Here is a 144,179-nt window from a genome sequence, read left to right as displayed (position 1 = left end):
TTGGAGATGACATTTGAGTCAAACACTCTGGGTTTTGTTGTTGTTGTTGTTGTTGTTGTCTTTTGCCTATCAACAGTGAAAAAATTATTATTATTATTATTATTGGTGGCAAAACCAAATTTTCAAAACCGTCTATTCTCTATTAGTTGTACTATTGTCTGCTAGCCTGAAACAAATGCCCAGTTCATGGGCCATGTATGAACTCCCAAATCACCATGTGTTTTCCTTTCTCTTTGCTTATTTCTAGATCCTTCTCAGCCTCCCTTACTGATCTTGGCCCTTCCCCTCCTTCTGGACCCTGGCTCTAATTACACTCCTCCATTCTCCAGTGGCCTCTCCTGCAGCTCCACATGTTCTTCCCCAGCATCCTACCTAATATCCACCAGGACCTGGCTTTTTCTGTGTCTCTATGCTATCCACTCGGAGCCTTGCCTTTGTATAAATGACACACGAAGTCCTCATCCCAGCTTGGCCCTTTCTCTGAACTCCACGTGACAATCCATCTGTCTGTTACCTTCATGTCCAGTGAGCATCTCAAACTGGACCCTTGATGCTCCCAAGTACTACCCTGCCCCTCCAGAAGCTTCCCCTCTGTTCTTAGAGCTGCACCACTGCTGTTGTTCAGGCCAGTATCCTTAGTATCATCTATCTATGCCTCCTTCTTCGGACCCCATTCCACTCGCTAGCAGAGCCTGCTGGCTGTCCCTCCTACAGAGGAAGATTGTCACCACTGTCATCCTCCACTGCCACCATTTTGGTGCATCATGGACTCTTGGATGCTCTCACCATACAATAGGCAGTGTAAACCTGTTATGACAGTCACAAGACTTCTCTGAATTTGACCTAAATGTCTGGCCAGGACCTGACCTCTAGCCCGCTGTTTTTGTTTTGTTTTGTTTCAGTTTTTTTCCTTAGAAAATATCTAACAGATTTGGCACAGCAAATTATCCCCTTTACCATGTGCTTCCTTCATCTAGAACATAAGGGTCTCGAAGGTAGGAGCTGTCTGCTTGGTTCAGTGTCAACTCACAGCAGTTAGAACGGTGCAGATCATTGTGATAAATTAACGAGTAGCAGGTGCTCTGTAGTGTGAGTCAAAGGACAAGGACCAAGGACGAGTGAGCAATGAAATCAATTAACACATGACACATACCTGTATGACATTCTACTTTCAACCTTGGGAATCCAGAACTTAACCTCTTTGCTTGGACTGACGTGAGGGAGAAGAGGCATTCCTGAAAGAATGGTTTAATCTTTACTCTCCTTCTCTTGCCTGTGTATCTCTGGATCCAGTCCCATTTACCGATGCATGTGCTGAGCCCAGAGCACACACTCGTGGTCTCCCATGGGCTACAGACTACCCAGAACTCATGTGAATAAATGACCTTGGAGATGGAAAGGGGTTATCTTAGTTAAGGTTGCTATTGCTGTGAGAAAAAACACGCATGGCCAAAGCAACTTGAGGTGAAAAGGGGAAGTAGCAGCTGATGCAGAAGCACAGATGAGTGCTGCTTACCAACTTGCTCCTTAGTGATTTGCTCAGCTGGGTTTCCCCAGGAACCCAGCACCACCAGCCCAGGGATGGAACCGCCCCCAATGGGCTGAGCCCTCCCCCATCAATCACTAAGAAAATGCCCTACAGGCCTCATCTTAAGGAATCATTTTCTCAACTGTGGGTCTCTGGTTTCCAATGACTGTGGCTTCTATCAAGTTAACATAAAACTGGCCAGGACAGGAACAGAGAGGCAGTCTGTTTCTGCACACCATGAAAAGGTGGGAAAGCCATGAGAGACCAAGAAGGTTTTGTTTGTGGGGTTGCAAATGAGATTGGTCTTGGAAGCATAAAAGAAAATTCTTCCTGATGGCAAAGATAACACAGAATCTGAGGAAACAGAATAGGGGAGACAGAGGACAGCAGTGCACGTCTGAAAAACTTCCAGGTATTGACACATCCAGAGTCCAGAACAAATGTCAGAGTTAGCTCTGAGACACAAAGCTAGAGATGCCAGCAAGGAAGGCTAGCAGAGGGCATGCTTACCAAGCTAACAGGCATGCTCATGTTCTCAAACAATGAGAAGGATTAAGTCGATTAAGAAGGTAGGAAAAAAAAAATGACATGTGGACCCATGAGTTCAGAATCTGAACTATGTGTGGGGTCCTGTCCGGTCTGGAAGTAGAAACAATGCCCACGCACCCAGGTTTAAGCTGATGGCAGAAAGGAATCAGGAAGTGACACAGCATCCCTTGGGACACAAATGGGAGAGCCAGGCAGACAGGAAGGATGAGGCTTTCCTGAGAGAGGAACAAGAGGTTTCAAAGTCAGGGTGTGAAAAGAAGAGGGAACAGCTGAGCTCCCACCGCCCACGTGAACACTCGGTCCTGAACTCCGGCAGGGCTGCCCAGATCCTCTACAGCTCCATATTGCAGAATCCTCCTTCCACTTGATCTCCTTTGTGGAGCCAAAGAAAAGCTTGAGGGCATCTTTGAGTGTGTCCAATCTGCCTTTTGACTCCCTTCTCAAATATCCTGAACGGTAGGAGAAAAGGCATGAACAATTTTTTTGACACTGCCCTTTATATTTTTCAAAAAGCTTATATTTGCATTCTGAGCACACACACACACACACACACAAAACCCCAGCATTTGTTTTAATGTAAAAGTACAGTTTTTCTTCAAAAAAAAAAAATCTTCTGTCTCGTTGATCTTCCATAGGAAGCTGCATCATCTCTTCTCCCTGTCACCTTACCCATGCCACACCCCCAGGCATAACAGGACCCCAGAGAGTCCCTTACAAAGAACCCAGGCACCAATAAGAGGTGATATCTTCCCAGGTTATATAGCTAGGGAGATACTTGGACTGCAGCTCTTCCTGGGCCCAGTGCTGGGCTCTGCTTATACCTGAGGACATAGTTCACCCTGGACCCAGAGTCTCAGCGCTCTGTGCCCAGACCCCAGGCTCCCTGCCCCTCCTTGGCCCACTGCCTCCATTTGACACTGCAAATGTCTTCTTTCTTGCTGATTCTTACCTTCCTTCTGATACCCTGATTCCACTGACGTTGTTGTGCCCTGGCTTCCCTATTCTCCTTAGAGATCCAGGGGCTCAAAGGAAGAGGGGACTGAGGGAAGTAATCCTATCGGGACAGAAAGTCACAGGAATGACTGCTTGTCACACTCTGTGCTGAAGCATCTTGGCTCGTGCTTTGAGTACTGGCCCCTGGTAGCCTCGGATCCAAACTAAGGGTTATGAGGGCTTTCGGGATGCTCTTTATTACTTACGTCTTTGCCTCCTGAAAGCACTCAGATCTGCCTGCAGTAGAACAGAGGAACCAACAGTCCTGCCCTGTCCTAGAAAAACCTCTAATGCCTGTCTGTCATCTGTGCCTTTAGCAGCACCACCCCCACCCTGAGTGGACATTTCCAGGCTTCCCTCCCACAAGGCAGAGAGAGAGAGAGAGAGCTGCTGTTTGGAAAAAGCCAGAGTCATTCTGCAGTCCCCTGAGCCAGGCCACTGCAGGAAGAATGGCTAAGAAGCGTGTACTCTGTCTTCAAAACAAACCTGATGTGGGCATTCCCCTGCCTAGACTCTGTTGGCAGCCACTATTGTTCTCAGGATAAAAGCACCTCCTTGCAAGGAAGATTAGGGGCTCCATCTGCCCCAACTTTATCAACTGTAGACTCTACTCGCTCCCCTCTAATCAATCCCTCTGCCCACCCCAGTCACAGGGTCCTAACCATTTCTCAGCTTTGACCTCCTGAGAGTTGATAGTTTGGTTGTAGGTTCTCAGAGCACCAGATATTCTCACACAATCATCAAAACCAAAGACTCACATTTATGTAATCCTTCGTGCTACGTGACCCTCCCCCACACATGGCTGCCTGAGCCTCATGGGTGGAGTCCACACAAGGTTCACTCATCTTCACAGTCTCCTCATTGACCGCGCTGTCTGGAGTGTAACTGATGCTTATGTTGACTCAAAATCACAATTATCAATTAAAAAGAGATGGTGTCTTCTAAAGCCAATTAATGGTCATGACCCAGGAAGACAATTTAGATTGCTCCAAATTCTGTGGCCTATCATGATAACAGGCCAATAAAGGACTTATAGCAACAAAACAAGAAAGTCATATTTTAAAAACCCAGTTTTTAAATATAGTGGCAGAAACATCAGGTGGCTTCTAAGAAAGAAGGAAAATCTCAGCCGTGGGCCTTGGATGCTGTCTCATGTCATTTTTAGCCTTGTAGTTGGTGGAATCCAGGATTCTGTTCCAAATGATTTACCTAATGAATAGTCACCAAGATGTTAGGTCATATAAAGTGCAGGCCAACAAATGGCCATTAATGGAGGCTAAAGATTAGTCCAAGATAATTTGACCTACACTTGCAATATCCCCACCTCTACTCAATACTAAAGGTCTCACCAGTCAATCAGCCTTGCAGAAGGCTCAGTGGAAGGTGTGGTTCTTCTTTCCAGGAATTTTTGCTCGGGTTGCTCACAGTTTAAAAGAAAAATGCTTAACTGATAAACTAGATTGTAGATTGTCCTGAAGCTGTTTCTATTTTAATGTTAATTCCACTTCCCCAAGAAGGGCTGCCTAGTCACTACTCTTGAGGTGACTTCATGTGAACCTTCCCATTTAGGTGGAGAGAAGAAAGGTCTGAGGAGGTCAAGGGTCAGAGGGTAGAGGTCGTTGCAACGTAGAGGTTCCCAAGGACCAGCTAGACCCAGGCAGGATTGATTGGTATTAAAAAGCTATGAACATTAAAAATTTTTATAGGTCTAATATCTCATGTAGAAGGGCAGTTTGTATCTTTGTCTATTTGATGCAATCTTGTTGTGTAGAGGGTTTGTGGACTGAGAGTTGAATATATAAACCTGAATGAAAAGCAATCGGGCTGTAGAGTTGCACGGACAGAGCTAGACTGTGAGGGTGGCTCAGACCGGGTAGCTTGGGCCAAGCAACGAGGTGCACGCAGCTCTGTATCAGGGTCGGGCCTGAGGAATGAGACCTCAGGGCCGATGAAGAGATGAACCCTTTTATTTTTTAATATTTACTACAACACTAGATAATGAAAAAATGTAAAACTAAAGATTTGGTAAATTTTAATGAAGAACTAACTGGTAAATTAATTAACACAAATGCCATTGGTTCAAGAAGGTCACGGGACTCAGCACCCAGCTGCCATTGGTTCATAAAGGTCACAGGACACAGGACCCAGTTGCCATTGGTTCAGGAAGGTCACAGGACACAGGACCCAGTTGCCATTGGTTCAGGAAGTCATGGGACCCGGGACCCAGCTCTCTGGCCTCCGGGTGCACTAGGAAGCACACGCTCCAGGTAAGCAGAGCTCACTATTTCATGTTGTTTCCTGTTATGTCAGCCATGCCTACCCTCCACCATGCGTGACACTGTCTCCTGAGATGCCCCCTTTATTTCTATTACCAGCAAACCCTGTTTACCTCTTTCCAACACATTAAATTCTATCAGATACATAAAATCCGATAACGTTGATTATCAACAAGCTATCATAAAGAGAACTTTAAAAGATATACCTTGGAGACTGATAACATAACTCATTTGGTAGAGTGCTTTCCTATTTCATCCCCAGCACCAAAAAACAGAAACAAAAAAACCAAAACAAAAACAGGTGTGGTGGTGGTTTATACCTATAGACCCATCTTGTGGTAAGTAGATGCAGGAAGTTGGTTCAGGAAGAGGGTCAGAAGTTTGAAGTTTTTCTTGGCTACCGTTTGAGGCCTGGCCGGGCTCTATGCTGGATTGAATAAGAATAGTTCCTATGGACTCATATATTTGAATGATTGACCCCAGGTTGATAGACTGTTTAGTATGGATTAGAAGGTTGGCATTATTAGAGAAGATATGCCATTGAGGGTGTGTTTGGGGTTTCAAAAGGCCATGCCAGGCCCAATCTCTGTCTCCGTGTCTCTCTGTGTCTCTGTCTCTTGCCTGCAGTTCACAATGTAAGCACTCAGCTATGGCTCTAGTGCCATGCCTGCCTGCCTGCCTGTAGCCCTGCCCCCACCATCAGGATCATATGCCAGTCCTCTGAAACTGTAAGCAAATTACCAGTTAGATGTCTCTGTCTGTCAGTTGCCTTGGTCATGGTGTCTCTTCACAGCAATAAAACAGTAACTAAAACAGACCCTTCCCCACCCCCACCCCCCATTTAAAGGATCTACTTTGAGGAGGAAGAGAGAATTGACTCAGAAAGAAAAACTAATATGATAAAGAAACAAATGACAGCATCAAAAAGAATGGAGTTCTGGGAATAAATTTGACCAAGGAAATGAAGACCTTCACACTGAAAACTATAAAACATTGATGAGAGTAACTGAAGACATAAACAGGAAGCTATTGCAGATGTTGAGACTGGAGAAGGTGTTGCTATCTGAATGTCTCCTGTTACTACAGATTCAGCGTGGTCCCTACCAAAATCCCAATGAAGGTCTGCAAGACGGGGATGGGGGAGGCAAAATAATTCAAGCGGAAGGAAAAAAAAAAGAGTCCTAGTAATTGGAAGTGACACCATGAAGAAAAGAAAAGCTGAAAATATCGCAATGTTTGGCTTCAAAATATATTACAAAACTAATCAAAATGATATGCTACTGTCATAGAAAAATGGAACAACTAGAAATGCCAAAAGCAAACTGTACATACACAATCAACTACTTTTCAATAAGGTCGCCAAAATTTACAGAGGTGGGAAATTCTAGTGTCTTTCATGAATGGTACTGAAAAAACTAGATATTCTGTTACAAAATCATTAAATATTTATCTTGCATCATGCATACAGATGAACTCAGAGTGTTTTGAGGATTTAAATTTAAGATCTAGAACTTAGGGGGATGCCATTGACGTTTATGGATTGATGACCCCCTCTAATATAACCAAGTCTGTGTAAAAAACAAAGGCAAAACTAAACAAATAGGATTGTGTCAACTTAAGATGTCTGTGCAGACAATGGATAAACCAACAAAACAAAAAGGCAGCCTGTGGAATGTGGAGAAACAATAGCTTTATTAAAAGCTAGGACTATATGAAGGACACATACAACTCAATGGGAAATGTTGACTATGGGCAAGGATTGGAACGGGCATTTTCCAACATAGGTCTATAAATGGCCCAGGTTGCACCATGGTGCACCATCACCTTATTCTTATTAAAATGGCTGCAATCAGCACAATTGAAAGACGGCTGGGATCAGCAAGCACAGAGGTAGTGGGGGGTGTTCTTCACCCGTGATGGTAATGTCAGCCTCTGTGGAAACTGTGGAGTAGCCTCAAATCTTGAAACACAGGATTGCCGTGCGATGCAGCAATGCCACTACTAAGTGTGTGTCGAAAGGCTAGTTCCTCTTTCCCAGGTCCGCTGCAGGATAATTTGGTCAGTGAACAACCTTACATGTTCATCAAAACCTGAAGAGTACAGCAGAGCTATATTGGCCTATGCTGTGGGCTAAGTAGAACCATGTCACCAGACAAAACTTGAGAAGGTTGAGTAGATTCAGAAACACCAGTAAATCCTCGTAACTGAGAATAGTAGGCATTTCATCTACTCCCGACCTGGCTTCTGTCCCGGAGCATGTGACCTTAACACCCACATGAGGACTGCGACAACCAGATAGCACAGAGTTCTCCATGCTAGTGAGATGTCTAAATGGGCCCTGAGGGTTTATCTCAAAAGCCTCCCTTCTCAGACATTCCTTCCTGTAAAAGGCCCACCCTGCATAAGTCCTATGCACCCATTTTCCACAAAGAACCATGAATAAACAGTTTAGACAAGCAAAGACTGACTCCCTTATCAAGAACCACCATGGGGAAAGCCTTCACCATACAGAGCCATGCAGCCTAAGTCTTCCGAACAAGGCCCCCCTCCCCTCTGAACACAGACACTCACCTCTGACCTAAGCTGGAGTCCGTGTGGTTTGGGAACACTTGCCTCCTCAGCCTCAGCCTGAGCCATTTCTCGTCAGGACTGGGGCCCCGTCTTAGGCTGTGTTCACCACCCCTCACACTGATGGCAGTGAGGATGGAATGTAGCCTAGCGTCCTTCCCTTTCATCTGCCTGAGAGGCAGCAGGGCAGCGGAGAGTGGGAACACACTGTGCATGTGCTTTTCTGCCAGAAACACAGCCATTCCCATTACTGCTGCTCTGCAATGTGTCTGGAAGGCTGCTTCCAGCCTCCCCTAACCACAACCCCCAACGAATGGTAGAAAGTTATTCAGCCTTAGAGGAATACAAGGGCTAGGGAGATAGTTCAGTGACTAAAATGATTGTTGTGCAAGCATGATGACATGAATTCCAGTCCCTACAGCTCATTCCAAGCCTGGTGCAGTGGTACAGCTACGGAGTGCTGCTTGGTAAGAGGGGATGGGGAAACAGAAGGATGCTGGAGCCCACAGGCCAACTAGCCGGACCTGAACAACAAAGTGATAGACCCTGTCAAATAAGAAACGAGGTAAGGCAAAGCCAACACCTGAGCAGATGCCCACATTCTAAAAACACACGTACATTAAGAATGTGTGTGTGTGTGTGTGTGTGTGTGTGTGTGTGTGTGTGTGTGTGTGTGTGTGTTGTGTATGAAATCCTTGGAATTCATGAAAATATGAATGAGCCCGAAGGAAATAGTAACATATGGTTAAAGCCAAACACAACACAAACTTTACCTGCTTCACATGCAGCATCTAAAACCATTGAACTCACAGACACTCGTACAGAATAGAAGAGTAGCTGTAAGCTCTCTGGAGCTGAGAAACCAGAAAGCTATTGGTCACAGGGCACACATTTGTAACCCTCCTGCCTGATGTTTCTGCCGTTGTATTTTAAACCCGTCTTTATGCCTTTCTCATTCTGTTACTGTGACCCCTTTATCAGATGCTTACTTACCGTGATAGACCATGAAAGTTGGAGCAATCTAAATTGTCTTTCTGGGTCGTGGTCCCTCATACTTAGCTTCAGAATGAACCGTCTCTTTGAGCTGGGAATTGTGTTTTTGAATCAAGAAACATGTTAGGTGAGCAGGCTGTAAATCCAAACGAACCCTGCATGGATTCTACCCATGAAGCTTTTTTTAAATATCAGGGAGCTGATGTCTAAATAATGTTCATATTTAACATGAATACTATTGTTAATTATTACTACTATTAATTTATAATAATCGTGAAGCATTGCATTTTTTGACTAGGGAAAAATAACTTTGATTTTGTATGAACTAGTAAAGAAGCATCAAATACATAAACCAAATCTGGCAGAACTACAAGGAAGGGTTGACACCTTGTTTTGTTTTCCTCAGTGTAGTAGAAGGTTTGACATGTTTATGTGAAACTTACACATCAAAGGCATTAAAACTCACAGAGGAGATAGAGAACCTGACAGCCCAATGACACATTGGCATTTTTGCTTCTGTTTTTAGACAGGGCTTCTCTGTGTGTCCCAGACTGGCCTGGAGCTCATTGTGCACCCCAGATTCTGACCCAATGCTCAAGCTTCCCAAGTGCTGCAAGTACATCCGGTATCAACTTATTGTAGTTGATATAGGTGGAGCTCTAGATTGAGGATGAAACAATGCAGATGCGAAACTTCGTCTAAAGCGTATATGAGGTGCTGTTATGAAACTGGAGAATCCATAAACTTCTCTGCAGTGCTTCATTACTGTGTGCCATAGGCTTAAAAACAAGTCTGGGCTGGAGAGGCGGCTCAGTGGTTAAGAGCATTTGCTTTTCTAAAGGGCCCTGGCTCAATTCACAGTGCCCACACACACCAGGAAGCTCATAGTTACCTGTAACTCCATGTCCAGAAGACCTGACACCCTCTTTAAGCTCTGTGGGTGTCAGGAGCCCATACAAGGTGCAGGCACTCGCACATATGCATAATAAAATGAATAAAACTTTTTTTAAAAAAGATCACACCGTGTGAAGGGAGGTAAAGAGGCAATTCTGGAGATGTGGGATGCATTGCCACTTTTCTTCCTTTCTCCCTTACGCAGTTCGTTGATTTACATATTTGCTCAATAAGCATTTACTCTGGTGTTGCAGAAGCCAGTGAGTGGAGGCTGTGAGACACTCCGGCACTGTGGATGTCTGCAGTTAGTCCTAGACAGTTCCAACATGGGACTTCTGAGCCATTTGGTCTGTTTGCAACTGATGATAAGTAAGAGCTGCCTAGAACTTAGCCTTTCTAGCAGTCAGGACACGACAGGCTATAAATTTCCCATTGACCATGCTCAGAAGTGTAGACAATTGTCACCTGCAAATAGAGATAGCACTATAGGAGTCCTTCAAATCAAAGCAGGGCACAGCGTAACTGGGTGTTTTCTTCTTGGAATTCTGCCTCAAATTGGATTTTTTAGTCTTTCTTTTGATGGGAAAGGTTCCCACCACATTCTGTCCAGTGTAAAGTGAAACACTGCATAGGGCCAAAAAGATACATGTATTTCTATATGTATGTATATATAGATATAGCAGCTATATCAAATAACTTGGAGGAAACAAAAAACATTCCCCGGAGCCAATTTTAAACAACTATGATACTAAGACATAGTGACAGAACACCATGGCACAGTGCAGACCACAGGAAGCATATTGTGAAGAGCTAAGGAGAGCATGTTCTCTTTGTTGGTGATATCACACACACACACACACACAGAGAGAGAGAGAGAGAGAGAGAGAGAGAGAGAGAGAGAGAGAGAGAGAGAGAGAGAGAGAGAGAGAGAGGTAGGGGTCAGGTGATTCTGGATAGGTTCTGTCTTTAGACCTGGCTGCCCCAGGTCAGCAGTTGTTTTTATGTAAGCTATACAGTAATACATTCTATATTTCTCACCCCCAGGTTGTCTAACTCCCCCAATCCTGTTTCTTTGCAAAGGAAGACTGCTAGTTATTTCTCAATTGCAGGGTTGAGTTTTGAGGACATGGATCAGTAGGTGGATTTTAAATAGGATCTACATCCTGGCACTTCTTTATCCTGAAATATAACACTTGCTGTCCTTTATTTATTGGACTTCCTGACTATGTAAGACATTTTAATTACAGTGCTATCATAGACTGTGTTAGATATGGCTCTTCTTCTGGTTAAAAATAGTGTGTGCAATGCGGCTGGCTTCGGAGATGCTGCATCTGGGCAGATGACACTGTGAGAGAGTTGTGAACCAGGAAAAAGAAATACATCTGCTGATCATTGTACAGCCCTTATAGCCACGCTGCTCCAGTCAGGACAGTAGTGATGAGCCGCACGGTCTCCCTTGGGCTTCAGAAAATAAGTGTGTTTAACCATGAGCAGTCACACGTGAGGTTGTGCACCATGGGGAAGCTGCTGCAAGAGTTGTGGAGAAGCTCCAGGGTCAAGTGCAGAAAGCAAGAATCTGAGCAAAAGTAGGGCCCCAGCTTGTTCCAGGATCCGCCTCTTCCCAAAGCTGCCCTGTCATTCATTGACAGCCAAAGTTCTACTGGTCGGGCTCAGTTCCGGGGGAACTTACTAGATGACCAACCTTAAAACACTAATTTATAGATCTGGAAAATGCGTGTTCTGCCCACACGCGTGGCTCTTTATAATTGTGCTTTAGGGCACATTCAAGATGCTTGGATTATGTACAAACCTGCACTGATAAATCTCTGAAGAGAAAACACTATCTGCTTTCCCTTTTGAGATTAAATTAAGAGCAACCTTTAAAATGCCCTCTTTACAGATCAGCACTGTCTACTATGTATCTTCCTTTTGGTCATTTTTAACAGTGGTTTGCCTTTAGCTAGTCTCTAGTGGTAACTTCAGATAGAAAACCTCAACCCTCGAAGAAACCAAGAGGATGACTCTTTAAAACTGCATCCATGACAGGGTTTCTTTCTGGATTAAACAAACAAAATGAAAGCACTAAATGCTTACTATAAAAATATTGTTGAAAACAGAATCATAGGAACAGTAAACATATGACAATCTTTCTATTTCTGTCTTCTTATCTGGGCATCAACAAATAAAATTAAACCATATATATGCATTTGTGCATATGAAACAACCTAAGAATTCTCATTTTGTATGCTATTCCCATTTTTATATTAATAAATATTGCCTAAAATGCACCTTTTCATAGCTATATACTATTGCATCATATGAATACACCTTAACGTTTAAGATAGATAGACCCTAAATACACGCTGGTCTGTTACACACTCCCACCATGATGATCTTCCTCTCCACAGATCCAAAGGCAAGAGGACCAACCCACAATAGATGAATGAAATGTCTTAAATTATTTATTGGTATAAATCCCAATACCATAATTGCCTTTGTATGAAGAACCAACTTTGCATTCTTGACTACGTGTATCAATTATTTAATATATTATTGAGTTCAGTTTCCTAGCACTATATTTTATTTACAGTGTCTACATCTGCTGATGGGCTGTTCCCAAAGCCCACGAGAAATGCTGCACACCAAATAACTTTGTTCCATATCAAGGAGAGGGCCATCCTGGGGAAGGCGATCCGAACCGATGGCATTAGAGCCTACAGGGCAGCAACCTCAGCACCAAGTGCATTAATACTGTGCTTGATGCAGGTCCTCTGAAGAATGCAAAACCAAAGTTATTCGATCATCATTGGGATTAGAACAACTGTTCCATTATTGTATGCAAACCCCTGCTATAAATAACCTGACAGTATCCATCTGCATGGGATGCAGGGAAGAAGGAAACACACAAAGTAAGGACTAAAATAGACCTGGGATCCATCTGCTGCACCCTTTCCATGGAGCCCCAAACAGATGGTCCAAATTCCCAAGATATACCTGCCTAATGCCAACGGGGGAGTACGAGGGGGAGCTGGGGTAGCATTTTTTTCAGCAAGTGACCAGTCCAAAGAGAAAAGAAGAAGAAAGAAACAAAAATCTAGTCACAGTTTCTTGAACATCTGGCATGTTCCAGACACTGTTCTGGAACCCAGGAATCCAATCATAAAGGTGAAAGACAAGTTCTTAGTCTGTGATCTAGAGGGAACTATTAATTTCCCTTCCCATTTTGCCAGTTTTTCTTTCTCCCTGACTTTCCTGGATTTTTCTGTCTCCTAGCCACACTGTTCAGACAAAGTGGCTGCCTTTCACTATACTGAGGCTTGAGTAAGTGCCCTCAAAGGCCCAATTATTAAAAGTCTGCAATATGATTAAGAAGTAGCAGAACTGGTAGCTGGAGATTCAGTGAGAGGAAGCTACGTAACTGGAGGGAACTTGGACCCCAGTGGGAGGAAGTTACATCACTGGGGGTGTGTCATTGAAGATCATGTTGGACCCAAACGGGAGGAAGTTAAGTTGTTGGGGGTTCCTTGAGGGGCATGTTGAACCCCAGGTCTTGCCTCTCTTTTCTTCTTTGCTTTACTCCACCATGTGGTCCTCACCCCAGGCCCCAAAGGAAGTGAGCCAACCAACAAAGAACAGAAACCTCTGAAATCCTGAGCCGAAATAAACTCTTCTTTCTTATAACTTGATAGATTCAGACCATCTGTCACAATGACACAAAGCCTTCCTGACATACACTTCTTTTTCTAGGCCAGTCTACAACCTCACTGGTCAAATTTCACTAGTCTGTAGGTGTCCTCAGCTTGTTTCTTCATCCTTTAGACTCATTGGTCAGTTTTAGAAGTCACAGCTATGACCTTGTCATCTCTGAAACTTCTGGACATCTCCAGGGTCCTCAAAACATGTGCAGTGCTCAGCAACTGCTCGTGAAGGATTTTAGCCTCTCAGAAGTGGCCCATTGTCTCTGGAACACTCTAGAAATTGGCATTGTTTTCTCTCCCAGATCCCTTCCCAGAAGGCTATAAAATCTAATAAAACTCTCCTCGGGAGGTCTGGGGGAGGATGGAATGTGTCACCTCAGCTTTTAGGTGGTTACTACAGTATTCATGCAGTACATTAAACTCAGAAGGGCTCTTTTCTTCTTGTGAATCTCAACTGGCAGGGATGGAGATATATAAAGACAGACAGATGGAAATATATAGATAAGCCAGAAGATAGAGATGGGTGGGTGATAAAGAAAGTGGAAACTGGCAGGGAACACCGTGTATCATGGTGAAGAGATGAAGGATGAGAAAGAAAGACTGATTATGGCTCAAAGAAATACATGAAATGATACCCATAGAGGACAGGCATTAGGAGACTCTGGAATTAGCACTTTCCTTGGGTGTTGGCAGGGCTGAACGGGTTTTTGGTTTTGTTGATGTTTCCTTAGTTATTCATTTTGTAAACACTTAAAAGACTTGTATTACATGTGTTTATTCTGTGTGTTATATGTGTGCTTGGATGCTACAGTGCCTATGTAAGGGTCAGAGGAACTTGGCTAGCATCACTCACCTCCTTCCACCACGTTGGTTCAAGGAATTCAAAGGAGGTCACCAGACTTGGGTGTAAATATCTTTACTTACAGGCCTTTAAATAAAAGAAGGCGGAGATTCCTCATCTTCAGTCCAGAGAGGCTAACGAAGACTGCATGGTCCATACGTGTTTTGGCTAAGGCAAATGTATACATATGCCCATGTGCACAGAGACGCATTTCCACCGGGTTCCAAGCTCTGGATGTGCCATAAGCATATGCAACAACAACAGTAATGTTATTGTAGATGTATAACTACAATTATTAGTTATAGTTAACTACAATTGATTCCTGCAGAAACCAAGCAAGTCAGCTACTTCTGGCAGCTGGAAACCTCAGGTTTTTGCAAGGAAGGTCTGAAGAACAGAGACTTGAAAGGCGGAGAACTTCCTATGTTCTGCCCACAGGTGCTGTAGTTTTCCAAAGGACACTGGAGTGAAGAAGACGCTACCGCCTGCTCAGCAAGCAGGTAAACAAAGAGAAGACGGAGCAAGGAGCTGGTCCAGCATCTCTGGGCTGCATGGCCAGCATGACTCATAAGGAAAAAAGCCTGGTAACCCGAGAACAAATCTCACTCTGTGTGTGGTCCTAATCCAACCCTGCTGTCAGTGCCAAGGATAAAAATCAAAAAGAAAAGTTACCTGCTCCCCAAAGTGCAAGAAATATCTAGTTGTTTGTCTTCTTGTAAAAATGTTAGATATGGGACTGGCTTTTCTCTTCTGCTTTCACTTCCCATGAAATGTGTCTCCGGATACTCAGTGCTGTGCATGGTAGGTTAAAGAGATAGGAGAATGTGGACTAACAACTGTACTCAACTAATCTCCCCGCTAATGCTTGCTCCTAGGAAACTCTTTAGCCAGTCTCTGGATCCATGGAAAGTTCTTCCTTTAGGGGTTTGCATCTTCCTGAATTTTATCTTCCCTCTCCAAAGGATTAATAGGAGCCATGTCATAGTATCCAAAGAATAAGGCACCAAACTTGGCAGAGTGATAGGCACAAAACAACAGGTATTAAATGTGGTCCATTGGTGACGTGCAGAAGACACCAGACTCCATTTTCATCCACACCCGTGTGAAAGTGATTTCAGTGTCCTTATTGTGGAGCCTCACCACAAGTGTCAGCCCCGCCATTTCACCTGGAAAGTAACAAGGCTTTCTGAAAGTTGCCTCCACTCACTTGTCAAAACTATAGCTATGAAGCATAGAGTCTTTCACGGGTAAGAAGGCTGTGATGTCAGACCCGGGTCCCTCAGCGCTGCAAAGACTGAAGTCCCGTGTCAGGTCTAAATATATCCTTAAAGAAAATGGCTCAGCCTTTTCTCTGGCAAGGAGCTGTTGGCTGGGTTCTTAATCTGTCTAGAAGTGCATGTAGATCATAGCAATGCAATCTTTTCTCACTTCGAGATGAGCCTGCCAGCCGTGTGATGCTGTGAGCACAAGCATGAAGGAAGGATCTGATCTATGTCCCGTGGTCTGTTCCACATGACTGTTTGAGTGACTGTCCCAGGAGCTTTAGATGCTGGGCCCCTGTGAAATAGATAGACCCAGATGAGGCCGACTGTGACTCTGTGGCTTTCCATCAGTTCCCAGCTGCAGGTAGCTCATCCGCCCATGAAACATACGTCTTATGTGGATAGCAAACATGGACCCAGGGCTAAGTATATTCCTTACAGTGTCTCATTCCTCATGAGGCCATCCAAGGAGGCAGGTGCTTCTGTTTCCATTTGTGTAGATGGGAGAAACCTAACCCTGGGTGGGGAAGGAGTGACTACATGCCTTAATCAAAGTTACTCAGAGAGTAGATGTCATTGCAAAGATCTAAGCCCGGCATTTCAAATCCTATCTTCCTATTATGTTCTTGACATTTGGGCATTTGTGATTCCACTGTTACCAAAGAAAAGACAGAGCCTCAGATGATTGTGTTATAGTCTGCCAGTTGCCAATCCAATATTCATGTATGCTCTGCCCATCTTTCTAATAAAACCCAGGTTTCACTTGGTATCTAGACTTCTCAGTATGATTGTGCACTTCAAGAGTCCCATGACCAGTAGTCCATCAGGAAGGAGGGGGAAACACTGTGGTAAGATCAGTCAGTTTTGATGTCCTTGGCCAGACTGGTTAAGAAATAAACAAGTGATAGATCTCTAGAAAATGGCACATGTTATGGTTTCATCAAGACTTTGAAGAAAATATTTTCTTTCTGATGAAAGAAACAAATCCTCTATTACTGATGGACAATGTGAAGTCTGCATGGGATTTCTGCAAGTCCAGGTAGGCAGTTTTTTTTTTTATTTCTGAGCTTACTGGGTTACAAGTGCAGTAACCCAGTAAGGAAGGCAGACAGACAGAAGCACTAGGAAGAACGGAATCTCTTCGTGTGTGCTGGTGATGTGTTCGGTGTCTCTGAAGTTACGTTAAACCCCAGCTTTTTAATACAGGTTATAAATATAATCTTGTTTATTTGATGACTGGGTTGTATTTCTCTTTATTGCAGCCTCAGACACCCAGATAGGTAGAAGACGGCATTCTCTTGCCTGAGGTTGATCCGGTGGGGAGTCATGAGTATAAATATTCAGTATATATTCATAGATACAGATAGTTTAGAAATTCAAGTTCTCGCCAGGTAGAGTTGGCATATAGCGTTAATCCCAGCATTCAGGAGGCAGAGGCAGGCAAGTCTCTGAATTGGTGGCCAGTCTGGTCTACAGAGAGAGCTACAGAACATCCAGGGCTACACAGGAGGAAAAATAACTGTCTCAGGAAACAAACAAACAAAAAAGTTAAAGTTCTGTGGGATTAATGCCATTGTACACTCTTCTTGGCTGGAGTGGATGACGAACTAAGCAACTTCAGAGGCTGCACTTGGCACCTTTCTCACAGAAGGAGCTCTCCATTAGTCTGCTGTCAACTACCTCATACTAAAAAATAAGAAATTTTAAAAAATCTCCCAAAAACCATTTTTTAAAAGAATACAAAACAATCTCTTTTCCCTTCAGTATTTTTCCTCCCTGAAACATTGCATGCGATTCTGATTCTGCCCACAGTGCCCAAGATAACAGGATTTAATTACCAAATTTATATACCACCAGCATGACATAAATGCATCGGCCTAAAATAAAATGAATGCAGTTATTTTAAAAGAGAGAGAAAAGAAAAGCTGCATCAATACGGTGACAGCGGACACCAAGATGACAGTTTTATTCGCTTTATCTCCTTGCAGGAAGCAGTTAAGCTATTTCAAAGAGATTATTGGGTTTTAATGATCCAGGGCATTAAAAGACATCATCACAGCAATACTGACACTGTACCTCGGGCATAGAAGTAATAACTCACGAAATAATGGACCGGGTTTTCCCTCCTCTTCCCTCTGACCCCTAAAGGAGGATTCCATCTTGTCTTCTCTTCACTGAGTGTGGGCAGTTGGCAGGGGAAGTGAGGGCATGCCTTTCTGTCCTCTTGCCAGATCAGGGAGATCCTTCTAAGCTGGGACCAGCAGCAGATTCCAGTCTCTCCAGTGGGCACCAGCATGCATGCAGACGGAGCACTGCCTGGAGATCCATAGAAAGAAGAAAAGAGGAAAATGGGATCATTGTAGGAAGGATGAGGAAATCAGGCAAGGAGACCTCTGAGTTTGTGCTGAAGAGCTCTGTTGCACCTCAGTATTTAAGGTCGCAACCTAACATGTCTGGATAGCTCCTCTGAGCTTGGAGCAAAAGGGAGGACTCCAGTTTCTTAGTGGGGCTTCTTCTCTGCCCAATCTGGGGAACCCAACCCCCAACCTGAGGAATGTCACATAGTCCCTGGCAAACCTACAAGTTCGACTTCCTCTTTCCCAGATTAGAACCCGCCCAGCGAGTCCCTGGGACTCCTGGAATGCTCTCCATACAAGTAAGACATCATGGTACTTTAAACTCTAGCCAAGGATTTTACATTCACCCTGAAAACTCCTTCCCACTCTCCTGGGTTCATATGCAACCCTTGGTCACTCGGAATAAGTTACCCTGAAGACCATTGACAGCCTTCATCTAAAAGAGCTGTCAGTGAAATCCTAGGAGAAGGCTCTCTGCCACTTCCCCCTCTTTCCCCTCCAGCACTCACTCCCTGCAGACCCCACCCGTTCTGGTCTCCACTTCACCCTTCCAGAATGGTGTGCAGTGACACCTGGACCCCCTGAGGGAGAAAATGGAAGACACAGAACGACCACAAGCTGATGCGATCCTAGAGACCAGATGGGGAGATACTCTAGATCTAATGCTCCACAGAGAACACATCTCTCAGCCCGAGATGCACCTTTGATTTTTTTTAGACTTTGGACTGACACAGAGGATTCCTTTGAAGAAACAATCATCATGTATGTGCACATGTATTAGTGTCCTGGAGATATAATAGGCACTAAACACACAACTACCACTGAGCTACATCCTCAGTGACAATCTATAAGATTGGGAATTAAGAACCAAGGCAATATCTTTATTTTGTGAAGACTAAGGACCGAGGCTGGGCAGTAGAAAAAACAGATGAAGCCAAACCAAGTCTTCCCTCTCTGGCTGCTCCTGATTTCTTCTTGATGGGAATGTCAATCAGCCCTGGGAGGGGACTAACTTTGAATATCAAGCCTCCAGACAGACAGCCATGTTAAGTCAGTCTCCTGCCCTACTCAGGCCTGCATCAATAACCCCTTCTTCCTAAATGAAGGTGACTCTTACATCTTTAAAGATTTGGTATGCATTCCAAATCAAGTACGAACTGAGCGTCCACATAAGCTATAAGCTCCTGGTGTCATACTCAAGAGTTCTACTCTGGGGATCTTCCTGTGGAAACATGGAGAAAATAATTTGGTTAACCATTTTCCTAATAACCATTTTGATGCATAGCTGAGTTTTGCAGTTCTGTGTACTGTGTTTGGATACACAGCTTCAAAGGTCACGACATTTGGGATCATTTTACCAGCTAATACGGATGGGGCTTCAGTTTTTTTTCTCCCCTCGGTCACTTCAGGGCCATACAGCTCAGAGAGGGCACCCAAACTCTTGATCTTCTGGGAGTTCGAATACCAGCTTCTGGGCAGTTGGATGCTTTCATCTCAACGTGGGCCAGAGGCATAGCAGGTAATATCACATGGTAATATCGCAGAATGAGGAGAAATATAGTTTGGAGTCAGTGGGTGAGGGAGCTATGCCCTTGTTCCAGAGGCAATGAACACTTTCTAGATGTACAGATGAAGATTAAAGTTACTGCTACAGAAATGAAAGGTCTCCACAGACCAGGATGCTGAGGAATACTCCAGGCATTAAATTCACAAAAGCCCAGAGAAAGAGACTGTTGCTTGGTGCTACTGTTATTTGGAAATTTACAGCCTCCAAAGGTCCATGTATTGGATGAAGGCTTCACATCCAGCTTGATGCTCTTGGGAGATAGGAGAAACCTTTAGGAAGTAGGGCCTGGGGCTGAAGAGACTCATCTGATAAGAGTAACAGCTGTCCTCACTGTCACAACATACACCCAAGTCCAAAGATTAACAATAGCCTGAAACAGCCAACTCCAAGGAATTCGATACCCTGACCTCTTCAGACACCGGCACATGTGTGTGCACACTGACCAAACATGAAGATACATTTTAAAAATTTTGGCTCTCTATAGAAGAGAGTATGCGGGGTCTTGGTGGGAGGTTCTTAGGTTACTGGAACATCCCTTGAAAGTCATTCTTTGAAATGACCTGTGGCAGTGGTTCCGAGCACTTGTTCTTGAAGAGGACCTGGGTTCATGTCCCAGATAGCTGCTAACAACCACCCATAACTCCAGTTCCGGAGAATACAGCCACTTCTGCTATCAGCTGTGCACATGGTACACATGCATGCATGCAGGTAAACACGTGTACACATAAAATAAAAAATTCTTAATCTAAAATAGATAAATTAAAGAACTATGGAAGCCGGGTCTATTCTTCCCTTGTTTGAATTCTATAAAACAAACTAATCATGTCCACCACACATTCTTTACCTCAATGCTCTGCCTCCCAACAGGCCTGAAGCAACAGGACCCATCATCCAAAGCCTGATGTTTCCAAAACTGTGCGCCCAGCAAGCCTCATCTCTTCCCATCCTAATTATCTCAGGTATTTGGTGATGGTAGAGCTGACTAATGTGGCATGTCACTGCTATACATATGTACATTAGAAATGTACATAGTATGTGGTATAAACAGGGCAAATCATGTTTACCATACGGAGACAGAAGCAGGCTAATTCTCAGAGTTACGTTGTGATCCATCAGCTATAACAGAAGAGAAAGGAGAATCCAGTTGTGTGTGGGGGCGATCATTTTAGAGAAGTAACCCATCTCATCCTTGCCCTTACACATGGAAACTCAGCGGTCTGGAACAAACTCTTCAGTCTCCTCCCCAGGGGTCAGTTCTCACAGCTGTGACATGGGGAGAAGGACAGGCCTTCCCTGCTGGAGCAGAAGGAAGCCTGTATATGAGGTGTTCAGCATCGTGTCTGGCAAGTTAAACAAAGGGTAGCTATTCCCACCACTGGTTGTCCTTCACACCTCTCAGGGACGCGTTGGACCTGACAGGAGCTGGAATAGAAGCCCCAAAGGGACATCCTACTCTGCCGTCATCACCTGGCTTAGTGGACTCAAGTTGGGTGGCTCCAGAGGTCCGGGGACAAGAACAAGGTTTGATCTGAGCAGCTCGGAATCAAAAGACCCAGGAAGGGAGCGTTGCACAGAAAGCATGCCTGGATCTCAAAGAGAAGAGGGAGCCTCAGACTGCCCCAGAGGCTGGGCTTGAGTCCCTCCAAGTAGGGAGCTGGAAGCAGCCCCAGGAAGCCTATCTCTCTAAAGAAGGTAGGTCAGGAGCAGGTGCTTCCCAGAAAGGCTTTCACTCCCTTCTCAAAGGTCCTTTTATGCAGTCATAATGTCATGAATATGATGGGATCCATGCTCAGGAGAGAGCTACTGAGCTTCCCCACCTTAGGGAAACATTCAAGCCCAAGCCTAATGGTTAAGAACAGATGAAAGGCACTAGTGCTAGACCAGGCTAGGACCTGGTCCAGCCTGAACCTGGAATGTGAATGTTTACAGTTCAGCTGTTTAGGGCTTAATATACAACTGACATCAGCCCCAGTGCTGACACAAAGCAGACACTGCTTGCAACTCCGTTTGACAGGGAAGAAACTGAGGCTCACGAACGGGCAGCCAGGCATGGCCTTGGTCGTTTACATGATGCTGTGACAAAATGCCTGGTTGCTAAGTACTTTTTAAAAAGAAAGGTTAATTTGGCTCACAGGTTAGAGACTGAAAGTCCAAGGCGAGGACTTCAACTGGTCACCTCTAGTGAGGGCCCTGCCACAGCATGGCAGATAGCATCACGCAGTGAGAGAATGTATGTGAAAGGAAGGCGGATGGCGTGTTCTGCAGAATTTGTTCACTAGCCCACACATGCAGAGACCTAGACCACACTGGGACACAAGAGCAGTCATGAGCTCACCACCTCTCACTAGGTCCGCCCCTTGGTGGTCCCTTGCTTTTCAATACCACTACAACAGGAACCAAGGTTCTAGCATATGAACCTTTAGGGGACACACTCAAAGTGTACCCAACCCACAACAGTCCCTCACCCAGAGTCGCTCAGTCCTTAGAATCCCAATTCTGGCACTGCCTCTGAAGCTGGGAGCTAACCTCTGTTCTGCTTCCTCTAGCCATTCTTTATTTAACCCTTGCTCTGTCTTCGTGATGCCTCTGGTCCTGGACTCTGGTGACCAGGAGGGAAGTATGGGGACCTGAGAAGCCAGTGTGTGCCAAGACAGACAGGGTGGCAAGCTGAGGAGCCCAGTTGCTTAACCACAGCATCCACTGGCTGACTGAAAGTACCTCAGGCTATCCCAGCTGGCTGGTTTCTTTACCTGTCTGTTGCCGGTGGCACCTCCCGTGTGTGTCTTCCCGGTATACCCAGCCTCTCACTTGGCAGAGTTGTACCAGCCACCCACTCCCTAAGTCCCCAGTTTCTGGTCCTCAGCTGCCCTTCTCCAGCCTGGCGGGGGCGTCCTCCTCCTCCCCTTCCATCCAGGATCTGAGTCACTGACAGCAAGTGGGTGAGAAGGAACAGAGAAAGCAAAATCAAATAAAAATAAAAATAAAAAACTCCTGAGGGCAGTAACAATTAATATTTAACTTGAAATTTCCTGGGAACAGATAGTGTAGGCTATTCATGTGCAAATTGTATGCAAATAATATGCAAGTGCTCTCCACACTGGCCTTGTTATTCCCTAAACCTGCTGCAAGTGCACAGGACCCCAAAACAGGACTGGGCAGGGCTCCACATGAGATTATTCAGGAGATACCAGCTGGCCCCCAAATCCTCACATCAGAGAATCCCTTCCAATTCTCCAGGGCCTGTGTCTTCTGCCTGACAAAATGTCCTAAACGGACATCCCTGCCCCCTTGCCCCTCCCCAGAATGCCTGCCTGAGGATGGCTCTTGGCCTTCTGATGACTAAGCTCATTTCTCTGTACCACCCTAAGGTAGCAAGAGCGTCTGCTGCTGACCCCCGTAGCTGCTCTGTCTACTGGCTCTCCTGTCCTCCCCTTCTCAGGCCCAGGATCAGGTATAGCCTGTCAGCCTGGCCAGATGCACACTGGGCAGAAGCATAGATCTTTCTGGAAGATGAGAACAAGCCCTGTCTGGGCTTCCCATTGTTCTAACTGTGGCAGGACAACAGTTCGGTACCCCAATCCTGCCCAGTCAAGTCAAGAGGAACTGTGAACTCAGATCCCACAGTCCAGGCCTGAGCCCTCCAGCTGAAGACAGAGCTGAGCTCAGATGCTCCTCTGTTCTTCAGAATTGGGAGCTTCCTGGAGGAAGCTGCTTACAGGCCCAAACTCCCCATCATGCCTGGACTGACTCAGCATCTATGACATCATCTATGATAGGTGCATCTATGCCAGGAGAGTCAGCAGCTAATCCAAGGATGAGCCTTAGTTCCCGGAGCAGGAAGCTCGGGTGCTGGTGTCGGTTCATCCTGAAACATCCTTTACTGTGTACCCAGCATCCACCACAACTGAACATACAGAGGAGACTCTGCAGAGGTCAGCACAGCTGGCCTGGTCAGCATCGCCCCAGTGACAATTGCCATCCATGATGACTGGGACATGAGACAACTGTCCCAAGATCCAAAGAGTTTATGCATTGACCCTTTCTAGTGTCCCCAAGCCCGGGGACACATATGGGAAGAGAGGAGGAGCCACTCACGTCCAGTGTCACGTGACCCCCTTGTCTAGATCTGGTGGGAAGAGTGAAGGAGAGCAGGAACCGTCCTGCTTTTGTGTCCTGCAAGACTTCTAAGTTCTGAGGTTGCTCCCACAGGAACTAGGGATCATCCAACTAGGGATCATCCAAGCAAGAACGCTGGTGGGGTGGCTCGGTACTGAGTGGGGGTTGGAGGTGGGGATTGGTGCAGTGGAGCGCTGGTGTATAAAGGCCATTCTTCAAGAAGGCTGTCTGAGGGTGGGGGCTTGAGCTAAGGCTTAAGATCTTAAGATGGGGCGACCATTTTAAGTGGAGGAAGAAGAGAGGAAGAGTGTTGAGACTCATCTGGGAGGTGAATTCACAGATACAGCTTCGTCAGGGGCCTCCGCTGTACCGCGCTAGATGACAAGTCCATGACTTTAACGGTAGGTTCGTTCTATGAGTGTGTCGAGAGCATTCGCCACATGTCTGGCACTGTCGTGAGCCAGGTAACAAAATCTTTACTCTGGGGTTTCAAGCCCCAAGGAAGAAGTGGTTCCTGGGATAGATTCAAAACTGAAGAACAATGACAAAAAAAAGATGTCCACCGTGTTCAACATTAACAAAAGGTAACTTGTGAAAGTTAAAAGTGAATCCCATTTTCAGAAATATTAAAATGTGGGGGAAGGGGAACTTGAGGTCCAGAAGGCTATAATGATACTATTTACTGTCGCATAAAAATAGGAATTGAATATGTAATATAATCACGTAATAATAAAGGTATTTATATTAATTACAACAGCTCATGCCAGCTGAAGTAAATAAAAGAACGCAAGGCAGTTCATGCCACTCAAGAGGGAGCTAGGCACCTGGTCTCATAAGCACCAGATCAGCACTGAGGACAGTGGCGGCCTCTCTCCTGTGGTCTCTTTTCTTCTTCCTCATTTCACACTAACTTCCCACTTCTTCCCACTAGCCAGCTTGCTCCCTCACACCTTCTGTTGGGCTGACCCAGACCCTGATCTGCACCATGACAAGTCCGTTTCCTTGCAGCTAACTACCAGGTTTCTGCTTCTAAGTTGCAGGGGGGAAACTTTCAATTTGTTCCATGACTGTCCAGATACCACTTGGTTTACGGCAACCAGGAGGCACCCAAGAAACCACTGGCTCAAACGCGACCAACATTTCTTTCTTCCCTGCCAAGCCTTATGTTCCGAGAGGGCGTTTAGCACCAGAGCTCTTTCTAAGCTGTACTGTTGCTCTTCTGATATGTACTTTGCTCACAAGGCTCATCCACACTGCAGAGGCAGGACAGAGGTGCTGAGCAGGAATGAAATCAACCCAGTAAAGAACAAATTACATTTATTTGGAGTTAATTAGGATCGCAATCTGGGAGAGCACAGACTCAGAATCCTGGAAACCAGCTGAATTTCTGATGTTGAGCCTATTAGCTAAGGATTGATGTAGGTGCTGTAAGCCTTAGTCTGCTTATCAGAGAATGGAATCCAGCAGTCTCTGCCACCAGGTGTACCCAGGTATAAGGAAAGGGGTCCATTGTACAGGGCGGTAGAGGGTAGCAAACAATGTTTAAGCAAACTATAGTTTGGTCTGTCTGAGAGAATGGCCTCGTTCAAAGGTCAGTAGAAGACGGATCTGGGATATGCTTAGCGATGACTCCCAACTTCATCTCTGGTGCCCAGAATCAGTTACTCCATTTTTATTATGATCCTTTTTATCATGAGCTCCACTCACGGGGCTAGAATGTATTCATGGAACTAAGCCTAGTTTGAAAGAAGCCCGGAAAATCACATCCTTGATCAGTAGACAACTGGTCACCTATTGTCTCCAACACAATAGGCCAGTTAGCTATGGTGGCAGGAGGGGAGGAGGAACAACTGTGGAGATGAAGCTCACCTGGTCCACACCATCCTGGACACTTGTGCTACATACCACTGTTGGATATAATGGTGGGGGAGTCCTGCATCTGCTCAGCCACAGGGCTCAGCCAGGCCTCGCTTGGGGGTCCCCGGGGCCTGCGACGAGGGTCATCTGGTTCCCAGGCTCTTAGACACCCAGGTGCCACTAGATGTGTCAGAGAATGGAATGGGGGCCCATGGGTGGGATCTACCCCGGGGCCAAGGAAGGAGTCTTTGTCTTGTCAGCAGTTGGCCACAGGCTCCGTTTGCTGCTGGGAACACAGAGTGGCCTTCCTTCCACAGGAAATTGGATGGCGGCTTTGTAGGTGAAGGCCTTCTCTACGGCTCCCTACGGCTCCCTACGGCAGGTTCCGGTGAAAAGAGATAGTCCATGGTTTTAAGACATTTATTGTCATGGGGGAAAGTGGAGGAGTAAAACCATACCCCACTTCTCAGGGTGGGCCTTTTGAAGGGAGGAGTGTCTTGGGAAGAAAAGCTAATCGCTAAGCCTCCAGGCCTTTAGGTTCCTCATTATAAGGAAGATCCGTCTTTAGCCTGTGGTCATCCTCCCCTGTGGAGGGGAGGGGAGCTGTCCTACACTACCAATGGCCACGAATCTATGGAGGGTTGGTTACTAGGGTTTTAGGGAAGCACCTACCATCTTTTAGGGTCACCAGGGCTTGAACCAGGATACAGTTCACGGTCGCACATATCACAGCCTCCATCTCCTCAGGAAGATAAAACCTCCTGTGGGAGGTGGAGAAGATGCGCTGAAGCGTGTGTCTCACACAGAAGCAGCCTTCAGTCATGGGAGTTCAGTTGTTAGACCCTAGCATCCAAAGGACGAGTGTCCAGTGTAGGCAAGGGGGCTCTGTATGCTACTCAGCCCGGAATCTTGGGCACTGTTCCTTTGCCACCTCCAGTTCTTAGGAAAGCACTTCTTCCCATCTTCCAATCCCAAAGATGCCGGTCCTGGTTTGCCTGGGGTAGACCCCAGGAGCCTGCTTTTCCATGCCAGGAAATTCGGGGCCCATACGTGAAGAGCTATACTCTGAGAACTAGCATCAAAGAAACAGTCACGGCTTGGGTCACTTTTAAGTACAGCCATCAAGCCTGTGCTCACAGAGACAAATTTTCACTCTGCGCTTCTTGGTTTTCAGAGGACCTAGAAGGTGGGGTGGGATCTATGGGACAGAACATTACAGTGGGAGTTGTTTGGTCTTGAAATTGAATGAGGAGTATCTCAAGCCCAGTGATGACCTCCTGTTAGAAAACCAGAGGCCCCTTGGGCAGCATCTGTGTTCATCTCAGTTACCAAAAAGCGCATAGTGATCTGAGCCACTATTAATAGTGGCTCTGGTTTGGCCCAAACCACACATGTAAAATGCCTCCTCAGGGAGTTAGTTAATCCCTGAGAGACCAGGTCATCTCAGGCTTGACTTGATCTTGGCTGATCCCCTCAGACATGACTGCTAGGCTCCGAGAAGTAAGGCAGGGGACTGGACATAGAAGGCCCAAGTACAGCCCTCCCTCTAGTCCTCTACTCGCCAGCACCCAACCCAGAACAGCCCTTAGTGTGTGAAGAACACTGACTGGGTATTATATGATTTTTAGAAGAAATGTAAAATTATCTTAAGTGGTTTTTGAAGATATAGGAAGGCACGGAAGAAAAACAAAAGTCACCTGTGACCCTGCTATCCAGAAATAACCATTATTATCATTTTAGAGTAACACACTACTAGTTTTTCCTATGCATATATTTGCATAAAATTGCATACATCAAACCTGGATTTCATCAGATTCCCAGCTCTGTAAGTTGCTTGCTCCACTTAACAATACATACCATTTTCCTGCATCATCAGCTGTTCTCTGACAGCCTCATTTTTAACAGCCACATCCTAGCACCGGGGTACACAATGGTTGGAATGTTTTATTTAGACTACTTCTACTTTTTTTTTTGTTTGTTTGTTTTGGTTTTATTTTTGCTTTTTCTATTATAAATCTTATTATATGTCAGTAACGGGATTCTCAGAATCGATTCTGAGACACTAATTCTGTGGTCCTTAAAATACACTTTTTTAAAGTTTCAGCCACAAAGCATCAAATTACAAATATCAATTAACTCTCCGGTAGGGTACGGTGAAGACTGGGAATCTGGGTCAGGCTGCAGGGTGTGAGGACGGTGGTGCTGAACTGAAAGCTGTCTGCCCCACCTTCATCTCTAATACCTCAGAATTTTAGGAGAATCTTGCCTCCACATCCCAAGTCCTTCAATCTTGAGGAGTCTCTTTATAATCCACAGATATTTCTCTCCTGTGATGATCGTCAGCCCATTTTAGGAATCCTATGCTAATCTTTATCTGGCCTGCAGCAATTACTTCTAAAAAACCAGCCTTTTGACAGAAGTACATTTAACTTTTTTTAAAAATAGCATTTTTCTAGTGCATGCTATTATCATTGTTACTTATTCAAATGTGTTGATGGTGGAGTAGGTGGAAGGGTGATGTTTGCATTGGCATGGCAACCAGTGACTAATTGAATTCTTCACAGCCCATGATGGCTTCTGTGACTTAGGTGGGGCCAGAAATGGATTTTCCTCCCTCTATGTGTCATGAGCTTATGGTAGAGAAAAGGTTACCCACTCATGATTGAGCCCCACTCATGATGCAGCCCTTTCTTAGGCTATTTCTATTTTCAGTTTGTGCCACTTCTTGGGGTGAGAGGTTTAGAGCATCTCTTCCCATCCTGTGGATATAGGGCTTCTTCTGGTTTGCAGATGCCTCTTTGGGGTAGAGTAGGGCTCCTGGTTATTGTAATAGCTAGTACACAGTGGACCTGTCCACTGGTGCCAGGCTTTCCTCGAGGCACTTTGTGTTTTTCATTTAATCCTTCACAAGCTGTGTGATGTGAGGACTGTTCATGCCAGTTACTCTTCTGGTTTAGTTTCCCATTGAGGTGCTGAGAATTAAACCCAGATCTATGCGTGTGCCAGGCAAGTGTTTACCACTGAGCTATACCCTGACCCTCTCATAATCCCTTCTTGTCGTTCTTGTTTATTTGCTTATTTGCTTGTTTGCTTTTGCTTGGTGCTGCTGGGGGACGGGGGGAGGTGAGAGAGGATCTCATGTAATACAGACTGGCCTCGAACACCCTCCTACTTCAACCAACGTGCTGTCACGCCTGGCTTATTGAGCTTTATCACACAGATGAGGAAACAGAAGTGACACATGACTTGGGAGGATGCAGAGTTCACATGATGATGGATGGCATTGACCTCTGGAAACTGAGGTTATAACCACAGTCTACTCATGCTGACCATGGAAGGTATGGAGAGTCTTTCACCCACAAGGAAGGGTTGTGGCCAAGCATAGACTTTTCTCTCACATTTAGGTAAGTTCTTCCATCTTAACCTAATCAAGATAGTCCCTTACAGATGTAACCAGAGTTTTGTCTCCTAGATCCTGTCAAGTTGACAAAATTAACTACTACACTGTAGACATAAATTTTTTTTGCAATTTACTTTAATAAGGATTCAACCTCCCCTTTAGCCCACCACCCACCAGAGGTAGTAGAAAAGTTATTAGGATATGGGGGAAGTGGACCTGTTTGGTAATAGTTCCTTGGGGGTGAGCTCAATCTTCTTTGTCAGCAGTTCAATCCTGTAGCAAACACTACACATAAACTAGTTGTTGCAGTTCAATCCTGAAGAAACTGCAAGGTTCACCACCTGTGCTGAGGCCACTGAAGAGGCAGGCAGCTGCAGAAACCTTTTAGGTGAGTTTCTTTCAATGGCAGCATTACCACAAGTAGAATTTCGCAATGCTATGTAAGGTGAACCGATACATCTGTGTCCTTAGCAAAGAACAGCAAGGCAGAGCAAACTAAACCAATGCCCAGTGCTCAACTCTCATTGCTCATGGGGTCATATTTATATTCTTTCATTGCAAGTCCTTTCACATGTCTGCTATAGCAAAACATAGCAAAAGCTGTGTCTGCTTCATGAGTCTGCATTAAGCAAGACATCCTTTCACCAAGCAGCCGGTCTTTGGTAACATTTATCCCCCTTGCTACATTTCATTGTTCTATTTTTGTGGTTGCATGCCTCTATCAGGACAACCATTGTTGACCAGCTTCTAGAACAGCTGGCACCACTACACTGTGGGAAAACTCACCTAATTAAGGTCGAAGTCTATCATTGTCCAGATAGAATTCTGGGCCCTGTGCAATATGGAGAGCTCCCTTCATTGGTAGGGCTTCTCCTTCTCTGATCTTGTCTGGGGAGTTTTACACCCCCTATACCTTTACCTACAGAACATTACATACCTTTGATTAAGATTACTGGTCTAACTTCCTTTCTCCTGATAAGAACCCATTCAACTAGATCTGAGATTCCTAAAATACTTCCCCATGCTAATGAGGCATTTTGATACCCTAAGCCCTAAGCCAATGACCTTTGCCCATCCTGGATGTTTCTACCCCATCCATCCTCCTGTCCCCTGAAATTATATCAGTCTTGAATCACCCCAATTAAAGTTGATCTGCCTCCCAGCAATGGTCCTGTGCCAAGGACCAACCTCAGCTTAGAGGGGGGTTCATGTGAGAAGGGGTGTTTGAGAGTGGTAGGGGGTTAGGGGTGGGTAAAAACTCTCTGGATAGCTCATCTCTAACAGATAAAAATCCCAGTCTTTTATTTACATATCAATTTAGTCATTACCTCAGGTTCCCTTTCAATTATCCCATTAACCAGCAGCCTGTGATCTTGATTCTTAGAAAGAGAGGACAAGTACATTTCTTCTTAAACATTGAAAATGAATTCAGAGATCTGCCTGCCTTTGTAAGCACAAACAATGAGCTAGATGGGTGGGATACAGTCCTGAGATCACTATTTCTACCACACCCAGGGCCAAACTAGCTCTGTCCCAGTCTGACCTTGAACTCAAGAATCTGTCTGTTTTTGTATCTTTCTGACAAGCTGACTCGTAGTACAACTGTGTCTGCTCTTTTAAATTTGTGAAGCCCTTCATATAATTTATATTGTATCCTTATATTCTTCATTGCACATACACTCACAGAACTCTACCACCTTTCCCTGCTGTCTGTCGTCTCTGTTCCCTTTGCCCATATGGACTGGTATCAGCCTATGATCCAATGGGACGGGGACTGTCACACTGCACCATCTATTTTTTCTTCTAGAAACAAGTTTGTATTTTGCTTTGGCAAAATATTCTGTTCCATTTTCAGGCACCAAGTACACCAATGGGGCCAGCTCCATTCTAGCTAAGGATGTGTCCTGTGGCCACAGTCATTGGTTAAGAGATGAACACATGAACCAACCTGGTCCCATAGGAACCATACCGTGTTCTCTTTCCTGATTACAGTCTCTGCAAAACTGATAAGTTTTAACAGTGGGTCTGCTATAGGCAATGATAAATGAATTCAGAGATCTGCCTGCCTTTGTAAGCACAAACAATGAGCTAGCTGGGTGGGATACAGTCCTAAGGTCACTATTTCCACCACACTCGGACCAAACATGCCGTCCTGGACAATGCCATTAACACTAATAGATAAGGAAGCCAAGCCTGAGTTAGACTGTATGGTCACCTGGTTCCAGCCATGCCTGATACTTCCCCGCTTTTAGCTTTTCCAAATGAGCTAAACGATTCAAACATTTTCTTATTATTCTTGCTTAAATGATTTTTTTAAATGGATTTCTTACTTATTTCTAAGAGTCAAATGCTAACTGCCCAAACAAGGAATTCCTCTAGTCAGAGTACTGAAAAGAGGGTGTTTGTTCTGTTCCAAATGTGTAAATAAAGACAGGTACACACCACCAACCAACACAATACAACACACACTCACACACACACGTGCATGTGAGACTTACATATATGTATTTTCTCTGCTCATACCTGGGCCCTGTTTCTAAACTCTCTACTTTCAAAACAATTCAGGTAGAGGGCACCAGGAAATGGGAAGAATTCTCTCCTCCTCCCCCTTTCTGTTGGCTAGTCCCCACCCCTAAGTTTGCAAAGGAAGTTACAGATCTTGAAAAAAAATTAAAATGTGCAGAGGGACTATTCATAGCCGAATGCTTATGACTGTAAGACTGATTTTACTTGGCAAAATTTGAAACCACAAACAAGGAAGGCTATAGGGAAAAATCACAAAACAAATAACATTCTCCAGGGTTCTTCCAGGGGGTAGGGGTGGGGGAGCTTCCAAACAGGGCCAAGCATTGGCACAGCTAATGCAGGTAAGGGCACACACACGGGTGCATTTTCCTCAAAGAGAGAAGAAGGGGGGCTGGGAAGGGAATCAATAAAATATGTAAATAAGGCATCAAATTTCGGAGCATGGAAATGTGCGTATTTTAATTTCCCCTGATACAGACAAATGCAGCCATGAGAAGTTTCTTCGGGAGTTCTTGTCATCTGCCATTTATAGAGAGGGAGGGGGACTTAGGAAGCAGTGAGCAGAGGAGAGATATATCCAGAAGCCAGCAAGGCCCTTGCCCACAATGCAGTAGGCACAGTCATTCTCTAGGGGCCTAACTCCTCCCAGAAGCCACTTAAAAATCACCGACATGATGATGAAATTGTCAAACTGCACCTAGTTCTTTATGGCAGCCAACGCAGTTTGGAGAGACACCGGAAGAAGCATTATGCAGTACTGGAAACTTCCTTGTGGCCCGTATGGAAGCCGTCTCTGTGGGAGAACACAGTTGAGCTTCTGACAGGCTGCTGCTTCGGAAGGCCTGGCTGGGCTGCGGCAGCCTTGGAATCCCAGCAGCACTTGGCTGACTTCACCACTGACAGCCTGTCGCTATGGAAGCGGCGGAGTCTTGGTTTCCTTATACCTAAGCTGTAATAGAAACACCTGCGCTAAAGCTCGGTGGTGCACATTAAAGCTAAAAGGCCAGGCATGGTGCTGCATACCTTCAATCCCAGCGTTCTGGAGACTGGGGCAGCTGGGTCTCTTGGAGTTAAAAAACGAGCCTGCTTTGGATAGCCAGTTCTAGGCCACCCAGGGCTCCGTAGTGAGACAGTCTTTAAAAAACAAAACAACAACAACCAAAACTCTAAAAGGATCCAGGAGTGGTGGCACACTTCTGTAATTCTGTGCCCAGGAAGCTGAGGCAGGAGAATTGTGATTTCAAGGTCAGTTTGTGGCTGTCTAGTTAAATCCTATGAAGGAAGAAAAGAAGGGAGGGAGAAAGAGAGGGAGGAATGGAGGGAGGGAGGGAGGGAGGGAGGGAGGGAGGGAGGGAGGGAGAGGGTATAGTCTCATTATCCCTTCATAAACAGAAATAAGCTATGGACATCTAGATACTCTGACCATATACACTTAAGTTTGATGAGAAGTCACACAGTAATAATCTCTTTCAATCTCTCTCTCTCTCTCTCTCTCTCTCTCTCTCTCTCTCTCTCTCTCTCTCTCTCTCTCTCTTAGACCACATGTAGAATGAATGTGACTTTTAATTACACAATGAGTTTAGGAAATAGAGATTAGAAAAGTAACATAATGGGGAGACGTCTACACTTCAGGGCTTAGCCACCGGAAAGGAGCACCTAGGGACTAGCTCTGGCACTGGGAGGACAAGAGGAACTTTCTGGAAGTTACCTGATGTTCCTGGGAGTGAGCACATATCACCTGGGCTGGCACCAGCGGCTGGCCCCTTGCTGGTGGGAGCCACCACTTCCTGCCTCTGGTCAAAGATCAGGTTGGTCGGGGTGGTGGCAGACAGGGTTGGTGTGGCATTACCCCAGCCCGCACAGGGAAAGCCTCCCTCCCTGTGCCTAGCAGGAAGCAAATGCCAAGAGCTGCTATTATCTGAAGAAATTCGGATTCCAGATGGAGTGAAGAAGAGCAGTTTTTACAAGGCAACAGAGAAAACAGACACATAAAATCCGTCCTCGACCTGTCAACAGATTACGCGGTATCCTTTCTGCTTTCAAGTTTAGGAACACCTCTCTTTCCTTAGCACAACACTCTAGATTTACAGAAACTCTGCATCTCAGCAGGGAGGTGCCTCAGAAATGAGACCTTGAACACTGTTTCCAACTGGAGGATTTTAGGGCAGGTGGCTCTGGTGTGATGTTCCAAATTAGACAGAGAGCTAGGGCAATCTATGCCCAGTGCCTAGGCTCTGAGAGGGTTGGTTTGCCCCAAGGACAAGCCAGGAGGCTGGAAGAATGCCCAGATCCACTGAGTCAGGTTTTTCCACTTCTGCCTCAGAAGCCATTTTAGCTTCTTGGAGATAGTCGAAGCTGTTTCCCTCAATATCAGTACCAAAAACTGAGGGCTGACTCTGGGAATGATGGTTCATTTTAATTGTCAACTTGATACATCTTAGAGCTAAGAACGGAGTGGGGGCCCAAGAGCTGGATCTAGCCCAGGGCAGAGGGGAAATAGGGGAGCTCAGGCTGGTCCTGAGGGGGTAGTCCTTGGCTTGACAGTGGCAGGCTTGGGCTTGGTGGTGGCCAGGAGCGCAGAGAGGCCTTCTGGAGATGAGACAGTGGTTCTGTAGGTGAAGGGCTTCTCCACAGTTCCCCATGGCGGATCCGATGAAAAGAGACAGTCCATGGTTTTAGGGCATTTATCACCATGGAGAAAAGTGGAGGAATAAAACTGTACCCCACTTCTCAGGGTGGGCCTGAGATTAAATACCTTTTGCAGGGAGGAGTGTCTGGGAAGGAAAGTTCATTGGCTAAGCCTCCAGGTCTTTGGGTACCTCATTATGATGAAGATCTGTCCTGAGCCTGTGGAGAGGCTTGGGGCATTGCCTTTACATGACTGATGACCATAAATCTACGGAGGGCTGTGGCTAGTGATGGGGGATGCCTAGCATCCCTTTCAGGGTCACCGGGGTTTCAAGCCTCCTCAACTAAGAACCAGGGTGCCTTTCACGGTCCCCATAAAAGTTATTTTTGCCGGGACATTTTTATCACAGCAATAGAGATGAGAGTGGCAAACTGGTTCAATGGGGGATATTTGGGAGACCCCACAACTGCTCCTAGGATCTGATCTGTGCCCTGGCTGAGCAGCGTCTCCCTGGCTTGCTTTCTCCCCCCAGGCATGGCTTCGATCACTTCAGGAGCGGATGCTGCCGGCCTGAGGGAGGGACAGATGATAACTCTGTCCCTTATTAACTCTGTGCACAGTGCCCAGCACAGTGGCTAGACTAATAGCATTCCGTATAAACAGATACATTTATACATTTTAGATCCCCCCAGCCACCAAGAAGAATGGCTTTGTGGGCCTGTGAGATGGCTGAGTAGGTAAAGCCCTTCTAGGGCAACCCTGACAACTTTAGTCTGACGCTTTTGTAAAGATGGAAGGAGAGAGGCCACTCTATGATGACCTCCACCTGTATGCTGTAGCCTGCACACACACTGCTACACACATCTCTCTCTCTCTCTCTCTCTCTCTCTCTCTCTCTCTCTCTCTCTCTCTCTCTCTCTCTCACACACACACACACACACACACACACACACACACACACACACGGTAACAATAACACGATCATTTAAAAGACAGCTTCCCAGGCGGCATAAATATCAACCGTTTCAAAGCAGCTGGACACAATTAGGCAAATGCACATGACTGAAGTACGAATTGAGAATCTATTACGTGGCCTACCCTGTGGTAAAAGCCAGAGAGACAAATCGTGAGCATCCCCTTCCCCGAAGGTCAGTCTGATGGGAAAGAAACCAGGTCTACAGCCACAGCACATGGGCACGCCTGATGCCATCCCAGGGGACAAACCCGGCTTTGGCCAGGGTTCCTGCTTGCAGACAATGCACCCCACTCTTGCCTGTTTAAACTGAAGGGATTAATTGAGGTTTATAAATATCTCAGAAAATCACTGGGAAGAAACAGGCTCTTGCCTGAGCTTCCACAAGTCTGCCAGAATAGCCTGCCAAAGACATGCTGTCTCTGCCACAGACAGGAGCCTCCGAATCAGGAAGCCATTGCCACCACAGCTGGTTCCGTCACCTCATCACTTCTGCTGTTACCCAAGCCAGCAGAGTGATGTCCCACAGCCGCCTTCTTCTCCCATGAGACTTACATCCAAAGCCAAGTGCTCATGAGTGTATCTGGCTGTCAAACTATAAATCACTACTAATAGCCCACTATCAATATTAATACTAAGGAGGTGGGGGATTTGGGGGCTCTTCTGTGGAAACCTGAGGTGCTTATCATAGGGAGCTATCACAATGTGGAGAAACTGCTGAAAATCCCTGGCGTTAGGAGGACCACTGTCCCTTCAGTGGGTAAGTAGGCAGCTACTGTGTCAGGTATGACTGGCATGCCCTGCTGGGGGCTTCCAGAGCCTGCATTAATAACCTAGCGTTACAGAGGCATGATATTAATTGCTCTCTTCCTCTTGACCTTGACTGAATAGGGGCTGTTGAAGCAAAGGATTGCAGGAAGAAAACACTCTAAACATTCAAATAAGTTTAGGAGCCCACGGGTTTCCTATCATACGTAGAGAATACGATTGTGAACTAAGTGAACTATCTTTCACCTTGTTGAGCCTCACAGTTTGGTGTAACAGGAGTAAAGCTTTAAGAATTTGCCAGAAGGCCAATAATAGTTAATATGGAACTAGCAGTGCCTTGATGTGGACAAGGTCTACTCACAGGCCTGCATATGATAGGCTTGTCCGCCACTCTGAAAGACTGTTGGGTTGGGAGCTGGTAGGACCTGTAGGAAGTGTGGCTCCCTGATGGTTAGATGTCTGGAGCTTTAAGGGAGTTCCCTCTGTAATGAGCTCTTGCCTTGGCATGTCACCCGGCCACAAACTCAAAAGCAGCAGACTAAACTGCCGTGGATTGAGTCTTCAAAAGCCGGGAGCCAAAATAACCCCCCCCTTAAGTCTATTAACTTGGATATTTGTTACAATAGCAGACATCTGAGTAGCCCTGGGATGGAAGTGATGAAGACAGCCTTCCTGTCTTCTGTCTTTATGAGGTTTCTACCTTCATCCCAGATGTTAGGCTGCCCTTAGCCAGCCAGTGGTTTCCGAGCTGGTAATTAAGCACAACTTGGCCCAAAGTGAGACAACATAGCTGCCAGCACTTGATCCTCACTCGGAGATGGGGCATCTTAGATGGCAGATAAACTAATGAATGGAGAAATGAATAGTGCTTGTCTGAGTCGGGAGTTCCAGGGACCACAGGGAGCTCAAGGTCTGTGTGAACAGGTTCAACGTGGAAGATGGTATCAGGAACGATGGTCTGCTGAAGGATGAGGGGCTGGCTGGGAAGGCAGGGACAGCGGAAGCAAGGCAGAGGGGTTGGGTGTCAGTAATGTCACAGAGCCATAAACTTTGCTAAAGAGAGCAGGGAAGGCTGGTGTAACTATATTGAAGCCTTCCTTTTCTTTTTCTGGATCCGACGTGGGCTCTGCTGTGTGGCTACTGACTCCTGTCCCTCCATACCCACCTTCAAGGCTCCCCGAGAGCCCGAGAGGGAGCTGGGGACTGAGGGAATCTCACCTGTCTCTCTTCCACTCTTGATGAATGGGAATCTGAACGGTCTAGACTCCACCCAATCACCTGCCACGGCTGGAGAAATTTGTTTTGTTTTGTTTTGTTTTTCTCTTTAATAAATAAGAAAACAAGAGTTAAATCTTAGTTGATTGCAGTTTAAATTTGTATTTTTAGATATTTCATTTGTACCTATGTATTTATCTCAGCAAGATGCCATATCCCGCTTACTGATCAGTCAGTGTTGCTATGGAAATGTCGATAACAAGACGGAAAATCACAGATGCTATTACTCCACCCACCCACTCCAATACCCCTTAGCAATCACACCCACCTCTGCTCCTAGACATGAAATTCATGTGCATGTTGGAGCTGAGGTCACCAGGAACACAGCCACGGGAATGGATGCTTTCTTTTACCATTTTATTTTCTTTTTTAAGAAAGCCTAGTTTGCATTCAGAACAGCACAGTCTTCCTCTGGCACCCTCAAAAATCAGTTATCGCTAACCACATCCCTGGGACTCCTAAGAGCATATTGACCGGTAACATTTCAAATCAAAGGCTGTTTAAGGAAAGTTTGCCGCTGTGTGAAGTTTTATTGAGAAAGAAAGGCTGCAGGTGCCCTCCTAAGTAGGGTGGCGGGATCCCATTACTGGAGCTTCTTTCTCAGAAATCGAATTTTACTTCCCTCTGCTCTTCTGTTTCTAACTCCCACCCCCACCCCAGCCGGTCCAGCAGGCCCAGAGCAGGAAAAGGGAGAGTGTTTCCAAGGGGACCAGCAGCTGAGGGGCCAGGTAAAGCTGGGAATTAGCGAGCATAAAGACACAACCAGAGCTGGAATGGGGTAGTTTGTATACTCCTTCACTCTCTCGTCCGTTCTGTCAAATTTATTTGGGGTGGAGCTATGTCGATAAGACTGGGCCCCTGTTTTTAAGTGGATACAGGGCCCAGAGCAGTCAGGTACTGTAAAGTGTCATGGAGGTGCTTAAAAGAAGTCTACCATCTCGAATGTGCCAGTCTCTAGTGTGGAGCATGCTGGGGGAGTAGGGAGCTGGTTCCCACAGGGGATGCAGCTCTGTCCTCCAGGAGTTAGTTAGAGGAGACCTGCAGGACAGGGACCCAGGCAGGATATCAGTTTGGCCAGCTGGTCACCATTATCAGTGTCTTCTACTGCTCCACTAAGTATTAGCTAATATGACTTTTATTGATCACTTACTACTCACTAGACATCACGTCAATTGCCCTTCTTGGTTTTCCTCATTAAATTCTTACAAAAAGCCTTCAGGTAGAGACACCAACTCACAGGATGGGTGTGGGGTAAGGTAATAATAAGTCAGGGCTTCCAGGCAGAAATATAAGGTCAAGGAGCAACTCAAAACAGAAAGACTCCCATTGCTACTCTCCAAACTTCCACAACTCTTGTTTCTGCCTGGATGAGGTACACGGGAACCCTGGAAGCCCAGATGGTTCTGATCCTAAACATGCTACAACAGCAGCAGCAGCCCTGACAGAAAGGACAAACTCAGAAATGCTGGTATCTATAGTGTCAAGGGACTTGAATCTTGAGGCCTTCACCTTCCACCTACAGTCATTGTTAAGACGCCATGGATACCCCTGAACAGAGCCGTGTTCAGTAGCTAACCACCAAACAGGGCCCGAGGTGGAGGCTAGAACCGGGAAGGTTGTTCCAGGATGTCACTTCTGAGAGGCTGCCTTTCAGCAACTACAATGCCAGAGTGAAGGCTGCAGTTGTCAGAGGAGGCTGGGGAACAAAGGTGAGTCTTGCTGAATGAAGTATGGTCGAGGGGTAGGAAACTAAAGAGCCATCTGTTGACTCTGGTACGGGGAGTCAAAAGGAAAATCGGATGCCTGTCTTCGGACAAGGGAAATGAGCTTAGAATGTCTTACAATGCCGTTGGCTTTACCCCGGCAATGTCCGTGCCCACCAAACCTTTGTTCTTCTCTCCGGATTCTCTGCCTACTGGGGGCATTTGCCTGAAACCAGTAGGGAAGATACAGGCGGGTTTTTAACAACAGTTAATTTGTTGTGAGAATTCATCTTTAAACTGGAGACTCTGGGTCCAGTCTGTCCTGTCACTGTTGGGATGTTGGTCTGTCTGGGATTTCTTTCTCCTTCTTCCCATGCCTCTTGGGGCAGCATGGCTCTACATGCAATCAGGGTGTCCATGGGGTCTTACTGTGTTGACATTTGTGGGATGCTAGAGGAACCCCGAATGACCCTCAAAAATGACTTTCCTGCTCCAACATGCTGGCAATTGGTTTTTAAAAATCAACACCGTTTTACAATGCTAGGAACTGAACTCAGAGCCTTGGGTGTGCTGAGCAAGGGGCACCCAAGCTCGGGGCTCCCCATTTTCCCAGCCCTCATTTCCATTTCTGACAAGCAGATGCTGCTGGCTGAAGACAGGACTTTGAAAACAGTGCTGGTCTAAAGTATCCCCAAGGCAGCTAAAGGACAGAGTAAGAAGCTGAGTACGTCTCACCCCCATCTGTTTGGATATGGATAACAACTGGATGATTCTTCATAAGGAAATGTCGTCAGAGTCAGGGTGATGGTGCAATGCAAGCACAAAGACCTGAGTTCAATTGTCAGAGCCCATGTTTTTTTAAAAAAAAAAACAGGCAGGCATTGTGCTCAGGCTTGAAATCCCAGTACTGGAGATAAGGCAAGCTAGTCCCTAAAGCTTGCTGGTCAACCCAGCCTAACTAGTAACTGGTAAACTCCAGTCCAAACACATCAGAGAAATGAAACCCAAGGATATCCTCTGTACTCTCTCTTTCTCTCGTTCCTCCTCTCCCTCTCTTACACACACACACACACACACACACACACAGAGAGAGAGAGAGAGAGAGAGAGAGAGAGAGAGAGAGACAGAGAGACAGAGAGACAGAGAGAGACAGAGACAGAGAGACAGAGAGAGACAGAGAGAGACAGAAAGAGACAGACAGAAAGACATCTATAGTTCAGTGCCCTCTAAATGAACATATATATATATGCAAATAATATATGTGTAAAATGCATGTTAAGGTAGCAATTTGTTTCCTGTTTATCACAGAGTTTTCTAAAGCAATCCTTTTGCAATCCCTTTTCTCAATAAGCTCATTAGTCTGCAGTACACAACTGATCTACAGCAAAGGATCCAGGATATGGAGGAGGAAGACCGGGCAAGGTTCTTTTCCACTTCACATTTTGAAAGAATTACACATTTATCTATGCCAAGGACACCATGAGATACGTAGAACACTGTGGTAACAATAGTTATCTGAGGAGGCAGATTTTTGTGCAGTTTGTATTAATTCTTGGCTTTTGTACTTTGTGGTCAGAAAGATGTATCCATATCTTAATCATCAATCTTAGCTCCTCTGGCCTTCAGACTATAGGCGTATGTGGGGACCTCGGGCAGAGGCCCAAGTCGATGGGTCTATGGGCTAGGACAGAAAGGTCTAAGGAATAGAATTCTGTGGATCTGTGACGCAGACCAGAAATGGAAAAAAAAAAAAAAAAAGTTAGTATCAATTCAAAGATGGAAGCTAGAGTTTCACTGAAGAGATTAAAAAGAGAAAGGCCCCAAGTTTCAGTTTTGGGGAGTCAGGGCTTCCCCAAAGGCAGGTGTGTCTTCTGTTTGGGGCTCAGGGCTCCCCTCTGTTCCTCACAGGAACACTTCTACCTCCCATCAATAAGCTCTGGGTCTTCCTGACTTTGCTGAACCAAGCTGTGCATGGCATCCCACCGTGGAGAGGACCTGAGTCTTTCTTCATTTGCTTTCTCTGTGCCTTTCCTTCCTCCTCCCTCCCAAGTCAGTGTGAGAGGCCCCGCAGCCTCACTACCTTCTGCCTCTGCTGTAAACTCTGCCATCTCTCAGATCCAGGGCTTCCCCCAGCTTATCCCAGTCCCCTCTGCCTGATTCCTGCCTCCTGGCCCCTGACTACTCCATGCAGCTGGCCGAGGGTGGCCTGCACAGCGAGGTCTGGGATTCTGGCCTCCAGCGCACTTGTTTTAGGAGCCTTTTGAGGAACCTTTCTTTGATTCTTGCACTAGCCAGAAATAACCAGTTAAGAATGAAATGACTACACATTGAAACGCTCTTCTCATTTGCTGCCTCTGGGCCAAGACCTCAAAGTGACCTTGTATGGCACCACAGGCACAGATATGCCACCGCGTAGGTAAGGCTAGGGCGGCGATTCTCAACCTGTGGGTCACAACCCCTTTTGGAGTCACATATCAGATATCCTGCAGATCGAATATTTTACAATTCATAACTTCTGCAAAACTACAGTTACAAAGTAGCAATGAAATACTTTTATGGTTGGGAGTCACCGTGACATGAGGAACTGTATTAAAGGGTCACAGCAAGAGGCAGGCCGAGAACCACTGAACTAGAGAGCGTAAGTTGATGTGACATCTTACCAGTGGTAGAGGGGCTTTCGGGTGATGTTAACACTAGGGCTAGTAACTGCACTTTGAGTAGGAAGTTGTAAGCAGAGACGCCCACAAACAATCTTTTATGCAAAAGTGTTCATTGAGACATTATTTACAGTAAATGCTTATTTTGTTCTTTTGAGACAGGGTCTCTCTATATACTCCATGTTTGCCCCAGGGCTTGCAACTAAGAAGAAAGGACAGATGGACGATTCAACAGAGGAAACAGGTTTATTTGGGGATAAACCCAAGAAGGACCCTCATCAAGAGAAGGCAGGAAGGAAAGCAGTAAGCAAGAGAGCAAACCTCTCCCATAGGCTAGGGTTTCTGCAGGGCTTGGGAAGCCTTAGTCCTGGAGCTGAGGGTTTCCTCATGAAATGAAGAGGCAGGAATGGTGCTTGCTGCTTTGACTTCAGGAAGCTGACCGTATTAGCAACTGGACAGAGGAGGTGGTTCAGGCCTGCTTTTGAAATAACAGGGTTCCATTCTTATTCTTGAAGAACCCCTTGCTGTTGCCTTTGGGGTGATGTGGGGTTCCAGGAGTGGGCTACCACAGCAAGTAGTGTATTAGTAGGAAGTAGATGCAGAATACAGGTAATAAAGACAACAGAATGCTGAGGAGCAGCCGTGCGTATTCCTGTAGACAGGTAACGGCTGGGAAACACTTCGGGCTTTATTGTGAATCAAAATGCTGACAAGAATATCCAGCCTGCTGCAAGCACAGTCCTTTCCTGGACAACTGTTCATCAGTGGCAACTTCTGCACATGTGTGTGTGTGCGTGTGTGCGTGTGTCAGGGGCGGGTGACACTGCCCACCCAGTGCTTTGGTCTGTGTTCTAGAAAACAAGACAAAAATCAGCATTCCTAAAAGCAGATTTTTTTTTTAAATTGCAGTGAAAGAGACCTTAACTGAAAAGGGTTTAGGAATCAAAGGCATCTATCTAGCTGGCTATGAACCCAAAGGCAGGGTTGGCTGTAGTTGAGAAGCCACCTGGTTGTGGCACTATACCACCAAAAACTTGGTTTCCTTCTGGGGAGAGAGAGAGAGATCCCTCCTCCCCACACTTTCCCTTAAGAGTGGTCTCTGAGCATTAAAGGGCAGCAACAATCTGTTGGATGGCAGGAGAGCCACTGAGCCCTCACTTCCTCCTGTTCCCGTTGGGTGAAACCTGTACCAACTAAGGCTTCTCTGCCCTCCAGCAAACGGATGCCCCCGTTAGGTTCTTTCACTTTATGGCTGCAATAACTCTTTCATTCTCTGTGAAGAAGGAAAGGGTGGGTACCTTTTATGCACATTCTGAAATGTGTGCTCTCATATGTCCAAGTGCTCTCCCCACCCCCCAGCCAAGGGAGGGGATTTTCTAATTGGCTAGAGCCAGGGAGCCTGAGAAGTCATCACAGGACAAAAGAGCCTCTCAGACAAGTAAAAAGATGATACTGGACAACAGACAAATGAATACAAACAGTGATCCACATTTCTTTCCCTGACCCCTGTTATGCTAATGCATACACAGTATGCCAACAAGAAAAAAAGTGTGTGTGGGGGGAGTACTTAACTTTCAGTATTTCACACAGAGCACACTTTGAAACACGCTGTACTCAGATAAGCAAAGGGGCCATCTACCTCCATCTTTCTAGCTTCAATTTATCTCTTTCTCCATTCTAGCATTAGCCCTCCCATCCCCCAATTTAAATGACAAATTATCTGGTTACTACTGGTGACTGGAATGGAAAATTCCATGTTAAATGGCGAGTCGTGGACCCTTCAGTTTGAGGGCTACAGATTTGAGACTTAGGAAAAGGGGCCATGGGACAATTGAAACAGAAGAGCCAGAATACAGCCCCTGAAAGAGAAAGATGGGTTGGATTTAGAGCCACATGGGTGGGTTGAATTAGGAATTCCATGGGTGTGCTTCCCCAAGAATAGGGAGGGAGGTCACCCACCACCACCCCATGTACCCCATTTCCTGCTATTAATTCAGCTGCTGGGCTACATACAGTGTCAACTGACTGCTGAGGGTACTTGCTCAGTCTTGGTTCCCAGAACTCCTCTGAGCACATCTGTGTTGCCTAACACTGCCTTTCTTCATGTGGTTCTCAGCTCTGGCTGCATGTAGGAATCCCTGTTGGATGTTCTTAGGTACAGTGTCTTGTTGGTTTGCTTGTTAATACTGATTGTCAACTTGATATGTTGATAGATTCTATATAGGTTCTAGAGTCACTTTGCAGGCAAACCCTTGAGAGTGTCGGTGAGACTTACCCTAGATGCCGCTCCATCGTCTGAGGTCCTGTACTGAATCAGAAAGAGAGACTGAGCTGGGCACAAGGATCCATCTGCCTGCGACTACTGACTGGTCTGCGGAAGCAATGTGATCAGCTGCCTTCTTGTCCTACTGAGACGCCCACCGTGTGAAAACAACCCCCCTTTCCCTTTCATGGCAATAAGAAATGACAGGGTTTCCTTACCCAGGCTGAATTTGAACTCGTTACATATCTGAGGATGACCTTGAGTCCCTACTCCTTCCACCTCCACCTCACAAGTTGTCAGAATCATGGGCTGTGCCACCATGCTCCCTTGCCCCAGACCTTTTGTTTACAAGAAAAAATATTTCAAATTGGTAGCTTCAGAATGTGATTTGCTCATCTAGACGATGAGATTAAACATGTTTTAACATTGTCTTCTTTGTTCCTTGCCATACTTTGCAAAAATATCTGCAATGATATTTTGTAATATATATAAAAAAAATAGCCACACACAAGGAAATAGAAATAAATGCGTATGTGTCTGGTGAGTTGTCAACAATGGCCAGCTGATTCAATAGGAAAAACAGGAACCATTCAACAAGTATACTTGTTGACATGATTATACACACAAGCAAGAAACGGAAATTAAATCCTTACCTCACGCCACACACAAAACCAATTCAAAAGGGATCATAGACCTACAGGCAACAGTTACCACCACTGAACGCTCAGAAGAAAATCATGAGTGTAAATCTTCATGATTCTGAGTTCCAAAATGCTTTTCTAGATATGACGGCAAGTGAACAGGAGAAAGAAGGAGAGAGTTGGGAAAGAGGGAGAGAAGGAGGAGAGAAGGAGGAGTGGAAGGGGTAGAAAACACATACATGTATATTGGAGTTCAACTACATTTAAAAAACTTTAAGCTATTGTGCTTCAAAGGACATGGTATATAAAAAAGTCCACCCACAGAATGAGAAAAGTATTTTCATGTTGTATGACTGATAAAGGACGTGTGTCCAGAGGTCTGAATGTCAGATCATAGCAGAGGGTGAGAGAGACTAAGCAAGACAAATTTACTTTGATATCAAAGCTACTCCATTGACAATTAACTTCTTAACTTATGAATGAATCATCCCATTTAATGTGAGCTGGCTTGAACTTACTATATAGACCAGACTGGCCTCAAAATTATGGTAATCCCCCTGCCTCTGCTTCCCAAGTCCTGAGATTGTGTGTGCCTAGCAGTCTCTTAAAAGCCCAACCTAGCCCCACCTCTTAATATATCACGATGAAGATTAAATTTCAGCATGTGTTTTGATGGGGACACTGAAACCATAGCAATAGAAATGAGCAGAGTAGGGGATGGAGGGCAGAGCTGCTGAAAGGTGTGGTGTTCCTGCTTAGGCTGATGGCCATGTTCTGAGACGCATCCATGGTGATGTTATGAGATCTCCTGAAAGACAACTGGGTTATGCACTTTTGGGAGTGAGCTTTCGGGTATGTGAATCATTAAGCAACAAGCCAAGTCATGTTGGAGGAAAGTGAGAGCACGTGCAGCCATGCTGAGGTGGGACAGGGTGTACAGGGATGAGGGGGTCCTGGTCCTACCTCTTCTGGTCACAGCCTGCTCGTTGATCCACCAAACTCTTGGAATTCTTTTTGTCACCATAAAGTCCCAGACTTTTTTTTTAAATGCAAAATTAATTGGGAGATAGAGGTTAGTAATTCTCCTAACCCACCTGTCCACCCATTACTATTTTATGTATCTATATTTTATATATTTTATAAATTTTAGAATACATATTTTATAATATATATAAATTAATTTTAGGATAGTTTTCACCACTCCTAGCTATGGTCGAGTATAGGATAGTTTCCACCTTATTACATTTTTAATGTAAATTTAGATTTACAGAAAAATTATAACAGCTTCCTCATATGCCATAATTCACCAGTGCCTGCTATTAGTAATAACCTCCATTAGGATAGCACATTAGTCACAACGAATGTCCCCCAAAATGATGCATTATGATTAACAAAAGTCCATGCTTCATTCAGATTTTCTTAGTGCTTGTTTTTTTTTTTTTAATCTAATGTGTTTCTCACCACAGGATCCTATGCAAGATACCACATTATATTCAGTTATTTTGTGTGCATAAGCTCCTTAGACTTTCTTTACCTTTGGTGACCTTGGCTGTTTTGAGACATACTTGCAGATATTTCACACGACCCCACTGTCTAGGAGTAGCTGAAGTGCTTCTCACCATTAGACTGGTGTGGTACAAATGTTGGAGGAAGATCATACTGGTGAATGCCTTTTCGATTCTATGTCAAGGGTACATTTCAACAAAATACTTTCCCACTGCGGATGGTGACCTTGACCACCAGGCTGAGATAGGATTAGCTCTCTTTATTTATGAAGCTCCTGGTTTCTGTTGTTTTCTCTTCTCTTTTTCATACTTGTCTCAAGGAGAGTGTTTGTATGAACACCCACAGAGGCAAGCTGCAATGTCATAGCTAGAATTTAGATCTAGAATGTTCTCCAAAGACCACTGGATAAAAGACTTGGGAGGTGGTAGAAACCCCAGGGGGTAGGGACTAGTGAGAGGTCTTTAGGCCATTGGGGTGTGGCCTTGAATGGGACTGTGGGACCCCAGGTCCTGCTCTTTCTTCTTGGCGTAGTGGTTCATGAAATGAGTTGTTTTGCCTTCCCATCTTGCTATCAGAGAGCACCTTACAACCTGCCCAAAGACAGCAAACCAAGAATAACCCAGAAGCTAATAGTTGCCTCAGAACAGCCAGCTAATAGAACTTACTTCCTTGAAGGAGGAATATTTACACCAATAATCTGAAATTCTTTCCCCAGAAACAACCTCTCTTTTCCCTCATTGCTTTCACAATGCCCTTGTTTATCTCATCATAAACATACATATTTGTCTCACGTGTTTGGTTATAAGCTAATTCTTATTTTTATTGTTGCTTGTTCGAATGGTTTCACTGGAGCTCTTTGAATGGTGGGCTAGTCATTCGCTGCTGTGTTGCTGTTGGGGTGCATAAATCCTGTTTTGTTTGTTTTTTTAAATTACACACAGAATATTTCAGTCATAGCATGAAGACATCTCACACACCTACCCATTTGGTATGATACCTGCTAACACTTTTTTTTTGGCATATCTACCTATATTTTCATTTTCATCTGTAATGGATAACTTTTTTTTTTTTTCAGAGCTGAGGACCGAACCCAGGGCCTCGCGCTTGCTAGGCAAGCGCTCTACCACTGAGCTAAATCCCCAACCCCAGATAACTATTTTTAATTAACCATAATATCAGGATGTATAAAAGTCATAGAAAATGACTCCTAAATGGTATGGATTATAAGCTGCTGCTGAATTCTTCTTCTTGTCAAAATGTTCGTTTATTTGCTTGTTCGTCCATTTGCTCATTTATCCATTTATTCATTTAAGTTTGGGTTGTTCAAACCAGGGTTGTTCAAACCAGGGTTGCCCTGGATTTGACTCACTGTGACCTCACTGTGCTGTTCTGTGCTCTCCTGTCAATATTCCTTCTGAACTACAATTAGATCTAGAAGACCATGACCTCCAACGATAACAACGTTAACATGGAAGCCCACATCCGGACTCAGACTTTTAATTCTGATGGATCATCTACCTCCAGGAAGTGACTGTCCTCTGATCCACATTCACAAGGAGAAAGTCAGACTTCTAAGCTTAGACTTTAAAGCTGACAGGACTCCACTCCTTGCCCCCCTTCCTGCCATATGGAAATGCCAGGGAAGAGGCAACCGGGTGCATATGTGTTATAAGGAGTGTGATTAGTTTTTGCTGGCACATAAACTCTATATCACCATAAGCTCGATTATTTTTCAACATGTCATTTTTAGCAAAATATATGTGACATTAGGTCAGAAATGCTGATACATTTTTTTTCGAAGTTGAGAATTCACATTCCTGAAGATTTCAGAACATTCTGTGTATTTATTTATGTCCCAGGCCTTCCCTATTGCAATTCCAGGTCCACTTTAGTGTCCTCACAGAGGGGTCCCGGCTGGAGACAGCTTGCTCCTGCTGCACAGGCCCCCAACCTGCATCTACAGCCTCCCCAGCTCTTTCAGCTTTGCTTTGTACTGACAGCTCTCAACCTTCAGCCAGGAAGCTGAACTGCTTTCTTTGATAGAATCTTGGGCACCCGTGGCCTGACTGTTCTTGGGATAGCAAATTGAGCTCTCTCATCTGCCATATACAGAGAGAGATACTGCTTAGCAATGAGGCTAGATGAACAGGTCAAACCCAGGACACGGTAGCATGCTAGGCCTCCACTCCCAGGCAAGGTTGACCGTATGCCACTACCGAGAGATTACATTAAGTCACTTCTTTGTAGCACCAGGAGACTTTTCATTTCTTCTGTTTCTCTTTCGCTCCCCATCCAGATCCTTAGTCACTTTTCAACAAAAGATTAAAAACTTAGGGGCTGTGGCTGTGGCTCGGTTGGTAGAGGGCTTAGGTAGCATGCATGGGGGCCTGGGTTCGAGTCCCAGCTTCAAATAAAGCATGCTTGGTGGTAGTTAGAAGCAAGAGGATCAGAAGTTTAAGGTCATTCTCAGGTACACAGTAAGTTTGAGGCCAGTCTGGGCTAGGCGACACCCCAACTCAAAGAAAGAAAAGAAATCTAGCCAGATTTAGGGAAATTGCATTAATATAAATTCAATGTATTTAAATGTACATGTCATAAAAAGAAATGAATAAAATTCCCTTTCTGTGCACTTAGAGGTGCTGGGTGAAGCTTGTCTGGAAAGTTCTGACACTGCCTTTCCACTTGGGTGCCTCCACCACCCCGAATTCAAAAGCCTGTAGGACACTGCCAAGAGGTCCCTTTGGAACATGGTGTCACCTACACTGACATAGCACTGCAACTGCCTTGGGGACTTCTAGTGAAAAAGCCATAGGCTTCAGCTTGAATTTTGTCCCAGGCAGGTTACTACCCCAGCCCCATGTTCCACAATGGCTGATTGCCACTTCACAGATGGCCCTCAAGTGGCATGGGCCACATTGCTTTCATTCCATCATGGCTGTGATCCTAGGTGGGCTTGGGGGTTCTTAACTCAAATGAGTTAAGTTGGGAGTGGAATGGAGGGCCACCTTCCCATGCCTAGAGCTCCTCTGGGCACTAGCTTTCTTCTGTCCCTAGTGCCCTAGTACTGCACCCTCCCCCATCTTCCTCTTAGAAACCTGCTGTATTGTTTGTTTCTTCCCATGACTTCCTGAATCCCTGCTTTCTCCATTTTTCTGGACATTCAACTTCCTCCCTCCCACAGAAATCATGTCCCAAGTCTGCTCCTGTTTTCCAAATCTAGACGAGGGCTGGAGGCCCGTTTCGGCTGTCATGTTGCTTTAAGCAGATGGCAGGGTGCACGCAAGCCATTAAGTGTCACTGGTAGAACAGAGCTCAAGCCGACGACCCAGTCTTTTAGGTTCACTGTGGCATCAAAGTCAGCTTGATAACAGGTACCTGTGATGGGGGTGCCACCAGTTTCTAAATAGTGTGTCCAGGCGCTTGCTTACAGAGGCGCCACCCTATAAAGATAACTGGAGGCTGCGTGGGCCCTGGGGAATCCGAAGCCGGGACCTCCAGCCAGGTTGAAAGCTTCTTGTCTCAGACCCTCTAGAGATCAGTGGCCTGGTTTGCTTGTTCAGGCTCCCTGTTGAGTGCTAACAAGGGACCCTTTGCCCCGTACAAGGGACTTAGAGCCTGCCCTGGCCACTCTATCACTGCCTTCCAGCCCCCGAGCCAAGGGTGAGCCTTCTTCAGACTTTTGACACATTTTCCAAACGTTTAACTCATGAAGGCCCATTCGGTTCCTTTAAAGCTGTAGTGCAGGCTGGGGGGGGGGGGGGGCGTCCAACCACAGAGAAACCCATGCCTTGGATTTGGACAGCCGAGAGCGATGGTTTTTCTCCATATCAATTTTGCCGAGGGATGGTATGCCCTCCCACGCCCTGGGCATCCAGGAAGCCTTATGAATCGGCCATCGGGCATTCACTTGATAAAAATAACTTTTAAATTTATTGGCTGACAAAAATGCTTTATTTAACAAACCATCCCGAGGCCCTCTGAAGATAACATGGAGGTGAAAGCCAAAGCTTGCATTTCACTACAACTGGAGGGCGAGAAAGGGAAACCTCTGCTGCAAACGCAGCACTGAAATTGTCTTTTGTGCAGGAGACGGGTTCCGAGTTACGGGCTTTCTTACCTACTAGAAGCCTGATGGTGGCGGAGGGTTCCCATGCACTAACGACGTCTTCCTTTATATCTTTGGCTTGAACTCTAATTTGCTTACAGTTTAATGAACATCGGCTCTCGCTGCGAAGTGTCTAAGTACCTGGGAGATTGAACACTTAGGCAGTCGGATGGTCTCGCTCCCGCACTAACCTTCAAGCTCTGCATTCTAAAAAGACTTCTAAAGGAGAGTGGTTCTTTCAAGCCTGGTGAGCCACTTCTGAGGAGTAGCAGTACACTCAGATTAAAAGCCATGATCTGGATGGAGACTTGGGTTGTGCTACAAGAAAAGGAAAGGGTCTCTCTTCTGTAGGCAGTAGTGAACGACTGTCATTGCCAGGTGTCGCTTCACGGCTGTCTCCTTCCCTGACTTTGGCTTCAGCAGTTACTCCCAGTAGTTCCCTTCTTCAGGCGCTCTCTTCATCTCTGAGAATTTGGAAACAGGAGGCAATGACGTCAACGGAGGCAGTGGAAGAGGTTTCTGCAGTGGCCCCTGTTGCTCATTTCTGAGATCTCTTTCCTTCAACACTTTAGCCCTGGAATAAGCTGAGGTTGTTTAATAGGGTCCGCTAAATGTCCATAATTATCGCCAGCAGTCACGACGCACGTCACTTACCCTGACTTCTGAAAGCTGTGTTCGAGGTAAAGCGTCATCCATAGGAAAGACCCGCAGTGAGTCTGGGATCGGCCCTGAGATGCCGTGTTTCTGGGAAACTAACTCCCAGGTGAGACTTCTGGGCTGTAGTCATGACGCCATTTACCCGGGAGATTCTATTTCATCTTCCTTACAACCGTGAGGTAAGGGGGACTGCTGAGGTGCAGAGACTCATTGACCTGGCCACGGAGATGAGCTGAGATGTGGAGTGGGAACTGGCTTTCTCTGCGTCTGCCGCCATTACCTGAGCAGAGCATTACTGTGCATGTCTCCTCCTCCGGTTTCTATCAGGTGCTCTTGTGTGTCCATTGCATTTCTCGTTTGTGGGATTAAATACTCCTGACAAGAACGAGTTTAAGGGAGAAAGGGTTATTCTGGCTTACAGTTTGAGAGGATGCTTTTAACTTTTTAAAAATTTTATGTATTTTTGTGAGTGTGGTGTGTGTGTGTTTATACACAAGCACATGCAGGTGCCAAAGGAGACAAGAAGATATTGAATCCCCTGGTGTTGGAATTACAGATGGTTGTAAGCAACCTGACATGGGTGCTGAGAACTGAATTCTGGTCCTCTGCAAGAGCAGCAAGTGCTTTAACTGTTTACCTAGCTCTTCACCCCTCACCCCACCCCAAGATACATTAACTGCTTACCTATCTCCCACTCCAAGATACATTAACTGCTTACCTATCCCCCACCCCAAGATACATTCAATACCTTCTATAATGGCAGGGAAGGCAGGACAGCAGGAGCAAGAAGGTCAGCTGGTCACATTGCATCAACAGCCAGGGAACAGAATAGAAAGTGAGGCTAGCCTATAACCCCTCAAGGCACCCCCTTCCCTCTACCCCCAACCAGTGACCCTCCAAAGCACACTTCCTCCTGCAAAGCTCTGCCTCCTAAAAGTTCCACCTCACCTACTTGTATCACCACCTGGGATTGTTCTGCATCCAAAAGTAGGGAAGACCAGTGGTACACTGCTCTTAATTCATACTCTTCTTTAGTGAGCCTTGGTTCACAACAACACGCCATCTTAGAATCTGTTATATTGCAGTCAAGGTCATTGGCCAGATTCAGCAAACCCTCCCTGAGTTCCTAATACAGGTCAACCAAGGCTCCCAGCAAGACAAAGTCTCTACAGAAATCAGTTTCTCTTTGATCATTTCGGGCCTTCAGTCTTTGAAGTGACTGCCGAGGTAAATTGGTACCTCCCTTGAAGATTGCAAATGGCCCAGTGCACTTTCTAAGTGTCCTTCCCCATTGTATTGGAAAGGTTCACTGTTCTCTCACAGCCTAGGCCTAAGGCACACCATGTTAAACGTGTCAAACCCTGGCTTAGCTGGATGCTGTGGGTGTGGACAGTTTTCAAACTGCCTGTGCCTTAGTTGCCTCGGCTGTAAAGAACCAGGCTATTGGTCAATGGTATCCACAAGATTACTATGAACAATTCATGGATAAGTTCATGTGAGGAACCTTGCCAGGAATAACCTTTAAAAACAATGTACTGAGAGATAGCCAAGTGAGCAAGAATTCTTGCTGCACCAGCATGATCAGAATTTGGGGCCCTAGCACCCATATAAAAAGCCAGACATGAGACCAGAGGGATAGCCCAATGGTTAAGAGTTTGCATTGCTCTTCCAGAAGACCAGAGTTCAATTCCCAGCATCCACATCAGGCGGCTCACCTCTACTTGGAGCTCTCTCTCCAGGGAGATCTGATTCCTCTGGTATCCACTCCTGCATTCGTATGCACATACCCACACAATACACAAATAAAGATGAAATGAAAGAACACAAAGACGACATTACCACGTGTGCCAGTAACCCCCAAGGTGGGGTGGCAGAGATAGAGGGTTCTTCAGCTTGCTTGACCACCAGCCTATCCGATGAGCAGTGAGCTCCAGGTTCAGCGAGAGACCCTGCCTCAGAGAATAAAGTGGAGCATGATGAAGTGGAGCATCCATTTTTCTCTTCTGACTTCCACACGTGCACATAGGTGATTGCACAGAATCACATACACCATATCCACACATACACACACATGCACAAGTAATATTTTGATATTAAGAAAACGTGACTTTTCTGTATATCAAAAAAGACCCACAAAAAATCCAATTTTTAAAACGAGGAACAGATTTAAGCAATGAATTCTCAATGGAAGTATCTCAAATGGCTGAGAACCACTTGAAGAAATTTTTAACCTTAGCCATCAGGGAAATGTAAATCAGAACGGCTCTGAGATTCTATCTTACACCTGTCAGAATGACTAAGATAAATAACACAAGTGACAGCTCATGCTGGCAAGGATGTGGGACAAGGGGAGCGCATCTCCATGGCTGGTGGGAGTGCAAACTTGTACAGCCACTGTGGAAATCAATATGATCGTTCCTCAGAAAGTTGGGAATTGATCTATCTAAAGATGCAGCTACACACTCTTGGGTGTATACCCGAAGGATGCGCCACCATACCATGAGGACACTTGCTCAAAGACACTGTGTTCACAGTGGCTTATTAATAACAGCTAAGAATTGGAAACAACCTAGATGCCCGTAAGCAGAAAACTGGATAAAGAAAATGTGGTACATTTACACAATGGAGTATTACTCAGCTTTTTTTTTTTTTTTTTTTTTTTTTTTTGCTTTTTTGTTTGTTGTTTTTGTTTTTTGTTTTGCAGACAAAAAAATGAAACTAGGAAAAAAATCATCCTGAATGAGGTAATATACCCCAAAATAGTATATGTTCACTTGTAAGCCGATATTAGCCGTTAAGTAAATGATAACTCTTACACTCTAAAGACCCAGCAGTCCGGGGAATACAGAGATTCCCCTGGGAAGGGGAAATAGGATTGATTTCATAGGCAGACTGGGGGTTGAATGAGAGGAGGAATTCAGGTGAGGTAGAGGTGGGGTGGAAGGAGAGAATGTGGGGAGAGATGACTGGAATTTGCGGGGGGGGGGTTCCTCTGGGGTTGGCATGGAAACCTAGTAGAGTGGAAACTCATAAATCTTATGATCTTATGTAATCTTACAAAGGTGATCCTAATGAGGACTCCTTAGTAATGGGGGATGTGGAGTCTCAACTGGGTATCTTTTGTAGCCAGGCAAGGCTTTTAGTTGTGGGGCTAGGTTGCATTTAATTGAGTTGTTGGCCAAAGGGGGTCCCATGGACATCCCCCGAAACACCTGCTGTTGCCAAGACAACAGGTTTCTCTCTAAAAACTGACAGTGGGGCTCCATTGCTGAGGACGACACCCACACAACTCTGTGAGCATGGGGAAGTGGGGCTGGTGCAGACACAGAGCCCTCACTCCTGTGTCCTGGTCTCTTTGTAGGACAGCAATCAGCAGGCTACTGATCGGACACATGGACACCAAACCAGCCACAAAACCTTTGATCTACAGTCTGTCCTGTCTGCAAAATATGCTAGAGCAATGGTGGCACAGGACTTGTGGGAGCAACCAACCAATGTCTGATTTGACTGAAGGCCCACTCCACCAGAAGGAACCCATATCATGACCTGGTTGGGTAACCAAAAACTAGAGTCCAGATAGCCCAGAGGTCTACTGTAAAACTAAACAATACTGCTCTAATAGAGAAAGAAAGAGAGTGAGAGAAATCAACAAAACGACTCCTAATGATAAATGATATTCTGTAACACTGGATCAGTGCCTTATCTAGTCTTCATCAGAAAGTCTCTCTCCAGCAGCAGATGAGAAGAGACACAGAGGCCTGTGGCCATTATGCATGGAGTTCTAAATTGGAACTGTCCATCACCTACCCTCCCTTCAGAGGTCAGAGAACTCCACAGCAAAGGAGGTGGGAAAGGTGTAAAGGTCAGAGGCAAGGGAGGACACCAGGAGAACATGGGCCTCTAACTGAGCAGAGCACATGGGAGCTCACAGAGACTGGAGCAGCAAGCACAGGGCCTGCACAGGGCTGTACCAGGTCCTCTGCCTACAGTACAGCTATTAGCTTAGTGTTTGATGGGACTCTTGATTGTGAGAACAAGTGTATCTCTGGCTTGTGCCTGCTCTTGGGACTCTTTTCTCCCTGTTGGGTTGCCATGTCGAACTTTGTTTGTATTGTGTTTCTTGCTTCATTTTATTATATTTTGTCATGTTAACAAAAAATAGTGACTGTCTAGTACTAACAGCAACCCAAAGAGACAATACGGCTGAGCACATCCATGAAACATGGGTGATATTCTTTTGGGTTTTGTTCGTTCTTTGTATATTTAGGGTAGAGGAACTAACTGTATTGATTCTTTCCAACAGAGAATTATGGGAAACTTCAGCAAAGCATTACTGATAATCCAAGGCAGAGCCAGTGAGACAGCTCAGGGGACAGTGTGCTTGCAAATGTATTTTCAATTCCTTGAGCACATGTGCACTCTCGAATGCACATGTGCGTGCACACACACACACACCTGCATGCATGCTCATGTATCCCCCAGTCTTGGCACCCTTTGACTAATAGTTCTGGTGGTGGTGACAGTATGTGGTGAGCCTGACTCCTGACATACTTCTTGGATGCTAGCCATGGATGGGCTAAGCATGCTGAGCCTAGCTCCTCTCTACCATCACAGGACTGAAAGGCAAACACGCCTTTCAAATGGAAACACACTCTTATTTGCTGAGGGCCCTCTAATCAAGGCAAAAGCTATTACTTGATCGCATAATTAACCTTAGGAATAGAAGTGTAAACAGCACAATTCATGAAGCTGTTAATTGGTCTTCCCTGCTACCAATATTAGCCCAAGTTGATCTGTTGTTTCTCCTCCGCTGAGTATTTTAAACAGGAAGTTTTCTCATTTGGATTTCTCCAGCACAACCAAGAGGGCAAAGCACGGTATTTCCAATGGTCTAAGAATATTCCGTAGGTAAGAACGATTTGTTTTTCCTGGAGGAAGAGACCATTGGGTATCTTTGGACCTGGCTCTAGTCAGCCCTTCTGTGCACTCACGAGCCGTGGGTTCCTGATGCAGGAGACTGGACCCCTAGGCAGCAGAAACATAAAACAGCCAGTAATGTTCATGTGCAGCCATGCTGCCCAGCCTTGGAATCTCAGTCTCATTTAGCGGTGATTTATTCGCACCGCTCTAACAGTTCCTTGACTGAGTGGGAATAGGAATATTGGGGAGTGCGCATGCTTGGGGCCTGCAGTTCGAGTGCCTGTGCACATGCATGTGTGCATCTGTGTGCTTGTAAAAGGGACCTGCTTTGGGGGGTCCAGCACCAGAATCACACATTTTCTGCTTTTTTTTTTTTTTAAAGTATAGAATAGAGTTTATTCAGGGCATGGGAGGGGAGTTAAGAGGGTAGTAGAGGCAGAGAGAGAGAGAGAAGTAGAGAAGTAGAGAGGTAGAGGCCGGCCATGAGCACATGGAGAGAGAGAAGGGAATGGGGAGAGGGGGGTTAAGGGAGGAGAGCAAGAGCAAGAGAGCAAAGAGCAGGAACACAAGAGCTTTTTTTTTTTTTTTTTTTTTTTTTTTTAAGATTTTTACATTTTCTATTGAGGTATGTGTGTGTGAATGTGTGTGACTACATGTATGTGTGTTCCAGTGCCATTGAAGGCCAGAAAGGGGAGTCTGGTCCCTTGGAGCTGAAATAGTTGTAGTCAGCAAAACGGGAGATATAAAATCTAATACAAGACATGTCACAGTACTCTCTCCTTTTCCAGAAGGCACACCCATGTGGGAACTTGGGCCAAGGTCCAGAGGTAGCAAAGGCTTAAGGGACTCTTTCGTTGAAACCCTGAATGGGAACCTAGTTATGTAGTTATGTTAGACCCTGAGCCTCTAAGAGTTGCTTTAACTTCAAAAGGGTGTGTGTGCTGTGGTAGTAGCATGAGCTTAATCTATTCACAGATCCTTTAAAGAGTCTGAAGGCTTGAGTGAGCCATCACTGATACTTCAGAAAATTAAGAAGCTGCCTGCTTCAGCAAACAGCCAATTTCAGTTGATAAGTAATGGTTACAAGGCTCTATAAGACAGATAAAATTGCTCACGATCTGTCTTTGCCTTGAAACCTGAAGTTATCTTGCTGTATAAAAGTCTAGGCCACTGACCAGAAAGCCACAGTGAGGCATGCACAAATGGATTGTCTGTGACTATAGGACTCACAAACCCACAGAGCGCAGACAGGCCATGTCTGTGGGTTAGGGATTTTTGGAGCAGGCTAGGGTGTGTTCAGAAGGATCAGGTGACAACTGTTTGCCTGTTATTTAGACTTTGGGATTTGGCCTGACGGATGGGCTGGTACCAGCTCGACTGCTGCACTGGCTAACACACCCTGGACCACAGTGGCTCACTGGTTCTAGAATCTTCAAGGAGACTAAGCCAGGGCACATGAATTCATTCAAGGAACAGCTGTGGCTCTGCCCTTGCAAATGGAAGGTCAGCAGTAGCCCATGTACCAATGTCCACCCCCTCATTTCCCTTGCCACTTTTCAGGGAAAATACCTTTGGTGTCAGGGATTTTGTATTTGCTTTAAGGAGACCACATAGTTACTATGTAACCAGAGAACTCCTTCCAAGTGGCTGCCTTTACTTCTCTACTCTGGCCTTGTTGAAATTTTGCTCTAGACATTTTTAAGGGAACAACGGATACTCTCAACTTAGGTGTCCAGAAATATTATTTATATACACTTTTCCAAGGAGTACTTCCCAATACAGAGAAACAAAACAAAGCATTAAAACTCTTGGTAAGAAAAGTTCGAAATCTACCCCATTGTGATGGGGAAACTGGCTGATGAGGAAAGAGAGGTTACTGTCCTTGAGGCTCCAGGTATAGTTAATCATTTTCAGGAAGTGCATACAGACTGTTTGCCCACCTCCGTGCAGTTAATTCAGGACCCGATCTAAAGCTCCAAGGCCATGGAGGCAAGCATCTCACTACTGCCTTATAGGAAGCACACACCTAGAGCTTCATCAGAGATTAATAATGGCTAATTATGGTCAGTGAGGAACGAACTCTCTTCTTCCATTTCCTTCTCCCCCATTTTATCAATATCATTAGTATTTACATTTTATGACTTTGTGAATATTGTATATTTTAGGGTTAAATAGTGTACTGTAGCTGTTTTTTCTTAATTTCGGAATTACCAGTTTACTCATTTTACCTATTGCTTAGCTTTTTACGTATCGAATCTTTATGTTTTCTAAACGTATTGTTTGAACTGAACTTGGAAGAGTTTCTTTCCCTCCACGGTGGATGATTTGCTGTTTTCTTTTGAACTCTTGGGACCTTTCTTCAGGGACCCTCCAGGCTCCCACTTCTCCTGACCTTTAAGTGCTGCTGCCCATCTTTCACCCGAGTGCCCTTCGCTCAGCTCCTGGGTTGACACCTGTTCTCTGCATGACACAGCATCCTAGTCACTGCTCTGTTGCTATGAGGAGACATCATGGCCATGGTAATTCTTACATAAAAAAGCATTTAACTGGGGGTGGCTTACGTCTCATTATCCTCATGGTGGGAAGCCTGGCGGCGTGCAGACAAGGCGCTGTCAGCCCACTTATACCCCAGCCCCTCCAAATCTCTTCTTCCATCTCTGATTTTCATTTTCCTCTGAGTTTAGAATCTTCTCCTCAGCCCCATGGTATGGCGGATTTTCTTGTTTGTTTTTCTCAAAAGCATCTCGGTGGCCTTCCAAACGGCTTCCAATTCTGTTCACTTTCTTGTATACTTTGAATAATTCATTCTATAGTCTCTACTTTCCTCCCTGACTTTCCTGTTATTCAGACAGTAGATACCCCAGACCAATCTTCTAATCTTCTATATTTTTCCTACTTTAGTTTTCCCTTTAATTTTTCATTTTTATTCTGAATAAAAGGTTAATTTTTCTCCTATATTTTAGTTTCCATGAGTTCTTTTGAAAAGCTGCATTTTACCCTCTTATACAATAGTTGAGAGGCTAACACAATTTTTTCATAAGATTTCATATTCTTGAGTGTGTGTGTGTGTGTGTGTGTGTGTGTGTGCACATGTAGATATGTACACAATAGTATAGGTGCCAATAGAGACCACAGGCCTCAGATCCCTTAGAGCTGGAGTTGCAGGCAGTTGTGAGTCAGCATTGGTGCTGGGAACCGAAGGAGGTCCTCCACAAGAGCTGTTGTGTGCTTTAACCACTGAGCCATCTCTAGAGTTCCATATTATAGCCCCTTATCAAAGTTTCTTATGATTTTTTTTTGAGGAGGGGTTACTTTGAAATTTTAGCTTTTTTCCAAATGCTCAGCAATCCAATCATACTTAAGAGATAGACACCAAAAGACCAAGAAAGCTGGGCATGATGGTGCATGCTTATGACTTAGTCCCAAGTGTGGACTAAGCTGGACGTATCAAAAATTCAAGGACAGCCTGGGCTACTCTGTCTCAGGCAAAATAAGAAGCATAAAGCAGTAAGTGTATGCCGACAGGGAGCTGTGTTGATTGAGTGGTCCAATAGCTCTGCTGGAGGACCCTGGAGCACACCACTGTGATTGCCCTTCAATAAATGCCACTATCAGACGTTTTCTCTTTCCTTTCTCAGGAAAGGGGGCTCCGCGCTACACACTGCATTCCCACAGGGAGACTGCTGTCAGATCTCTGGCCCATTTGGGAAGGTAGCTTAGACATAGTGTCCTGGAAGTCTTACCGATGAGTAAGTCTGAAGATGGTCACCAAGGCACTGTTTGTGATAGTGAGTGGCAGAGATGACCATGGTCATTGCGAAGTGAGCACATAATTAGTGAATACTCACTCTGGCCTCCAAACATGAGAATGGCAGGTGAGTGTCCCCCCAATAAATTAACAATAATAATAATAATAACAACAACAACTTGCAGAGTCACACAAGTGGCTAAGATGGACCTGTAATCTAGTTGCCTTTTCCTCTGATGATAACAGCATTTGGCTGCTAATATGAGTTAAGGATTCACTGTGCACGAATTCACCTTCTGCATGGTCTGGCCTCCTTTCAAGCCTCAGAATGCAAAGGCTTGCTGTTCCTCTCTTTGGATGGCTGCTTTTGGCACACAAGTAGACCAGTAACATTTATTTTTAAAAATTCTTATATAACTGAAGTATTTAACTTCTGTAGCAACACCCTCCCCCCATACCCAAGAACCTGAAAACAGACATTCTTTAAAAGATAATTACATTTCTTCTTCCTGTAGGGGGAGGGTGCAGGCCTGTTGAGGTCAAAGGACAACTCGTGGGAGTTAGTTTTTATCTTCCACTGTGTGGGTCTCAGGGATTGAATGCAGGCTGTCATGCTGGATGACACGTGCCCTTACTGCTGAGTCATCTCGCCTGCCCTAAAAGAGGTGGCTTGTGACTTTACCAACACAATCTCCCCACTCCTCCTGCATTTCCTCTGCTGTGCAGATCTCAAGAGAACAAATTCTTTTTTGGCAACTCTTTTGTTTTTGCAGTTGGGAAAATTGAGGGGATCCCAACATAGAGCACTAGAAAACTACCCCGTGTTTTCTACAGCTGAGTTAAGGCCCTTGGCTGATTCTATATCTTCCAAGTTGATAGGTCAAGAATGAGGATCACTGGTATGGCATGCACATATGTACATGTGTGTCTGTACACATATACATACATACCCTCAGGTTTGTAGGACAGTTCTGAATGAGATATTCATAGTGCATAGTGGTACATACCTTTAATCCTAGCACATGGTGTGAGGGGGCTGGGAAACAGACATAGCTTTGTGAGTCGGAGGCTAGCCAGGTCCATGTAGAGCATCCCATTCCACTTAGGGGCTGCACAGTGAGACCTTTTCTTTAAAAAGAAAAAGGTGGGTCCTCTGGAACTCTAATACAAGTTTCTCCTTTCTTCTGTATATGCTTGACAATAAAATGAGCTTACTTGTACTAATAGTGTTTCATTACACAGGCTAATTAAAAATACTTAGTGTCGAAGTGTACAATGGCTATTAGCAGCTGAAGTTATGGTAGTTAAGTTTCAAACCTGGGACAAAAGGTTGAGGTGCTGACTTAACATACTAAACCAGACCTGGCTGCCAGGTTCTCCCAGCATCCCTCAGTCCCCACCTGCTACAGGTTCCTCCTGGCTGGCATATTCTGCTCTCTACCCTAAACCTTTTCAGCCCAAGGGCTGGGCTGCCCTACAGCTGCTCTTCCCTATATAGTCAGGCATTTCGCTACACTAGTCCTTCTGGCTTCTTGGTCCCTTGCTCAAGTCCCCTTCTCTCTGTTCCTCCTCTTTCCTCTTGCCTTTCCTCACATGATCCGCTGCAGTCTGCTGGTCATGTCCACTACAGACTGACTCTCTCCCTCATATCTAGAATAAACCTTCTCCACCACCATACCTAGTATAGCATGTCCTCCTTTTATTCTCTTTTTTTATTCAGTAATAACGACAACTCTAATGACTAAATGTCAAAAGCTCTATACTAACTTGACCTACATTGTGTCATTTTATCCTCATATTACTTCACTTACAGATGAGGAGACTGAAGTTGAGAAACTGGCCAATTCACCTTGAGACTGAAGAAGTTACATAAGGGCAATGAGCTGCTGGGAGTTGTCCTCTTGATGGGCAGAAGCCATGCAGCAACTCGACACATTTCTAATAAATCTAATAACCCCCTAGACATAAACAAGGAAGCGACTCACATCCTGGAGCCTTCATTACTTTCTTGCATGGTTCTGATTCTAAGCGCTCACTTTGAATCCAGTTTTGACAAGTCTTTGTAAGTTAGCGTCAGCTCTCTCAAATCTGCATCTAAGCATTACGTAGGCACTCTCCTTACCTGTTTGGACCCTTTTTGGTTTGTTTAAACGAATCCCCTTACGTTATTAATAGTGTCATCACACTGACAAGCTCACCTCTCCTGATTACTACTTAGTATGGTGCAAAGAGTTGGATGAAGTCTTACAGGTTGCAGTGTGAATCGAAGTCTTGCTAACAACCTTGTACTGAAGAGTGCTTTGCGGTTTCTTTAGTAAGCTGTGAACCTCTTGGGGAAAAAGAGTAAATTGGTAAAATGTTTTTGTGGCTCATTATAATGGAACCTTTGGTTTGCAAGAATCACTTCAAAGTAAATTTTTTTTCTTGCAGACCACAGCGGTCCAAGTGAAACAAAGTCCAAAGACAAACAACAGAAATAGGTTTTGGCCCAAGATGTTCAGGAGAGAGCCATCAAAATGTCCACTCAGTGGTTCCTTGTCCTCCAGAATCCTGGGAAGAATCAGATCTGAAATAGAAACTCCGCTATTTTTATACTCAGTTGTAAATTGGGAAGTTGCCAGGCTTTAGCAGAGACAGTCTTCCCAGGAGCTGGACCTCGAATTCCTTTATACTTTTCTTCACTGGGGAAGGTAACAGCTCCGGTGCTCTCAGCGGGGAGCTCACCCCCGCTCCCCCACACCCCACTCCCCAGAAGCTTTCATATCACCTTCTGATAGGATTCTGTTGTTTTGCTTCATCCACCTAGAAAGAGGTGGCAGTTGGCAGTCGCTCATCTGGGCCTCACTAGTACTAACTGAGTGGCTAGTGAGACAGGCTGGCTAGTTGACAATGCCAGATCATGCTAAGTTTGTTTACAATTCAAAGCAATGACAGAGAGCTGAGTGCAGCCACTTTGGATCTAACCGGATCTACCTTGTGGGTGGCACAAAGTGCCAAAACGAAAGATTATGTACCGACTCTTCAGACTGCCATATGGTTACATAATCCACGAGTCCAGGAACAGTGTGTGAACACACATCACCACCTCTCAGACCCAGTGGCTAGTGTCCCATTGAGGAAGACACCGGGGGTCTCCTTAAGTCACTAAGCTCCTTCTCAACTGTTTGCCTGTGGAGAAGGCCTTGATTTCCTGATCCTCAAGTCTCCCTCAAGTGCTGGGATTATAGGCAGGAGCCATCTAGCCTGCTTGTTTTGCTTCTTCCTCCCCTTTCCCTTCTTTCTTTTTTTCTTGGTGAGTGAGGGAGGAAAAGAAACAAGGAAATGATAGGATGTCAACACAGGAAAAGTAGACTGTGGACATAAGGGTGCTTGTGTACACAACCTTCACGCTGCAGCAAGTGCCAAAACAACCTGCCTCAGCAGCATCTCTAACACATTCATGTTTTGGCAACACAGAGCTACTTCACTCTTAAGAGTTACCCAGCTCTACAGAGCAGGATGCCAGGATGTTCTCCCGAACTAGCCCTAAGGTATGGCAGGTTAGATCCTTCCTTGGCTGGTGAACCTAGGAGAATACAGCTTTACTGGGGATGAGGTATGCCTAACCAAGGAAAACAAATAAAGCTGTGTGAGGGGGGATTGACTGAGAAGATACCCCACCTTTCCAGGAAGGGAAGGATCCAGAGGGGCAGTGGACATCTGTCCCAATGAGCAAGCAGCAGGGTTTCATGTTTCTGGAACACAAGTCCCAGAGCAGGCTGAAGGCTGTGTTTCTGGAACCCTTATTTCATGAGGTGTGGTGGGCACCTTAGGGAGAAGGGTCTGGAAGGGCTGGGGCTGGGAAACCGCCTGCAAACCTCATTCACTGGAGACGGGCTCCAAGGAGGTTTCTCCTGTTTCTGTTTGACTGTATCCAAGGAAATAGACATTATAATAAAATCCAGCAGGAGGATTGAGAAAATGGCTTACAACAGCTGATACAAATAATTAGATGTCAATTGCTTTTCTGGTTTTTGGAAATTAAACAAATAGGTTGAAACATTCGCATAGCTTTTAGGTAGAAATGAAAGCCCAGTCCTTTGCTACCCATTGAACCCCAGCCCTGGTCACTTTGGGCCCTAATCCGAGCATTAGGTTTTGTTACAATGTTATAAAAATGTAGTTACATAAAGCAGCAAATTCCTTCAGCAAGAGTAAAACTGATTAAAAAAAAAAAACAAAAAAAAAAAAAACAAAAAAACTATAATACTTCCTTACTTTCTTTACAATAAGACTAACATGTTCTCTTTCAAAATCAGATCCACTTTTTTTTTCTTTTTTTTTTGGACACAGGGTCTTCCGGAACTGAAGTAGAACTTGCCAGGGATAACTGTTGTCTCAGCTCTCTGAATGCTGGGATTACAGGAATACAATAGCTGGCTTATGCGGTGCTAGGGACTGAATCCAGGGCTTTGTGCGTGCTGGGCAAGCACTCAACCAACTAAGCGACTTACATATTCCTAGAACACTTAACACCCGAGTAGACACACTATCATTGCTAGATGGTCAATATTAGTTTGTATTATATTTTTCTAAAACTGCAGAACCTATGAGACTCTACTTAAAATAAATTGGTACAATATAGAGTATACACACATATAAATAAAAACCCTAGGTATATACCTAAGCCATTTTCATTATATACCGAATGAGCTGTAAAAATAATAGTCAAATATAGAACATTACAAGGACCTGAGCTGTTTTCTTCAGAACTGAACTTGTTTTTGTGTGTGCATGACAGGGGCAGGTGTGGCATTCATATGCCATGGTGAACGTGGGGAAGACAAAGAACAACTTTTGGGAGTTGTTTCTCTTGTCCCATCCTGGATCCTGGGGACAGACCTAAGGGACCCACGTCTGTGCACAATGCCATCTTGCTAGTCCTGTGATCACTTACCAGTAGCTTCCTTTCACGGGGTTTAAAATGTCCTCAGAGGGCTTTGTAACATTCCATCCAACCCTCACGTTAACCTTGGAGATGCTACCTTCCACATCCGAATGTGAGGACAGATGACATCCAATGGTCAGGGATGTAGTAACTTACAGAAATGGGATGCTTGATTATCTGCAAAACCAGTGAACTCATATTTTCTGCCGTGTTTTAAAGGTGGGTGTTTTCTTGAATTATACCAGAGTGACCCTTTAAAAACGCTTGTTCTAAGAACTAGAACAGCCAACTCATTTTTGTTGACCAACACCAACATGAACGCAGGCGTGGCTCTGGGCTGTGCTCTGGTCTCAGAGTTGCCTCAGCCTGCCTAGTCTGCCTGTACCTTGCTTTCTGTCGTGTAGTAGTCCAGTCTTCACTACTGTGTGCCTAGCTTTCTTATGTGCTTGCCGAGGCCCAGTGAACCAGGGTTCCTTGAATAGTGTGTAAGACAGTGTGCCCTTTTATGCTCAGGGTCCACTTTAAGACAGTCTCTGAGGTCTGAATTAGCCTCTGAGCAGTGTGGCTGTGATGGTTTGTATATGCTTGGCCCAGGGAGTGGCACTATTAGAGGGCATGGCCCTGTGGGAGTGGGTGTGTCGCTGTAGGCATGGCCTTTAAGACCCTCATCTAGCTGTCTGGAAGCCAGTCTTCTAGCAGCTTAGATGAAGTCTTAGATGAAGATGTAGAACTCTCAGCTCTGCCTGCACCATGCCTGCCTGGATGCTGCCGTGCTCCCACTTTAATGATATGGACTGAACCTCTGAACCTGCAAGCCAGACCAACTAAATGTTGTCCTTCTAAGAGTTGGCTTGGTCGTGGTGTCTGTTCCAGCAATGACTCCCTCACCAAGACAGTGGCTCTGAAGGAAGAGTACAGACACCGTGGCTACGGAAGCCTCATCTTCTACAGAGAAAGCGTCCGTGTTTGAGATCTGTTTGCTATGGCCTGGGTTGTTGAGGTTAGAGATACAAGTCTTTCCAGACTCTGTAACAGCAGAAGAGTAAATACTACAAAAGACAAAACAAGGCAAGGCATTTCCCTCTCCTGAGGGACGACAGGCCTTCAGTCTTTGGAGAGCGGCTGAATACTGCCAGCCCTCTGCTTCATCTGAGGCATCACCTCAGCTGCTCGAGCTGCAGCTCATGAGTCCATCTTAGGCAAAGGTGACAAAGGCCACTCCTCAGGGCTGGAGACGTCCCGAGCACAACTGTTTGATGAGCACTAGATACATGGGATTTGAAGGGAAACCCAGTATTACAAGGCTTCTAGTTGTAATCACCCCAAGTTTTATGACTAAAGGAAGCAGGTTTCATGGTCATACACCCAATGCAAATGGAAGAGTGGCCTCCTTGACAGCTCAGGGTGACATTTGCAGTACCTTAGCCTTAGCTGAGCTCAGAAGCACTGGTTTCTATGTCAAAATGCAGGGGATGCTAAGAAACCCAAAACTTGACTATTTAAAATATGGGACACAAATAACTATGTATTTATAATGAAACGGTATTATCTAGTGGAAGAAACAGGCGCAGTAACATGAAAAAACACATTTTATTGCACTTAAGTTATAAGAAAATAAAATTTCTAAGTGAATCAAACCATAGACGTAATCCCTTTACAGGTCGTGTTCCTCCATCATGTCAGGTTGTTACATAACTAAAATTAACCAACTCCAATCTGATTGTTTTAAATCAGACTATAAATAAAACAAACAAAAAAATAAACGGGAGGAGGAAAGAAAAGACGGCCGAGGATACAGTGTTAACCACTTTCACAGTTCAGCTTGAGTTACGGCTCCTGGTGAATGAGGCGGACCATCTGACTCCCCGCTCGCCGCGCCGCTGCAGAGCGGATTCCTCTCACGTCAGTCACTCAGAGCGATGAAACTGTAACAGTTGTTTTCCCAAATACTGTAAGATGCTACGACTGACCAGCAACTTCCTTGTATTTTGTACTATATATATATCTTTAAAATATCTTGTCAGTTTGCTATGTATGTCCATCCATTCACCACAGCCCTCAGAAGTTTCTCCACAGAACAGGCACCTCAGGCTCTGTCCCAAGGAATGTGTTTTAATTTTTGCCCAGATAAAAGAAAATAAGCTTTGCACACACTCTCGATTCTTTATTTGCAGGCAAACTTCACTCTCTATTATCTGAAACCTTTCCATTCTCAGCCTCTTAGAGGCACAGACGGCTCAAGTTTCAGTGGCAAAAAAAGTCTTTTTTTTTTTTTTTTTCTGTAACCAAACTAGAGCAAATTTGGAATTCAGTCTGGGACTAAAACGTCACAGCAGAAAAAAAATAAAAAAAAAATAATTTGCTTTTTCTTTCTTTCATTTAGCAGCATAAATAAGTTTGGCCACCGGGAGTACAGTACAGGGGCGGGACAACGATCCCGTATTTGAAGACCTACTTCTAGCACCAGCATCAAGAATTAAATCCATCTCAGGACTCACAGAACCCAGGACAACTTGCCACCTTTGAGCAACAACATATGCACTGAAGAGTGTATATAGAAGCAACAGTAAATAGATTAACAGAGGCTAATACTGTGATTGATTGACATTGGCAATGGTTGGCAAAAAAAGAAAAAAAAAAAAAAAAAGAAAAAAAAAAAGGAAAAGAAAGCTTCATGATAACTGTACAAAAACAATTCACAGTAATTTCTTTTAGGCTTGTCCACTTCAGAAAAACGACTTTTTGTTGCAGATGCTCTCTGATTAGAAGATAACCAGCCCGTGTTTGAATATTACTGCCACTCCTTCCTAGGTGACGGTTACAACGCCGATGTAGCTCTGCCCAATGACCACTGAGAAGAAAAAGAATAATTGCACCTGGTTGGATTTAGAGTCTCGTTTTGCCAAGCTGCCCCTCAGTCACAGTGAGGCCTTTGGGTGATGCGGCAGCTGCCGCCTCCTGTCAGTTACGGTCTCGCCTCTTCTTACCTTCTTAGTCTGTAGGTCTTGTCAGTCTGTTGTCCCAAGCCAATATCCTGCACCACTGAGTACAAGGGATTTTTTTCCTTTTCTTTTTTCTCTTTTTTTTTCTGTTTTTTTTTTTCATTTTTTGTTTGTTTGTTTTTTGCGCAGGGGAAAGGGCAGGGAGTATATTGTCTACAGAGTTGGACAAAATTCATCTTGTCTGGTTTTCATTTCATGTCCACATCAAAGTCCAGCACCAGCAGCTTGGTTTCTTCAGTCCCATTCCGACTCCCAACTGCACACACCAGCTTTGTGTTTGAGGCCCTGATTCGCCACACAACTCCCCCACTCCCCCCACTCTCCAATGTGACTAGGTTTCGGATAAATTCACCCGTTTTCAAGTCCCAGAGTTTTACCGTTCCATCGTCTGAGCTGGTAATTACAAAGTTCTTGTTGAACTGTAAGCAGGTCACAGCGCTCTGATGCTTGCTGGGACCTAGGCAAAGGCAAAGGGTGGTTACTGCTTAGGAGTGATGCTCAGGGGCTTTTGTGTGGGACTTGTGCTCTTCTACATTAGAACATGCTAGAAATGCAGCCTTTAGAAAGCTGCACATTTTGAAACCTTGCTGTAGTTTAGAACCAGCTTAGATGTAAGAAAATCTGGTAGCTCTCTGAAACTACAGTTCCAAATCTCAAGCACCCTGGCTCCCAGCAGCCTCGGCCAGATACTGCGGGGAAAAAGGAATGTGCACGTTTGTCATGCCACTCTGGACTGACCAGTCAAAGGAGGAAGTGAATTTGTGACTAGCCCAAACTCCTAGGAACAGTCACAATTCATGAGCAGAGGCTGCCCTGTGCTGCCTCTTGGTAATTTCACTCTAAACAAATAAACAAACAAACACAAGCAATAATAACACCTTCTAAAGGCTGTGACTAAGAGAAGAAAGTCATTCATGAAGAACCTAAAGGTGCTGCATAACTCCTCGCTCAAACCTTTGCCTCGGAGATACCATTATTCCTTCTAGTCCAACTTTAAGAATTGACTAAGGAGAGCTCTGTCAAAGTAACTTCCTATCAGAGATGCTCCAATTCAAAATAAAGTCATCACTCAAAAAAAGGAATGCTCTGTGAGACAGTCAAGTCTTTCTTCTCATTGTTAAAGTTAAACAGAGTCAACTGAACACGCAGGAAATGATTAAGAACTTTCACATTAAAGACACAATTGAAAACCATTTCTTAAGGTGGCCTACTTTTGAAAGCCAAACATTCATAAACTCATCAGAAGTAAGTACTTTGTATAAGGTTAAATCTCTGTTCTGCCCAGGTTGTCTCTTGAATAGCAATGCCATTTTTAAAGAACATGGCTAAGGGAGGTCCAGAACTTACCTTGCAATGTTTGTAAACACTGTCCTGTTTTGATATCCCAGATTTTAACTGTAGAATCTGCATTCCCAGAGACAAGAATGTTGTCTTTGAGTTCCATCCCACTTGTTAACGACTGGTGTCCTGTTAGCGTGTGAATACAATTCCCTGTCTCCACATCCCAGACTCGGATTGATGTATCAAGAGATCCACTCACCACATGGATGCCGTCAAACTACAACAGACACAGAGTTACAACAGAAACACGGACTCCTGTCCTATCATCTGTTGACCTTACTCACACAGGGAGAGGGGTAAGGGCCACAGGTTGGTGAGAACCAAGAGCATACTGGCATACACTTGCAGGTAAGCTGATGTGCATGTCATGTGAGTCTCCAAAACACTTCTTTTAGAAATTCTCTTAAAGTTAAAAAAAGAAACAAACAAACAAACAAATAAACAAAACAGCTCAGTAGTTCAAACAAGGCAGAAACAACTTCAAGAAGGCAAAAAAGCAGCTAAAATAAACAACATTACTTTCAGACCACCTGGTCCTAGATGGAAGCTACTCCCATGTTTTAGTAAGAATGCCGAGTCTGACTTGCCAAAGCCAGAACCGAGACAAAAGATTTGCTTATCAGCACCCAAGGCAAGGGAATGGCCAGACAATTTTCATGATGTTCAACAGTAAATTCCATTAAAAGCATTTGTAAAATGAAGTTGTTTACAAGAACTTAATGCTGATTGGCATATATCCCAAAAGAAAACTGTATCAGGAATTAGAAGAGGAGGCATTTTAGTAACAAAAGCAAGTTATGTAGTCTCTCTTCTTCAGCTTCCCAAGGACACCAAAAGCCAATAAGCACCCACCAATCACCAGAAGGTATACATGATGTGCAGCTATCTATTCTGGGACCACTCTCTATGGTTCTGAGAACATCATGAGTAACAATATTAGCAACCAATCCCTCCCCTTGGAAGACATCATCTTTTCTGAAGTAATCAACATCTTTATCATATATCAATACTTCGTTACTTGGGCAGTATCATTAATTAAGAATCAAACGCCCTGAGAACAGCAGTGTCAGCACTGGAATTCTGTTCTACTTCGCTCGTCACTAACAGCGCAGTAGTAACTGGGAAGGAAATTATGTAACAGGAAATATTTTAAGATGAAAAACACTGCGTTTCCAGAAATAAAAGTAACCCACGTTTTATGTCTAGTTACTGAAGATCTTGAAATATTACAATCTATTAATAAATATCAAGTTCAAATCTAAAGGAAACAACAGGTTAGTCAAATTCATCTCTCTGTGGCTTCCCATCAGTGGCCTTGGGCAAGTAAGTACAGAGCTTTCTGCAGAAGGGCCCCACGCTCCTTCAAATGGGCGTGGAATCACAATTACATGCTCCATCAATTTTGAGCTATCAAGGCAAAGGGGCAGCTTTTGGCCAAATTAATTCTCAGCTAAGTAGTTTATTAAGATCCAAGTTATTCTCCTACGAGACTAAGTATTAATTAACATAGAAAAATTTACAATCCTGAAGCATCAGGTTCCAAGACAAATATTTGTATTTTAAAGAGAAAATGGACCACGGAGATTGAAATCATTAAATTAGTTAAGTGACTTAGAATTTGTGTTTCTTCGTGCCAATTTTAAGGTATATATAAACAGCAACTTGGCAGTAACTATGAGAGAGCAATCTTATGAGTCACCGGCAGAGAATCTAAGGGTGGGAGAGAGATGGTCCTTACCTGTAATGAGTAGACTCTATTAGTGTGTCCCTGTAACGTGTGTAGACAGGTCTCAGTCTCTGGATCCCACACCTTCACCATAAAATCATATGCTCCACTAACAACCCTCCTGCCATCATACTGAACACATCGCACCGCTGCCACATGACCCATCAAGACGTGTAAACACTGGCCGGTCTCAATATCCCAAACCCTGAGAGTGGCATCTCGAGAACCGCTCACGACCCTGCAGAGCGGGACAGAACACAAGTTAGAAAATGAATTGCACAGGACAGGTAAAACCGTTGCTTTCTCCTCTTTTTCTTCAACAGAAATCCTTTCCCAAGAAACTCAACCTAATGTCTTCAATGCAAATTCCAGTTTCTCTGCTAGGAATGGGAACCGAGGAAGCCTTGAAGCTCGGCTGGTCACCTGCTTGGTTCCCTGACCTATGGATCTTGGTTCCACGTCAAGGTTCCACAGCAGTTTAGAAAGCACTGCTCTACAAGAAACAAGCAGCTCTCCATAGGCACAACAAGATTGTGATTAGCTGTAAATGGCAATGTGGCACATGCTAAATCCTCAATGAACCCCTGTGGTATGAACTTAGAACAACCCAGAACTTTCTTTCTTTATGATCTTTGTCATTTCATTACACTGCAGTTAGGAACTCCTATCACCTATGTGAGAAAGTAAAAATTTCAATTTAATTATTTAACAAAGTAGAATTTTAAAATGAATTCGGGACTTAGAAAGCTATGGTTGTTTCTTTGTTCTTCACACTCAGGGAAAGTCAGTTTCGGACCCATGCTCACAGCTGGTGACTCACAGATGTTTAAAGATATTCCTACAGCAGTAACAGTAATGCCTAAAGAAACTGTCTCAGCACTATACAAATTATACTCTTCTGAAAACCAGAGTGAGACAATCATGCCTTACCTCTAGATTCCTAACCAGGCCCTGACGTCATTCCCAGAGATAAAGCCAATCTCCATTTGAAAGAGTGATAACGTGAGGGAGAACAAACGCAACTCAACAAAAATGGAAATGTCATGTCCTTTGAAACCCATGCCTACATTGTGATCCCAGAACACACTGCAGAGCAGGCTCAGCTCTGTGAGTGAGAAGGAGCACGGCTGTAGGAAGTCTATTCACGACAACGGTTCTTAAGGGAAGCAGTGCATAGAGCTGTAGGACACAAATGCTGTGGGTTGTAGGGGACCCTTCTAAGATACATTCTTTCAGAGGAAGGGTCTCCTCCGAAAGCTGGACTCAAGGATTCTCCTGTCTCTACCTTTTCTGAGCAAAGGTGAGCAGCAGGTGACACGTCAGACCAAAAGCATTCTTTTAACAAATGAAGTAGAAAACACAACTTCTTAGTGGGTACAATGAAGACATATCAACAGAAGGACCTGAGGTTAGCCGAAGCCTGAGATAAAAGAGCGCCGGGCAGAGACTGGCTCGGAAAGGGCAAACAAGCCAGGCTCGGCTGAAACCATGCTGAAGACGAGAAAGTTCTCCTTCACTTGGTGGGCAGAAGTAGGGCAGCAACGCCATCCTAACATGAGGGCTCTCTGTCAGCTGTGCAAAAGGCAAGAGGACCCCACATCTGAGAGCTCTCGACGGTTCAAATGACTGGTGCTGAGGGTAATAAGGCACCTGGACATCAGCGTGTCCCCTGCAGGGATGTGATGGAGTGGGGGAAAGTGGGTGCATCACTCAAGGACTCAGGCTACAAGTCCCGATGGCTGGATGACTGAATTTGTTGCTTTTGCACAGCATAAATATGAAAATCAAGAAAGAAAATGATTTTTGTTTAAGGATGATGAATCATCAAAACATCAAAACAGATTAGAGAACAGAGTCTGGAAAAAACAGCCATATATCAAATGAAGAAGAAGTTTAAAGACATTCCTCTATTTTAAGCCAATATAACCTAACTTTCTTAATTTAGGACCATGTGCACTCTGTCCTCGGTGTCCACTTGAAGAACTCATTAGCCCTCTATGACTCCCAAATTCACAAGTAACTACTTCAAGCCCCAATCATAAGGGCGTGCCCTTTACCTTTTCTCATGGAGATGCATGCATCGAACAGTGGAAGTGTGCCCATATAAAGTATGTATACACTCTCCAGTCTCAGCATTCCACACTTTGAGAGTCCGGTCAGTTGATCCACTAATGATGATATTGTCTCTCATCTGTGATGACCACACTCCACCTGTATGTCCCACTAACGTCCTCAGACACTGGAAAAACACTTCAGATTAATTTTAGGTAGAAATGCAAGCAAGCCAAAGAATACACTAACATCTCATTAAAATCTGGGATAAATTTTACTTCTTGAACTTTATGAGAGCACTAGGAAAGCATTTTTGCACACCAATGATACACAACACCATCACTACTGTTTGCTTATTTGGTAGCAGAATATGCCTATACAGGGAAACATGACTGAGGAACACGTATGGAGAAAGAAAGCATGGTATAAAACATAAGATTCATATGAAGGGCTGGAGAGAAGGCTCAGTGGTTTAGAGCACCCACTGAATGCCTCACGACCACCTGCCACTCTCGTGTCCAGGGATCTGACACCCTCTTCTGGCCTTGGAGGGCACCTGGCACGCATGTGGTGCACAGACACACACAGAAATAAACACTTGCACACATAATAAAATAAAGCAAAAGAGTTTAAAAAGAATCATAGGACACAAAACATAAGACTAGCCAGAAAGCAAATATAATGCAAGTAAGTTCCACAGCTCTGGGCTCCCACAGGCTTAAAGCACGTTCAAGCTGCAGCAGGTGTCTCCACGGAAGAGAACCAAGGCAAGAATGCAGGAGTTGGGTGTGGCCACATACCACAGCTCACCGCATCCGCTCAAGGCGGTAGTTAGGGCTGCCCGAGCTACTTCTAGGCATGTATAGACAGACGCTGAAACTCTGAGATAAACCCGAACTAATATCATATCCTGGAAACATGGAGCTGCTTTTAAAACTTTAACACCTGAGTTGAGTATTTGTAAGATTCTTGTCCAAGAAACAACAGAGCAAAAAGATACTTTAGAAAACATAAGTATATACTTTTGCATATACTTTCTTTTGTTATTTTTTAAATGATCAATTACTTAATTTGTGAAAATGTTCTCTTTTAGACAGATAAAGTCAATATTCACTAGAGACTCATTAAGGAAGAGCAAACAGTATGAGAGGTAAAGCCACTGCTTCTACTGCTTGGCTCTTCAACACTGCCTCATTTCCTGACCATTAGTGTCTGAGATGACGATAACAGGTTTACTTCATTTCCAAATTACATATAGCTCAGCAACAAAGCAGTTTATAAGGAAAATTACAAATCTCTCAGTCATGTTTTGGAAGGCATCAGGAAGTACGGATTCTAACTCACATGCAAGGTGAATGGTGCTGAGGTAAAGAAACGAGTATTCGAACCTAGGACATCTTAGACTAGGTAACAAGGACAACAAACTATTTAAATGAAGAAAATACTTCTGCCGCCAGTGTGCCAAGGTGACATTCATAAACACAAGGAGAAGGTATGTGTTTCTAAAGGAAGCCTGATATTTGTTTGTTAAATAGTTGGGATCAAAACACCCCCTTTACTGTAACTACACACACAAAATGGTGACTCCCTGAGGTACAGAAAGAAGTAAACTCACCTTGCCTGTGACCGCTGACCAAACTTTTAAAGTGTTGTCATCAGAGCCACTAACTATGCGGTTACCACAAAACTGTAGGCATGTGATCACATGATCATCATGCCCTTTCAGCACCTATAAGAAAAACGTACATATCCCATGGGGGTTACTACATCATGTTCTTTAAGACACAGTGAAGTACTTCAGAGATGGCTCAGATACACAGGACCTAGGGCCAATCCCCAGAATGCATATAGAAACTGGGTGTGGTCACACAATAACCCCAACACGAAAGGACGTGGAGACATGAGAGATACTGGAGCTTATAACTGCCAGCCTAGCTCCAGGATCAGTGAGAGAGACTATCTCAGAAAGCAAATCAGATAAGAAAATGAGAACAGGAAAACTGACCACCTCCTCTGACCTGGCCTATATGTGCATATGCACACACATGTACATATATCACACACACAAACACACGCATACAAACACAAACACACAAACACACACACACACACCCCCCAGTGAAAACAAGAATGAGCCATGTGTCAGAATAGTAATCTATAATCTATTTTTAGAATGAAATTTATATAAAAGACACAGCACATCTTTTTCCCTAGATGATAAATTAAACATTAAATATATGATTTCCATATTCTGTTGTCCACTAACAATTTACTAAGCCAAAACTGCATAAAGATTGTTTTAACCCAAATGTCTAATCTGTTTAAGTCAAGAGAAAAGTATTTTATTTTAGTAAGTACCGTTGAAAAAACCAGAAGAAAACCAGGCCTGGTGACGCAGGGTCCTGACTGTAGCTCTCAAAGAGGACAAGGCAGAGGACCACAGGGCTACAGCCTGCTTGGGATACCAAGGTGGCCTCTAGGACAGCCTGGATAACTGAGCCAAACCTCAGCTCAATATTAAAGAAGAAAAGGAGAGGAAAGAGGAGGAAGAGGAAAAAGGAGGAGGAGGAGGAAGAGGAGGAGTGGGTTTTAGATCTGACTCTTAGCACTGGAAAAAAAGAAGAAAAAGAAAGCACGGAGAAACAGAGGAATAGCAAATAACAGGGTTCTACCCCCAACCTAAAAACAATCCCAGGGCATGCTGGCATATAAAGCAATGCCTCCCAAAACTGGCTAAGTTTTTGTTATTGAAGCATATTATTTAGTATTTCTACCATTTGTATACCTGAAATTATATTCTAAGACAGAAAATAAGACATCTACTTCAAATCATTAAACACACACACACACACACACACACACACACACACACACACACACACACACACACACCCATTGGGCCCATGAGGCTAGAGGGCTGTAAACTCTTAGTGAGAATCATGGTAGCACAGTATCATGCAGAGTGGTCTAGTAGAAATTAATCTGTATCAACTAAATGAAGAAAGGCTTCATACTATAGCTCAGGTTGGCCTAGAACTCACAGTAATCCTCCTGCCTTGGCCTCTTGAATACAGGGACTACAAGCATGAACACCTGAATCAACTCCTCTTTGATTCCAATAAAATTATCAGATGAAAGAAATGAGAAATAAAAGAACACTGCTAATTGCACTGAGTTACTTTTGAAAACGGCTGCTTCTTTTCCAGAGGTGGGCACTGAGCACAGTGCAGCCACCAAGTGAGGAGAGCAGGCATTGTTACTGATGAAAGGTTCCTGTTAGCACGTCAACAGTCTGTTACCTTAGGAGATTTGAGTTCTCCTCGTCTCCAGTTCGTATCAATCCTGTGCTGTCTGATGTACGCACTCTTCCATGGGCTGTGTATGAAACCTGGTTTTATTATTTTTCTTCTCTTGATGTGCAACGGTTCATCGATCCCTAAAGTATCAAAGAGTTCAAGAGAATAATTCCTTTCACCACTAGTAAAAATTACACATCTTATAAAGGTCTTGTTTTCTCTGCTTAGCACCAGTGAAATAGACCCGTCAGTTCTGGCCCCGTCACAGTGCTGTGCAGCACCGAGGTCTCACCGCCTCCTTTCTCTCTCACAGTGACTGTGGGAGGTGCTAGTATGGACGCACAAAGATGGGACTGTGTGTGCACTGCTGTGGAAATTAGTACAGGGACTCCTCAGAACACAAACACAGTGCAGGATGCAGGACTTTCACTTTTGCATATATGTGCAAAAGGATGGAAAACAGAGATGTGAACAGCTATCTATACGCCGTGCTCACAGCCAAAAGCAGGGAGCGGTCCAGGTGCCTGTCCCTCGGCAGATGGACACCAAATGCAGCAGTGCACACAGGAATGCTGTTCGGCCTTAACAGAGGGCATGTGGACACATGCTGTGACATGAACCTTGAAGGCATTCTGCTGAGTGAATAAGGCGACTACAAAAGGACAAACGTGTAATTTTACTATCACCGTTTCCTCGGACAGTAAACGAATAAAACATGGCAGCAACGGGAAGGGAGGACTGGGAGACCATCACTGCCTCATACACAGTAAAGTGGCTTCAACTCACTATGAAGACCAAGATGGCCGCTAGCTTTCAGCAACCCCACCTCCGTCTCCCAAGTGGTAGAGTCCAGTGACCAGCATCCTCTCAGGTTGCTGTCACAGTCTGGGCTGTAAACCAAGCTGTTCAGAATCATTTTTATGAAATCGTTTTTTAAGAGGACATTTTAAAAGGACTCTGAAGCTAGGCATGATGGCACACCCCTTTAATCCCAGTACTCAGGAGGCAGAGAAAGGTGGATCTTCATGAGTTCAAGGCCAGCCTGGTCTGCATAAAGACTCCCTGTCTCAAGGGGGGAAAAGACTCTGAGAAAGAAGGTAAGGCAGAGTTGATTAACACTGGTTTACATAAAAAGATACTTGAGAAAAGGGTTTTACTGATTAGTCCAGGAGCAGCCAGAGGTTGACTGCAGAACCAGGTTTAACAAAAAGCACCTAGAATCCTAACCTCTAGTTTTTATTAGCCCTCACTAGTCATCAATGCTCTCTACCGGTTCACATGGCTGCGAGGGAGCCTCATCTATAGAACATAGCGTTGTTACTACCTTTTCCCCCTCAGTCATTTTGCTCCTCAGAAACAACTATTTTTTTTTCTAAATGATTACCTTTCTAGATACCTGTTTACAAAACAGAAGATCCTCCCTTTGAAACCAAACTTGACTATACTTCAAGAATATAAGGTCCACAACAGGAAGACCATGATGAAACAGTACCATTATGTCCCAAGCATTTATGAATGTCCAGCTCACAGGAGGCGCACAGTAGGTGTTTATGGGAGGAGTGGATACAGTACTCAGTTATCTGGGTATTTAACTGCTGGTTTGTGGTCACCTCCTTTCCGGTTGGGATGAAGGAAGTGAACAGATGCACACCCACTGGCAGGCACTTTATACTCACTGCACAGACAGCCACATTGTTTTGCCAACTTGTTTTCAGAACCTTCTACTTCTACAGAGTAGAAACACATCATCTAAATTCTGAACCTTACCCTCTTCTTTACATTTCTCTCGCCAGAGAAGGTTATCCTCAGCCAAAATCCTCCAGTATCGACAAGTCTGAGCTGCTTGCAGCAGGTCTTTGGGTTCCAGGAATGAAAGTACATAGAGTGCCAACTATGGAAAAGGAAATAAGAAAGGCATAGTCACACTTCAAAAAAAAAAACACAGGAAAAAAGGTTACTCTGCACAGGATGAGCATCTTGCTAGGACTGCTGACTTTTAGTGGGCTGAATGGATCAAGAAAAGCAGTATTTTAAGAGCAAAGAAAATGCTCATTAATCTCATATTAGGAAACCGAGGCTTTATTCAGGGTGACCCATGATTTTGTTGCTATTTACTTACAAAATTATCTCAAGTTTCTAGTGTGAGTCTAGAGCCCAAGCTCTTAGATAACCCAGAAAAATGTTGATAAGAAGAGATTGTTCACACCAATTATCAAAAAAATACAAGTACACTTCATGTCAACATGGTAATACTGTTTTAAATAGCATACTTCCCTAACAGGGTAAGTCTATGCCATTAATCTTCCACATGGACTTAAAGCACTTCCCAATGAAGAACAGCCCAGGAACATGTGTCTTTCTGAAGATGAGGATAGCTCAGTAACATTTCCTGTGTCCTCGTGAAGACGAGGGCTCGGATCCCAGCAGTCTTGTAAAAGCAAGGCATGGCGGGCGCTTCTGGCTATAGTCACTGCTCACGGGACAGCCAGCCACTCTAGCTGAATTGGTAAGCTCTAAATTCAGTGAGAGACCACCTCTCAAAAAATAACGTGGAACAACTGAGGCATATACCTCTGATCTCCACAGGCACATGTGTGCAGGAGCATCTGCATGTACATATATAAACCTACTTGGACACATGTATATACTACACATATACATATTCTAACAGAGGGTATCAGGCATGTAAAATAATCAAGATAAATATTCACTTCACTTACAAAAACTGTTTCCTATTATTTTATACCCTGGTGGAAGCGAAGAGATCTCGTTTTACTTTCCTAAGCTTATTCAAGGAGTTCTACTATAGAAAAAGCTCACAAGAGTAAACACTTTTCTTCCAGGACAACATCAATTTAAAAGTACTCCAAAGGGGAAAGGGTGTCAGGAAAAAGATGTTTTATCAATTTTGCTTTCCCCTAGAGTTATACTTCATTTCATTGATTTTACTCAAATCTAATGCTAGATTATAACTAGGACTATATTTAATGCCACTAGGAATTTAGAGTGATTATCTAAGAAAAGAGAAAGTAAAATGCTTCCTGTTCAAATTTGAGGTTTCAGGATCATCTGTACGAATGATGTGAAAGTTTTTTGCACTGTCTTTTTAACTGCTGTTTATAACGTATATATAGTAATTTGAAAAAATATACATTATGGGGATACTATTTAATATCACATTATTCCTTTCTTTTGATAAAAATTAAGCTATAAAGTCTAATGTCAATATGTGTATTATATTTAGATTATAAGCCACACATGGCTGCCTGATTAAGTATTGTAAGAACCCAATTTTTATGTGCTATCTCTCCCTCCCTCCCCGTCTCCCTCCAATGTAGGATGATTAGTAGAAATGCCACAAAGACATATAAGTAAAATTCTTTATATTAAAAACAATCACATAATGCAATAACCAGAGAAATATAACAATCATAAAATCACTGGTCTTGAAGGGACATTAAATAATTAACAAAACAAAAACAAAAAATTGTATTGTTGCTTAATGAATCCAGAATTTTGAAAACATCTGCTCTAAGTCAGCCTTTAGACAATGCAGGGAAAACTCCTTGAAGAGACTCAGTGACCCTCACACGAAGCTGTTCTTGATCCCAGCAGAAGAAAGCGGTGCCTTGGTATGGACACATTTTATGTGACAACTGTACCACAAGCCAGAGCAGTTTGTCAGCGTGTCAAAGCACAATGAGCAGGACACCGCTTACAGGTGGTGGCTATGACCTGGACAGCCCTTCGGGGGGCAGCTGATGACCCTCACTCACCTCTTTAGGGAGCAAGGAGATGAAGTCTCGCTGGAACTGGGGCTCTATCACCTGCATCATGTGCTTCACTTGTGTTGGTTCACAGCTGTCAATGAGCTCGTCTAACGCCAGCAGCTTCTCTGGTCCACTCCAGCTCTACCAGAGGAATCGGACACATTACACAAGCCCGCAGAAGACCCGCAAGCACCTGCATGGCCATGTTTGAGCAGTGGGACTGCATGAGAGGGGACCATGGACAGAGACCTGTCTCCAGAAGCCACCCAAGCCACCCAAGTGGCTATAGTTTTTAGTGTCAGCAAGTTTACTCAGTACCTTTCCACAAAACATTAAAAGTCATGACTGGCAGAAAAAAAAGAAAAGGTCTGCATTTATTTTTAATTATAAGAGTTATGCATTCGTCTAACACCAAGACACTGGGAGACATGAAAATCTTGTTCCAGAAATATCCATCTGGGTTATTGAATACATAGGAAATTTTGATAGATCATTTTTCTCTATATATTCTTTTTAGTGGACGGCCATAAAACTTTATAGCTTGAGTGAGGCTTTCATCTAAGCGCTAAGAGATCTATCTGCAACATAAAACATTAATTAATAGCTGGTTATTCTGCATATCTGACAAGTATCCTCCACAAACCTTAAAAATGCTTTACTTAAAAAAAAATTTGTTAGTTTGCTTTTAGTATTTACCCTCAGTGGGCATGACTTCTTAGAAAAGCCACGGCTCTTCAAAGGGACAAATTTAAGGCTGTATGAATAATTTAAAATGTTGGGATTTTATAACAACCATGTAAAACATTTAAGTAACTTCACTATTGTTAAGTGAAAGCACATCAACACTGGCCTTTGATGCAACCGCCTCTGGGGGCTATCGGGCCACGTTGGACACGGATGAATAGAGATAACAGGCAAGGTGTGAGCCTTCCTCTAATGCTTGCACTTGGATCCACTGCACTGAGCGGTGTTAAAGCTCGCAGGAAGAGGCACCCAGAAAAATTCTTCAAGAGGTTATTTACTCCCTTAGACTCTGCAGTGATGTTAGCACTATGGAATGCCAGTCAGCATGGAACTATGCCCGTGACCTACTCCACTTTGCCGATGTAAGGAACAGGGGCTCCAGGAAGTCATGTGCTCTCCTTCCACTTGTACATACAACACCTAAAACATTCCCCTGTCCCCAAGGCCTCTGGGCTCAGACAGGATCTGCACACACAGCTTTGGAATGCAGCATGCAGAATGTTCCATACTCGAGTAAAGAAAGCACTGGATCGGTCGTCTGATCCCATGGCACTTCAGCCACCGCCTCAGATTTTGCCTATTTAACAACGTGGTCAGTTTTGATTCATCACTGACCTTAAGTATCAATAATTTAAAATTACAATTTACTGACTCACATCCCTCACAGCATTTGAATTTTTTAAAAATAGTATGTTGGTTATCTTCACATTACAATAAATCACACTATCATGGCCATGGCCATTTTGGGAGATGGACAACTATGCTGACTCAACCAAACTGCAGTCTTAATTAAGCATCTGAAAGCAGAATGCAGATGCAGGAGGCTCAGAGACAAACAAATCCACGAAGTTCAAGCCATATCTAAGGCTCAGTTGTCGCTGTGCCAGCCAAGCCAGCAGCAGGTCGCTCAGGCTTCCTATCTCTGTTCTGCTGTGTTCCCAGGCAGGGCCCCTCTTCTCTTACAGCATCGAGCTGCCAAGAACAGAGACTCGGTCTGGCACAGTGATGCCCCCAAAGTGGCAGGATCCCACAATTTACTCAAAGGAGACCCCTTCCCCCACCCCCAAAAGGACGGTGTTACTCTGTGTAGCTCTGGCTGGCCTGGAGCTCACTCTGTAGACAAGGCTGGCCTCCAAGTCACAGAGATCTGCCTGCCTCAACCTCTGGAGTGCTAGGAGTAAAGGCGTGCAGCAACATGCCCGACTGTTTTTATACAAACGACTCATCTGATACCGATGCAGGTGGTTCATGAATCAGCTTGAGGGGACACTGACAGTGGGGCTTACTATTCCGATCAGACACAAGAACTTAAGATCCTGGGCGGCAGTGAGCCTGAACTTACGTGACACCCATTCACCCATCTCTATTTGAGCAGGTCCGGCCCACTCCTATGGGCACCTCTTGTTAGCTCAAGCAGCGCCACAATCCAACTCAGAAACGAGGATCTAGGCATTACTTCCTAAAGAACCCAAGGCTCAATCTGTTTTGATTTTGATGTAAGGGTTTGGACTTTCCTCTAATCTGTTTTGATTTTGATGTAAGGTTTTGGACTTTCCTCTCATCTTCCCTGAGTAAACACATGAATTTCTTCACTCCATCAGACAAGGTCTAATAAGCGTCCTTAACCACGCTGAAACAAACAATTTCAAAGAAAGACAAACTGATCTTATTTTGTCACCTCTCTTGTAGGTCGTACTCTTCTGTTACTAACAAGACAACAAGTCAGAAAACATACGTAATGTGACTTAGCAAGGAACTTGATAAATCTTTCAATATAGAGTTTATTCATTATAAATATCAAAAGTATTTTTTTTAAAAAGAATATGGTATTTTTTTCTAGTCCATTGTTTTTGTTTTGAGTCTAACAGATCTTTCCAAAACACAGTTTTAATGCAAATCTGCACTGATTAAGGGTGCAGACGTGTATAATGCTGAAGTTCTTGCACACACTTCACCTGTACCCCTCAGAATCCTGTGTGAAGCTAGTACTGAGAGGCCCAAGGCTCCCAGCTGAGTCTTGGGAAATGGGCTCTGTGCACTTCCATGTCAAGCTGTGTGCACATCTATATTCTTACCCCTTTGGATACTTCCTAGGACAGTATTTGTTCTATGCAATATAAAGGTAAAGGGAACAGTAGTTTCATAATAAAACTGCTCATTAGTTAAGAGACAAATCCAAAATTTGAAGTTAAGAGCTCCTCATCTAGCTCATACATGCTTCCCTTCCAGGATGCCTTTGAACTATAAAAGGCCAACTCTGTTAGTGTCTTTACCTACTCTGAATTTGTAAAGTGGAAAACCACATGCTAATTCCAAAATTACATAAGTAATCAACCAAGCCCTGTCCCTATGGCTTTGGAAAACAAGAAACTTTGGCCACTGAAAAGTTTAAACAATTTAAACAGTGCAAAGTTTGGGTTTTTTTGCTTTTGTCTTTAGTTTACATTTCTGTGTTGCATTAATAGGCTGCTATGTACGTGGTGCATCATTTGTTTTTACTCAATCTGTACTTTGCCGGGTGGATGAAGCTGGACCAAGTGCGGTAGCACTGCCCTAGGAGCAATAGGGGGGCAGTAGAAGGACGAGAGCTCCCATTTTGCTTGTTACACAACAGGGAAGTCACCGTTAAACACCCCAATCGCAGATTTGTAGAAAGACTGCCAGTTTAATTATCCCTCATAGGTCAGCTCACATCATCCTACTTTGCTATGGAGCTGTGGTTGTCATAAAATTGGCACTGGAGCATCATAAGCCTCCAGGCAAATGATTCAGTTCTAGTTAGTTTGGCACCAGCCTTGAAACAAAAGAAAACAATAACAATAACAACAACAACAAACTAGGGTTGTCTTACTTAGGGTTTCTATTGCTGTAACAAACCAACATGACCAAAAAGCAAGTTGAGACGGGAAGGGCTTATTATCTGGCCAACATGTCCATATTGCTGTTCATTACTGAAGGAAGTCGGGACAGGAAGACAAACAGAGCAGAATCCTGAAGGCGGGAGCTGATGGAGGTTTTGGAGGAGTGCCGCTTACTGGCTTGCTTCCCCTGGCTTGCTCAGTCTGCTTTCTTATAGAACCCAGAACTACTTGCCCAGGGATGGCTCCACCCACAACAGGTTGGGCCCTCCCCCATCAATCACTAATAGAGAAAATGCCTTAAAATTGGAGCTCATTGAAGCATTCCCTCAACTGCGGCTTCTTTCTCCTCTGATGACACTAACTTACGTCAAGCTGAAACAAACCAGTACACCAAAGTGGGAACGTCTCCTATAGACTCCTGTGTGTGAATGCTCGGCTATAGGGAGCGGCACAGGTAGGAGACTTGGAGGAAGTGTGTCCCCGTGGGGTTGGGCTTTGATGTTTTATCTATTCAGACTATGCCCAGTGTGGCCTATGGTTTCCTTCTGCTGGCTGGGGATCAAGATGTACAGCTCTCACCTCCTTCTCCAGCACCATGTCTGTCTGCACACTGTCATGTTTCCCACCATGATGATGATGAAATAAACCTCAGAAACTTTAAGCCAGCCCCAATTAAATGTTTTCTTTTATTGTGGTCACAGTGTCTCTTCACAGCAATAAAACCCGAGCTAAGGCAAGAACAGTGTATGGCAATGAGTCCTGGGTTGTGTCAGAGACAGACGTGGAGCCCAGAAGATTAAGGTTGGCTCTACCTTGTCAGGTTGACTTTTAGTTGCTACAGAATGTCTTTGGGATGGGCGATTAAGTTTTTTGCTTATAGAAATAATTCTACATTATTTCTATGAACTAATATTGAGCTCTCTCCAGTTGTTCAGGACGCACATGACGACCACGCTCACTTCTGCTACATGCATGGGTGAGGTGTATGTCCAGCCGGTGTATGTTCTTTGATTGGTGGTTCAGTCTCTGAGAGCCCCCAAGGGTCCAGGTTTGTTGACTCTGTTGGTCTTCCTATGGAGTTCCTATCCCCATCGGGGGCCCTCAATCCTTCCCCCTCCAGCTGTTGCCCGTCTGTGGAATCTGTTCCCAACTCAGCTGTCCTGTCTGACCTAGACCTACAGAGACTTGATGTGCCCATGAGGATGGGGGGGGGGGGGCGCTCCATTTTCTCAGAAGAAAAAGAGTGGGATGTAGGGAGAGACTCTGGAAGGGGGAACAGCAATCAGGATGTAAAGTGAATTTTAAAAAAAGAATGAGCTCTCTCATTGCAACCACTCATATGAAAGACACTTTTATAGACCAAAGAGGGTTTAAATGCTCACAGTTGGGTGTTCTAATCTTACTTTTACAGTTAGCATTTCTAGAGCTGAGCTGTTACAAGTATAACATTTGGAAATCATATTAAATAAGCACTATATAAATGGCTCTCTAAAACAGCCTCATGAAAAGAAAGCATTAGCACCCCCACAGCAGATCAATATTAGAAAAAGTTTTATTAATAAACATCATAAATGGCTTGCAAAAATATTTTGGTACATTAAATTACTGTAGGAAAAATGGGCTTAGCCAAATTAAAAAAAAAAAAAAAAAAAAAACCTTATTTGGAATAGCCTGCTAATAAGTTTCCTTTCCAATCAGTTTTGAGGGCTGTCTAGATGGGCACTAGAGACACCATTTGGTTTCAGCACCCAGTTAAGACACCAGAGCTGTATTCTGGCTTGTGCATACACTCATGAGCACACAGGAGAACACACTGTCATTCCTCCCATTTCCCTGGCTTAATTAGATATTAATATTTTAAATATTCCTTTAAGAGTATATAAACATGTCTAGATTTTAATTTTAAAGCCTTATTTATTTCTAAAGGACTAGACAAAATAAAAAGTTGAGAATTCAAAGGGCATATGTAGGAAAAAAATATAATTTGAGGTAAAAGAATGGGGAAGTAGTAATCCTTACGGGAAAGGTAAGTTTAATCAACATATGTCTATAAACATTACAGACATTTTTTGTGATTGTAGTGTTCACAACACTTTCCTAAGTAAAATGTAACTTCCATTTGTCTAATTCCAAGACTCTTAAACTTAGTACTATGATATTTTGGGTTGGATAATTATTTGTTTTTGGAGGCTATCCTTAGTACTACTGCCTTTACATACCAAACATCAAAAGGATCTAATCCCTCCTCTATTATTTGGGGGATAAAAAAACCCCAACCTTACTAAGAACCGGGGTTCCATACTGCCAGTTACAGTAGCTAGATCTGCCCTGTACCACAAAAGTCTTAAAACTCATCTAAAAGCACATTACCTTCAAGTAAACTTTCTAGCTTAGATAAAAGCAAGCACACACACATAGCACCTAAGTATTTAAGATATTAGGATTTATACAACAGGCCTTCTTAAATATTTGAAATAACAAAGCAAACATATCTTAAAAGTTTGTAATTTCCTTATGTGCACATTACATACCCAATAATTCAAGTAGCCAGAAGTAGTGAAGTATGTTCATTTTATATTAGTGTAGTGGCTAGCATCAGACATGTTCATATTTTTATTAATTATTGTCTGGAAAGAATTGTTGAGTGCTTCATCTATGACAGCTGTGTTGGTCCGCTCTTGATTTAATCTATCTAAGACAATCTAACTTAAATTATTAAACTCCACAGTATTCAAAGCAATCTTTCCAGTAAATGTTCAAAGAATTTAAATCCTAGTAAAAGACAGTGGTTGGAAGTTGAGCAAACTAAAGGCATCTGCACAAGGCAATGAAGGAAACCACTAAGTCCCCTCTCCCAGGGAAGCAGTGGTGCTGTCACCACCAGCAACTCACTGATAGAGCTCTAAGTTAACCTCGCTTTCCTAATATACAAGAAATGTGTTCAGAAAACAACACATTCAACAACATGGAAACACAAACAAGAAAATAAAGGTCTTATTTTAGGAAGCACTAAAGACATGCAAATATACACTTACACAGAATAAACACTGTACTTTCGTTTTGAAAGATACATGTCATAAAAGGTGGGCTATTTAAGTGTACACTTAGGGGTTCCCAGGATGCCTGTCTTCCTGGATACCCATGACTATACCCAGTTGCAGAACACTTCTATCTCCCTCCCAAAAAGGAAACCTACATCTCTTAGCAGGTAGCCCTAGGCCTCTCTGCTTTCTACCTGGCAGCCTCGAACCTATTTTGTCTCTTTTTATTAATAAATGTTTCACTTAGTCCAATGTTTCCAACTCATCCATGGAATGGCATCAGACACACCTTTTTTCCTTTAATGGCCCAATACTTCTGTATTCCCACCCTGACCCCAAGCAGCTGAGAGAAGCTTTCAGCAGTGTGTTCACATTGTCACCTGAAACATTTTCAGCCACTCTTGGAGGCCTGTGGGTGGTTGCACAGATGTAATCCTCCGCCTCTGCTGTCCTTGCCCATTGGCTGCTCTCAGGTCCCCAAAAGTTGTTGGTGTTGCTGAACATGGTACAAGCCCAGTGGTACTAAAAAAATAAAATAAGAAGTATGAAAGTATTAATGTTACCAATATTGCAGAGATAAAAATATTTTGGATTTCCTGCTTACAGAGAAGTCCTTAAGCTTGCCCCAGATGCACTTAAAATTATTTATAATATTTTATCCATTGCTAATTTTAATTTTTTTATTTATTAAGCTGAGCCTAGGTGTAAGAGTGAAAGCAAAGAAAGATCTTATTAAAATCTATGAACTCTAATGTACTGGGAATAATGATTTGTTGTTTTTTAAACATCAGTATAGTAATCCCTTTTGCTGGCTACTCTCAGAGGGCAGGGGCACACAAAGCCTACTTTGCTATTCGTCATTTTCCCCCGGCTCTGTGCATGGACTTACCATGAGTCAAAGCTAGCTTCAGACTTACTATGCCACCCAGGCTAGCTTTAACTCATTCCTCCTGCTTCAGTATTTCAATGTTGGAAATACAGGCCCGTGCCATCATATTTGCCCTACTTCTTCCTCTTCTTATCATTTATTATTATTATTATTATTATTATTATTATTATTAATCATTAAAGCTCCTTCTCTATCATTGTTTCAGCAATGCTACTGGAAACCAAATGAAAGATTCTGTGACAAACCTCTAAGTTGTATTAGCTTAGGGCGGCAGGTGCAATCAGTAAACAGGCTGAGTGGACACAGGCCAGGCCCTACCCTAGCCATAAGCGAGCACATGACTAAGTATGCAAGCAAACAAACATGGCCTCAGAACATGCAGCTCTACTTCTAGGACTGGTCTTCAAGCACCCAGGTATCTGGTAGTAGACAGCCTCGATGAGACATAGTTTTTCAAGAAAAAAAAAAAAGGTGTAGAGAACTTTCAGACAAAATTAAGAGATAACCAAAACATTCTTGTCCAGTCATTTAACTCTGAGATTATAAAAACACTAAACAATAAACTCAGAACTGAATGCGGTGCTTCTACTCTAGCCCTGAAACGGTGTCTCTGCCAACTAAGAGGAGGAAGACACACACACACACACACACACACACACACACACACACACACACACACACACACACACACACACACTGGTGGCTCCTCTAAGCCAGCTCAAGCACCTCAAGGTAATTTGGGCATTTCTGCCTTAGAGGTGGTATTTGCATCTGTGGAAGAAACCCCAGCTCGTGTAACTATGATAATACAGTATTTTAAATCCAAAGAACAGCTCACATCTGCCATCAGAGCATCTGAGGATGCGGTAGAAGAACTGTTCCGAGTTTGAGGCACAAGTCATAATAAATTCTAGGTCAGGCTAGGTTACAGTAAATTTGTTTCAAAAAAAACCCAAACAAACAAAAAAAAAAAAACAAAACAAAAAAGAATTAAAAAAAGAAACACAAAGAACATATGTAAACTATACCATAACAATTGATTTTCAACCTCTGAAAAACTGCTACCAAAGCAAGTCTTAATTTTTTTTAAATGGTACCCAAATCACTATTTTATAGAAAAAAATCTTTATGCCTTTGAATCTTTTAATATATATTTATGACAATCTCTAATATTCAACAAGTAAATCAATCTTTCTTTCGTTCAAATTCAAAAGCAAATTCAGTTTCCTTTTCTCCAAAATAAAACAAGCTGTGTTAATAGTTAAAATCTCCTAAGGAGGCGGAAGAATACAAAATGAGTTTCATCTTATTACCTGTCAAAAACCTGTCAAAATCATTACTGAATATCAAACATATATGTTAGTAACTGACAAAATTGTTTCAAAGATATGGAAATAAAATAAATACATACTGGCTCTAATTTTGCTTTAGTATGATTCCTTGTTAAAAAGCGGTTGCTCTCCATATAAAAAGTAAGCAACTAAATTTTTATGAGAATGTGTTCTGTAGCAAAAATTCTGTTCTAAAACAACTGATCATTTAATGCTTTTGTTTTGGTTTTGTCTTTAATTGAAGAGCAAATTAATGTAGGCTGACTAAAATCTGTGCATCAAAAAAATTACATTTACAATTAGTTTAACATCAAACTCAACTTTCTCATTTGAGACATAGATTATCAGGGTTAGAAGAAAAATCAAAATGAAAGGAAAATTTTAGTGTCTCTTTATCCTGCACACCCTCTGGTGGAAGCACCCAAACAGTGAAACTGTCAGACAGCAGAGGGGAGAAGGCTATATGGAGACCGGGCCTTTCTTCCTCTCTTTGGCACCATCCCGCCAGAGATTTCTGTATATAAAATTATTCTGAGCAGTACAATTCCTTAATAATACACAGGAGCATGATATCAATTTCCTCAGCTAAATGAAATAAAAACAAACTCTCTGTGTGTGTGTGTGTGTGTGTGTGTGTATAGAGGGGAACGACAATCTGTGATGATATTTTAGAAACCCTTGTATCTAGACGATGTTAATTTCATAGAATAAAAATAACCAAATCAAAATGCTTTAAGAAAACAAAAGATCCCAACCCTAATGTCCTTAGAATTTGCACTGCTCACTCTGACAGTTATTCAATAAAAGTGACAATTATACAAAACTGGGGGAGGGGACCACAGAGGTTAAGATGCTTTTGTCATTTAAATGTTAAAATGCAGCATTTCAAGTGATATCCAAAGCCATTTTTAATTGGCTGGGAAACGAGATATTGTGCTTAAGTTAGCCTAATTAGTGTGAGAGTGGGCAAAGTTTTATACTGACGAAAAATCCAAAAATGATGGAGTGAAGCAGGAAACAAGACTACAATTGTATTTAGTTGTTATGGAAACTATTCTACAAGTGCAGAAATGTATGTGTTAAAACATAAAACCCATCATGCCAATAAGTGGGCATTTCTTCTGTGAAGTAAGATTTAGTTAGTAACTGGGAGATTTACCTCACTGCTAATAAATTTATCCTCGATTTGGCATATAAAAGTATCTACCCTAAAACAGCAGTTGCTATAGTAACTAGAGACATTTCCTCACATTCAGATCTCAGGGTTTACTGTTTAGAAGTCCCTAAAATTGTGACTTTGAAATCCTGTTTAAAGAATGCCTGCATGTGTCTCTCATCAGAGTATTAGTAAGAACGTCCAAATGAACAGTGCCAGCCCCTCTGCGTGGGTTTAGACCAACGCCCTTCCCCATCTCTGTAACGTCAAAACACATTAGGACAGCCAACAACACTGAATACAGCAGTACTGTCATTCTTCGAAAAATTCAAAGAAATGTTTTCAGAGGACCTGCCCGCCTACCCCCTCTATTCAACGTTACCTGGTATAATCTGAGACTTTGCATGGTTTCTTTCCCAAAGAAAAGGAACGGACCTCAGAGCCATGGTCCAACTTTCTTTTCATCTATAAAGTAAAACAGATAAAAAAAATTACTTGGTCCATTATCAGACTTTTAGTTTGCAAGCTAATATTTAAAAACTGTTAAATTTTCATGTGCCTACAATGATTATTATTGGTAGGTTAATCAGAAAATATGTTACACAGACTTTCCTATTTGCTTTACAGTTACAGACTGGACAGGTAATGCCCCCTTCGTATTCTGCTGGGAAGAACAGTGTTTGGTGAGAAATTAATATTCATCATGCCCTTAGAGTAGTATATGCTTTTTATTTTTTCAGTTTAATAACAAGAAAAAGTAACAAGAAAAAAATTATTAGCACACACAGAAAAGAACCATGTTTAGTATATCTTCCTTACTCATCTTCATTTTTCTTTAAAAATATTTTAAGGTTAAAAATTTCACAACCAGAAGTCTGGATAACTGAATTTTAAGCATTCATATCGTTATACAAAGGTAGAAGGCACAACAGGCGAATCTTGAACAGTGATGAAAATAAAGAAGGAAGCAATTAGCAAGGACAACAGAGACAGTTCAAGAGTAAGTCCCTAACAGCAGACACTGTGTCTGCTACAATACAGCTGAAGGAAAGTCATCAACCGCTACACACGGACTATGCAGCCCATACTTGGGACAAAATACTCTTGAAACAACGAAGACTTTAAGAGAATGAGTTATGACTAAGACATATGACATATAAGAGATGTTCAACATGCACATCTTAAAGGTTTCTCACTATGCCATGTTGTGCTATCAATACATTCAAACTTGCATTTGTCAGTGTCAATATTGAAATATTTATTTTTGTATTTTACTATCAATTAACGTAGGTCATCTATGTTTATTTCAAAACTACAAAATGAGATTTGTTAAGGTTCAACTTTTCCTGTTCTAACATCTTCTCTTGGATCTGCACGTACTCACTAGCCTCTGCCTCACTGCATGTTACAGGGAGATCACTGCCTTCATTTTGTAGTAAGCTGGAACCCCTACTTTGCAGTAGGTTCATGTTCCTACCTACTGCTTCACACAGAAACACATGGAACACAGTATATACGCTGTAAATCCAAACTCTGGGATGTATAGCAAGGACTTGTTATCATCATGAAGAACATCTCCCAGTCAACACTGGGTCATCTGTGGCTGCGAAGGTTCAAGAAGCTTATGCACAATTTATTCCGTAGTTCGTGAAATACCTACTGGGGGAACGGAACTGGTCTGCTTTCCTTCCCTCTGGAAGTTTCTATACTCAATTCGTTTTTAAAAGACAATCCCCAAAATATATTATTTCTTTCTCTTTGTAAATAATCTTATCAGAAAACAAATAATATAAAGCTGAAGTGCACAGGGAGCCATATGCTTCCATGTGTAGAATTCAGATCCACAGATGTGTCCATATACACATGAACCCATCAGAAGGTCAGCCAGCGCAGAACTTGATAACTTTCACAGATGACTTTCCTCATCGTTCTGAGAATCTTCAACATTCATCGGAATCAAGTCAGTAATGCTAGCTTTCAGAACTTCCCAGACACCTTGTAAATATGCTGGTACAAATGCCATCTAATTGCTACTAACAGCAAACTTTATTGCCATCTAGAATCTTTCAATGAATAAAATGTTTAAAACATATATCAAGGAATTCACTGAGAAGGATTTGTGTTTAAATTATTTTATAAAACAAAGCATCTTCTGAATGACTATGGAAATCTTTTAAATACTGTAATGTTAACTAAAAATACTGACTTTATAACCAAAAATTCATTGGGTAATTTTTTAAAGATACCACAAGTAGTCCAGTCTCTTCAAACATAACCCCACACATGTCAGTGACTACACTCCAAGAGTTAACTAATGAACACATACGTATGTCTATGGTACAGGAAAACTGAACAGAAAGGTTCACGGAAAGCCAAGTGAGGCTGAGGAGTATTTCCAGGTCAGCATTTAAAGGAGCTACATTTCTGAAGTCTGAGATACATTTTCAGTGAAAAATTCTCAGATGGAAATATACGTTTTATTTTAAAGCTTCTCCCAGCTCACACTATCGTTCCATACTTGCTTACAACAGTCATGAAATAAAACAGAATACCAGACATCCAACCACCCACCAAAATTAGAGGATACTGCAGCCATCTCTGATGATACAGATTTTCCTTCTCAGGCAGACACACACACACACACACACACACACACACACACACACACACACACACACACACAGAGCACAGGAAGAAAACAGATTACTTACTTTGTAAAAAATCATCTTTAATGTGCCGTAGAAACCCATATTTTCTGGATTTTTCCCCTTCAGGGATTCTGTGCCCCCGTGTGTCCGGCTGCTTGGCAGTCTCTGACAATATAACCCCTTCTCAGGTAGGTATGTCACAGATTCTAACGTGGACATGCTCAGGCACGCCAGGAAAGGAAGATTAGGCAGCGGAACCGGCAGCGAAAGTCCCCAGCACCAGCAGACGCAGCTCAGAACCAGAACGCTGCTCGGGACGCACACACGCATGCAGCTCCACTGAGGAGAACTCGGGGAATAATGAGCGAGAACCCACAAGATTATTGGAGGAGACTGTGCCCTGTCAAAGCCTTGACTGAACAGATTCCTCCCTCAGCAGCAGAGGGATCAGATTACATCTTCCCTTGAACACAGAATGGTGCAGTCCAGGGTTCAGCAATGCAGACTGCACATCAATTATACGGTGATCTGCTCCAGGGAGCCCGTAAGCACACAACGCACTGAACAGAGGGCGGACGTGGGCAGCAGGGACCGCCCCCACACCACAGCCCCTCTCCCCTTCCAAACTTTCAGGAGATTATTTTTGTGTTTTGTAAAACCCACATTTTTGACGAGATTTAAATAGCAATCAGCATTACCACAAGTAAGTCCTTCCAGAAAGAAACATTTTGGAAATGAAATGTATTTGGGTAACCCCCACCCCCAACAGAGGCAAAGCAGGCTACTTTCATTAACTGTCATCCTACTGGACAGACTTGGCAGAGGTTGGCTATATTCTTCAAGTAGCTTGGGCACTGTGATATGGGCAATTCCAAAGGGGAAAATTAAATATTCTTGGGGGAACTGATAACAAAGTAGACCAGTTTGGAGCATAAAGGTTCTTTTATAGAAATTATGTAATAGAAGATATGTTTTACCTGCATGTCTCTTACATTAAGATTTAGTGAAAATGTTTCTTATGCTTTACCATACATTCTTTTAGAATACTGTTTTCAAGATAACTGCCAATGATTCTCAGAAACGAGGAGGGTTACCCTTAAAGATGAACCACTTCTCCCTAAGGTACGTAAGCCTAAAGACTACTTTCTCCATGTGCTCGCTTGGGAATCCCGGCATTTGTCCACCCTGTAGTGGACTTTTATTTCAAAAATGATTGTGACAATGTACATTACTTAGCATTAAAATTTTTTATAATAATAAAGAAACTAACTTTGCCTAATGGCAACCTTTTTCTTAGAATGATTACTGTACAAATTTAGGTATTCATCTTGCGGCTTGCTACACAACTGCCCTTGGAGGTGGGGATAAGACTCCACGGAAAAGAAAGCTATTATCAAGTGCCCAGTTAATTAACTCTTATCCTCCCCACTAATGTTCTTTATTACAAGTAAGATATGTGCCTATAGTTGTTTACAGTACTTGGCTTCTTCAGAAAAAGATCCATACTATTTGAACAATACATTTTAATAGTTCTGCATGGTAATAGAATATTACCTGAAATGTCAATTTTTTAAATGTTTATCATTATAAGCATGACATTCAATGCAATACCGTTTCCTTTCATATGTAAATTTTATGAAGATGCACATCTTGGATTCTCTCCTAGAAATTATGTTTTACTGTCTCTTATCTTCTCAGACATTTACCTAGTTCTTACCTCATCCCCCATCAGGCATAATATGTACATGCATGCTTGACCAAAGTTACTTTTCCTAGAAATCAATTCGTGCTCTGTAAATGTAAGTTCTTTTTAAATTGAAACGTTTTGTTTTTGGGGGGTGTCCAATATTTGGGAAAATATACAAACCCTTATTAACTAGTTGCTTCGTGATGTTGGGGGCGGGGGGGCTCCAGCAAATATAGAGTTCTTGTTTGTTCCAGGCTACTGAAGAATATTAACAAGTAGCTGGAATCTCTTGTAAAATTTGTATTGGGTAAGCTTAATGGGGTCAGGGGTAGAAATGCCTTTATTCTATGTATTCAAAGGATTTCTCATGGTTACATGGCTGCTACTTATGGCCATGATGTTACAAGACAACTTGCTCATAAAACTTTATCATTGGGAAGTCTATACCTTACCATTTCCTTCATCTATCTCATGATCACTTAGGAATGGCTTCTATGAACTTAGCCCTTTAAGTGAAAACTATGTATGGTCATAATTACTAAGTCCATTTACCAAGCATTTAAACAATTCTCCCAATACTTAATTTATAATGCTAATTTAACTATGAACTAGCCAAGCAAAACTAGCTAACCAATTTTCTAATCAGATTTCAAAGTAACAAAGTAAAAATAAAGATTTTTCCAGCACTCCCTTAAGTACCGTCAGGGAAAACCATGCTTTATCTTCTTCCTACCAGACTGCACATACCAGGCAAAGCAAAGAATCCACATCATCTGATTTCTGGTGGTCTCAGCTTACAGATGGTCTCAAGCATAAATCATATTTAGGTGTTTTAGTACTATATTTTTAAATACTTTTTTCTATCTCTATTATACCTGGATAGACAGAAACATGGGGACTTTAAATTAGCCTATGATCTATGTAACTCTAAGCTTATTTTGTATTTTATGTCTTATGCTAAGATATCAAAAAGTAAGTTCATCAAAAGGATTAGCTGATGAGTTTCTACAATAGCTAAGTAAATACTGATGTCAGCTGTACAAAACCTTAGAATATCTCAACGCAGTAAATGTTTTCATTATAATAAAATAAATTTTCATGTAACTCTGGCCAGGCAATAATTTTTCCAATTCTTTAAAAATATTCCTTGTACTAGCAATGTATAAGCATTATTTAAATGAAAATCTATTGGCAAGCTTTTGAATTGGGTGTATACAAGTGGATTTCAGCTCCAAAAATAAGCAGCACAATGATGTTTTGCCCCAGAGCCCAAGCCTATGGGAGATAATGGCATAGAATGGTTAACCACAGCCAGTCTAAGCAAAGGACTCACTCTGAGCAAATGGTTGGAACCACCCAGCTGGTTATATACAGAAACAAACCAAAACAGTCTTCTGTGGATGATGCAAGTGAAGTGTGCACATGCAGCACCAACAAAGGAATTACACGCATCCATCTTGCCATTACTGGCTCCTGGCTTCCTTACCACACATTTACTGCTCCACACCATTACTGACCAGACTTGCTATCCTTCTGCCTCAACGACCTAACATTATCTCTGTACAACTTTCTCTCTAATGACTCCTGGAAGGTTCATACCTCACTCAAGTTTATTTGTAGGACATCCAGAAAAACATTTATGTAACAACAGCTTTAAACAATTGGCCATACAAGCAAGCATAAGCATAATTTAGTAGTGCATTCATATATTTGAATATGTAAGTATAAAGTATATGTCTCTTAATATCTACTCTGCTGAGCATCATTTTCTTAGTTACCTTGCTAACATTTAGAAATACATCTCTTCCTTAAGATAGTAAGATGTGTTTGTATCTGATGTCAGTGATCTTGGTATCATGACAACACTCTACTCTGGGAAGGAACAGGAAACTACCTACCACAGTTAGTGGTCCTGCCCTGCGCAGAATTAGATTAGAGACAGTTCAACTTTTCTACATCAAAGGAAAGAATGCCAAGCATGTTAAGGCTGTAACAAACTTTTTGAAACATTATTAACTCACTGTCATTAACTTTCAAAATGTAAGTTCATATGGAACGGCTCCAGCTGCACTAGAAAGGCAGTGAGTGTCCTCTTGCAGGTGCCATCAGACTGGAAGGAGGGTGTGCAGCCCAGCACCCAGGCATGTGCTACTGCAGGGGGTTGGCACTGGTTAGTAGGGTATGTCCTACATTCGTCAAGGAACTGGCTAGCTTTTACAGTGTGTCAAGCACAGGATGGCATATAATTTAGGACTTTTTCTTCTACTAAATGTATAGTCAAATAAGAGTGGACAAGGATACACACAGGGGTGGAGAGAGACAGAGCTTTTAGAACCCATAATAAAATTCATTTTAACATATACTGAACTCTAGTTTTCCAAAACAACTAAACCAACTAAACCAACACTATAATATTAATGTATAACTACCCAACATTAAACACAAAACAAAAAAAATTAAAAAAAAATACACAATTTAAAATAAAACTGAAAAACAAAGATTTTATAACATGCAAAAATTGTAACCATAGTAAATCAAACTGTAAATGAACATAAAGCTCAGACTTAAAAGTTTTATTTAACTGTAACTGTAAAAATTGTATTTTCTTTCTTTTTTCCTTTAAGTTCAAGCTATCTAAAAATCCTCTTTACAAAGACACAGCCTCTGGTAATTTGATATAATCAATTACAACGTCAACGCAAAGATTATAATGTATACGTGTATGTGAATGTACATACATACGTATATAAATGTCCATACATTCAGAACTTACACATAATAATGAAAGTTAGCGTTTCATTAGCACAGTCACAGAAGAAAGTAAAGATAGAAGTCTGTGAGCAGTGAACACTAGCACTCACATACTTACATGCCCTAAGGGACTGTGAGGACCCTCCGAATGCCTAACGGAGAGCAAATGTAGTCACCCTACAAAGGGTAACTGCCATTAACAGGTGACAAACGTGAGAACCAGGTGTCCTACCAGGATGTGGGATCTGTTTCCAGAGTTCAACATCTCTTTCTAGTTCCCGTTACATATGTGGTGGGTCAAGCTGAGCTAAAAATCAGACTTTTTTTTTTTTTTTTTTTTTTTAAGTGCGTTTTTTGAAAATAATGAGGAAAGCAAACTACAGATTAACTTCAATCAGCCCCGAAGACTGGTCACCCTGGTCATTACAAGCATGTCTCTAATGCACGGAGGAGATCTGAGGCCAGTGAAAATGAAGAAAGGATGACAGACACCCAGTAGAAAGACTTAGGTTTAAACTCCACCAATTAAGACAAAATAATTACGTAACTAATGAAGAAATGATCACATGCATACGTATACCCTAATCTCTACAAAATGCTACTAAGAACAAACAAAAATATTACATTAACCTTCTTCCCCAAGGATTCTTAAAACCAGCTGGAAAAATGAAGGTTCTGTAGATGCTGGGGAGGAAAATGGTCCCCTCTCTGAACCAAAATGTAAAATTACAGCCATTACTGACCTTAGAAATAATAATGGGTAAGATTTCCCATCACTGCTCTTAAAGGGGTCATTACAGGGTAACCACACACTGCCCCATCTCCTGACTCAGTTACCTAATGTTGAAGTTACAGTGTTCTTTAACTCATTAGCCAGTCTACCTTAATTCATGGAAGAACCCTACAAGCCCTTCTGTACAAGAAGAAATTGCAGGAATATGTAAGTAGGCATGAGTTTGTTTGCATTGGTTTGTTTGTTTCGTTTTAGTTGGAAACACTGACTAGTAAGAGGTCTTTCTGTTTCAACATACACTCATACCCAAACTGAATACAGTGTAGTAGGGGAGGGGGATGGTGCAGAGAAATTTCTCACCCATTATTAAAATGCATCTCAGGGAAGCAGAGGGGGACACGACTCACCGATCTCCACTAAGTGGGCCCTTATTATTCATAAATGCATAGTTTGTTTTGAATTTCACCCTGTTCTACTGCCAGCCCTGAGACCCACAGCTCTCCCTTCTCCACCCCTGAACTCGAGTTTCTTTCTAAAACACACACCTCACTAGCATCAAACTGGGGAAGGGCTACTCTGAAGTTCAGGAATGGCTCCATAGGAAGAGGGAAGAAACCCTAAGGTTATCTAAATGGCTCTGTAACCTCTCCCCTGTCCTTACCTGTCAACAAGTAAACAAGTGTGATACATCTTTGAGCACCCATTTGTGTATGCATGAGCACTGTACTTTGAAGGAGTGTTTATGTTCAGTGGGAGTAGGAAGAGAAACACACTAGGAAAGGCACACAGGAAGTTCCTCTCAGCTCTAAGACACAGAGACAGGTGACTCTTACAAGGACAGAGTAATTTGGGATGGTAGCACTTTGGGAGGAGACAACTTTTCAGCCAATAGGGTTGTGCCCAAGTTCAGCAAGGACGGGGGCAGTTGAAGCAATGGTAAAGGGTCAAGGTCAGAACATGAAGGGTCTTGCAGACCACTATGAAGAGTTTCAAAGTGCAATGTGAAGCATTAGAAGGCTTCTAAAATAGAATGATTTAACATAATTTCCCTGTATAATGTCTGCCCATATTCTTTTGTGTATTCTCAGCCATGTAGGGTTGAAGATCACTCACAAAACAACCACTACTTTCTGAAATAAGAGATACGATTAGGTCTCTGCTATGCACGCACTGGCCTGGGATTGGATCACCAACACCTATGTAAAAGTCAGGCAAAATGAGCGGTGCCTATCTGCAACTCTAGCATTGGGGGAAGAGGGCGAGAACAGGAAGAGTCCCAGAGCTTGCTGCCCAGAGTGCTCTGCCAAATCAGCATCAGTGAGAGGCTGTCTCAGAACTAAGGTGGAAGGCTACAAGGCATGGTGCCATTCAAAGGTGAATGACTAACCTCCATTCACCTGAGTATAAAAGTACTGACTTGTTTTCAACTGGTCCATGTAATTATTCCTTCATCCTGTCGTGACTTACCACCCCCTGAAACCAGCTCTCAAATCAAGACCAAGAAGGGAACTGAAGAACAAGTAACCCCAACCCCCAAACTGTGTGCCACTGTAACTAATGCACCATTTAAGGTTCTACTAACTCACTTCTGATCCACCATTACAGCCCTTACCTCACTGCTCTTCTGTTTTCTACCTTCTCATCTGACTTCTACATTTGACAATTTACTTTTAAAAGAGTGACTGGGCTCAGATAACCAGTGACTATTATGGCGTCTGCCAGTATTTTTTTTAGCAAATGTCTACTATAACAAAAGATGCACTTAGTTTCAGTTACGGGAGCCGAGAGGACAGAACAGAACAGAGTATAGTTGCAGAACCTCCAAGTTAACGGAGACCTTCAACCAAAGTGCGCTTATTCTAGCCTGGCCATCAGACCTGCCCCAGAACTTTCTGATTTGCTATGGTTCGCTCAAATGACTTTGATAACTGTATTCTGGTGACAACATCTGGTGGGTAAATACATAAAATCAGATTCAAACATTGAACTTTTAGAAACAGGCATTTCTTTTTGCCAACTCAGCAATTACGTAGAATTTAAAACAACTTAAAAATAACAGTAAACAGTTTTATTCAACTTCCTTTATTTTTATTTTTATTTTTTTGGAGACAGAGTCTCACTACACAGCCTTTATCTGGCCTGTTAATGAAACTTTGGAGCTCTAACCCTGAGTAATGCCTGGGAATATGAACTTCCTTCACATAGAACACAAAATAGACACACTGAGTACCCACTCCGCATTGGTTGTAGGCTAATAAACAAAACACCACCAGCTTCTTTGTGAATGTACATCAAATGATCCCTTGATGTTCTTACTTGTTCTTCCACGTATTCAAGAATCTAATGCTCTGTCCAGTGAGCACAGAAAAACCCAGGGATCACCCAACTATGCTTAAAAGGTAAGAAAGGTGCTACGTATTCATATCAAAAGCACCAGTTTACATTTAAAGCAGTTACTGGTAAATTTAACAAATTACAAGAATTATGAGTAGCAAAATGTTTACAAGATCCCCGCCTGTTCCGGAGATTCTAAAGACAGTTTGACCATGAGAGCATATTGCTGGAAACAGACAAGCCATTAGCAGAGTTACGCATAAGCTTTTGTTATAAAGGCATTTCGTTTATTCACTTTAAAAACTTAGCATATGCTCTAAAGAAATCAACCAATAAGTCTTTGAGGGCCCCAATGTCTAAAAAAGTAACTTTAATGTTGTTATATTTGATAGCTAGCTTCAAAGGATTCTTTTTCTGGAATGGTCCCGAGTTGTCCACATGGAGTCATGGAATGGAGGGCAGCCGAGGGGCAGACGCAGCAGAGGAACTAAGACCTGCTTTGGATCTGGATAAAAATGCTGGGACTCTTGAAAACTAAATTTTAAATTTTTACAAATGTAAGTTTGCAAGACAATATATGTTAATTTTACAAGAAAAATAATCATTTGTTTAGGTATCTGTCAGGTCTTAAGATAAAGACATACACTCACTGATAATCCCTCTTCTTGTTAAGCCTTTCCTTTAAAAATTACTCTACAGAAAGAAAACATCTTAAAGGTATTTCAAAATAAATGAAGACTTGATCATCTACATAATCATAACAGCATTAGCAAAGATGAAATTAAATGGCTCTTTCTAAAACATTTCACAATGAACAGATTTTGCCAGGCCAATTTATAATTTATATACCTTCACTAATCTACTCATTTCAAAACTTATTTTGTGAAATCACTGCATTGTTTATACGTAGGTAGCACAGGAAAAGATGGTAACTGGGAATAATTTACATGATGATACTTTATCTCTAAACTCTACTGCAATAGGGTCAACTTCAGCCAAACATATTCTGAGTTATGCAGTGGGGTTTTATGCTCTAAACAATGAAGGAGACGGTAGGAAATTAATTAGAGATTAATTTTCCTTCTTTTTACACATCTACCACATTTGAGGAAGTATTGAACCAAGGTTAGCAAAACTCTAGATATCTAGACATTAAGTAAAACAAAATGTAAAGCTGATCAAGACATAGTACTCTCTATCCTAGAAGATTCCCCACTCACAAAGAAGGGTAGACTGGTCAATAAACAAAGACAAACAGGTACAATTAATAAATAATATTCCTCAGTTCATATGACAATGTATACAGTTAGGCACATGGTGATATTTTACTCTAAAACAATAAAGTAAAAAATAGTCACCAGATTTGAACGAGATCAAGTGCCCCTTCAGTGGCTGCAATGAAAGAGGCTGTATATGTTATGTTATTCTTTTTGAGTCTGACTAACCAAACATACCAAAGACGCCCTTTGAGGAAGATGATGCTCACTGGGAAGAAAACTCACCAGGCATGCCTCTTCCACTGCGCCATGAAGACTGTACGGCAGCCTTATGGAGAAGTGCTATGGTGATAACCCTATCTTATGTGAGGAAAGAGGCCAAGACTTCACTAATTTCCCCAGGGCCAGAACCAGATCTTGGTCTCCAATTATAGAATGAAGTAGAGTTCTCTAAATCGAGGCAAGACATACTGGTAGTTCAGATATTCCAGGATTTTTTTTTTCTGAGCTGTGTCAGCATTCAAAGGTCTCATATGTGGAGGAAATCTGCACCAAAGCCAAGGCAGACAAGGAGAAAAAATAAACTAGCTGAATGTGTTCACTGACACACTGTGTGTACGAATTTACCAAAAGAAGCAAGACAAGAGTTGATATACAACTGCTAATGTCCCCTTGCTAAGAACAACTTCATTTATCCCTGGTATGACATAGACTGGGCAGTCACTAGTGGGCAGAGGAAGAAAGTATAAAAGTGCTCATAACACATTAAGTTTGCATCCTTTCTCTAATTCCTTTAATAACTTAAAAAATGTTATTTATTTTCCGTGTGTGTGTGCGCCTACTCATTTCTATGTGCATCATGTGTGTGCACAAATCTGTGGATGTCACAAGGTGTCAGACCCACTATGAGCGGCAGTTACAGGTGGCTGTAAGCCACCAGATACGGCTGCTAAAAACTGAACCCAAGTGCTTTGCAAGAGCAGCCGGTACTCTGGCCTACTGAGTTGTTTCCCCAGCCCTTTGAAGAACTTATGTCCTCCCTTCATTCCTTCATGGTCTTAGACTTTATTTTCTACGGGAATCCTGAAGGACGCAGTAGGGACATGACACACTGAAGATCTCCAGTGAAATACCCTTTCAAGGAAGCTGCAAGGCTTCTCATCCTTACTACAATGATCTGACCCCCCAAGAGCAAATGACAAACCCTACTACTGAACCAAAGAAAATAGCTTTGCTAGTCAATGACTCCATCAGTCCAAATACTCTTGGAGATTGTAGCTTCATCTGATTCTAAGTAGCACATCCCAATTCTCAGGATTTCCTCTATGGCCTCACACAGAACATTAAAGTACAAGCACAGTAGATAATGTGGCTGTCTCTTTGTGTTCCCTCCTGCCCATCTCCAAGGCTTCCCTGGCCTGGGGCATGCTGTGTAGTCCAGGCTGGCTTGATCCTTCTACTCTGCCCTGCGCTCTCCCCAGTACTGGACATCATCATACCTGGCTCTGGTCCTGGTTCTTGATTTATCACGTAAATCCTTTTTATAGGAGCAAACCATATTTAACAGATATCAATTTGACCCAGGCACATTTGTCCCATTCCAATGATAGCAAACATCACTGTTAGTAATGTGTCTCTGTAAGTTAAACCAATACTTTATCCTGTCTGTCTCTACCTCCATCCTGCTAGGCTGTATACTTTTGCCAATAGACTTATATGGCCATTTTCATTTCTAATAAACATTTTCATCCATTCAATGTGTATTCATTTTATTGTCTGCTCTGTATTAGATAATTAAATACTGACTTTCATGGCTTGAGAATATGCTGTAGGAGGGTGAGAAAGACAATAAAGCAGGGAGAAAAAAGAAGGAAGGAAGGAAGGAAGGAACAAAGGAAGGAAGGAAGGAAGGAAGGAAAGAAGGAAGGAAGAAAAGAAGGAAGGAAGGAAGGGGCCCTAAACTACTACATTGTATGCTGCAGCAAAGAAAGCATATGTTAAGGTTCCATCTAGTCTAGGAGTTCAGAGACAGCTACTGGCTGAACTCAGCTGGATCATGGGTCAGGGAACACCATGATAAGAATAAGGGTAGAAAAATAAATGGGGACTAGATTATACAAAACTGTGTAAAGAATTCTTATCTTTAACATAAAAGCAATGAAAAGTTAATATTGGATTTCAGCAAAGCAAAATGAATCAAATAACCTTTCCTGAAAAATGATTCTAGATACAAGGTGGAAGGCAGGGGAAGTGACTGGCAGAGGGTGAGGGCAGGCTCCAAGAAGGACCTGTCACTGGACAAACAAGAAGCAATGGCAGCTTGGACTAGGCTAGGTAGGAACAGATACATAGGGATTAACAACTGAAGTGTCTGGACAAGAAACTGACAGGACATATTGGTTGCAGATGACAGAAACAAAGGAGAGGGAAGTATCAAAGATGGCATCAAATTTCTTATTTGCTTGACCAGATAGAAGACAAACGACATAACAAGGATTGCTTTTGTTGCTGCTGTTTGACTGTTGCTTCTTTCTAGAAGTCAGGAGAGGAGGAGCATGAGACGATCCCTAGACATCCAAACAAGGACGGTCCATGCACCAACTGGCTCTGAAGCTCAGGTCTGTATTTCAGAGGAAATGGTGTAAGTCATCTGCACAGAGGTTACTTCTCCTCATTCCAAAGCTGTCACTCTGTGAAGCTGGAACCTAGGCACAGAGTGGCACATGATCTCTGTCTGTCCTCCCAATGAGAATGTAAGTTGCATGGGCAGCAGTGACCACAGGTGATGCTTGTGTTATCATTAGCTCTTCCCAAACTTCTTGTACAAATCACATGTCAACAAGAAATACTGACAAGACATACTGACACTGTAAGATAGACTCTACCAAATAAGCAGACCTACAGAAATAATGCTAGTGTTGGCTGTTTAATGTATCCTAGCACATGTTACTTATAATTCCGTCTCTCGTGTATTTTTTCACTGGAGAATAGTTATGAGCCTCAGAAGTACAGTTTGATATATGATGAGATCATCAATGGAATGGCTGGGAGCTCGCTGGATATTTAAAAAGCCAACTGTACACAAACCTTCACTACAAACAGAACATACTCCAAAAGTGTTTAAAGGAAATATATGACTATTAAACAGTGTTCAAGAGGGTAAGATTTCCTAGAAATCTCATACAGTTTTATTTATTTATTTATTTACAGGCATTAAAGGAATTTTGTGCCTCTACTAACCAATAAATAAATAAATAAATAAATAAAACAGAAGCATGAAAGTTTATAAGCAACATGTTGTGACCACAAACCCTGAAATTAGCTATCTATATTTTATATGTAATGTGTGTTTATTTCATTTAATCTCCATTAACAAAATAAGAGTTCTGTTTGCATTAAAATGAAAGGGACCACTGCACATCTTACATATGATCACACAGCTGCATTTTGCTTTAGCTGTTCCTTTTAATCCTCTTCCACTGAAACACGATATACAATATATATATATATAATTAAAAGGGACAAAAGGAGTAAGAAGCCACTGGAAAACTTTTTTGTTGTTATTTTTCTTCAGTCGTGGTTCCTAGTCTAGGCTGGCCTGGTGTTCACTGTGTAGCACAGCAGCACCAAACCGCTTCATCTCCCAAGTCCTGATATCGCAGCTGTGTGCTCCCTCACCTGGCCCAAACTTTTTAAAAAGTAAGTATTGGCAGTTATTTCAATTCGACCTCATATGTTTTTACGTGTATGAAAAATTAAGCACAAAATATTTTAACAAAGACGCACCCCTGTTCATACCATTTCTAACTTGGTAAGTATGTGTCACACACTTCAACTTAATCTTCAGAATGCTCAGCACTGGGCACACAGATTTCCCATTCCTCTGCCATTTGATCTCCTAATAGTTTAACATTATATCGCAAAACTGAATGCTACTGCATTTTTTCAAAGCATATGCTTTTGTATATAGCTTGAAATTTTTAATAAATTTAAAATTATGACAGGAAAAATTAGTAAGAAACATTAATTGATAGGTTTAATGTTTCTTAGATCATGTTAAAGATAAAATATACTAAAAAAGAAAAAGAACTCATCAAATGTTTCTGGGAGTTGTCGCTTGCCATTTATTAATATTTATTAATTAGGACTTTTTTAAAAAAGTCTGTTCTACATAAAGCTGAGCAACCTCAAAAACTCTAAATTCATGACAATGACCTTGGACTTTCTCAGAATGATTTTTAACACACTCCGTCATTAGTAAAACCTGCTCCAACACATGCCCATCTGCCAGCACCCCATCTGCAAAGGAGCTTCTTATTCTTGTAGCCAGTACAACTCTGCCTGCTTCCTCGTCTACACAGCAGCTGTATGGTAATGAGTGAGCAGCTGAGAGGTGCGGCCTGGTAACAAAGCTAATGTGAGAACGGCAGAACAACACTTCCCTCCGGGAAGCAGTTACAGCAGGAACACGGCTGAGCAGCTATTACACAGGGTGCAGACTAGAATAATGCTTAGGCCTCTGTGTGTGTAGGGCTTCAGACATGCAAGCATGTTAAAGTATGCTTTCTATATGACTAAAATATAAAAGGATGAAGAAAGCAAGTACAGCAAAGAAAGCCCAACTGTTGAAGTGTTGGTTCACACAGCCATGAGCTTTGATCAGACCATTTGCAGATGGCATCAAGTGTGCTCCACTTCTTACTGGGTGTGAGGGGCCTCAGAATTTAAAATCATAAATGGAAACGGACTAGAGGCAGTGAAGGAAACAACAGAACAGGAACCAATAAACTGTCAATTATTATTTAGCACTTGTAAAAATTCTGCTTAATGGGATTCCGAGCCAACACACTTATTCTAAGCATGTGGGAGTCTGCAAACAAAATACAAAGATGTCACCTATCATTTTCTCATTGATATAGACATAATGGGGTTAATTTTTACACAGGGTAGTCACACTGAATGAATCTACATAATGTGCGTAGAACCGAGGCACATCAACTTTCTACAGGCAACGACCCCAGTCATTCAGCAAACGAGAAAATAACTGACTATTCAAAATGGGTGCTATGTATTTTCCTTCACAATTAAAAACATTTAAAACAACAACTCTAAAAATAGTAAAAGAACATTATTAATGTATCAGAAGTAAAAGTAAGATATATTGCTACTGAGAACTGATCCCACCTTTTAGCCACATGAGCTTGAGGACAGTGAGCGCTCGTTACAGAGCTGCTCTTCCTACGGATTCTTTAGTTTGGCCATCACAGCACCCTATAAGGTAGTAAGTACCACTCTCTCCGTTTACCAGGCTGGGACAGCGCCATCATCCACACAGGTCAGAAGCTCTGCTCTTCTGACGTGGAAAACAGTGAAGCCTGGGTTTGCTTTGCTCACTGTTGGTTCACAATGTGTCAAGCGTCCTCGATCATAGGAGGCATTGAAAACTACAGAGAAATCGATGGGAACAACTGCTCAGTTCCCTCTTCGTGACAGTCAGAGAAAAATAAACCTACAACATTTATAATAATCTCATATCAATAACAAAATCCTAAAGTAAAACTATATATTAATCGAAGTTTTATTTGCTTGACAAGTTGACAAAAAATTCCCTCACATTCTTGAAAATTTTTTATAAAGCAGGTACTGCACTGATTTTAGCAGTTTGCAATTTTTCATGAATTAGTAACATTTTGTTGTCTAACTACAGATGAATTTACTTTTAATTAACAACATATCCCTCGACTTCAAATACAAATTAAGGATGAGTTTCTGTAAAACAAGAGTTTTGCATAATCCACACAAGAACCTGAATTGGACTTCACAAAGCAGGTGCAACTGTGCATTTAAAAGTGAGACAGTGTTATCATCCGTCCAAGAACAAGCCTGTAACTGCAGCAGCTTAAAAATCCTCAAATTCCGACAAGATTTACAAAAACGGTGCAATACTGCCCCTGTATGTTCACCATGGTAATCACAGTGATGTTCAAATCTGAACCGGTAAAGATTTCTGTGGAGGGCTGAAAAGCTGTTAAGGATTAAATTGCTCATAAAAACTATTATTATGTGAAACACACACACACACACACACACACACACACACACACACACAATGTAAATAAGCACAGCAATAACAAATTTCAATTTCCACACTCAAGACCAGTAAGGAAGAAATTTAAGGTAACAATGTTATTCAACATTTTTTCCTCTCAAAACAGAACTCAACGTCATCATATAAAGACATCAAGCCCCAAACATGCATGGTAACTGCCCATGTAAGTTTAGGATCAGTATTTAACCTTTTCTGTCTTGGGTTTCCTTAGCCTTACATTTATTTTTCTCAGATAGGTGGCTGCTATTACCTCAGCAGAAAATTTTATACACATTTCAAAAACTCCCAGATTATTTCTATAATTACTTAGCAAACCAGTGTGTTAGAGATAGTTAACTTACATAACTTTCCACAGTCAGTGACGGAGAGCAGAGAAGTCAATTCTGACCTAGGAGTAATTCAGAAGCAAGCCACTGGGATGTGACTGACGGGACATTAAAGACCCTCCAACAAAAGTCTTGCTATAAAAACATGAGTAAAGGGACATCAAGTATATTCTTTAAGAGAATTCAAACTGTATTTTCTGTACTAGAATTTCTGAGAACAGATTATGTATTTTAGTAAGGACCACAGCAATTCAAAGTATGTTTATCCATATATGTGTGTATACTTATGTATGAAGAAACTTCAACATAAATTATTGCCAACTAATTTTAAAATAGAACTGTATAATAAAAGAGGGCTGGACGATGGCCCCACAGCTAAGAGTGGGTACTGGTCTTGTAGAGACCTCAGTTTGGGCACTCAGTGTTAGGTGGCTCACAAGAACCTGTTATTCCAGTTCTAGGTGATTCAATACCTCTGGCCTCTGGAGCACTGCATACATGTACACACAAACACACTTTTAAGTGCATGATAAATAAATAATTAAAAAATTTAAAAAAGCGTCGGCTGACACGTTGTATTTTGGCACAACCCAGATACAAATGCATCCTGTAATTATAACAATTATCTTGCTTATTAATATCTACTTGATGAATGAAGGAAATCATGTGCCTATGGTTTTGTTTTTGTTTGAGACGGGGTCCCACTATGCAGCCCAGGTTGAGTTGAGCTCATGCATCTTCCAGTCTTAATCTTCCAAGTGCTGGCATTATAGGCATGTGCATAGTATCCAGCTTGTTCCGGTGTTCTGACAAATGACTATAGAAGGATAACAGGAGATACATCCCTCAAGAGACAGAATGGCCATCAGTGGTCTCCTTATGAGAAGCCGCTCTGTCTTATCCATCTACAATACTAGCAAAATGCACGGAGAACAGACATAATCTGTAATGGAAGGTTAAACTTAATTTAGCTTTGCTCTTATTTTAATGTGCATAGACCTTCAAATGTGGCTGGGGTTCTTTCTCATCATTTAATGTATCCATCTGCCATATCTTAATCACTGATGAAAATATTTAAACTGCCAACTGTCATTATATTATATTGACCTATCTGTAACTAGGTAATAGAATTTAGGTTTTATCCATGCAATGCATGCTTTAAATTCATATGTACAGAGAGATTTAAGAGACAGTTTAAACAGTCCTGAAACCTCCAGGTGTCTTCAATTTTTGTGTATAAATGACAGTTATGAATGTTACAGTTCAACAGACTTGGTTCTCTAACTTTGAAGACAGCTGCATTCATATATGTGCATGTTGAACATTAGAAGGATAGATAATGTGGCACATAAACTACATATTACAAAAACCTCTAGCATGTTACATTATTTCTGCAGCAAAAGAATCACTTAGATAAGTATTAACGGAGGCCATCTATGTCGACTTTAAGTCTTAGTTCATAGGGCTTGTTAGGTTTCTGGAGTGCGGGCAAGAGATCGTGCAGGTTTATTTCAAACAATTTACTCTGCCAGGAACTTACTTCCAAGTTTATTTTTAGAATAGTTTTTTATTTGCTGCTGCTCACTCTACAAGTCTTGACATTCGACTCATTTCTTAAAATGCAAGTTACAGGTGTTCGTACCCTGCCTGTTGATATTAAGGCTACTTACCATCTGTGCAGCTTATCATGGGTAACAAGACATGATTCCTTGTAGATTTGTATAGCATGTGCTCACTTAATTTCCTTTATGCTCAGATTTAACAAAGGAAGAAAAATCCAATACTAGTAAGATCTGATGGTAAAATGTCTAGGAAACAATGTCATAGTTACACACTGAGATGTGTGTCTTAGCATATGTGAAGAGGTCCACTCAATTTCTCAACTCTATCCCATGTACCTAGTCTCTCTGGGCTCAGCTGGCTAACGTACGAGTCCTGCTGCTGACTGCCTCATTCAGAAGTAATTACTTATCTCCTAGTTGTAAGACAAGTTCTTAAACCCTCCTGTGCCTCAGACCTCTCACACATGGAAGCAGAAATAATATAACTCAACCTACTTCATGAGGTTATCTCACATACTATATGAAGGCTTTTTAAAAAAGAAATACATATAAAGTAGTATCTCGTCTGTATATCTGCATACCAAATCAGATGCTTTTATTACCATACTTGATTGTCATCAAAACAGCAGCATCTTAAAAGTCTTTATCTGCGGACTCCTTAAACTAGAATCTAAGCTCCGGAAGAGCAGAGAATTCTCTCTAGGCCTGTTTAATCCAAAGGTTAGAGAAAAGCTCTCAACTTGGTTTTGGGTATTCTGTGTGTATTGGCACAGTGCAGGTGGACATGGGCCGCAGCAGAATCACCATAAAGAACAAGATATAAACACAAGCAACAGCACACTCCCTGCCATTCTCCGGTCAGCTGTTTGAAAACAGAACTATCTGAAGTCTTAACTGTCGGGGAGGCCCTCTCTGTACAGAGTGGCCCATTTACGCATTTCTCCCTTTGTACTACAATGGCTGTAAGTTTTACCACAGATGGAAGGTGCCTTGCTTGTTAGAGACTACAGTTCCCAGGAAACCCCTGATTCCTACTCTATTTACTCCTGTCTGTACAGAGTGCTCAGGAGGGAAAAGACTGGCATAACTTTAAACTACGTGATGCTACAGGACATGAGGATCTGAAATGTCAACCCTTCTGACGGTCCAGTGGCGCAAGAAGCAATGTTTCTACCTCCTCACTCAAAGCTGTTCCTAGTTCAGCTCCTGCCACAACACTGATCTTCCTGCCTTCCACGTATTAGACGTTTTTCCCTTTGAGCCTTTTCTGACATTTTCAAACTCCTGGGCCTCCTAAATGACTCTCGAAAGTACCTCCTAAATGACTATACTGTGTATTTGTTTCACCTTCACTTTCAAAATTGGTAAGTAGTAATTACTCTTAAAATTAAACGTATCTGAGTTTGGTTAAATTTAGAAAATGAAATATTCAAAATCACAGCTGCATAGTCATTTTAAAACACAATAAACAAAAACATGCCATGTTCTAAGTACAAAAACAGTGATGTCAACAGACCTGTTGTATGGATGTGTCTCTGAGCTTTCTCCTGCATGTCACTCACAGCAGAACAAGCACCGGAGTCAGCCTCTGTGGACTAAGACTTGAGAGCCTAACTGAAGCCACCAAGTGTTCCTACAAAGTGTCACACAGCACCACTGAGCAGCCCAAAGCAGGCCAAGGGCAGTGGCAGAACATGGAGCGCACTAGGGTTGAGGATGACGGATGAGGACCACCAAGGCAGAAGGAAGCACGGCCCTGGAGGAAGGTGAGGTCTTGAGAGAACCTGGAGGATCCCCTGGTAACACAGGGGCTTGATGTATATTAAAATGCTTTATATTTATCCCTGCTAAAGAGATACTTTATATTTATGTTTATATATTTGGCTGAAGGTTCTGGAAACAGACATTGAATTGCATGGAAACCAAGTTAAATTGTGGCTGGCCACCAAGGCATCTTAAATAAAAAGACTTGCTCAAACTGTGATGTCAAAAGTTAACCGTGGTGGGAATGGAACTCAACAGAGAGAGGGAAGAAGGGTAAGCCTAGAAAGTGGCTAATGGGCAAAGCTATGACAGATGTGACCTAAGTAACACTGAGTAAGAAACAGGCAAGTGTCTCTGGCAGCTGCTGCTAGCATGAGAAGGACTCTCGGAGTGGAGATTATTAATAGCAGTACACTTTGGGAGAGGACGCCATTACTACTGTAAAAATATCTCACTAAAATCCAGGAGTGTAAGAGTAGAATGTGACATAAAAACCAAGACAGCTCTCAGAGGACCTGCACTAAACAGACAATGTTGAATCCAAAGTACATTTTTTAAATCACACATGTGGGTGGACAATCTGCTTGGACAAAGACACAGAAACCTAGCTATGAGAAGGGTAGAAAATCCTTACAGTTGGAAACAATACAGGTGACAAGTCTCTAGCATAGTTCTTTTCCATAAAGAAGATAGTCATTACAAACAAATAATTTTGGATTTACTTCATGTTTTCTTCATGGACTATGATGATATGTAATTAATAGAAATATTGGGACAGACATCACCTAAGCAATGTCCATAAGATGTTTATGTAAAAATCAATAGGTTTGGGATTATCTGTATGTTTTCTAGTAAAGTTGAGCCCTGTGGTTTTTTTAAAATTGATACAATTTTCTGGAAAACAATTCATTACTATCTACTAGAAACAGAATAAAGTTAATTCTTTACCAAGTAATTCTAGATCTCCAAATATGTGCATAATAATATGATTAAAATTTTTATATACACATTGCCAAAGCATATTGTTATTCAAATTAATAATCGTAGAAGAACTGTGGCACATTCATGTGCAGATTAGACACTTGCTAGCACTCAGTCTCAGAAACACAAGCAATACATGAAAAATGGGTCTAGCTGCCAATTTTGCAAAAAAATAATTAAGTATTTTAAATTATTGTTTTGGTTGTTTCTGAGCAGTAGAATTACTAACAATTTAGAAAATTGTAAAGAAAATCTTTTATTTTGCATATAATACGCATGTCCTATTTTTGAGATGTAAGTTATTAAAGGAAAATAAAATTTACTACATAAACTATTCAATTCAGATAATTTAGGGAGATATTACATTTCTAAATTCAGAATGCTAGTAATTTATACTTTTGCTTTACCAAAAAAAGGCCTCGTGATTGTTCGTATAGTTTTTAGAAACACAAAAGAAATGTCTATACATATAAAGATTTTATTATAAAAAGGATCATTAGAGACATCTTTCAGAAAACCAAAACAAAAAATAAACAAAAACCAAATACATTTTCTTAATAATTGTGGCAGACCATTTCTGAAAAATTAACTGGCTGGTCTAAAGTCACTAAAAGAACAAGATTAAAATTACATACAGCCTAAACTAACTGAAGTCTGTACACACAAAATAACTCATTAGGTTATGTCTGAAACAACACTAAAAATGTGAATACAGCTTTGTGTCTATTGATGGCACAATGATTAAGAAAAAAATCCAAACCCTAAACAATGTTGCCGAAGAGGTACACTGTGTTCCTTTGTCCTTGTCCAAGGCCCTGACTGAGGCCATGGACAGGAAGGACAGTGCACCAACCAGCGCGAGAGAGACCTGTCTCAATAGCTGCCAGATGAACTCAGCTGATTAGGTATGATCCCTGGCTAACAAGGCAACAAAGAATAATCCAGCCAGCGACATAAGCATTTCAAGATTTTAATGAATACAACTGTTTTATAATGTGTGGCTTAAGTTAAAAATCTTAAAAGTGATTACACAAAACATTTTAAGATTACAAATGGACCGTACCACAAAAATGTACTTGTTAGTCGATGCTTTGAAACTTTAAATATTTTCCCTCAGAGAAATAAAATTTAACATAATATGCTCCCAGACTTTTCTTCCAAACCTAATTATCACAGTAGATGAAGTGTCAAGCCTGTCAGGAAAGGTTGTGTGTAGGCCAGAGATGGTAGGAAGGACAGCGGGTAAGGTCACTGCTCAGATCCACCAGGAAAGCTGGGAGAGCTCACCTGTGTGACTACCATTCCCTGGTCTACAAACTGGAGGAACGTCTTTGTTTACAGTATTCAGCTCACATTTAAGTCGTTAAGAACCAAAATAGCTCAAAAAAAAAAAAAAAAAAAAAAAAAAAAAAAAAAAAGTAATAGTACAGTACCTAAGCTATAAATCAAACATGGTGGTGCACACACCAAAAGCCTAGTACTGGAAAGGGCGCAGCAGAGGAATTTCTAGTTCAAGGCCAGCCTGAACTACACAGTAAGACTGTCTCAAAACCTGAACACAAATGATCCTCAAGTCCATTTGCACACTCACCGTCTGTCCCCAAGCTCTACCCCACTCAGTCTTCCATGTTGAACAGGCACAACCAGATGTTTAAGAATCTGATCTCAACCAACGACTGCGTATCGAAATAGTAACACTTGGAGTAAGTCTACAAGAATCATCTCGATACTCGTGTTCCAAAGCGGAAAGGAGTGAATAAGTAAGATTTAAACATTCTAACATAGTTCTGATATACTAACTGTAAGATTTACCAGTATTTCTCTTAGTAAAAAGAAAAATCAAATTCTGCACTGTTTTGGATGTGCCCAAAAATGTAAAAAAAATAATGAAACTGGAATTTTAGACTGTTTCTGATGCTACTGTCATAATTAAAAGCATTCCAGCTTCAAGAAAAAAAAATTAAGCAATATTTCTGTTCTGTTATTAAGAAGGCTATTCAGCTTCTTAAAATTACAAGTTAAACTAGGTTAAACCCCCCAAACCTCCTTGATATTAATAATTACCTATAGAGCTTATCTTTGTGTGTGTGTGTGTGTGTGTGTGTGTGTGTGTGTGTGTGTGTAAAGTCTCTGAATGTGAATTGGGTGATTATAAAGTCCAGTAGAGGGTGCCAGTGGGGCAGGGACTACAGGTAGGCTGGGAGCCATCTGATGCATGGGAACCAAACTTCCAGCCACTATTATGAGAGCAATCTGAACTATTAACAATGGAGCTATCACTCCAGCCTCCTACAGAGCTGATTTTTACCAAATATTCTAGCTGATGAGTTCCTCAATGCTAAAGTATTTAACTCAATAGTGACTAATTAGCAGCTAGTTTGTTACTTAGTGTTACAAATACTTGAATGCTCACACACTTTAGGTGAGAGCCTAAAAAAAAAACAAAAAACAAAAAACCTGATAAATTAGGCTACCCTAATTTAGTTGTGACACTTTTATAAATAAACACTTTCTTAAAAAAAGAGAGATGAAAATTAAAATCGTAGCTATAATTTATATTGTAATTATAATATAAATATTCTATGGTTTAAAGAATCTCCCACAATCTTCATACCATCATGCTTTCAATTTTGTTCAAAACATTACCCTACAAACACTGAGTCAGCACCTAGGAAAAGGTTATGATGTTTTCCAAAACATCTGGCATAAAATATGATCAAACTGTATACCATTTCAAAAGAATTTTCTCATAAACACTTAAAATATCTGTCACACTAAACTAACAAGGATAATGAAAATCCATCTAAAGTACCCAACTGTGGAAAGAGAAGCTCTCATGTGAAGAGAAAAGGTCTCATAACTCTGATGTTCCCAGGAGTTATGCCACAGTCAACACTGTTTTAATAAAACAGAACCTGGACATGTTGATTAAAAGACGGTTTTAAACCTGTAGCCATGGTCTTTACTTCTAATTTCCCACACAACTTTAACCTCCATACTTAGCTTTAACGTGGCATTGCAGCGGCAGGGCTATAACTTAGCACCATAACCTAGAAAAGTCAGAGCAGTGACATCAGAGAACCCGCCGGGACCCTCACGGTCCTTGTCAATGCTTCCTCAGGGTCAGCTTCTATGTCATTTCCAAACAAATGCACAGTGACATTAAACTCCTGCAAACTAAGACTCCATAGGTTTGTTACAAAATAAGAACAAGATAAGAGAACAACATTAACTTGGTTATCAATACTTTAACTGTTTAATGTAAAGAAGTCCTCGTGTTTTTATGTTTGCTAACTAGTCTTTTAAACTTAATTGTGTTGGTATTTCTGTTTACAGAAGGAGTAAATTAATCACCTATTTGCAAATGACATTACAGCTGTCAAGAGGCCTCTTGTAAAATCTCAAATGTGAACAGTGACCTCACGGCACAGAAGCTTTCAAACCGACAGGTGAAAGACAAGCAAACCATGAAGACAGAACAAGTAGAAAAGGAAGAGAAGAAACAGGACAAGAGGGCACTTTGGGTTCTAGTTTCAAAATTCAAAAGACATTGTTTTAACTCCATTTTCCAACATGGCTGCCATTTACTTCAGATAGAAGTTGAAATCACTCAAAAGGAACTAAGCTAATGGGGGGGGGGTGCAAAGCTTACTTAAGTCTCAGTAAATGTCTCTATATAGACAAAACTAGTTTTCTTGTGATGGATTATTCGCCTTGTCCCTTTCAGTTAACAAAAAGTACCTATAAGAGATACAAGACACAGACAACATTAATTGTCTTCCATAGACACAGACAGACAGACAGACAGACATAGACACACAGAGATACTTGTGTGTTTGGGCCTACTGTGTTCAGGATCGTAAATGTATTTCATATCTACAAATACATTACTCTAGTAAATAATTCAAAATAGCAACAGCAGCTAAGTCAGAAGAAACGCATACTATTAATACTACAGCTTCAGTGTTCAATACTGAAAACATCCTTGGATCTTATGTTGATTATACACTGGCACTAATTATGTAAAATCCAACTTAGTTCGGGATGGCTACATATACATTATATCCCAGAGCAGTGCTACTTCTATTTCAGCAAAATGAAAGCCATCTCTTTTCATTTATGCAGTCTGAATTCGTGAAAGAGCTTGTAAACAGCCCGAGAAGCCTAAGGACCTGGAGAACGATCTGCACTAGATGCTGCATTCCCACATAAGGAGCACACCAACAGCAGCTTTACTGTCCCATCAAACTAAAAGCTACAAGATTGAGATTCTAATATACATATTAGAATTTAAGACATATCTTTTTCACATTTACCAGTTTGAAATAAGTTTACAGGATTCTAATCTCAAGAAAAAGATGAGACGCAAAGACAGAGGTGGGGACCCTGTCAAATTCCAGATCATCTCTAAAGCTGTCGCTGCGCAAGTGTTCCCTGGCTATACAACATATTGTTAGCTACACACACACACACACACACACACACACACACACAGGAAATCTGCTGTGCTTTACCGGAAGAGAAACAACACTTAAATAAACGTTCATGCTTTCAAATGTTACAGACTTACCCGTCTTCGACAAAAAGGCAGGCCCTGGGCAATGATGCTAATGCTAAATATCTTCATCACAGTCTGATGTGGCAGAGGCTCTTTTGCACTTTTAAGATCAACAGGAACCAAGCCATGGTTCACAGGAACTTTTCCAGGTTTTGACATTTTAAACTCCTCTTGGTTGCTGAACACTCTCTACATGTAATACAGGCACATTACTAAAACACTCACAACCAAACTGAAAACATTACTGGTAGTTTTAAAAGGCTGGGAACCCAAGGCCTGTTGCTGCTTTTGTCTTCCAACCTTCTCTTTGCGAGTGTCCTGACCTGTCTGAGGCTTGGTGAAGTGCAAACTGTCCTAGAATAGCCAGGAATTATAAACTCCTGAAGTGAGCGCTCCTGCTCCTGCCAGTCAAACAGCTGGTGAGCTCCCACAGCAAGTGAGCAGTTGCAGACAGGAGCAAAGCAGGGCTGGGCTGCAGGGTCCTGGGAGTACTCCAGCTAAATAACCAAGGTGCTCCCTACAAAGTGGAAAGGAAAGAGTTTTTTTACAAAATTCAACACACACACAACTCTGTTTTCTCTTAAGTCTTCCTTTCTCAAATGTCACCATAAGTGTCTGAAGAATGCGTTGAGTCAATTCAAATTTAAGGAGTGTTTATACATGTTAAAAACAACATGCTTGTTTAACCTCATCGTGGGTGCTCATTTCAAGTGTCTGTCAGTGTTACCCTTTCCTTATAAACCATTCTTTATCTCATGGTCACCATGCCAGTAAACACCCTCCCTCTCTCTAGCTATTAATAACCTTGAATCATCTTACTAGAGACTAGAGATTATCAATCTCAGCTTCTCTGTAATTCGGAAATAGTCCCTGATTCTTTTATAATAGTCACATGACTGACTAGAGGCACATAAACTCTTTATTAATTTGTAAAATAAATTATGACAGTCAGTGATCAGCGTCGCGTGTCAGTTCTCAATACAAACATGCTCTAAGAAAGCCATGGTAGTGTGTGCATTGACAGAGAGGTCACTGAAATGTTGGACGGAGCATGGAAATTCTTAGTGTTTCATTCCTCCAACTGTCGGTCAGACAAGCCTCCTAGAACACCGAAAAGGACTGAGACTGGGCTAGAACATCTATCTGCACACGCGTACCCAAGGTAAACTTTGGAGCAGAGACTCTAGCTGAAAGTACTCCTAAACTATTAGTTGTAGCATAATCTTAAATATTTCCTTAAACCAACCACTTAGACTAAACTCAATCCTGAAACCAGAAATGACCTTGAACTGGTGATCCTCCTGCCTCTAACTCGCAAGTGCTAAAATTACAGGGTGAGCCACCTTGTCTGGTTTCTTCCTGCAACCCCTCCCACTTTGGAAAGATCCATTTTCCTCTGTAAGTAGACTAGTGAGAAGAAAAGAGTTTGTACATGTGAAATATTCCCAGCCCAATTCTGGTGTTATGTTCTTAAACCAGGTCTTTGTCTCTAATATCAAAATGGAATGTAAAGTCAAGGTCACTCTGCATCTCTACTTCTGGACGGACACACACACAACACACACACACACACACACACACACACACACACACACACACGATTTAAAAGCAGGAAGTTGACTAGAAGTAACATGATTGTAGTAGCATGATTCTCAACAATTACAACGCGGAAATAACCCAAGTAATCAAAGTGCTACACACACAGTTGATTGTTGTTTTGCCTTCAGAAAGGAAATTTCAGCCTTGATACATCACTGAAAGTTGAGACTATCACAAAGTAAAACAAGTGCATTACAAAAAGATAGGTGTAGCATGACTCCACTTACAATCAAATACTCATGCAGTGCGTGGGGACAGTTTAGTTCAGAGACAGAGAGCACAAGGGTGGTCCCCAAAGGTGTGAGGTGACTATGTTTAAAGAATCTCCCACAATCTTCATACCATCATGCTTTCAATTTTGTTCAAAACATTACCCTACAAACACTGAGTCAGCACCTAGGAAAAGGGGGCGGAGGGGGGAGTTCTAGAGAGGGAAAGTGGTCATTGTTAGGCAATATTCTGAATGTACTTAGCGTCACTGAGTATACATGAACAAGGTAAAAACATTACTTTTTTATCATACATGCTCAACTACAGTAGAAAGTCTAAAAAGTAAATGATAGTAGAACACAACAGTCCTTAGCCCTGGGACTGGAGACTTGGCTTAACGACTTCAGAGTTCTTGCTATTCAAACCTGATGACCCAAAGCTTTACACCTACCCACCAAAAAAAAAAAAAAAAGCTGGGTGTGGCCCCATGAGTCTGTGTAACACATGCAGGGAGTTCAGATAGGAAGATCACTGGGGACTGTTAGCCTCCACCCTAGCTCCAAGAGACTGTCTTGTATCTCGAAAATAAGGCAAGGGGAATTGCACAGGACATGTGGTGTCTTCCTCTGTCCTCTGCACGGGGGTCCACAGCACAGACACCCAATACACATACTCTTATATTCTTATAAAATAATTTACCAAGGGCAATGATCACAGTCACATGTCACTTCCAAACCAGGACATGCTCTAAGAAATGCATGGCAGTGTGTGCGCGACATCATTCCCAACAAAGATCCAGGGTTAGGACAGAGAAAAGATAGCATAAGGACACTGGAAGTCTATAAACTATCACGGTTGGGGGCAGGGGTTTACAGCTGATAGTTAAAGGAGCCGCGTCTACGGCCCCACCATCCTCTCCAGACCCTGCTCCGCTCTGTGCTGCCCTTTGAGGCTCACTTCAGTCTCCAGAGGAAGACTGAGATTTTGTCCATAAAATTATATCCCTCGATCATATTCTGTCTCCTTAGAATATCCCTTCGCTAATGTATCACTCTCTCCAGATATACTCACCATCTATTTTGCTAATATTACAGTATAATTTTATACAGATTGAGATCTTTATTCTTAAAACAATGTATTTCAGTGATAATCTCCGAAAACAATTAGCACTTCTAATTCCTTCCAGATTCAGGGAAGATAACATTTAAATTAAATGATATTTCTGTGCTTAAACAAAAGTAAAAATGAGAGAGGGCAGTATATTCGTGAGATTAGCATTTATCTTGCATTAAAAAAATACCAAACAGGCCAAACTGGTGCAATCTAACAGTTACTTAGCCCACTGATTAAGTAAACAGCACAGTAAACACTGTCTGCACTCACATTTACACCTACAGCCCCACACCCTGCAGAGCCACATTGTTACATGTGTGTCCTTTTAAGATCTAGATTCCCAGGTCCAGCCGGTCCACGAGATCTTTAAATCTGGTGCAAGTGGGGAAAGAAGACGAGCTGAAAGGAGCTGGGACAGGGAAGAACTGCAAGTGAACATAAAGCTTTCTCAATAGTTCTTAAAGAACCAAACAAGGATGATGAAGGAAAAAGGAGATTTCCATGTTCCCATGGTTATTTATGACATCAGAGAAACACAGGAGAGAAAGTCACCTCTGTTGTATATCAGAAAGCACATTTTTCAGAAGCACGAGGTAGCATTCTCAACTCCTCTATTGGGAAATAGCTGCCCTCAACTGGATAGTGCAGAGCACTGCAACTGAGCACACGCAACACTGAGGGCAAGCCCGGCCAAGCCGGGCCAAGACAGGCGCAAAGACAGCTCCTTAGCGACGGTCAGTGGCAGCTACTAACTTCCTGTGCCTTGAGGAACTCTTATCCCTGAAGCCGTGCTGTCAATCTAGAGTGGAAATACGAAAAATAGTGAACACTTCAAATACATAAGAAACCCCGGATCAACGAAGGACAGCCTGGACAGTGGACAGCGTCACAACCACTGGCATTAAACGAGAGCCAGCTTCACGTGCTTAAATTCAAGAAAACCACAACCCATGAAGGGCACTGTGGACAGTGTACATGGCTCCTCAACTACTAACACGTAAGATGGTTTTCTTACACTGCCCAGGCTAGCCACAAGTCCCAGGTCTCAAGCAAGCTTCTAAGGACCCTCTGCCTCCGCTTCCACATGCAGCTGCCACCGCACCAGCCTTAAGAAACTGATTCTGTACAATAGTTTCACATTTTTTCCAAGGGGAAAAATACTAACACATGCTACTGGATCTCAGTAGTCAATGCTTCTGTGAACTTAAGCCATTCCCGTTAGCACCGCTGTGTTCTTGGTGAGACAGAAAATTCTAGATAATTAAAAAATACAGCACTACTAAAGTGAAGTAGGTCAAATAACTATTCTCCATACAGAGCACAGCACTGTCAACCTGTGCTGAACCAATGTTTAGTCTTTCAAAGCCTAGTGCCAGAGATGGGACTCTTACACTCCTGCCCATTAAGAAATGTACGCATGGCAATGAAGAAACTGAAACAAACAGGCGACAGTCACACACCAGCAAAGTGTCTGCTTGTATTAATACTTCAACTGTAGAAAAAAAGAATTCAGCATAAAATTAAATTTTGACTATATGGCGTGGCCCCTGTACCTTTACTATTCATGGTACAAAACCGAACAGAAGGGCAGTGGTGGCACACACCTTTAATCCCAGCACGTGGGAGGCAGAAACAGGAGGCTCTGTGTGAGCTGCAGGCCAGCCTGCTCTACAGAGTGTTCCAGGATAGCCAGAGCTACACCGTGAAACCCTGTCTTGAAAAACTAAAAAATGGAGCTGGGTATGAAGGGTTAAAGTCCAATACAAAAAGATTTCTAGAGAAGTTCGACACAACATTCAAATGCCCAAAGTGCTTGTCGGGAAGTTCAGAATTTCCAGTTACAATTCCTAGGGCATCCCGCCATTACTAGCATAGCAGCAACACCACAGTGCACCCTTGAGCTTCCTGCTAAGTTCTGGTATGCAAGCACGAAGGACCACCCGTAACCACTAACCACGTACGCACACGGTAGCCTGGGCTCTAAAACAGTACAGAGTGTACAAACAGACCTGGCAGCTACAAACTCACAAACTCACGGGGGTCACCTAAGACATCACAAACTTACTTTACAATTTGTAACTAACAAAATCACAGTTGTAAAGTAGCAATGGGAATAATTTTATGGTTGGGGTCACCATAGCACAAGGAACTATATTAAAGGGCCCCAGCATTAGGAAGGTTGGGAGCCACTGCTCTAGGCTAAATTATCCAAAGCTGACAGGTCAACTGCACAGCACACATAGAATATCAGGTAAATTTTAAATTCTAGGTTCAGTGCCAGCAGGAACTGGGAAACCTTAGGCTGGCTGCTTACCCCATCCTTCAGACTCCTAAAGAGAAGGATGGGCCAGAAGACCGAGAGTGCACACTGTAGCTTTATTAGTCATGGATATGTCTCATACTGCTGGATTATCAATTTCCTGAGCCTTCTTTTATCACAAGTTAGTAAAGTTAGCTTTACAAAAATATCCAAGGGCCAGCAACATGGTTTAGTGTAGAAAGGTGCTTGTTGCCAAGCCTGATGACCTGAGTTTGATCCCTAGGACAAACACAAGCTCTGCTTGAGTTCAGTAGTGTGGCAACTGTGACAACGTGTTGAGATGGTGTAGTTGAGTTGTATACAATGAAAATGCTTTAACTGGAAAGAAGGAATAGATATAATGAAAGGTTTTAAAAATGGACCAAAAGATGAAATTCAAAAAATTAACATTACAACAAATTATATATTTTTACTTTCTCCTCCTGCCCACCACAATGACCTAGGCAATGACATACAAAATGTATAGGTGATAGATATAATTTTTTAATGTAAGCTTTGAATTTTAATCCTATACTTGTGTTCTCATTCTTTTACCAGGCATCTAAAGAGATATTTGAGATTATAACTGAAGTCTAACTTTCAGTGTCTCAGCAGTACCCAGCATGCTGTCCTCTGTGTCTGTACCGCATGTTTCTTCATGACTGAGCTGAATGCTCATGCTCTACCCTGGCTTCCCCAGCTGTTAAACTGGCCTTTCACAGCTGCTCACCAAGAATTCAGCTGCCGATTAATATAGCTATACCTTTAAGTCAACTATGACAAAAATGGCATTGTAATTACAGGTATTTCAGTCATGCAAGAATTCCAACCCCACGTGACGACAAAGAGCCTCAAATAACTTTATCTTCTACAGTTTTCAAAATAAACATTTAAAGACTGTCATTTAAATTAGTTTTATAAGCAAGCTTCAGCACCAATAATTCATCAACCTTTCAGCTATTTCTCCTGCACATGTCCTAAAGATGGTTTGCAAGCCAGGAAATCACACTACTCTGCTTGAGGGGGTTGGGGGCTCAGGGAGGAATGTGTGTACACACCTTTAAAATATAAATAAAATATCTATTTATAAATAAATAAAAGAATTTAAGTATAGAAATATTTACTCTAAATAAAATGATTTAAACATACAATCAAAATATAAAAAATAATTTAGGCTTTCATTCCTGGATAAACTAACAGTCTCATAAATCTCAACATTAATTTTATAGCAGATGTCTGAGTTTTCATTTCTTCAATAAATAAAACACTAATTAGCTATCAAAAAAGATAAATTAACTCAACTTCTATAATCCCAAATGTGCTTGTGCAGAAAGATCTCGAGAATTAAGAGGAGGAAGTGCGAGTCTCGGCTGGGGAAGTGCTTGCTATGCAAACATGGAGGCCCAGGCATCTAAAGTCCTAGTGCCCAGATGGAGAGAGGAGGATCCCCACGGCTTGCTGGCTAGCATCTAGCAAACCTCGGGTGCAGCGAGAGGCCTGAGATAGAGAGTAGTTAAGTAAGAAAAGGTAAGCAGGAAGGAGAGCAGAGGTAACATCCTACAGCACAGACATTCTCAGGAGGGCACAGGTATTCCAGCATCCTTCAGCACATACTTTCTCAAAGATGATCACTATGGTATGCCTGTCTTCAGGGAAAAAAATCCCTTTTCGAAGTAGGACCCTAATACTGCTTACTTTGAAGAGTGTAGACCACATCCTCTTCACTTAAAAAAATGGGCAGACACTTCTGTTTAAAGGAACATCCTGTGACCACTTAGGTTGTCATTCTTAAAAAGCTCAGCTTGTTTTTCACACTGATGTGCTGTTTCCAAGTGATCGGCAGTCACAGGATAAAGCTCAAGGCAGCTCAGGCAAGAAGAGAAGATAAAGGTCAAGGCAGCTCAGGCTTAAGAAGCCGAGGCATCCCCAGAGCCTAGGCAGCGTGCAGTATGGCCTGCTCTGAGAGCAGCAGTACAAGCTTTGCTCACATACACTGATCCCTCTTCTTATCTGGCTTACGTTTTTAGCCATTTAAGCATTTTACTTTCACCAACATAATAGATGGCTGTAACTAATTCCATTACCCAAGCAAAAGGTGTGTAGTCACTTAAACTCACATCAGTCTGCCAGCGCATAAGGATGTGTGTATTCTGAGGGCAACAGCAGTGGTGTGGACAAGTGGTGAATTTGTGGTGAGGGCACACCAGCCACAGCCACATCAGGAGACAGCACTGTTTATCAACAGCAGGCTGTAACGGCCTTCGATAGGACAGGCACTAACCTGCCCAGAAAGTTTAAACTGACAGACATGACAGCTCAGCTGCAGAAGCTCAGGGATGCGGTGGTTTCCCTTTGAAGTATCAGAATCCCGCCCGTCTTCCACGTTGACAGTTGTAGCTAAGGTGGACACTGACTAGTGAGAATGCCCTATGTCCCCCAGAAACTCTTAAAAAATTAAGAGTGAAAAGTATTCTATCAATAAATAGAGGCAGGAAGCGACAATAAGCAGGCTTCTGAACTTGAACAAGCAGTCATCCAGATTCTAATCAAACTGTGTCCCTCTTCACATAGTCACACTACTCAGTCAGGACCTAGAGGTTATGATTTGCCGCCACCACCAAACTAAGAAAGTCAAGAAATTAGCTGGTCAAGCATTCTTTACTTCAAGATGACTGGGTGCCTCACCCTACATTAGCGCTAATGTACCAGGGACCTGCTCTTTCGTGCACACATGCTGAGGAGCCCGGGGCAATCACTGCTCATAGGAGGTCTTCTGATTGAAGATTACATGTTAATTCTTAACAATTTTTCAAAAATGTACTCACCCTTGCAAAAAAAGTGAGTTTGTTCATATGTACAAAATACACTGTTTCTTTTTGTTACTTAATGCCAAAATAAGAATACGCTAGTTTCTTGAATTAAAAAAAAATACAAAAATAGTATTTGTCAATATATGCAACTTTCCTTAATACTTATTCCAAACTGGGGCAAGAAATAATATATTTAAATACATGAAAACTGCACCATTAACAAGGTACAATATGGCCCTCTAGTGTTCAGTGAAGAAACTTAAATGATTACATAGGTTTCCCTGCCAAAACCACTTTCTCCAACTGCCTAAGGACACTGCTAAATCTACTAATGGCAGACGCCTTAAAAACTGAGCATTCCTATCTCTTTTGTAGGTTTTCAATATTTCACTTTCTTTTGAATTACTATTCCAAACAAAATCCTAGCAGTTACTCTGCAGACACACTGACAAAGGCTCCAGCATTTACATGCAAAGTCAGAAGATGTGAAAGAGCCAGTGTGAAACTGAACAACATGGGAAGATTGGCAGCAACCACCTCACGTTTTCACAAACGCACAGCCACCAAGAGAGCAGTTAGCGAACTGATGAATGCTACAGGATCGAGGGCTCAGAAACAGCGATGTTAATGCAGTCAACAGATCGCTGACGGAGATGCAAAGAAAATATAATGGGAAGTTAGTCTCCTGTAGATGGTACCACAACACCGGGACCTCTGCATCAGCATCAGCATTCACAGCCCTTACACCCCTTTCAGAAATTATCTTAAAGTAGGCTACAAACACACAAGAAAACCCTAAGCGGGTAGCCTTGGCACTGTAGCTACAACGTGAGAGGCATTACCTATGAGAGAAGTGACAGAAGATGGAGCCACTAAACTTAAGCAGTCTCTCTGAAAGACACTATGGATAGAACAAGAAGACAAACAGGCCAAAATACTTGTAAAACATAACAAATCACACTTATTTTAAAAGCCAGAAAGCTCTAAAAACAGCGCTGCTAAGAAAACAGTCCAATTTTAAAATGAGCAAAAGACCTGGACACCGCACCAAAGGTGTACTTAGGCTAAGCATGTACCTGAAGTATGTTCACTAATGTACTGACTGGAGAAATGTGGATAAAACAGTGGCGGGAGACAACACACCTCCGAGCAGCCCGATCCACAATCCTGACGATGCCAAGCACCAGCAAGGGCACAGCACTCGCTGACAGTGAGAGCGCAAAACAACACAGGCAAGAGAAGGCACCACGGCAGCTTCTTATAAGAGGAAATATACAGCTACAATACTCGTCTGCAGCTCATGGCTGCCAAAGTCTGGAAAACCAGAACATTCTCCACCAGGTGGGTAATTAGATACATGGACAAAGGAATAATATTCAACAATGAAAAGTGAGCTTTCAGGCCATGGAAATACACTGAAGAAACGTAATGAAGGGTATTCTAAAACTCAAGCTAAAAGGGCCACTGTATGACTGCAGGCGCACGGCACGCTGGAAACAGGACCACTGTGGAGACAGCAAAGACCCTGGTGATGGCCTGGGCCTGGGCGGGTGGAGACTGAACAGGCTGATCTTGAGGATTCTTTGGGACACTCGAACACTATTTTATAAAATACCACAATGGTAAATACACCACTGCACATTTGTTCAAACCCACAGAGTACATAAGACCAGGAGTGAAGCCTGACTTAATGTGGCTTCTGCCTCATCATTTGTAAAACATCTACCATTCTGGCGAGGGGTTTATTGGGGGGCATGATATGTGGGGGTGGAGATAAGCATATGGACCCTGAGTTCCCACTCAAGTTTGCTATTACCTTGAAAATAAAATGGTTGCTAATTTTAAAGTTATAAAGAGTGGTTAATGTGGGAAAACCCCACCGTACCCCCCCCCAAAAAAAAAACACCATTTCACAAGTCTAGAGAATCTGTTGTTAACTCAAGGATAGACTTCCTTTTGGGCATATGCCATTTCTTCCTACAAGGTTAGAGGAATAAAGGGCCAGGGTTAACCACACAGATGAAACATGAGGTAAAGGTAAGAAGGAAGAATTTATGCTAACAGAGCATAATTTCAGTTTGTAAGGAAGAGGTCAACTGTTTAAATAACCAGCTTTAACAGGCTATCAGATTAACTATGTCACCAACATAGTAATTCAGGGATCTATGGTGATCTTCAGGCCTGTACTATGAAAAATATTTATATGAACTCGCCACAGGAGCAGAGATTTAGTTGGGGTGACACTGGGGACCTGAAAAGATGTGAAGGTTTACGGTTATTCCAGTTTGTAGGCCCCAAAGCTGGAAATATTGCTTCCCTGGGTATTTCTATTTTCAAGGAGTACAGCCAGGACTGAAGTAAGATCTCAGCTCAAGTCCAGCTCTGCTACCAACCTGATGACCAGCTGAATTCCTGACCCTAAGCCATCTCTGGCACCAGGCGGACAACTACAGGACTCAGCAAGGACATAGCCATAGGAATCCATTAGTATTCCAGAAAAGTGTTCAATAAATGACTTATCCTTATTGCTTGTTTGCTTGAGACAGAGTTTTTCCTATGTTCCCCAGCCTGGAACTGAATTTATGAGCTCAAGTGATCCTTGGGAGGAAAATACAAATACGAGAAAGTAGCTGGGACTACCGTCCCCAGAATTAAACTATCTGCAGCTGGTGAAAATCACGCCCCTGCTAGTGCACAAGGCAAATCATAATCACATGCTGGGAAGCAGTCTCTTATCCCACACAACACGACTGGATTTTTAAGAGGTTAACATGAAGAACTGTTCAGTGTGAAGTGGGGTGATGACCTCCATTTGGAGCTGATGATCCCAGTGTCCTCCACCAGGTCCATTACAGAACACTGTATAGTCACAGGTCGGGAGCAGGAAAGGGAAAGTACTCCTGCCTTCCTGTTAAAGCACTGGCCACTTCAGAATTATTTTAAAACCTAGATTCTCAAGCTGTTCTCTCTCTCTCTAAATGAAAGATAGCTATGTTTCATGGTATAATACTTAGAATGAGCCCCACTAGTTCACATATTTGAATGCTTGGTCCTGTTTTGTAAAACTGTTTGAGAAAGATTGGGGGTGTGGCATTGTTGGAGAAATGAATCACGGGTACACACCACCTTACCTAGTCTTTTGTGCTTGAGGGTCAGCTGTGAGCTCAGTGTGTCCAGTGCCACGCCTGCCTGTCTGCCTGCCACCACACTCCCCACCGTGATGTAAGCAAGTTCCCAACTGAATGCTTTCGTTTATAATTGCCTCGGTTATGGTATCTCTTCACAACAATAGAAAAGTGACACATGGGGAGCCCAAAGCTTTCAGGGCCACACTAAAGAATTTGCTCACAAAAGCATATATTAAAACATGTTTCAGCTGGAGAAATGGCTCAGGAGTTAAAGTACCCACTATTCTGCCAGAGAGTCTAACTACTCTTCCCAGAATCCCCATCAGGCACCAAGGGCTGTCTGACCTCTCCTGAGTTCTAAGGCACCCACACATACATGAAGTACACACAAACATAAGTGAAAACAGAGCCTCCTCAAGCTAGAAACTGCCAGAGCTCCAAGTGTGTCTGAGATGTGGGATCTGATCAAAGACGGGCAGCAGAGTACCCACCCTTCTCCCTACTACAGAGTGACACTCACTAGTCCCACTTCTCCCCCTCCTTCAAGAGCATATGCTAGTTTTTGGGCACAAAGCCTTTTCCTCTAACCCTTATTATGCATTATAAAGGTTACACAAAAGCTTAGATAAGTAAGTGGTTTCTAACACTTACATCTATTGTTTTTTGATACCAACAAATGCTTACAATAACATCTAAAAAGAATATTGAAGTTATATATCAAAACTAAACTGAAATTCATCCTTAAGACTGCATGCTTATCCTACATACCATCTTCCTTATCACCAACGAAATAACATTAAAGACTGTCCTTGTGATTATACAAATAAAGCAATCTGCCCCCAAAACATCTTGGAATAACTCTGCTTGGTACTAATACATATTTCAGAAGTTTATCATTTTGTACTCAAAGTTTTAAAATTCCCTGTTCTGATTTTGTTTTTGAGACAGTCTTCATCAAGTAGCTGTGGCTAGCCTAGAGATGCCTGCCTCTGCTTCTCACGCTTTAGGGAAAATTACTTTACAGAGAAAGCTCTTAATTAAAATATTATTTTCATATTTTCAATGAATAGGATATAGATTAGCAATAATGTGATTCACACACATTTGAAATATATTTTGAGCAACTATAGTTTCAAACGGTGTTTTTAAAATTATTTTTAAAACTGTATTAATAAAATTTCTATCAATCAAATGTAAGGCTTACAGAGCGTTTAAGTAGAAACTTTACAGTTAGCGTTTGGTAAAAGTACAGATTCACTGACAGATTCTACTGTGAGTAACACACATTGGCTGGTGGCTGGCGGGGCTTGCAACCCTGTGAGTAGAGTTCACTGGCTCTTTACTGAGGCCCAGTTTTTTAACTTGCACACGTTTTGCTAAAGTACTAAGCTACTTTCTAATTATTTCTCCATAACCTTCGTATGTTAGTAGTGCTAGAATGACTGAACACTAAGACCACAACAAAGATATACGTGTTATAGAGAATGATTTGCATTTTAAGGGACAGACACAGGCCCATGTGTACACTAGCCTCGTTTCTCAGGCATTAGGCCACCCATTCTACACATCTGATTTTACTTAATCCTCAGAAACCTTCTGAAGGGGGCGTCATCGTACAGATAAAGAAGATCTTATCTACTACCATTTATTGTCCCATTTGTGTTTCTTGTTAGCTGACAGTGAGCTGATAAAGATAAAACAGAAGCAAAAAATAATCTGTATCTTAAATTATTACAGATAATTGCCAAAGATTCAATATGAGCTGAGGATCTCTTGAGAAAATAATTTTTAAAAAAAAGACATAGTAAGCTGGCAGTTAAACTTGCAGTGCCAAACACTCATAACTGGCAAGGCAAGCTACGCTACCTCTGGAGCCTGCGGAAGGCTTGCCACGAGGAGACAAACAACTAGCAGACTCTAGAGCCTCGATCCCTTTCTTTATGATCCTTCCTTCCTCTTACAAAGCAGGTCTTGTGGCCTCTTATCGTCAATAGTGTCGGACTAACACCACAAGAAAAGAGCTGAGTTCTCAGGGGTTCATTAAACCCATCACACTTGGAAACCGCTGCACTGTTTGTGACATCCTACCACAGGGGGCAGCAGAGCACATGGAAAGAGAAAGGGTTCTTAGAAACTGGGCAGATCAAAAATACAATCTTTTGTTGCTCAGAACATGCTCAAAACCTATGCATAAATATTATGGCTCCTGGTTCTGCATTTTTATGGACACATGTGTACGAATGTGTGTCTCAGTCTTCTGTCTGTCTGTCTGTCACGTCTATTCTTATTCACTTGGATTTGTTCCATTATGTTCTATTATGTTTCTTTGGATGCCAGGAAGGGTGTGGATTCAGATGGAAGAGGGGGAAAAGTTAGAGCGGGAAGCATACTCAGAATATACTATATTAAAACTAGTCTCAAGAAAAGGAAAATAGAAAAGAAAATCTAAACTTGAAAAAGAAAGCATTTGGCTCTCTACAGCCTGTTTCCTTGTCTATTTCAGGAATGTGTAAACAGCGTGCACTTAATAACAACAATTACTGACTACCATTAGCCTTGACGTTTGATACTAGAATTTCGAATCTGTTTATCTAGTATCTAATATAATCTATACTGTTTACTTTATGTTCCCTTAGAAACAAAACTTAATGGGACTGGGGTAGTGTCTTTGTCTCGAGAGGAAACATGGCTTTCTTATAAAGAACAGAGACCTCAGTCCTTAGGAAAAAAATAAATGTACAGCACCCTCTCAGAGTGTGGTACACCTGGACCTTAAATCATTAATAATCCAAGAGCTAAGAATATAGCCTTGTGGCAACTTTTGGTATTCAAAGATCATTATGCTTAATCTATACTCACCAAGAAATCTGTTTCCATGTTACATTCTGTCCTACATGTACTTTATGCTTATGGTAACTAGTGGGATTTCAATGCATGCTATCAAACCTCTAAAAGAATTAGTACTAACAAAAAATATTCAAGTAGTGTTATGCCAAAATGCCTTTAAAAATATGTATATGTATCCCTCTTTTTGTAAATAAAGTTATAAGAGAGAAAAAAAAAAAAAAAAAAAAGAACAGAGACTGTTCCCTACAACTAAGAGTTAATCCAAATAGGTCTATCAATCACTGAGACAGAAAGCACCTCAAAAACCTGTTAAGAGTTCAGAAATGTTAAGAACTAGTATAAAAGTTACCTTAGCACACTGGTCACTGTTCACACTCACCATTTAAGGGTGCCCATATCACTGATCAAAAAATGCTGTCTATCTTCTCTACACTACAAACAAACAAGGCTCAGTGACCAAGGGGACCAAACTGTCCTTGGTTTTGACAGCTTCCATTATGTTCTGTGGAGCAAACCAATGCACTAGAGAACACGTGGTTTCTCATCACTGTAGAAATGCTGCGGAAAGACACAACCAGTCTAGCTGCCGTCAGGGCCGATGGAGACTTCTACTTAGATATTTTTAAGGCAAACTGAGGAAGGACTGAGAAAGTAAAGGATGTTTTCTTCATTTCAAGGACAAAAGTCTTCTGAGCAGCCCATCCCAGACTCACATTCACTAGACAGCCCAGGCTGGCCTGAAACCTGCAACAATCTTCCTGCCTCGAGTGTTGAGATACTGTGTGTGTTACACACCTGACTCTGAGGGAGGGTTTTCTCCTCAGCCCTACTCCTTTCAAAGGACTGAAATGAAACCGCAGCCCAGGATACTGCACAATTTTGTTTTTAATAATGATCAAAGGATATAACTGTCTCCAAAATAAAGTACTCGATTAGTACAAATGTCTCCTTATTAATAGATTTAGACATGTGAAGTCTTCTTAATACAGCTACGGGTAACTAAAAATATCTTTTAAGTAGTTGAGACAATGTCTTCTACCTTGAATTCATGATCTCCCTGCCCTGGCCTCCAGAGTGCTAGAGGAGTCTCTAAATTGCCACTACGGAAATAAAAGGAAGGAGCAAAACACTAAGTCTGCCCAGAGCAAAAGCCGCCATCTTTAAATGGGAGAAACCACTACCTGAAGCCATTTTCTTCCTAGGTCATGCCAACAAGTAAATATAATAAGGTGAAAGGGTTATGGAAATTAGCAACAGACATGTTCTCTGTGACAGCGTTTTTACAACCTAAAACAAAATTGATAAAGCTAATTGATTTTTAAGTCAACTGTATCAGACACTAGCATCCAAGTCAAACCATATTCAAAGTAATTCTGTTAAATTTACAGGTATTTATGGGGAAAATCCAATGATTCTTTGTTAAATTTAAACATCAGCAAATGAGAAGTAAAAAGATGTCTGCTACCGTCTGGTTTTTATGTGTGTAAAACTCAGACACAATCCCTACTGTTAACTAAGGCTATCCTACCTAGCATCCACATTTAACTTCTGAATAACAAAGCAGAGCTACTTGCTGTGACTTCCATTAATTTACATATTAGAGTTAACTGTGAAAACACAGCCAGTGAATACATTAGCCAGTTTGCAAATATAAGTCTTCATTACTTGATTTATACACGTTTCACACCAGTCCAGCACACTCACCCAAACCACTTTGGCAGCAAACATGAAGCTGGTGGTTTTTTTTTGTGGTAAACACCATCAACCCCCCACCCCCACTGTTTTGCAATTAGGTTGCCTTCTTATTAGTATCTCTGTAACACTGGTGCCTTTAACAAACTACGTTTAGGAAATAAAGTTGTTCTACATGTGAAGGTCAGCTGTAAGGATGATTTCGTCATAGATAGCGAGGTAGGATAGCAGATGAAAGGAGACTGAACATACTCACTTTTGTTGTCTTTGTATAGAATGGGGATGAGAGCTGGTGAATGGGCAGGTCCACGATACTACTGCAGTTTGTGACATTGCTATTGTGCGTATGTTCGTCTTCCCTGCTACTGTCATCAGACTGGTCAAAGTCATCACTCTCCTGGTCCATCTCCTCCTCCTCTTCCTCCTCCTCCTCCTCCTCCTGTTCCCCAGCATGTTCCTCATCTTCCTCCTGCTCTTCCTGGTTTCCCGAAGAGTCCTCATCTACTGAAATGAAGCGGTTATTATTTTCTTCCACGTGTCCTTGCTGGGAATCGTTCTGGTCTCCAGGCCTAGGGTCTGCACCCACAAGTTCACCATTCCGCACAGTGTGCTCCTCCTCTTGATGTCTGGGTTGCTGCTGTGGATCCTCCTCAACCACACGATTCATCTGTTCCTCATCAACCTGGCTTGAGGAAGTATTCCCTCTCAGAGAGCCTCCAGTTCGTCGTCTCTTGCTGCCCACAGAGAGCAGTTCCTGATTCATTTCCAAAAGCCAGCTTGCTACTTCTTGGACCTTGGCTAGACTATCAGAAGATGCAAAGGTTTTCACATTCTGTCGGAGGAAAAGGGGGATAAACAAGATTTGTACAGTCTTTGTTGCTGTCTACTTTTGTGTCATATGCCTATAGTCTAAGTATAATGAAAGGTTGTGGAAAGTATTCACACACTTGCTAGTAGTAAATACGTTTTAAATTAATTTATAAAACTTTTTTAAAAAACTATATTGAAGACTTTTAACTATCTTTTTTCATACACCCCTAAAAGCTTGGTGGTTTAGTTGCTTTGATCAGTAAGATATAACTTGGCCAATAAAACAATTTTAAATTATTAATTCAGAAACCATATCCTCTATAAATCATTCACCGAGTAGTAAACATACACAAACACACAAAAACAAAAACCAAACCACCTATAAAGTACCCGGCAAGGTTCAGGGAATGCTGAAGTAAATCTCCTTCAAGAAGCTATATTATCCTGGCAATTTCCCAAGCCTCTGGAAATCACAAAGCCTTGCCTTCAGAAAAGAAGTACAGTCACTGTAATTTTTATCTTCTACAATGAATATAAATTAATTGAACAACAAATCTAAATATTGTTGTTAACAACACATAAAAGTCCACATCCTCTGACCTAGTAACCCCACTACTGGGTAACCTATCCTAAAGAATCTTGAAACAGGAAAGGGAACATTATACAAAAGATGCTCACTAATAAAAAGGAGGTTGGGGGTGAATAAGAACAAAATCCAGATGTTTAGAACACAAGCGTCTATTAGCGGGGCTGGGGAGATGGCTTGGCAGTTAAGAGCACTGGCTGGTTCAATTCTCCTAGCACCTACATGGTGGCTCACAATCATCTGTAACTCCAGTTCCAGGGGATCTGCCACCTTCTTCTGTCCAGGCATATGCAGACATATATGGAAACAAAAATACCCACATACATAAATTAATTAACTAGTTAATTAATTAAGTTAAAAGAAAATAGTCCATGAGCATTTGTAACCAAGACATGCTGTTCCATTTTAAAAGCATTATGGAGACTGGGCATTTATGGAGGCTTTCATCCTCAAATCTTCCACACTGAGAATGTTCCTGTGCGTTAGCACAGGCTCTAATGTTCCATGTTTCATTTTCAGTGTGTGCTTATACAGAATGTTCTTTGCTGATACCTGATTACATTCAAGTTTTCCTAAAGTAATGTCAGCACATCACATACACTTTTAAAAAGCACCTAGAACTTGGGACTTGATACAAAAGGTTAAAATATTAATCTACCAAGAATGCACACTTTGTTTTACGAACTAATTCTGAACACTGTAGAGAAAGATCTGAATGAATCAGAACACTTATATAAAACACAAATGCACAGTGTCCTATTGTGTTTAAATTCAAATGTTCAACTTTAAAACTTTAAAATGCTCTACTATTTCACAGCAATAGATGTACCTGATGTCAATATTTATCAAGTACAGAACTTATGTTTTCATCAATATCTAATGGGACTTAGCTAGAGTTTAAAAAAATGAAATACTTGAAAGTTGTACAGTTTTGCCAGTACCATTTCCCTCACAGCTGGACATGCTGAGGATGCGGATGGTACCGGCAAAACCGTACAACTTTCAAATTGGAAATATTTCTAACTAAACATTAGACCACTGAGGCTCAACAGAACTATACTTGTCAAGGATGCTGGCTTAAAAAACAGCCCAGATTAGAGAATTTGTAACTGCATCTTCTTCTTGTGCCTTAGTCTCCAGGAAGCACGTGACAAAGTCATGACAGTAGTATGTGTTCACACTTAGACTGCCTGCTCTAACACCAGAATCAATGCCACGTTCACACAGCATTATTCTAAAATAAGGATCCACTTCATAGCTACACTAATATTCTGGAGACAGGTATTTACAATTGTTTCTTTACCTAATCCCAAATCTTAGCAAGAATAAATTATAAAACACATTCTAGCCAGGCAATGGTGGCACATACCTTTAATCCTAGCACTTGGGAGGTGGGTGGATTTCTTGAGTTTAAGGCCAACCTGATCTACACAGTTGAGTTCTAGGACAGCTAAAGCTACACAGAGAAATCCTTTCTCAACCCCCCCCCCAAAAAAAACAAAACAACAAAATAAACAACAACAAATCTAAGACCCTTTTTACCAGAACTCACAGTAAAGTAAGATTTCACATTACAAGGCTACAAGAAAATATTAAATATAGTTGAAACAATAGTTTCCAAGAGAGTGGGGATAATAAAACATTCACAATACCTAAAATTTCCATAGGTCACCACTGCTAATTAAATATAGTTAATTCTCTTAGTCGTGGCCAAATGACTGGTGAATTTGTTTTACGCATTTAATTAGTATGTCCCAAGCCACTGCCCTTGGGGAGAAATGGTTCCCATTAGCATCTAGGTCACAAGACTGTTTTACCTACCAGCCAACTCAGAACTCCACTTCTGATTAAAGACATCTTATTTAATGTACATTTTTTACTCAACCCTGTCATGTCTGAATGAGACTTATCTAAACATGTATTATTTTCTTCATAAGGTAGTACTGTAGCCTTTTGGAGCTTACAAACATTAGAGGGCAATGTGGTTATCTGACTGGGGGTCATCTTAAACAATATAATCAACAACAAAAGGAACAAGTGAGAAAACATTTCAGTACCGACATGAAAAGGACACTTGGTTAGTGTGGAGCTGAAAGAAGAGCGTAAAGCATTGCTTAGTAACACGTGTGCCAACTGGGCCCGGGTTTTATTGTGGGGGTAGGGACGTGGGAGTCCAGCACATGTCCACAATTGGGTGCCACAAGGCCATAGGTAGGCTGGTAATATGGCTCATTGGGTAAAGTGCTTGCTTCACAAGCATGAGGATCTTAGACCTCCTCAGATCTCCCCCATGTAACACTGTAGCATTTCAATCCAAGCCTAGGAACCAGGCATCTGTCAGCCTGCCAATCTAGAGGAAATCATAAGCTCCAGGTTTACTGAGTGATCCTGTTGCACAATATAAGTTGCAGAGCAATAGAGGAAGACACCCAGCATCAACTTCCGGGCTCTGCATGGCAGGAGAACCTGCACACATGTGTGCACACACTCTCACTAGTTCACTAAAGGCAGTAAAAGCACACACACTAAGCTCCCCTCTCCCCACACATAAATATACAGAAGCACCAGAATAAGCCCTGCTACACAGGAAGTGCCTATGCATACACACACACACTTGTACATATGGTCTTCTCCCACTAGACCTCAGGCTAGACCAGAAAGGCACTGTCCTTTCTTACTAATGTCCTCCCAGCACCACAAAAATAAATGCTTCCTACACTCTTAAATCTATCTATAATTATATTTAGTTTTTTTTATAAATCATAAAGTCATGAAATATTTTCCTCCTTAGCAAATAGTTTAATAGTTCACACCTGTAATCCTAGAACTCAGAAGGAGGAGGCAAAAAATTTGTGAACTTAAGACCAGTCTAGTCTTCATAACACTGTCTCAAAACAAAATAGATAAAAAAAAAAAAAATCTTGTCATCTTTAGTACAGATTATTAGTACTATAACTACAACAATAACTAGCCTATAGCATTTATTCTCTGCCTCTGTGCAGCATAAAGAACATGGTGGCTGCTTCTGTCCCACCAGCTGAGACCCTTGGGTACGCAGGTGTTCTAAGGTCTCGGGTGATACCACCACAGCTAGGGCTTGAGAGCAAAGGAGAGCAGCAGATGTGGAGTCTACACCTCCTGGAAAAGCTTCTCTGTCAGAGTGTACCTGAGGGAGAGCCTCTGCCTGACCTGGCCAAATTTAACCCGACTTGGTAAGGAAGAGATGATGAGGTGCAGCTAGTGATAAACTCGCTGTTTCTGACTAATTCCCCCTGCATAGTTCGGACTTCTGTAAAGAAAAGGATATCCTGCGATGTGCATGGCAGCAAAAGCATGATGCCAAGTTTTCAACTTGCACACGGGAGGGAGCCTTGCTAACTCAGCAGCAATGACAAGCAAGCTCGGCCCTGGCCTTGTCACTTGAGGGTGAGACCTCCTGACTGAACCCATCTGGCATGGGGCCCCGCTTGTTTGTGCAGTGGGAAATCAGGGCAGGTGGGATTGTCCCTATTCACGGGCTCTAAAGTGGCGCTGAGCTGGGAAAGGAGCTGCCGAGCTGCACAGGCTCCCACGGGCGGCATTGCTCCCTCCATCCCAATTACATCAGTTTATCCGTTCCTGCTCCCGGGGGCACTGCTCTGAGCAACAGGACTACGCAATACCATCAATAAACTGTCACACTACAAATAAAATTAATCAATCAACTTATGGCCCTCATTTAAATTAAGTCATCTAAGCTTAGAGTCTGAAAAATTAGGCTTCATTTTGGCTCAAACTAGGTAAACCTATTTTATTAAATCTCTTATGAGTTTTCAAACTTTATGAAAAGATAAGGGATTGGTTTTAAAGACCAAAAACTGAATTGATTACCAGGGAGTTGTATCCTCCCCCCTCCCCAAAATGGATTGAATGTCACTTTTTATCCTTACTAAAAAGGGTATAAAAATTATTCTGGCATATATCATGCCAGCAGAAATCTATGATAAGATCTGATGACGTAATAAGGACAACATATAATGTTTAAAAAGAAAAAAATGGAATCTCCACTACTTGCTTTAATAACTTTAGTAAGAGCTGATACTATTTGTGGGGAGAGGGCAACAGAGTAAAAGAGGTTTTAATGCACACCCAAAACCCAGTGTGGGAGACAGAGCAGCTTCTGAGCAGAGCACAGACTGACAGGGAATTCCTGTGTCTGTAACTCGGCGACTACGCTGATTTACCATGAGCTGTGGATAACCGTTTCCATGCAGATGTTCTTTCTGTTGCTACTGCATGTCTGTGTGTGATACACATGTGGGCGTGTGCATGCTACAAAGGAGCCGAGGTGGTCAGAGGACAACTTTGTGGAGTAAGTGCCCTCCTAGCCTTCTGTGGGTTCTGAGGCACAAACTCCAACTGTCAGATTTGCAAGATTTGTCAGATTTGTTTTAGAGGTGCAAATGTTTTTAATTTCATGTAAACAGACTGACAATGACTAAAAGTGCCTCCCTGGTGAGGGGACCTGATCCCTAAGCAATGAGGCAAAGGCAGCATCATTTGGCTGGAGCATGAGGCAAGGGTTACTACTGTACAGAACCAGTAGCATTCCCAAGTGAGATCAAAGGACTACTCCAGAAGTCTAACGAACAGCTGGTTGGCTGAGAGGAGGTCTGGAGAATGCCATATCGATGCCAATGCCATTGCTTTTAGAGCTGTATCGTCATTATGCATGAAAACATCCTATTTATACAAAAATGTACACCGGGCTGGGGAGACAGAGCTCAGCTGGTAAAGTGCTCGCGAGTCAAACATAAGGGCACTGAGTTTGGTGCCCAGAACTCATGTAAAAAGCTGGGCATGATGGCATGTACTTGCAATGCCAGTGAGGCAGAGACATGCTTATCTGTAAGCTCTGCACGGCCTAGCCTAATCAGAAGGCCCCAAGTCTCAGTAAGAGATTGTGTGAAAAAAAACAGGGTCGAATGAAACCCAAGAACTGCCTTCTGCCCCTACATACAAACACACACACAAACCACTCGACCCCCCCCCCCACTCCCACGTCCCCCACACACATAGAAATGGAAAAAAAATGGAAAGAAGTGGAAAAAGAAAAAAGAAGAGGAGTGAAGAGGAAAAGAAGGAACAAAGGGCACACATAAGGTTTGGATGGGATAGCGTATCACATTGGTAACTTATTACCAAATGGTCAGGGCAAAATAAGTCCTTAGTACTTGTGGTTTGAATGAGGATCCCATGCCTGAGTACATGGTCCCCAGTTGATGGAACTGTTAGGGAAGGGCTGGGAGGTGTGGCCTTTTTGGAAAAGGGTCCCACAGCATTCCCAGTTCTCCCTCTCCCCATCTGCCTCATGCTACTGGATCACAAGTAAGCTCTCAGCTACTGCTCCGTGCTGTGCCTGCTTGCTGCCATGTTCCTGGCCATGACGGTCATGGGTTCTGATTGTTGCAGTCACTCTCAGATCTCTAGCCATGCTTAATAAATCAGACAGGCCACACACTGGAACTCAGTTCAAATGGCACCAATATCAACTCCACCATGTCTCTCTGTCCCTCTTGTCCACCCTTTGAATCACTGCAAGAACCTGAAATGTCAAGACCTTGATGGCAGATTAGAAGCATTTACATGTTTAACTTTACCCACAAATGAAAGCCAAGACAGATGGATTCCTGGGGCTTGCAGCCTAAACTAGTCACCAAGTTCATGGAGAAAGGGGGCAGAGATGAAGAGTTTATTTGGGTTTTCTAGCCCCTAGTCCAGCTCCAGATTGGGTGAGAGAGCATGTGTCAAGGGAGTTCAGAGGAAAATGGTAGGACGGCCTCTGCATACACAGGAATGTAAATGCAGGCATAACCAGATGCAAAAGAAATACTGCAAATTTCCACTAACCATTTTTTTTTAATTTCAAACTATTTAAAATGATATAAAACAGTACATAATTTTTCTAAGTATGATAAAGAGTGACTGAAATGGGGCTTTAAAAAATTTGGGAGTGAGGCCTGGAAAGATTGACTTAGTAGAGTTAAGAGCATTTGCTGCTCTTCCAGAGAACCAGAATTCAGATCTCAGCACCCACATCGGGAAGTTCACTAGCTGCAATTCCAGCTCCAGATGACCCAATACCCTCTTCTCCTCCTCAGATACTGTATGCATTAACACTAATCTACATACTGGTACACATACTTTTTTCTGGTGATAATCTCTATCCTGAGTGATGTGTTAGGTAAGTAAGTGTACATGTTGCTCAGAGCTCAACTGTGTTTTCAATATTAAGTTAGAGTACCACAGTTTAAATATGTGTGTGTGTGTATATATAGTGTGTGTGTGTGTATGTGTCTGTAAAACTGAAGATAATACAAACTTCTCTATCAGCTTTTGACTCTCCTCTCCTACTATGTCTGTTGTCAAATGCTGAGGAAGGTGTTGGCCCCTTCCCTCATTAGTAAGGATTTCCCTATCAGATAAAATCTCATCAGGGAAACCAAGATAAAGACTGGGGGTTTCCAATTCAATGGACAAAGTGACATATGTCCTCAAATGCACAGCTCCTAGAATGCAGGAGCGCACCCACCGCTCACTGCTAGTGACAGAGAATGAGAGGGCCATACAAGCAACCACCCCAGGTAAACGTCTGAGCCTCTCTCTGAAGAGCCAGTGTCCACAGGACCAGTAAAGAGAGGGAGAGACAGAGAGACAGAGACAGAGAGACAGCCTTGCTGCAAGTGACCGTTATGGATTCAAATCCTTTTAGATTTTCTCACCACTGCACCCTGCTATCATTTTGCAGGAACACTTTAAACTTCAAAATAAGTCTTTCACTGCGGTATGGAAAACTCAGTGTTTGCAGAGAACCAGCGAGGAGTCTGTGTCTTTAATAGGGCTCCTAACTTAGCTATCATTTTAGTCACTAGCTAATCATTTAATATCACTTGTTGTGAAGCATAAAAACTGTCTTCATTGTTTGCATCTTGAAACAGAGATGTGTGTCCTCTGATAGAGCCCGCCTCTCTCGGCACCTCCTGAGTCATCTTTGTTAAGTATGCAGTTACAAGCAGCTAACTCCAGGATGCCCTAACTTCACCTACTTCCCATTTTAAAAGAACTCCTGTCTGGATTTCTCTCCTCACTCTCTGTACTGACTGGTTCTGTGCACCAACTTATCAGGAGTTAAGAGTCATCAGAGAGGAGGCAGCCTTAGCTTCAGGAATACCTCCATGAGCTCCTGCTGTAGGGTATTTTCTCAATTAGTGACCAATGGGGGAGGGTCTAGCCCATGGTAGGTGGAGCCATCCCTAGGTGGACAGTCCTGGGTTCCACAAGAAAACAGGCTGAGCAAGCCAGGGGAAGCAAACCAGTAAGCATTCCTCCGTTGCCTCTGCATCAGCTCCTGCCTCCAGGTTCCTGCCCAGCCTCAGCTACTGTCCTGCCTGCCTTCAACAATGGACTGCGATCTGAAAGTGTAAGCCAAACAAACTCCTCCCCAACTTGCTTTTTTGGTCATGGTGTTTTGTTTCAACAGTAAGAACCCTAAGGCACTCTCTGGGGCAAAGAGTATTGAGATAAAGATGCTAGGCAGTTACTATTTATTTATATAAGGGGTCTAAGAAACAGTCATGCATTCCTTTCTTCAGATTCCTGCCAAGATGGCTTCCGGGTACACTAAGGGAGAGGCTGTCCAACTGACTGCCCTGCATGGGTGTTTTCCTACAACATACATTTGAAAAGGGGTAGATTTAAGTGTCAGTGAGCCAGCACTGGGGACAGAATACTGAACAAAGGCACGAAGCCCTGCATCTAAAATAAGCAGTGCAGTGGCAACCAACAGTGGCTTAAACATTAGGAAGAAAACAGATTTTCCCAATGGGCGGGCTTTCCCTCAGCATTATGAATATGGAAATTTGAAAAGGCAGTACAACTCTGCAGAAATCAAGTTATCTGTACTTCATTCTAGTCTGATTCTTCTCTGTCAACACTACGGTGGCCACACTAGCGTCACCATAAAAATCCTCCAAACTACAGCCAGTTGGGACACCAGCTAAATTCCCAAATACAGCATAAACCCCTTTACACTGTTCCTTCTCTAATAGAGACTATGAGCTACTATTTTCTAGATGGTAAGAAATACTGTGATTCTGTTACAAAGAGTTCATTTGTGTAGAGATAAAGTAACAGTGTCTTAATGGTGAATCATTAAAATAGATCCTGTTTGTAATCATCTGTATTTTTCACACAAGAGATTTTCAGAGTGTTCAGGTTACAGAACAACACTTTTGCACCAATCTAAAGAGGCAGTACTTTTAAGTCCTCTCCAAGGAGACACCACCGTTCCCATAGAGACAATGCTGTGTTGGTCACATTTTGAATTCAGTGAAGGCTGCAGGAGGATTTTGTCACTAACCTCAGCCACTCAAGTGACTAAGAGGACAGTAAGGGTGGTCACTGCCCTCCAAACACCATTTTCTATATGTGTTCAAAGGACTGGTTAGAATATCGCTCTTTTGAGTTCATTTACTTCAAGTTATTCCTTTTGTCTAGACAAAAATCCAAGCACTAATTCAAACCAAGAAAAGGAAAGAGAGAAAACACTATCCACTCCCTACACTAGCAATTAAGGAGCTATGGACAGAGAATGCTGTAGATGCATTTCCTACTCTACCAACCAATATACTGAAGATACAGAAGATAAAATGTTAGCAATACAAAGTCTGTTTTATGTTTCAGTTGGTAAAGTGGTAAAACTGCTTCCCTTCCGTTTAACCAGCAAGCCGTCAGTATCTATTCTAACACTAGGGGGCACATTCATCTAATCTAGACTCTAAGATCAGCATTCCCAGGCAGTGGAACAGGAAGTAGGTTCTTCAGGCTACTGGTCCAGAGGCTTAGCTACTGCAGGTTATTTCTAAGCCACTCATATAAATCAATCTGTCTTCCACCACAAACAAGACATAACTTACAGCAGCAAACAGTATTATCTTGACTACTCCTTTTGTGGAAAAGCTAAGATTAAGACAGTGACAATTTGCTATGATTTGCATATGTTTGGCCAGGGGGTGGCACTATTTGGAGGTGTGGCCTTGTTGGAGTAGGTGTTTCACTGTGGGTGTAAACCTAAGCCTAGCTGCCAGGAAGTCAGTACTCTGTCAGCAGCCTTCAGATGAAAATGTAGGAATCCCTGCTCCCTCTGCACCAGGCCTGACTGGATGCTGCCCTGTTCCCGCCTGGATGATAATGGACTGAACCTCTGAACCTGTAAGCCACCCCAACTAAATGTTGTCCTTATGAGAGTTGCCTTGGTCATGGTGTCTGCTCACAGCAGTAAAACCCTAAGACAGAAGTTGGTACCAGGGACTGGGGTATTGCTGTAATAGGCTTGACCATGCTTTGGTTTGGAAGAATTTGGATTTGGGGACTTTAGATTTAGAAAGCCATGGGATGCTTTAAGTGAGACTTAATGGAAATCCAGTAGGAATATGGAAGACAGAGGTGCTGAGGGTCATTTGAACTGTGTAGTCCTGCTGGCCCAAGAGGTTTTAGTGAAGAAAAAGTCTAATATGTGCCTGAGAGACTGTTTTTGTGATGTTTTTGGTGAAGGTGGTTGCTTTTTGTCATAGTCTGAAGACACTGCCTAAAACTAAGGTAAAGATATTTATATTAATTGCACTGACAAAGGAAGTCTCAAAAATAACCAACAGAGACTGTTCTCTGGTTAAATCTGGAACAAACAATAAGATGAGAAAGGAAAAATGCAAAATATATATAGTTAAAGTATTAAAGGGATACCGGGAATTGAAGTGGAGCTGAATCCAGAGTTCAAGGCTATTAAAATGAATTAAGTGAATGGTGGCCCTGGGGCAAATTCCATCCAGCTAAATTTAGGTCCAGGCGTGGTAGGCAGTACGCACTTTTAATCCCAGGAGGCAAAGATAGGCAGATCTCTGAGTTCAAGGCCAGCCTAGTTCATCTTTTCCTACCATTCACAGGTCTGTCCAAGCTTCCGGGTCCCTTGGAATTTTATCTTGGAGCTTTGCAAGAATTCTTTGTGTCCTCAGTAGAATTTATATTGCTTCCGGGAAAAGTCAAATTTGCTTGAGCTAAGCTGGCCTACTACTCACCACTTTAAAGCCAATGCTCGAAATGACAGTTAAATGCAAAGGAGGATAAGATCTGTCAATCTGATAAGGGCTCCCCCAGAGCTTCATCTGGCCAATGTTATTTGAGTTACTTGTATTCCAAGTTGTCACAGCGTGAGTAGAAGTCAAAGTCATAGTCAGCAGTGGAGGGGGGGGGGGGGTAAAGCTGCATTAAGCTTAGCTCTATGGCATCAAAAGATCAGAGCTGACAAACAGACATGTGACCCTATCATCGGGACACCAGATCATAAGCAAGTTAGTGATGAGTGCATATACTGAGAGAAGATAAAAAAAAACAACCTGTTTTATAAAACCATGATGGGGGGAGGGGGGGGGACACATAAGTAGAAGCCACGAAGGAAAAAAAAAAAAACACAAGCCTCATAGCATGAGAGCTGTGGGCCATCCCTCTTGTCAGCCCTCTCCTATCTGTCTGGAGTGACTTTTACTGTAATAAACCCTGCTTGCTCAGCTTTTCTGTAAACCCATCTGAAATTCCCTCAGCAGGCAGGGGAGAGCTGAGGAAGCCGGGTAACAGTGGTGAGGACGGACACAAAAGGGATAGAGCACATTGACTGTAAATGTGCTATGCCTGTCTTGATGAGTCCACTGAAACCTACCTGGCACAATATTCACGTTCATCTTCAAGTCAGTTTTACACACCTCCTTATCCACTACTCACCCAGTGGGGAATGGGGTCTACAGTGAGAGCCTATAGGAATTCAAACTGTAAGGTGTCAGAAAAGCATTCCTACTTGTGCTTGTAAATAAACAGAAGACTTTTCTAACCTATTAAGGAAGTTAAGGGGGCCGGAAAGACAGTCCAACCAGTAAAGTGCTTGTGCTCAATGCCCAGACCTCATATAGAAATGAAAAACT

General features: G+C 42.5%; 1 protein-coding gene across 2 annotated transcripts; it reads right to left on the bottom strand.

The window, feature by feature from the left end:
* Positions 1–65,773: 65,773 nt before the first annotated feature.
* Positions 65,774–132,552, bottom strand: FBXW7 (F-box and WD repeat domain containing 7). Of its 2 annotated transcripts, none has more exons than XM_080916566.1 (11): positions 132,031–132,552; positions 89,789–89,871; positions 86,411–86,552; positions 79,391–79,525; positions 77,382–77,505; positions 75,618–75,754; positions 73,934–74,047; positions 72,324–72,505; positions 70,279–70,504; positions 68,547–68,757; positions 65,774–67,656 (listed from the first exon to the last, which is right to left on the bottom strand). In XM_080916566.1, the coding sequence occupies exons 1-11, from the start codon at positions 132,535–132,537 to the stop codon at positions 67,388–67,390; spliced, it is 2,130 nt and encodes a 709-aa protein (XP_080772692.1). In that variant the 5' UTR covers positions 132,538–132,552; the 3' UTR covers positions 65,774–67,387. The 2 variants fall into 2 exon arrangements, with proteins under 2 accessions (XP_080772692.1, XP_080772691.1); XM_080916565.1 differs by lacking the exon at positions 132,031–132,552 and adding an exon at positions 116,089–116,389.
* Between the last annotated feature and the right edge of the window lie 11,627 nt (positions 132,553–144,179).

Source organism: Micromys minutus (genome assembly GCF_963924665.1).
Source record: "Micromys minutus genome assembly, chromosome: 4".
NCBI lineage: Eukaryota > Metazoa > Chordata > Mammalia > Rodentia > Muridae > Micromys > Micromys minutus.
This window is presented reverse-complemented; position numbering and strand designations above follow the sequence as displayed.

What these genes read in the sequence shown, in the direction of transcription:
- FBXW7 (XM_080916566.1), bottom strand. Translation starts at nt 132,537, where the DNA reads ATGAATCAGGAACTGCTCTCTGTGGGCAGCAAGAGACGACGAACTGGA. An exon ending in GAGAACTCAAATCTCCTAAG is followed by an intron (nt 74,048 to 75,617) that starts GTAACAGACTGT and finishes TTTTTCTTATAG; the next exon opens with GTGCTGAAAGGGCATGATGA. An exon ending in ATAGAGTCTACTCATTACAG is followed by an intron (nt 68,758 to 70,278) that starts GTAAGGACCATC and finishes TGTCTGTTGTAG; the next exon opens with TTTGACGGCATCCATGTGGT.